At 36.4% G+C, this 144,179-nt stretch overlaps 8 protein-coding genes across 10 annotated transcripts in view; 3 read left to right on the top strand and 5 right to left on the bottom strand.

Annotated features, from left to right (window-relative positions):
* Positions 1-20,194, top strand: part of si:ch211-246m6.5 — a 133,452-nt gene extending 113,258 nt beyond the window's left edge. Inside the window, exons 22-32 of the mRNA XM_009296212.4 lie at positions 1,556-2,386; positions 4,199-4,294; positions 4,377-4,472; positions 5,581-5,676; positions 5,793-5,888; positions 13,091-13,186; positions 13,682-13,777; positions 17,245-17,340; positions 17,572-17,667; positions 19,770-19,867; positions 19,959-20,194. Coding sequence (XP_009294487.1) covers positions 1,556-2,386; positions 4,199-4,294; positions 4,377-4,472; positions 5,581-5,676; positions 5,793-5,888; positions 13,091-13,186; positions 13,682-13,777; positions 17,245-17,340; positions 17,572-17,667; positions 19,770-19,867; positions 19,959-19,979 — 1,718 coding nt within the window. The 3' untranslated portion in view covers positions 19,980-20,194. The remainder of the gene's footprint in view (positions 1-1,555; positions 2,387-4,198; positions 4,295-4,376; positions 4,473-5,580; positions 5,677-5,792; positions 5,889-13,090; positions 13,187-13,681; positions 13,778-17,244; positions 17,341-17,571; positions 17,668-19,769; positions 19,868-19,958) is intronic.
* A 16,771-nt stretch (positions 20,195-36,965) lies between these two features.
* si:ch211-246m6.4 lies at positions 36,966-40,008 on the top strand. Of its 2 annotated transcripts, XR_012397819.1 has the most exons (3): positions 36,966-37,635; positions 37,856-38,166; positions 38,258-38,553. XR_012397819.1 is itself a non-coding variant. In XM_001340673.9 (2 exons), the coding sequence occupies exons 1-2, from the start codon at positions 37,087-37,089 to the stop codon at positions 37,886-37,888; spliced, it is 582 nt and encodes a 193-aa protein (XP_001340709.1). In that variant the 5' UTR covers positions 36,966-37,086; the 3' UTR covers positions 37,889-40,008. The 2 variants fall into 2 exon arrangements, 1 of the variants encoding a protein (XP_001340709.1); XM_001340673.9 differs by having other exon boundaries at positions 37,856-40,008.
* bzw1a (basic leucine zipper and W2 domains 1a) lies at positions 39,636-48,612 on the bottom strand. The gene is given in 12 exon segments (NM_199708.1): positions 39,636-40,343; positions 40,421-40,543; positions 40,681-40,819; positions 40,961-41,107; positions 41,205-41,375; positions 44,980-45,089; positions 45,174-45,309; positions 45,437-45,502; positions 45,636-45,730; positions 46,045-46,221; positions 47,702-47,774; positions 48,519-48,612. Coding segments are annotated over 11 exon segments (1,260 nt in total). The 5' UTR covers positions 47,766-47,774; positions 48,519-48,612; the 3' UTR covers positions 39,636-40,311.
* Positions 47,700-82,104, top strand: aox5 (aldehyde oxidase 5). Of its 2 annotated transcripts, XM_073936719.1 has the most exons (36): positions 47,700-47,854; positions 50,410-50,440; positions 51,406-51,463; positions 52,536-52,632; positions 55,011-55,119; positions 55,210-55,336; positions 55,680-55,741; positions 55,821-55,898; positions 56,039-56,119; positions 56,196-56,337; positions 56,411-56,503; positions 56,583-56,734; positions 57,005-57,098; positions 57,182-57,291; positions 57,463-57,647; positions 59,138-59,300; positions 59,394-59,483; positions 59,581-59,750; positions 72,794-72,920; positions 73,100-73,222; positions 73,331-73,427; positions 73,511-73,635; positions 73,757-73,890; positions 74,072-74,159; positions 74,242-74,328; positions 74,480-74,671; positions 76,444-76,674; positions 76,767-76,862; positions 76,948-77,076; positions 77,147-77,221; positions 77,305-77,357; positions 77,493-77,607; positions 77,765-77,830; positions 77,978-78,166; positions 80,664-80,831; positions 81,747-82,104. In XM_073936719.1, the coding sequence occupies exons 3-36, from the start codon at positions 51,436-51,438 to the stop codon at positions 81,795-81,797; spliced, it is 3,927 nt and encodes a 1,308-aa protein (XP_073792820.1). In that variant the 5' UTR covers positions 47,700-47,854; positions 50,410-50,440; positions 51,406-51,435; the 3' UTR covers positions 81,798-82,104. The 2 variants fall into 2 exon arrangements, with proteins under 2 accessions (XP_073792820.1, NP_001265725.1); NM_001278796.1 differs by lacking the exon at positions 47,700-47,854 and having other exon boundaries at positions 50,387-50,440; positions 81,747-81,797.
* On the bottom strand, positions 61,030-63,317 carry he1.3 (hatching enzyme 1, tandem duplicate 3). Its single transcript, NM_001098188.1, has 5 exons — positions 63,203-63,317; positions 63,044-63,116; positions 62,794-62,934; positions 62,597-62,714; positions 61,030-62,475 (listed from the first exon to the last, which is right to left on the bottom strand). The coding sequence occupies exons 1-5, from the start codon at positions 63,269-63,271 to the stop codon at positions 62,061-62,063; spliced, it is 816 nt and encodes a 271-aa protein (NP_001091658.1). The 5' UTR covers positions 63,272-63,317; the 3' UTR covers positions 61,030-62,060.
* Positions 66,436-67,807, bottom strand: he1.2 (hatching enzyme 1, tandem dupliate 2). Its single transcript, NM_213635.2, has 5 exons — positions 67,685-67,807; positions 67,520-67,592; positions 67,268-67,408; positions 67,067-67,184; positions 66,436-66,960 (listed from the first exon to the last, which is right to left on the bottom strand). Exons 1-5 carry the CDS (start codon positions 67,751-67,753, stop codon positions 66,570-66,572), a joined length of 792 nt encoding a protein of 263 aa, NP_998800.2. The 5' UTR covers positions 67,754-67,807; the 3' UTR covers positions 66,436-66,569.
* he1.1 (hatching enzyme 1, tandem duplicate 1) lies at positions 71,087-72,527 on the bottom strand. Its single transcript, NM_001045174.2, has 5 exons — positions 72,405-72,527; positions 72,240-72,312; positions 71,988-72,128; positions 71,787-71,904; positions 71,087-71,691 (listed from the first exon to the last, which is right to left on the bottom strand). Exons 1-5 carry the CDS (start codon positions 72,471-72,473, stop codon positions 71,301-71,303), a joined length of 792 nt encoding a protein of 263 aa, NP_001038639.1. The 5' UTR covers positions 72,474-72,527; the 3' UTR covers positions 71,087-71,300.
* A 145-nt stretch (positions 82,105-82,249) lies between the features above and the next one.
* Positions 82,250-114,134, bottom strand: aox6 (aldehyde oxidase 6). Its single transcript, NM_001278817.1, has 35 exons — positions 114,081-114,134; positions 113,774-113,831; positions 112,569-112,665; positions 112,159-112,267; positions 110,812-110,938; positions 110,666-110,727; positions 110,201-110,269; positions 106,950-107,030; positions 106,609-106,753; positions 105,560-105,652; positions 104,897-105,048; positions 104,129-104,222; positions 103,849-103,958; positions 103,587-103,771; positions 101,396-101,558; positions 101,232-101,321; positions 100,548-100,717; positions 100,193-100,319; positions 98,762-98,884; positions 98,587-98,683; positions 98,371-98,495; positions 97,245-97,378; positions 96,706-96,793; positions 96,042-96,128; positions 94,858-95,049; positions 93,056-93,283; positions 92,863-92,958; positions 90,723-90,851; positions 90,491-90,565; positions 89,057-89,109; positions 88,792-88,906; positions 88,633-88,698; positions 87,788-87,976; positions 82,462-82,629; positions 82,250-82,315 (listed from the first exon to the last, which is right to left on the bottom strand). Exons 1-35 carry the CDS (start codon positions 114,132-114,134, stop codon positions 82,250-82,252), a joined length of 4,017 nt encoding a protein of 1,338 aa, NP_001265746.1.
* Between the last annotated feature and the right edge of the window lie 30,045 nt (positions 114,135-144,179).

The raw sequence follows: 144,179 nt of genomic DNA, 5'->3' as shown, positions 1-144,179 counted from the left end.
AATGACATTTTATATCTAATTTCAAAACAATAACTTAAAAAAACACAACAACTCTGAAAAAGTTATGTTGCTAGAGTTGTAGCATTATCGTGAAGTCTAAACTTATAATTCAGCCATAAAATTTTGTTTGCCACTGTTTTCATCTTCAATCCTCCTTTAATCCTCCTTGTTTCATCTCCTGAAAGCGCAAAGCTCCAGTAATTAGGGAAAAATGTAATGAACAGGAAACAAGGCTGTTGTAATCCTCAAAATGCGACAGGTGCTTTGATACGGTTGATAACTGAGACCTGGAAACGTCGAAAGCTCAGTCATGCACAAGCTGCGGCATGGTGCTTGCTGACCCACAGTGTGTTTTTGGCTGACAGGAATAGGGAGCGGAAAGAGACAGTAAGGAATTAAGAAAAGAATGTGTAAACTCATTTAGAAGAGGGGATGAGGAGAGGGAAGAAAGTGGAGAAGAGTTAACAGAAAACTGGGTTTTTAACAAAGTAACATATTCTTTGGTCTTTGATTCCCCTTTTATTTTTATTTTTTTTAGAAAAGCAAACTACCAGACTGCATCTTATCCCTCCTTATCCCCAGAGTACAGTATGTTACATTTCACTCAATGGAAATGTTGTTAGACTTCTTAATCTGTTCCTTTGCTTGAAAAATCCCTCAAATACATTTTCCTAGGTTGCAGTATCGCAGCATGACGGTAAAAGCCTTCCGAGCAGGGTAATGACTTTTAATGCATTTTTCTCTGTGAATGGGCCACTGCTGGAATCATTCCTAATAGTGCCGTAATCAGGAGTGAATCCATGAGCAGCCACAGTGGGAACTAGGAAAGAAACAGCTTTATTTTGCAAGCTAATTCCCTCATTGTCACCACATGCGGCTCTGATTCTCCTACACTCAGAAACGACTGTGTGTCTCTGTTGTTAGGATTGCGTTTTGTTGTACTGCATCTTTGTTCCTCATTTCTGGATGGGGACAGAATAAATCTTGCTGAGCAGCCACAGCAGCTGTTTTTTTTTTAAACATATTGTTTATGAGTAAATATAACAGCAACACCAGGCTGTTTTAAGCTTGTACTAAGCGCCATTGCATCATAAACGCTCTTCTGGTGGCCTCATTGTTTAAAATCTTCAAAGGTCTGTTTGAGATCTCCAGAGGATGATGGTGAATCATAACTGCAGGATGTACTGTCAGTCCTATCCTTTCATTCTGGTGTCCTTGTTCTTTTTTTCACTTGGTAATGAGCTTTACCATGCCTTGTTGTGTCAGACAAGTTAACTTTTTAAACAAACACTCCACAAGTCCCCAACAACAGTGGTTCTCAGTTCAAGTCCTTGGGACACCCCACCCTGCACATTTTTAGGTCTCTCTTATTTGACAGACAAGGATCAGTTCATAGATCAAGCTGATCTGAATCAGGTGTGCTAAGTAAGAGAGATATACAAAATGTGCTGGGAGGGGGGTCCCGAGAAATGGAATTGGAAACCACTTCCCTAGGAGAGTTATATTTATTTATGTTTCTATCAATTTTGCATAATAAGCTTGTCTTGTCTTCTAGCACCTCGCTACTTACCGCAGATGACCCAAGCCAAGAACAACCCATCTCGCATCCCCCACAGTGTTCCCCATCTGCACCTCCCTGTTCTTCCATTCAGGCAAACTCAACGACACCTATCCTCACTTGCGAAGACACTTCACCATCAGGCTACCACTCGCATACCCCTCCCGCCAACATTTCCACCTGTCACAGAGAAAAGAAAGTTGGCGCTGACGACAGGACGCATGCCGGCCTCAACTAGCGGAAGGGATCAACTTCTTTCTGGCTCTCACAATCAACTCAATGTTCTCCCGAGTCCCACGGATCGAGATGCTTCAGTTAAAGTCTTGACAGGTGGATTTGCGGGTGTCACATCTGGAAAAGTCACTTTACCTCACACTTCAAGGCATGTTGAGGCACTGAGGCAGACTCAAAAACAATCTAGTCCGGCCACAATTTCCCAAGCTCGACCTTGGACTCCTCCAGACACCCAGCGACCCCTAACAGCAGCTTTAACCTCCCTCTCCTTCTCCTTCTCTGAGTCGGAGTTCTCCGCAGATGGAGGCCTTGGAGCTGGAATTCAAGACCCTTATGAGTCCCAGCCACTTCCCCAGGAGAGCTTCACCTACCTTGGTGAACAAAGCCACACCAAGTCTTTGAGCAACCAACCAGCTCTTGAGAAAGGTAGACACCCAAGCAAAACCAGCAACGTGGTTCTCTTAGAGGAGAGAAGTTTCTCCTGTGCAGATGTTTCTTGCTTCCCTGGAGTACACTGTGAGCTTGCAGGGGATGGACAATCTAGATGTGGACGGTGTCCTTTGGGGTACACCGGAAATGGACAAATGTGCAGAGGTAATTCTAGATGTATAGATGTCTTTTCTTCATTAATCATTTAGTCCAACAGTTAGTGACTTGCTTATCTATGACACAATTTTTTTGTATTGCCTACTTTAAACACATATGTACCCTGCTGACCCCAGAAAGTGTGTAATAGTACCTTAAAATACAGGTATCTAACCTTAAGGTGTTGCTGAATAAATTTTAGACATACACTAGTCCAGGAGTTCTCAAAATCGGTCCTGGAGGGTTGGTGTCCTGCAGATTTTAGCTCCAACATGCCTCAACACACCTGGAAGGATGTTTCTAGAAATCCCAGTAAGAGCTTGATTAGCTAGCCCAGGTGTGTCTGATTAAGGTTGGAACTAATCTTTGGAGGACACCGGCCCTCCAGGACAAAATTTGAGAACCCCTGCACTAGTCTATACCTTTTTGAACAATAACACAAAATGGCTAACCTTTGAGGTTGTACCTTGTTTATTCCTAAAATGTTTATAGCAATGTCTTATAGATAGACACTTCAATCACACTTTATTTTAAGGTACAATTCTCAATATTAACAAACCATACTACGTATATAACTAGAACTTAAACTCGATATACTGTCAATTTGCAGATTATTAATAGTTATTAAGGTAGTAGTTGGGTTTAGGTACTGTGTTAGATTAGGGTTATAGAATAACATTAAGCAGAATGTGTACTTTATAAGTACTAATAAACTATTAATATCTGAATAATAGGCAGAAAATAAGCCACTAGTTAATAGTTAGAATTAGTTCCTATACCAAAGATGTCAAACTCGATTCCTGGAGGGCCACAGCCTTGTAGAGTTTGGTTCCAACCCTGCTTTAATTCTCCTATCTGTATGTTTCAAACAAGCCTAAAGCACTTAATTAGTTTGACACCTGTGCTTTATACTGAATGTGTTACCAAAACTTCTATTCAAAGGTAGTAATATGAACTTTGTGGGGTAAACGATGTACAGTGTCTTAAAACACCTTCGTATTCTGTTGAACACAGAAGGTGCATATTAGCATAGACTAGTTTATTTCCCAAAATTGTGAATTTATGTAGAAATTTTCAATTTGATCTACAATAAGTTAGCGAATGAACTGAAGGCATGCAGTCTAAGACCTAGACTACAGCAAAGTGAGTAGGAGCTTAAAACTGACAACTGACAGTAACTGGTGTAAACAATAAACTCATTCCCTGAGCATGCTCCAGGCATGAGGAATAAATACATTCCTTGAGCTCCATCCCGTGGGTTCATGAACCAGAGAAAATTAGGAGCAGTGGGTGGAAGAATCACTAGAAATATGTTTTCTATTGTAATCCCATGATATTGCATTACTATGTTGAATTCACTGAACGCAGTGATTACTTATGCATTCATGGATTATTTTCAGGCACTGTTTTCGAGGTATGAATATAGCCTGAACATGCACAGGTGTCTTGTGTTGAGCTCTGCGAAAGCAGATGGCAGCGGATCCAGCATTGTCATTAAACAAGAAGTTTTGTAGTGAAAGTTATCCAACTATTCAAATCAGCCCTGCGTTTTTCAGAATGCTTGAAGGAAGAACGTAGGGTGAATCTTAAAAAGCAAGCATGGTAATTATCCGCAAATAAAACACCTGCACTTTTAACACCAACGCTCTTTAATTTAAAGTGAAAGGTACGCGTTTAAAATAGGTTTAGTACATACCGACTCTGTATGTGGCCATGCTTTCTGTGCTCCAGGCTGCAGATGGAGGCAAGTACGTGTTTGCATGTTGATGGAGTGTATCCGACCATGTGTTATTTGTGTTTGCATGCCATTTGTGTCTTCAGCCGTGTGCAGACATGCCTGCGGTAGAAACATGGAGTGCGCGGCCCCCAACACGTGTCGCTGCAAGAAGGGCTACAGTGGTGCCAACTGCGAAACAGGTCACACAAATTAATAATGTGGTTATAGGTACGATCACTTAAGCAAATATAATAATGTTTTTATTTTTATTTATTCCCAAAGCTGTCTGCCATCCAGCCTGTCTAAATGGAGGGAAATGTATAGCGCCTGATATATGTGAATGCCTGTCTGGGTACCATGGAGAGATCTGTGAAAGTGGTAAGAGCATGTGCGTCTGGAATAAAATTTCATTTGCTGCATCCGAAACCGCATATGCCGCCATTATACATTGTCTAAATGCATAGTAATTTGAAAACCAGTTAGCAAGAAATACCCATATTGTGTACTACATAAACAAAGATCATGGAAATCAGGAGACTTTACAATACATTTTGAAAATATTTTAATTGATCACCACAACTTCAGCCTATGGTCTCTATACGTAATATGAATATGAACATATTGTCGTTTTTGTTAAATTGCATATTTGCAATTTACACTTGCGAGTCGATAGCGAGATCAATTTCACAAACTTTCACTTTTGAACCTGTTTCAAAATTAGGCATTTTTAGGCTCACACAGCCCTATTTGCATGCAAACAAATAGGAAAAACACATAAAAAATATATAATTTTAAGTTCTAAATGACCTCTGTAGTTAATTTTGTTTACACTACTACGAAGTAACATATTCACAACTTGACAAAGCTAACCTGTTAACAGTTGTTGTGTTCCAAATGATCCACTATGGTCACTTATGTATTTATACACTCAACTGTGCAGTGCATGAGGTTATTGTCTTAAGTTATACTGAACAAAAATTTCCCAAATTTCCCAGTTGACATTTAACGGTTGCCGAATTAGTGAAATAAATGACCAAATAGTACCTATCATCTGTACAACCACATTCACCGACGTAGGCAGCATATTCACTTACATAGGAGAAATTTGCATGCACAATCCAAAATAAATTCACCAATCTAACATCAGCAGCTGTTAGCCCCTCCCCTTACTCTACATGAGCATAGATAATCAACCAGGTATTAAAATAATATACTTTTTTTATTATTTTTGAGTGTGAATGCACTACAGACACTATTAATACTACAGAATAGTGTAGAATAGTGTGTTAGTAAGCGATTCGGGATGGACGTTTTATGTTATTGGCACTAGCATCCTACAAATCTGTGCCTTTTACCTCTTTCTTTAAAGAAGCAGCTGTGCCAAATAATCTGTGCAGCCTTGATGATGAGTTATATGTTAGCTGTTCCCTTTGTGTGAAATATGGTCATATTTTGTGTGCGTTTGGTCGTGTGAATACTCCCGCAGCTCTCTGCAGTTTGCCCTGCCTGCACGGAGGCACCTGCGTGGGCCGAGACACCTGCTCATGTCCCTATGGCTTCGTAGGCCCCAGATGTGAAACCAGTAAGTCCCGATAAATCATTTCGGCTTGGGTTTCAAGCACATGTTAAATGTAAGCTCTGGCGCCCCTAATGGTCACATGAGGTATTACAGTTTATAAATGGTTTTTTTTTACACAGTGGTGTGCAACCATCACTGTCAAAACGGCGGAAAGTGCACGTCGCCGGATGAGTGCGAATGTCTGGCGGGTTGGACGGGACCATCTTGCGAGACAGGTGAGTGTATATGTGTGTGTGTCTTTGTTGGAGTGTGTGTGTATTTGGGTGGCTCCCAATGGGACCAATCTCTTCTCACTAAATCCATCTTCTATGTGTGTGTGTGCTGCTTCCTGGTGGCATTTAGCTGATGTAGAACCTCTGTCTGTTCATTTTTCATTCCGTCCTGGCGGCTCAGAGAAAACAGCAGCTATTATTTCAGCCGGATGATAACTTCCTCTTGTCCACCGGAGAGGATCAATTATCATCTATTGAGTGGAGAACCTCAGAGGAACAAATGCAGTTTTTATTCACATTAGACTATTTGGTAAAAATGCTTGTATATCAAAAAGTACACTTTACAATCCAATTTGTTGACACATTTAAGGCATGTTTTTAAGATCAACATAAAGTGTCAGAGCTTTGCCTTTTGCTTTTATAAATGAATGTAAAATATATGAATTTGCAATATCTACATAGAGGTCAAAAAGTAATTCAACATCCCATTTTTGGAGTCCACATCAAGTTAAATTGGCAAGTTATTTTATATAAACATTAAATGCAAGCTAAATGTCGACTTTAATGTTCATGTTGTTTTGTTTATGTAAAAGTTAAACAACTTATTCTGACGCGTACATATATAAAACATCTAAAAGTTATTTAATATGTCATCAAATTATTCATGTTCTAAATATACCTGGCAAGATTTAGGGGCCCTATCATACACCCAGCGCAATAAGACGCAAGACGTGTTTCCCCCTATTTTCAGACCAGAGCAAGCTGAATTTTCCTGTTTTTTTCACCATGTTGTTTAAATAGCAAATCCATTTGCGCCATTTTGTGGACTCATGGGTGTGCCGGTCTAGAAAAGAGGTGTGTTAAGTCGCATTGTTGGCGCGTTGCTATATTGAGGAACTAAAATAGACATAATTTATTTTAAGCATATTTATATTTTTTTTATTAAAAACAAGCTTAGATTTGTTCACCTGTCAGGTTTTGGACCATATGGGGCATAGGACGTGTGTCTGGAAATAACTCTTTTGACCACACTTCGTTATTATTGTTTATTTATTCCTTTGTCTGGAAATTAGAACTAAATTTGCGCTTAACAAACTAAATGAATTATGTCGGCTAATGGATGTCTTCAGTGGTGTGCGTACAACAACATTTTCTTAAACGCAAAAGAGAGGAAGAGAAAGTGAAAGTAAAGAGGCTGAATGTAGGACATCCTTTATCCTTGTGCTGCAGATGGTTTAACTGTTTTCTCGCCAGTGAAGCGCTCAGTTTTTCTACTTACAAAGTCCGCCAAGTAAATAGCAAATGTGCCTGGGTGCGACTCAACTGACTCTTAAAGGAAATAGGGAATGAAACTCTGATTGGTTTATTCACAAAACACTGCCAAAACTCATTAAAAGAATAAGCTCAACCCTGTTAGACCATGCGCTGCGGCGCAGAGCGTATTTTTCTGTCCTTAAAATAGCAAAAGGGAATTCGGACACGCCCTTAATGCTTTTTCGCCTTGCGCTTTAGACTTTGTGCCTAGATTGTTAAAATAGAGCACTTAGTATACACTTAGTCATATAATGTTGTCAATAATACAGTCACAAATAATTTTCAACATAATTTTTGCTTATTTATTCATGTGCCTTTTAATAGCTTTTACATTTTAAAAAATGATTTATATAATTTTTAAGCTTTTTGATTTCTATTTAATGTTTAATTTACATCTCATGCTGCACTTTTATTTTTACAATAACCAATGACTAAATATGCATTGTATTGATCAAAAATAAAAATGTTTTCTTCATTTGAAAAATCATTAGAATGTGAAGTAAAAATCATGTTGCATGAAGATTTTTGTAAATTTTCTGCTGTAAATACTTAACTAAATGTACATCGCTAAGTGCTTTAATATTTAAATTTTTAAGATTCCTTAATTGACACTCATGATTGGTTTTATGTTCCAGGGTAACATTATATTTATTTTTAGCTTCATTTAAATGTAAAAACTATATAATTTTTCATAGTTTTACTTAACGACATAATTAAATGCTCTAGGTAAATGTCATATTTTAATTAATTTTTTAAAAGAATTTGTTACAATTGTATTGTAGTGATCTCAAATGTTTTTTAAATGAACCCCACTTTTTTGGGGAGTGGGCAGGAGAAGGGCTCGTTTTAAAAGTTACATTTGGTTAAACAGTTGTTTATTCATTTTTGAACGATATGGTCTAATCTGATTCAATAATGTATTTTAAAATTAAAAGGGATCCCACCAGACCAGAAGATCTGAATGGATTAAAAAATGGTAAAACTCAACTTTTTAACTCTAGGGGGTTGTAAAAAAAAAAGAGTACTTTCACACTCATTTGCCCAGTTGGCACGGTTCATTTGGCATATGAAATCTGCAATCATGCTTGAATCCACACCAAATCAATCAGTCCGAATAAGGTGATCCCGGCTCAATTAAAATGAACTCTGGAGCGGATCGATTGTAGTGAGAATACAAAATTATCTAACGAACTAACAAGCAGGCAATATTACAGTGCATAATGGTAATTTAATACCTATATATATATATATATATATATATATAGGTATGTGTGTGTGTGTGTGTGTGTGTGTGTGTGTGTGTGTGTGTGTGTGTGTGTGTGTGTGTGTGTGGCTATACGAAGAAAGAATTATAGGTATGGTGGGATGTCCTACAGGTAAATGTGCGTTTCATGTCAAATACGGAAGTAAAATCATACTGAACTATTAACCAGAGCTGTTTACCTTTCATCTGATAATTTTTTCCAAATTTGAGTCATATAATATTTTACATTAGGCCTATTATTTTGTGTAATTCTGCACTGACACCTGGAAAGAAAGATTGATCTTCTTCATGATCTGACTACAGTCTCGCTTCATCTGTTATTTCTCTCTATAATTTAAGCCTATAATGAATAATTCTAGCCAACGTTTTTTTAATAGATTGATTGATTCAATAGGCCTTTTTCACACTTCCTGGTTCCGGTAAGCGAAGCAGTGTACCACAACATCCGGTTTCAATGCGACGGAGCAAGAAAGAATGGCAGGGTCATCTCATCACTGTGATTGCTGCGTTCCCAGCTGCTCCAACTCAAAAACGACACTCTTACTTTAATGACCACGATCTCCCGAAAGACGAAGGACAGGGAAAATAATGGATGACAATATTAAAGGGGGTTGAATGCCGTTTCAAGTTATATGCGAAAGTACATTCTTATGCTGTATGCACTTCAAAGCGGAGATTATTATGTTTCATTAAAGACTGGTGGTCTATGGTTTATTTTGATGAGTAATTATAATATAGACAAAACTCCAGTTAAACTATATGCCTTCCACAAACAAGTGCTCATCATGGTCATTAATCTATAAGCATGATTTATCCCTACATTGTTGTTATTTTGGAATAATAGACAGTTCATACAAATGCAAATCTCTTGTTTTTTAATTGGTTTGACAGCAAAATTATTTGTTTAGTCAGTTATATAATAAAGATGGTATACTTTTCTTACAATGAAGTCCTTTCTTATTACAAAATCTCAATAACCCAGCAAGTTTTCAACTGTTATTAGTTCAATTCCTGCAGAGACATGTTATTCATTCATGTTATTTAGAGGTATTAATAAGACCATCCTTCTGATGCATCGTCTTTTGATATTGCTAAATCTTATGTCGGCAAATTTTGTTTTACTAAATACCAAGAGTAATGATAGAGCTATTCATACTCTTTTCCAAAAAGAAATCATTACTGTACCTTATATTCAATTTTATTATATGTCTTTTTATTAAAGGGTGAATTAAAGAAAAGTGTGGCTGTTACCACAGAAGTATCATGTTAGAAATAGAATTAAAGAAATGTCCTATAAACTCATCCACAGGTTTTATCCAGTAAAACATTGTTTGCAAAAATTAAAAAGTGGGATTGATGTAAATTGTATTTTTGTAACGAATATGAGGAGACAGTTTTACACTTATTTTGGCATTGTACATAGTCAGCTTATGGGGTGAGCTGCAAAATGTATTAATAACGATTCTTTTGTGTTCAAAACCTATGTTGTTAACAAAATTGTACATTCATAAATGTAAATTTACTAATATGAAACCAGATTTTAAGGTATTGATGACTGAAATATGCTTGTATAATACCAGTATCAACTCTCTAAACAAACTCGATCCACTTTAAAATGTGTGAACTCTACAATGTATTTCATTATTACATATGTTATATTACATTTTGTATATTTGTATTTTATTTATAATTACCCCCTGGTATGTACATTTTTGTATTGTAAAATGTTAATTGCTGTTCTTTAAATAAATAATAAAAATTAATATTATCCACGAGTAGGAGCTAACGTGTTTCCAGACTTGAGAAAACCTCACGAGCATTAAACAACCTGTAATGTATTAACCGATAGCAACTCGCCTGAACAGCTACCTCGCCATTCACTATATCTGACTCTGAATAAAAAGGAAGGAGGGGGTTAGCACAGTTTACAGACGGGACTACTGACATAAAACTCATCCTGCTGGATGTTAAAAAGCCAGGTTAATCTAATTTACGAATGGCTTGAATGAGCAGATTTTATGCTGTTGGCTGTGCACCTTACTGAAACCTGACGTTGCAAACGCTGTGTAAGACACGTTTTCTGCACAAACTCTGCAAATCGGTATCATCTTTTAAATGCTGTTTTATTAAGGCAGTTTTACACATTCACCGAACAACATCTTCCTGTCCAAATTATGGCAAAGTTGACCGTGAGAAAGTCATCCGCTGTCCCGAGGCTGTCATGTCTCTGCGACTCCTAGCGAACCCGGAAATATCGATACACTGCTTCGAAGGGCGCTTCCGGTGTTCAATTCCGCTGTGAAAAAGGTCTATAGATCGATTTTTACAACGCTTGATTACTAAAATGAGGCTATGTATGAGAAAGTCTTCCCTCTGTGATGTATATTTGGTGACGATATCTGTGCGTGGGTGTCAAAATTAAAGTGCACATTTTCGCTCATAGTGTCTCATTGCTTATCATCATAAACTGAAATGATGACATATGATAACTGATCGAGATCCATTAAACCTTTTATTAATAAACCTTCAAACTCAGAATCAGAATTAGAATCAGTTTTAGTGCCAAGTGTGCTTCACACACATAAGGAATTTGTTTTGTCTACAGAAGCTGCCAGTGTACATAAAGTGACAAGTGACAACAAAATAAATATGAAAAAAACACGTTGATAAACATTTAACAAGATGCAGTTAGTCAAGAAATCTGGATGTTAAATTGTACGTACAGATTTGTTATAAATATACAGGTAATAAGGTGCTGTGTACAAATGCGAATGTAGAAAGTATTGCATTGTATATTGATGTAAGGTGCTTTGTACAAGTGCGTATGAGAAAGTATTGCACATATTTATTGCGCAGTTGGGCGAAATTGAACAGTTCATGAGGTAGATGGCCTGAGGAAAGAAACTTTTCCTGTGTCTGGCTGTTTTTGTGCTTGGTGCTCTGAAGCCCCGACCAGACGGTAACAGTTCGAACAGGTAGTGTGCTGGGTGCGAGGTGTCCAGAGTGATTTAGCGAGGCCTTTTACTCGCTCTGGAAGAGTACATTTCTTGAAGTGTAGGAAGGGTAGTGCCAGTGATTCGTTCAGCAGTCCGGACTATTCGATGTATTCTACGGAGGTCGGTTTAGGCAGCAGAGACAAACCAGATGGTGATTGAAGTGCACAGGATGGATTGGATGACAGCTGAGTAGAACTGCACGAGCAGCTCTTGTGGCAGGTTAAACTTCCTGAGCTGATGAAGGAAGAACAGTTTCTGCTGGGCTTTCTTCACAATAGAGTCTATGTGAATGTCCCACTTCAGATCCTGAGAGATGGTGGTGCCCAGGAACGTGAATGACTCTACTGCAGCCACAGTGCTGTTCATGATGGTGAGTGGGGGGGGAATGCAGGGAGGTTTCTCCTAAAGCCCACTATCATCTCCACTGTTTTGAGCGTGTTCAGCTCCAGGTTGTTGTATCTGCACCAGAACACCAGCCGCTCCACCTACTCTCTGTATGCAGACTCGCCACCGTTCTGCCTGAGGCCAATAACAGTAGTGTCGTCTGCAAACTTAATGAGTTTGATGGAGGGATCTTTTACGGTGCAGTCGTTGGTGTACAGGGAGAAGAGCAGTGGGGAGAAAACACAACCCTGGGGGGCACCAGTGCTGATGGTGCGGCTGTTTGATGTGATTTTGCCCATTCTGACTAGCTGTTGTCTATCTGTCAGAAAGCTGGTGATCCATTGACAGGCAGAGCTAGGAACAGAGAGCTGGGTCAGTTTGTACTCGAGCAGTGAGGGGACGATGGCGTTAAAGGCAGAACTGAAGTCCACAAACAGAATCCTTTCGTAGTTCCCTGGTTTGTCCAGATGTTGTAGGGTATAATGCAGCTCTGTGTTGACTGCATCGTTCACAGACCAGTTTGCCCAATAGGCAAACTGCAGGGGGTCCAGTAGGGGTCCAGTGATGTCCTTCAGATATGCTAGCACCAGTCTTTCGAATAACTTCATGGCCGCAGATGTTAAGGCAACAGGTCTGTAGTCATTGAGTACTGTGATCTTTGGCTTCTTCGGGATTGGGATGATAGTGGAGCGCTTAAAGCAGGATAGAGCTTTGCGCTGTTTCAGTGATCTGTTGAAGATCTGGGAGAAAATGGGAGCCAGCTGGTCAGCGCAGGTTCTCAGACAGGCTGGTGAAACACTGTCTGGGCCTGATGCTTTCCTTTTTTTCTGTTTACTGAAGATCTGATGCACATTATCCTCAGTAATCTGAAGTGCAGGGGGGCCAATATGAGGAGAGTTTACTCACTTGACTTGTTTTAGCTATTTTGGTCTGTTTAAAAACTTACCTGTGTGAAAGTGAACCGCACAAAGAACAAAGTGCAACATTGTAACAATTTCAATCACTGTTCCGGAACAAAACAATCGATCTACAGGTGTAAAAGCACCCAAGCCTACGTTAAAAAAAAGTGTGGTGTTCCTTTAAAAGAGCCTGACAGTGAACAACAACTTGTTTTTTTACTCTCTTTAAACAAATAAATCATTGTTTTTCAGCTGAAGCGCAGTGAGTTTGACCTCCCACACACCGTCTAGGCAGCTGTCTAGGTTTTATTCATGTTTTATTTAATAAACGTATCTGTCTCCGTGTAGCTCTGTGTGACCCCGTGTGTCTCAACGGAGGGACCTGCGTTCGGCCCAACTCCTGCACCTGCCAGCATGGTTTCTACGGGGCGCGCTGTCAAAACGGTAACAGCTTTTCTTTCATAATCCACCTTCCTGATGCATCACCTTATTTTCTAAGAGCTTACAAAAGTCGGATATCAATTTCTTAAGAGCGTACGGGGTGAAACTTGACTTCTGTGCGTAAGGAACGATAAAACGGACCGGTCCTAAAAACCCATTTGGCTTTTATTGAAGTCTTTCGCTCATGTCGTGGCCTTGATGTGTATATATCGATTCCTACTCGTAGTGAGGAATGATTCGCGTAATTGCTTGAAACAGTGGCCCAGGTAAAGATGTTTTTGATAATAGCAATTGACTCTAATGTCTGGGTTGCTTTAGGTTTGAGTGAAATGTTAGAGCTTTTAGAGAGCGTTTTCGCGGTCATGTCAGATTTGCTGTTGTTTATTTCACCTCACGGCTGTTTGATATATCCGTCATCAGTTCAGAGAACACAAGTCCAATATTCATTCATCAAATACTGGAAGTTTTTATCCACTTCTCTTATTTTTTTCTCATCAGCCGTCTGCAATCCACCCTGCAAAAATGGCGGACACTGTGTACGAAACAACGTCTGCTCATGTGTGGAGGGATATTCAGGGCAGCGCTGTGAGAAAAGTAAGTAAAAGCTTTTATTCACTGCTAGTTAGATCACTAAGCATGATTTACATACAATTTGTTTACCACAGAATGATTCATGAAACTTTTTTTTGAATATTTGCACAGCGGCTCAGTGGTTAGCAGGGCTGCCAACTTTTGGTTTTAGCTTGGAGTGAGAATTTATGCCCCACCCCTATGACCCCAAGCCCCGCCTCCATTTATTTAGAAATATATAAAAATTATAAATATGATTTTGATAAATACTTTGATAAAATATAAGTATTATTATTATACAATTATTATTCTATTCTAAATAGGAAAATCAATTCCAGATGTAACTGGAAAACAATGTAAAGACACAACTCAAGTGATATGCTAAGATCATTTAAGAAATCCTTTGTATAAATATATTAATTTCATTCATTTATTTATTTTCTTGTCGGCTTAGTCCCTTTATTAATCCAGGGTCGCCACAGCAGAATGAACTGCCAACTTATCCAGCAAGTTTTTACACAGCGGATGCCCTTCCAGCCGCAACCCATCTCTGGGAAACATCCACACACAGTCATTCACACACACACACTCACACACACACACTACGGACAATTTGGCCTACCCAATTCCCCTGTACCACATGTCTTTGGACTGTGGGGGAAACTGAAGCACCCGGAGGAAACCCACGCGAACGCAGGGAGAACATGCAAACTCCATACAGAAATGATATTAATTTCATTAGAGTGGAATTCTATTGACAATTCTATAGAACACACAAAAAATACGTTTTATAGAATTATCTGTTGTGTAAAGACGTTTTTTAACAACAGAGGTATGACACTAATGAGAGTGAACCCTTTCCTCAGAAGTCATGTATAAAGATCAACTTGTACAATAATGATGAGATACAATACTGATGAGATTAAGTTCAATTAGTTGTTTAATGTGTGGTTTAGTTGCAACCAACAACAACACTATGTTTTCCATGTAAATTTTTGTTTAAAATCAGCCAAAAAGGCTGATTTTAGAAACTGAGATTAGATGTAGTCTTCTACACTACAGTCAGTTTTTTCAGTCCTTCATAAACATGTAGTTTTGCACTTCTCTGCCCTATTGGAAATGCATAGGGATTCATATCAAACATCTGGAAGCGAAGCATATAGTTGTTTTGGTGATTAAAACAAGGGGAAAATGCTGCTCTGTAAGCCAAGATCGGCTGTGAGTTGAGGCGTTTACATATGGCCTGTCTGATCGAGGAGGAAGAGAGATGCGTCTGAGCAAATACAGTGAGTTATCAAGCATATGGGCCTTGGAATGGGTCAATTTGCATGGCAAGACTTGTTATATGGATTTTTTTTACCAATTAAAATAACATTTGAGAAATATTGGAAATTTCCTTATGCTGAGGTCAAGAGTACATGAAAATTTCTGAACGTATACTTCACTCCACAGAAAGTAAACAGCTTGTTAATTCATAATGCCATAACGAATGCTCAAACTAATAAAAATGGATAAAACTAATTTATGAATTAAGACAGCATTATTAAATAGTAATGATAATAATAAATTTAAGTGACAGAACATTTATAAATTTATAATTTCATAACTTAATTTATTAATAATACAATTTGTATTAAATTATGTTTACAAATAATAAATATTTGATATTTTAAGTTATGACAGAGGCGGCTTACTAATATTCAAATTTATAAATGCTTAATCAACTATTAATAATAAACCATTAGGTATTCATTCTAATAACAGATAATGCTAATAATTTAATATTGAACTATTAAAAACAAAATGTAAATTATGAATAATTCAATGCTTTTATCATACGGGCCTAATGGGTATCGGTTCGGCACCTCATTTTACCAATCCCCATCCTCAACCGCCCTACTCCCCTGTCCGCTGTACACTTTCACTTTCTTCCACGACTCCAAATCCCTCTTCACTTTTGTCCGCGACACCCCACCCCCATGTGCATGACACCTGCCCATCCTTGGGTAATATGCCGGATCATTACAACATTTACAGTTTTTCTTAATCCTTAACTTAATATTTATTGAAGTATTTACAACCCATATATGTATGTTCATCTGAACATACAGAACAACATAATTTACACTCACCGGTCACTTTATTAGGTACACATGTACAACTGCTCGTTAATACAAATTTTTTAATCAGCCAATTACAAGGCAGCAACTCAATGCATTTAGGCATGTAGACATGGTCAAGACGATCTGCTGCAGTTCAAACAAAGTATCAGAAAGGGGAAGAAAGGTGATTTAAGTGACTTTGAACATGGCATGGTTTTTGGTGCCAGGCAGGCTGCTTTGAGTATTTCAGACACTGCTGATCTTCTGGGATTTTCACGTACAACCATCTCTAGGGTTTACAGAGAGTGGTCCAAAAAAGAGAAAATCAACTCAGACTGGTTTCTTGAACATGACAATGAGTTCACTGTACGCAAAAACCTCCACAGTTTACCAGATCTCAATCCAATAGAGCACCTTTGGAATGTGGTTGAACGAGAGATTCACATCATGGATGTGGAGTCTACAAATCTGCAGAAACTGTGTGATGCTATCATGTAAATATGAATCAAAATCTCAGGAATATTTCCAGCAACTTGTTGAATCTATGGCAAAAAATTAAGACAGTTCTGAAGGCAAAAAGCAGCAAGTGGTGCTCGCTGCAGAGCCATTTGGGCGAGCTGAGCTCCAGCGAGGGGGAGCTTGAGCTTGAGCTCCACCTTTTTTGCACTTCTTCTACGAGTGATGTCACTGGGGGTAGGGTTAGGGGTGGGGTTGGTGTACGCATTAAAACAGCTTACAGGAGGAGGAGCAAGAGCTCATGCTCCCCCTCGCTGGAGCTCAGCTCTGCTCAAATGGCTCTGCAGCGAGCACCCTCTCAAAAGCAGTCCAATGCGGTCAATAGAGTCTGGCTGCAGATTTGTACTTGCACCTTCAGGCTTGCACGCTCAGGCAACCGCGCTTCCTCTGCAAGTGACGTCATTTACAATCGACACCTGTTTTTTAAATTTTATTCAGAACTGTGGAAGAATACCTTGTCCGTATATTTAGACTGATATTTAGTTGATATAACAATCAACTATGGGGTGGGTCTGTCATGGTGTACAACCTAAGTACTTATAGAATTATTTGACAATGTCATCACTGGCGATGCAAACGAACTGGAAACTTACTTTTGGTTTATTTGTGTTCATTTCAAGTGACATGACAGGAGAGTGCAGGTGTCGATTGTAAATTACGTCACTTGCATAGGAAGCCTGGGTGCCTGAGCGTGCAAGCCCGAGAGTGCAAGCCTGAAGATGCAAGTGCAAGTTCTCAGTCTGGTACTAGTCAGGTGTACCTGATAAAGTGGCCGATGAGTGTAGTTCTTCCAGTCTCTTTTTGACTGTAGTTTAGTTCTAGCTCCCCCTGGTGTGAATGAATCCAGGGCTTTACCTTAGTATTTCTCTGCAGGTGTGTGTGAACCAGTGTGTGTGAACGGAGGACGCTGCATTGGACCAGATGTTTGTGACTGTGCATCGGGCTGGAGAGGAAAGAGATGTGATAAACGTGAGTAAAAAATAAAACAACCTGAAGTAAAGATGACAGTGACCTTTTGACCCCATGACAGCAAATGACCCCAAAGGTGTGAAATAAAGAACATCTCACAACAGAGAAGAAAAGTCGATCACAACTTGCACTAAAACCGACTATGAGCATAAACCTCAAAGTTAATATGTAAAATAACAGATCCAGCTGTGTGGGAATTAAATAACAGTGTGCGTGTTTGTGTTTCTCCAGCGGTGTGTGTGCAGAAGTGTGTGAATGGTGGTGAGTGTGTGGGGCCGAACAGCTGCCTCTGCAGTCCCGGCTGGAGAGGAACAATCTGCCAGATCCGTGAGTCTTTCCCAAAAACACAGATCCTCCAAACACACATTCCATGACCAGTCCAGACCCCAAATAAAGATATACATGCATGCAATTAATAACTCAAATTATGAACAAATGGTTAAATCATTAGTGTATGCCTTTATATTATATTATATTATATTATATTATATTATATTATATTATATTATATTATATTATTTATTTATTTATTTATTTATTTATTTATTTATTTATTTATTTATTTATTTATTTATTCACTGTAAATAATTAATAATTGCATTTTTAGGATTTTAGTATTATTATTATTAATAAAACATTGTTTATAGTTTATATTTAAAGTATTACATATAAAATATATTTTACTATTTAAATTAAAACATATTTTTATATTTTTAAATGATATTCAATTTATAACTTATTTATAATTATTTATAATTATATAATGTAAATGGTTATTAAGAAAAAATATGTTGGTTTAATATTATTATTATTATTATATGGGTTGATCTATTTTAAATTGTTCATCAGTTCATGTTGAAGAAAAATGTTTATTATTGAGGTTTTAAATGTTTAATTTGTGAAATGAAATGTATATTGTCTTATTCAAAATAAATATATACTACCATTTTGTTTTTCAGAAACATTAATGAGCAGACAATGTATAATGTTGTCTTTAAAGCATGTTTTTGTTTATTTATTATTTCCATTAAAACACTAATATAATAATATTGTTATAATAAAATAATGTAATTAGTAATACTTAAATATGAATCAGTTCATCCGTTTCCATTCATTAGTGGAGTTTACAAAAAAACATTAGCAAGAATTCTTTTTGATTCGTTTTAGACTTTTTAAAATTATAATATTAATAATAATATTTATTTGTGTAAGGTGTTAAATTATTAGTGCATGCCTTTCTAAAGAAAATGATTTTGTTATATTTTTAAATAATTAATATTAATCTAATCAGTAATATTAATTAATCAGTAAAAACATTAATAATTACATTATAAAGAAAATTGTTTATTATTTTATTATTATTATTATTTAAAATATTAATAATAATAATTTATAACAATCATAAATATTAACCACAATAAGACTAACAATATAATAAATAATAAAATGAAATGTTCCTAAAGAAAAATGTTTTTAATAATAATAATAATAATAATAAAAGAATTAATAACAATCATAAATAATAATAATAATAACAACAACAAAATATTATATATGATGTTGTAAATACTTTATTAGTGATATATAGTGTATTTTGTATTTAATAATTTTATTATAATAATAATAATAATAATAATAATAATAATAATAATAATAACAATAAATAAATAAATAATAAAATGACTTTTTCCTAAAGAAAAAAGGTTTTATCAATATAATAATAACAAAATTAATAACACCAATAATAATAAAAATAATAATAATTATTATTATTATAAAGAAATAATAAAAAGTTTAAAATGTAAAAAAAGTTTTCCTAAATAAAATGTTTTATTAATAATAATAATAATAATAATAATAATAATAACAATCAAATATTTATATTAGATAATATTAGATATAATTAAATATGATGTTGTAAATTCTTAATTAGTGATATTTAATGTATTTTAAATTAATAGCTAATTTAATAATAATAAATTAATAACAATCATAAATAATGATAATAGTAATAATAATACAATAAAGCAATAATAAAATTACATGTTTTCTAAATATTTGATATATATGATTTTGTAATTATTTCAATAATGGTATATATTTTTATTTTATATTATTTTTAAATAGCAAAGTATATTGCAAAATATTCTTTACACATTATTTAGTTGCAAATTATCAGGACAATTACCATTAATAAATTCAAACTTTTTTTCTCAACTAATTTGTTTAAAGCCAAAATCAGCAATATTCATCAACAACAGCACTGAACAGCATTTGTTCATGTTTTCCTTTAACCATCAAATTAGCATATTCCATTACATCCCCCACCCCCCACAAATGTAATGTAATGTTCAATATCTGCCATCTGAAATAGACATCTATAATCTGAAAAGCTTACAAACTGTGAATAACGGTGTGATATTTGACAGCCATCTGTGAACAGCGCTGTTTGTTTGGAAGTCGATGTGTTCGACCCAACGTGTGCGCCTGCAGAAGCGGATACATGGGGACTCTCTGCTCTAGAAAAGTAAACAAACAAGTCATTACAAACACAAAGATTTCTACATTTTTTTGAATTATGCATTATCTAAAAATGCCACATCATATTTGTGTTACAGCTTGCTGTCCAGAGAGGATGAGGAGATGATGTGAGTGTCATTTCTGCACTGAGGACTATTTTTACTACTTATTTTTTTAACCTGACCGAGTTATAATATCTGTTTCAATTTGTAAATATCATATCTGAGAATATTATTTATGCATAAGGTATAATATAATGTTTTGTTCACACTTTTTTAAACATTACAGTATTTGTGAAAACGATTTTAACAATAAATGAGTGTATTTTATGAAACATTTGTAGGCTTTTTTTAACTTAAGCATTTTTGCTGATTTATCTATTTACACAAGATTAAAATGAATAATACAGAAAAGTCCGGACAGTCCGTAATTATTTTAGGTCTCTACTTAATTGATAGAGCATGATATTAAAGTTAATTAATATTCCAGAAAGGGATAAATTACTATTACAAATGTGTAATTACATGCATATGAATTACCACCAGTCGCACAAAAACTATATAGATAAATAAACTCAAAAACAATTAATATTTTGGAGGTCCTGAGGTAATAACTGTTACTTTAAATGTTTAAATCTTTTAGATCTAAACATTTATCTTGAATGTAAAAAATAAATACTTCTTGACTTTTCGGTTGATTGCAAACAAACAAAAAAATAAATAAATAAAATTAAAAAAAAATTTTGGAGCTTGAAAATCATCTGATTTATTTTTTAATAACAAATATAAATATCTAATATTATAAAATCATAATTGTTATATAAATATAATTATCAATCAATTACTGTTTATATTAACAACAAATTAAAAGAAAACAAATTATTTATATATAAACAAATAAATAAAAACACATTTCCCTCAAAAATATGCGCTAATGCTGTTTTTTAACACATACACACACACACACATACACACATATATGTTAGTGGCGGGCCGTTATCTGAGTTAACATGCTGTGTTAACGCGAGACTCTTATTGCGCAATAAAAAATATCACCGTTAATCTATTTTCAACGTTGGGTTGTAAGCTGGGTCTATTCTACACAAGCTATGATGACTTTCACCTTGATAGTTTAGCGCGGATGTATACCTGACCGGTGAGCCGTCTGACAAAAAAGTGCCCTTCTAAATCAAATCAGCAGGATGCTCGACTTTAACTGCAGTTCGACAGTTTCACTTTAACTCACGAACATTATCCCGTGACAAACTGGGGTATTGGTGTGCTTTCACACCTGTGAATCGATTAAGTTGTTCCGAAACAGAGATTACAATTGTTACATTGTTGCTCTTTGCTCTTAGAGCGGTTCGCTTTCACACTGCAAAGTTTTTTAATCGGACCAAAAGAGCTAAAACAAGTCACGTGCGAGTAAACTCTCCTCACATTGGTCAGAGTGTCAGGGTTTTTTTTGCAGCGTCCCGCTAAGCTGTCAGGAGAGGTGGTGGTTTGGTGGTGATTGACAGAGTGCACGCGCGCGACGTGTCTGAGGAGAGAAGCGGTGGGGTGGGGTGAGAAGGGTGCGCGACGATGCCTATTTGAGGACCGGGAGGGAGACGCAAGATTACCGGGAGATCATCACTCGTTTGCGGGCTTCCGGAGACTCGCGAAACTTCCCGCCCTACTCATAATTCTCTCTTCATATAGCCGTAAGCCTATTACATATCCATAAAACACTGTGATATAACCGCGCTCGGATCATATCGCTTTCTCACTGCAATCGGACCGCTCCAGGGTTCGTTTCAATCGAGCCGAGACCACCTCATTCAAGCGATCTCGGAGCGATTACTTTGGCGCGGAACAGAGCATGATTGCCCTGTTCACATATGCCAAACGAACCGCGCTAACTGGGCAAACGAGATACTTTCCGAAACAAAAGTGTAGGTGTGAAAGCACCCTTAGATGCAAATAAGAAGTAAGGACTGGTGAGAGTGTTATAGAAAAGGAAAAAAAACGTCCATGTTTCGCGTGTTTTTGTGTACGTGTGTGTGTGTGTGCAGTCCATTACTGACTGCTGCGTGTGTGGATCTTGTCGGAAAATATGCCACAAAGTCCTACATGAAATTATACGAGGCTTTGACCCTATTATATATTATATTAAATATATTAGTGCATACAATACAATACAAAAAATTCAATGTTAACTATGACTTCTTTTCTCAAAATTAAGAGTTTTACACGCAGTTTACATATTACAAATCACACCATTAAACTTGCAGTATTATTGTGTGAATAAGTGAAAAGGTTTTAGATATTGAGATTTAAGCATCATTCTATTGATGTATGGTTTGTTAGAATAGCACAATATTTGTCTGACATACAACAATTAGAAGAGATGACGGTTCAAAAAAATATTTGTCTAAGGGTGCTCTCATGACTGTAGATCATTTGTTTTGTTTCATCAAGTGGTCTCAAACCTTTCTGAGTTTCTGAACATAAAAGAAGATATTCGCCATTGACTTCCATTGTATTTTTTTTTCTTACTATGGAAGTCAATGGCTCCAATGTTTAACATTATTCAAAATATCTGCTTATAAAAAGATGCAAACAGGTTTGTAACTAGAGAGGAGTGAAATAATAAGTATTTTTTATAAAAACAATTTGTGAACAGTCCCTTTAAGTTAGATAGAAAAATGATCTCTCTTGTTATTCCAGCCAGGCAACAGACAGTTTAGCATCCTCGGCCATCCTTCCTCCAAACTACGTGGCCTGAAACTCCATTACACTCTATTTCTCCGAGGACGTTCCCTTTAATGTGACTGGAATGTTAAAAAAAACACGCAAACATGCTGTTTGTGTCACGGCCGACGGAGCGTGCAGTGGCTGCAGATTTTATTTTGCACCGCCGATCGCCTGGCAAACATATAAACAGACAACACAAACAAGCATAGGAACTAATTAACGGCCATTGATGGCGGCCATTAATGAGTCGGTGGCAGATATAGTTCCTCTCATGCATAGCTAATAATCCAGCTGTTGGTGTACGATTACCTGAGGTGCAGAAAAAAATAGAGAGAAAAGGACAGCAAATATTAAACGGCTCGCAGAGAAAGATAAACTGTACCAGCGTCAGTTTGAAAAGGTTATGAGGGGACTAAGGAGTGTTTGATTTATTGATTAAGAACAAATATCAAATATACACACATAATTTGTTCAAAAAAAATATGGAAGTTTGTTTCTGTCACACACAGGAAAAAAAATGCAGTTAAAATCAGAATTTTTAAACCCACTTTTTTCTTTTTTAAATATTTCCCAAATTATGTTTTACAGAGCAAGGAAATTTTCACAGTATGTCTGATATTTTTTTTCTTCTGGAGAAAGTCTTTTTTATTTATTTCAGCTAGAATAAAAGCAGTTTTGAATTTTTTTAAAAACCATTTTAAGGTCAGTTATTAGCCATTTTAAGCTATATATTTTTTTCGATAGTCTACAGAACAAACCATCATTATACAATAACTTTTCTACCCTAACCTGCAGAGTTAACTTAATTAACTTAGTTAAGCCTTTAAATGTCACTTTCAGCTGTATAGAATTGTCTTGAAAAATATCTAGTCAAATGTTATTTACTGTCATCATGGCAAAAATAAAATAATTCAGTTATTAGAAATAAGTTATTAAAACTATTATGTTTAGAAATGTGTTGAAAAAAACTGCTCTCCGTTAAACAGAAATTGGGGAAAAAAAATAAATGGGGCTAATAATTTAAGGGGGGCTAATAATTGTGCAATGTACAAAACTGTACAATGTTAACCATGGCTTCTTTTCTCAAAATTAAGACTTTTACTTGCAGATTTCAAATCACGACATATAAACTCGCAACAATATTGTGTAGATTTAAACATCATAGGAAAGCTGATTAAATAATATTTCCATTGATGTATGGTTTGTTCCAATAGCATTCTATTTTTTTGAGATAGAACATTTTGAAAAGATGAGGGTTCAAAAAAATCTATATTTTTCTAAGGGTGCTTGCACGCCGGTTTTGTTCCGAAACATGGTTTACAGTAAATACAGACGAGCAATTTAAATTGCAGATCATTTCTAGATTTTTTTTCTCCAAACAACTAAAACAAAGAACCAAACAAAATGCACTGTATGTAATTTAGAAGTTAGACCATTTTTACACGGTTTTTCAAACAAGTAAGCTAAATTGAATTAAAATAAACTAACTAAGGGTGCTTTCACACCTGTAGATTGATTGTTTTGTTCTGAAACAGGGATTAAAATTGTTACAATGTTGCTCTTTGCTCTTGGTGCAGTTGGCTTTCACACTGCAAAGTTTCTAAACGAACCAAAATAGCTAAAACTAGTCAAATGCGAGTAAACTCTCCTCATATTGGTCAAAGTTTCATGCTTTATTTTTCAGATTAAAAAGTCAATGTTTAAAAGCACCCTAGATTAAGACCTTAGCAATGCACATCATTAATCAAAAATTGAGTTTTTATATATTTACTATTAAATATGGTCTAAATATATTCATGTAACATAATCTATACTTAATATTCTAATGATTTTGGTATAAGAAAAACATTTTGACCCATTTCGATTGAGTGCCGTTAATATTCATTGCCAAAAATATTCAAATTTTGTTTTGTTTTTTAGGTCCAGGGTCACTTTTTTCAGTTTGCAACTATTTCTTTGTGTTCTTTGTTTTTGAATGTTTTCATTTTGAAATTATTTATTAATTTTATTTTCCTTAAAATCAGATTTTCTTGGAATTGAAATTGTATCAATTTTCTCAAAATTACTATTTTATTTCTTGAAATTTTGACATTATTTCAGTCACTTTTAAGCTTATATCTTACAAATTAGATTTTTTTATATAACCTCAAAGCTGCAACCTTCAACTAAGCTTAAAGAAAACGTATTGGAAAATAGCCATTGAATTAGATTAGCTCATTAACATCTTGCTAAAGAAAATCAATTAAAATAAAGTGTTTTCATAATTTTTCTATTTAAAGCTCGACACTTTTGTAGTTACACTATGTACTAAGACACAAACACCTTTTTCTTCTTCTTTTTTTTTTTGGAGAAAGATGCTAATAATCTTATCCAGTTTAATGATTTATGCTAAGCTAAGCTAAATGTGCTCCTCCCAGACCCAGAGGCCTGTATGGATTAAAAAATGGCAAAACTCAACTGTTTAACTCGATGGAAATTGTAAAACTAGGCCATTTACAAAAAAAAATTAAGAAAAAGATTTGAACTGTGAAATATAGATTAGCAATTGTGAGAGGGAAAAGAAAGATTAAAAAGATTTTAATAGCCTACATTTTTATTACTATTCAGCCAAAATTTTTAGAAGCAAATGCTGGCAATTTTCTTTTTTGGGTGAACGGGTCTCTTTAAGGCCTGTCATCTTGAAATGAAAGTATTTCAGAAAGTCATACCGGATTTTCAGATAACTCTTCAATTAAAGACATCAAAAACTCCTGCCCGTTAAGATAACACAAGTTCACATCTTTAAGCACCTTATAAATGTGTGTGTCAGAGTGTGTGTGTCTCCGCGCAGATCCCTGTCTCGTACCTCCCGCTAAGACTTCATGACAAAGCATTTCATCATCTCCCTGTCAGACTCAGGTTGTAGCTTAATTTCTCGCTACAGGTGGTCTCGAGCGGGAATAAGAACACGGGGATTATGAGGTAAAATAGGAACCTGGATTTTAATCGTAATACATTAAACTCCATCAAGGCCAGTCAACGACCACATCAGACGCGTCCGCGGAAAAACTGTGAGTGAAGCGGTAAAATATTAACTTGAAAACGCGCCAAAAAAAAAAACGAAACTGACATATGCACAGAGTCTGTTATTTTGCTCAGATCTCTGTGGCTTTTTGGATCAAAACAGTTTTTATTATGTCTTTCAATCAGCATCTCTTTTTCATCTCACATTCAACATGAATGTAAACACAGATGGAAACGCTGGCTGAGTTGTTAGCTAGTAGTTTTAGTTTGTTTACATTAGCAAATGAAAGGGTCTGAATCCCTCAAACTAGCAAAAATTGTTTGGGTCATGTTTTACCCAGAAATAATAATAAAGTAGGCTATTGTGTATTTAAAATAACATTTTGTATATATTTTTTTTCCGACAGGGTATTAGTAGCCCAGATGATACATAAGAATACTTAGATTATTTAATCATAACTTATATTTAACTAGTAAAGAAATAATTAAGTTTAAGTTAACACTTAAGCTAGTAGTTTTAGTTTGTTTACATTAGCAAATGAAAGGGTCTGAGTTTCTCAAACTAGCCAGAATTGGGTCATATTTCACCCAGAAATATTAATAAAATAGGCTATGTTGTGCATTTACACTCAATCCAGAAAGTATTCATAGCGCTTCACTTTTTCCATATTTTTTTGTTACAGCTTTATTTTAAAATGGATTCAATTCATTTATTTCCTTAAAATTCTACACACAATACCCCATAATGACAATGTGAAAACAGATTTTTTTTAAATTGTTGCGAATTTATTCAAAATAAAAAACCTGAAAAGTCATATGTACATAAGTATTGACAGCCTTTGCCGTGAAGCTCTAAATTGAACACAGGTACATGAGATGAGAGATGTTTCAGCAGCTTAATTGGAGTTCACCTGTGGTAAATTCAGTTGATTGGACATGATTTGAAAATGCATACACCTGTCTATATAAGGTCCCAGGGTTGACTGTGCATGTCAAAAAACAAACCAAGCATGAAGACAAAGGAATTGTCTGTAGACCTCTTAGACAGGATTGTCTTGAGGCACAAGGCTGGGGAAGGTTTCAGAAACATTTCAGCTGCTCTAAAAGTTCCAATGAGCACAGTGGCCTCCATCATCCATAAGTGGAAGATGTTTGGAACCACCAGGACTCTTCCTAGAGCTGGCCGGCCATCTAAGCTGAGTGATCGGGGGTGAAGGGCCTTAGTCAGGGAGGTGAACTATAGCCCGATGGTCACTCTGAGCTCCAGCGTTCTTCTGAGAAGAGAGGAGAACCTTACAGAAGGACAACCTACTGTGCAGCAATCCACCAATCAGGCCTGTATGGTAGAGTGGCCAGGTGGAAGCCACTCCCCACCTGGAATTTGCCAAAAGTCATCTGAAGGACTCTCAGATCATAAGAAAGAAAATTCTCTGGTCTGATAAGACTAAAATTGAACTCTTTGGCATGAAGGCCAGGCGTTACGTTTGGAGAATGCTGTGGGGATGTTTTTCAGCAGCAGGTCTAGTCTAGTCAGGATATAGTGACACATGAATGCAGCAATGTACAGAGACATCCTGAATAAAAACGAGCTTCAGAGTGCTCTTGGCCTCAGACCGGGGTGAATGTTAATCTTCCAGCAGGGCAATGACCCAAAGCACACCGCCAAAATATCAACAAAGTCACAACAACTCTGTGTATGTCCTTGAGTGGCCCAGCCAGAGCCCAGACCTAAATCCTATTGAACATTTCTAGAGAGATCTGAAAATGGCTGTACACCATCACTTTCCATCCTACCTGGTAGAGCTTGAGAGGTACTGCAAAGAGGAAAAAATTCCCAAAGACAGGTGTGACAAGCTTGTGGCATCATATTCAAAAAGACTTGAGGCTGCAATTGCTGCCAAAGGTGCATCAACAAAGTTTTGAGCAAAGGCTGTCAATACTTATGTACATGTGATTTTTCAGGTTTTTTATTTTTAATAAATTTGCAACAATTTCAAAAAAAAATCTTTTTTCACATTATCATTATGGGGTATTGTGTGTAGAATTTTGACGAAATAAATTAATTTTAGAATAAGGTTGAAACATAAAAAACATTGGAAAACTGAAGCGCTATGAATACTTTTTTGGATGCACTGTAATCAATGAAAACCCCTCTGCTTGCATTTAATTGGAGAATAAAAAAGATGCGACTGATGTAACATGCTTTTTCTGCTTAGAGTTGACTTTTTTTTCAACTGCGAGCACACATCGCGCAATGCCTTAAAACCAATATTATTTTATGCAAATCCATAGGCCTGTAAATCCAGAAAAGTTGTCTGTTCATTGTTAAATATATAATAAACAAATTGTTTCTTTCCCAGTGCTGGATTATGGCTGGAAGGGCATCCGTCACGCAAAACATATGCCTGAATAGTTGGCGGTTCATTCCGCTGTAGCGACCCCTAATAAATCAGGGACTAAGTCGAAAAAAAATGGATGATCTGTCTCTTACAGAGTACAAAAGTCAAGAAGTAAACTCGACAGGGGAATTTATAGCTTTGTAATATTCTCTATATATTTAATTTATGGTTAATAGCTCATGTGCAATCAAATGCATTTAATTATAATCTTAGTACACATATACTTTGCTTTAAAGTCAGCCACATACGCGGTTTATACGCTTGCTTGGAAAATAAACCATATATAGGCTAATGAACTATTTTTTCTTGGCAGAAGATGACTGTAATTATTATTATTTACTGACCTATTAAACTATTCCAGATACTGCCACTTAATTAAAAAAATGCGTTGACATCAGGCTCTGCACATCAGTGATTTCACATTATTCAAGGGCATTTCAAATAATGAGCTTGTCTATGCACAACTCACCACTTTAATAACCTGATGTCACAAGGTCTCTTTGAGCATATGTGGCCACAGAGGAAGATTAAGCCGTCTATTTGCTTTCTTACATCCGTCAGTGTTGTTATTTAGCACGTTGAGAAGTGTTAACTATGCTGAGGAGGATGATGACAGCTTTCTAACATCTTTTTGTCAAGCTGTGATTCTCACTCCATGTGTTATAAATAATTAAACCTACCGGGGATTGTCCACTTAATACTATATAATCACTTTTCGCTTGTCTAGAGGTCATATTGAAGGATTAAGAGCTTCATTTGAACTATTGTTTGAACTTGATATGAGACATGAGATATTTTACCTATATAATGAATTGACCGATTAGCGATTAGCTATACATGGCACTACTACAGATTGCACTCAAAATGGCGTCGGAACTACTTTTCAAGAACAAGTAACTAGTTAGAAACACAAAAGAGCACAGGATGAAAAGGAGGTTAAAATGGACAGACTTGTATACTAAATATGTGTTACCTTTTAGCTAAACATGTTAGCATTGAATTGCAGATTAACACGCAGTAATCAAGGTTGCCATTTTTATTTATAGGTTGGTTTCGATAAAAAAATTATTAAATAAAAATGTAGATTAGCTTGCCTACATAGAATTAATTAGTAATCTCAAATCTATTAAGTCTAAACAAACCATTCTAGAATGATAAACACAAAACTCATTAGCATGAAATAAGTCCAACAGAGTTAGGTACAAAGTAATTAGTTACTGAAATAAAAAAAAAGATGTATTTTCTGAAAAAGTAAAGTGTTAGTGATCGTGTTTTTCTTTTTCTTAGTTATTTAATTATTGTTACTTATATATTGCCTTAAATAAATTCAATATTTTTTTATATAAATCAATTCGGAGACTCTATATTTGTATTATATTAATGTAATTATTAGAATAATTGTATTTTGCAAACTAAAGATGGTTACATTTGTCTGAAAATTCCACATGCTTATCAAACAATGAATTGACTCGGAAATAAAGTACAATATTATTGTATGAAATAGGGTATGATACTTTAAACCCGTTTGTGCTTTTCTGAAGAATTAGTCATTTTAAATGAAGCTAAAATTCCATGTTTGACTTTGATTTAATTCATTAAGTTTTATTTCTATTGTCTGTGTTGAGATTTACACAGATTAAATGTGGTATTACATCAAGTATTTAAATTAATTATCCTCTTAATATTAAATGATCACTTTTCGCTTGTCTGGAGGTCATATTTTAGGGTTATGATCTTCTATTGGTCTATTGTTTGAACTTTACATAAAAAAATTAAGTGAGTTTTTTTTTTACCTATGCGATGAAATGACTGATTAGCAATTAGCTACTGACGGTACTGCTGCAGATTACACTCAAAATGGCGTTAAACCTTCTTATCAAGAACAAGTAACTTGTAAGAGACACAAAAGAGCACAGGATAGGAGGTTAAAATGGACAAACCTGTAAACTTGTAGCTAAATACATACTGTATTACCCTGTAGCTAAATATTTTAGCATTAGCACAAGCTAATCAAGGTTGTAATCTTTATTTATTGGGTGGTTTCGATAAAAATTATTAAATAAAAATGTAGATTAGCTTGCCTACACAGAATAAATTAGTCACCTCAGCTTACCTCAAATCTATTAAGTCTAAACCATTCCAGAATGATAAACAAAACTCATTAGCATATAATAAGCTTTGAGCTTTAATTGATCTATTGTTTGAATTTGACACAAGAAATTAGGGTTTTGTACCTATATGATAGCAATTAGCTACTGATGGTACTGCTGCAGATTGCACTCAAAATGGTCTTGAAACTACTTTTAAAGAACAAGAAAATAGTAAACACAAACAGCACAGGATAAAACAGAACTGAAAATAGACAGACAGTTAACTTGTAGCTAAATATGTTAGCCTAACCTTGTTGATTTGTAGCTAAATATGCTAGCATTGAATTGCTGATTAGCACAAGCTAATCAAGGTTGTCATCTTTGAGATGGTTTCGATAAAAATATTAACTAAAAATGTAGATTTGCTTGTCTGCACACGATAAATTACTTACCCGGTTAAGTCTAGTTCACTACAGAAACTTCATGTTGTTGTAACTCATTAGCATAAAATAAACCTTTGCGAGTGATAAACTGTTGAAAAAGTTAATAACTGTTACTTATGTAATTGCCTTAAATATTGCAAATAAATAAGCTTTTTTAAATAAAAAAAATCAATTCAGAGAAACTATATTTTTGTTATGCTAATATCTTTAGTAGAACATTTAGATTTTGTAAACTAAAGGTTACATTTGTTTGACATGCTTAATACTGGTTAAAACACTGAATTGACAGAAATAAATTACAATATTATGGTATGTATGAAATATGACATAATTACATTGAACCATTTCATGAAGTATTAGTTATTTTAAAGTAAGCTAAAATTCCTTAGCTAATGTGACTAATCTGATTTAATTAATTAAGTGTATTTTTTATTGCATTAAGATTTACACAGATTAAATGTAATATTAAGTAAAGTATTTAAATGACTTTTCAGACATGGTAGTTAGATACATAAAATAATGTAAATTTGAAAGATGTAATTAGTAATTAATTGCTTTTTTGAAATAATTTATCGGATGACAAAAGAGCTGTGTTTAATATCAAGCCACCCTGTCTGGGTTTATTTGGCGTTATAATGACTGGCTAACCGTACATTATGTCAGATTTTTGTGAAATAAAAGAAAGCGGCAGCTTTGTTCTAGTCTGCGACAATCCGATTAGCAGCATTTAAGAGGCAGTTCACGTAGCTACAAATTTATGTGTACAAATCTGCTAAATCCGAATTGCTATAGTCCATGCAGTCTCTGAAGACTCAAACGCAGAGGGATTAGAAGAGAAAAGGGAAAAGCTGAGAAGAAAGGAGAGCAGTTTTCTGGCCACAGATCAAATCTTTCAGGCATGATGACTCAGAGTAAACCATATCTCCCAGAAACCCATCACCTCAGACTTCTTTCCCACTTTTTTCCCCCTTTCTTATTTCCCTTGAGTCGGAGTAGTAAGAAGGTACATAGTGGAGTAGGCTCCAAAACTGCAGCAGTATTTCCTTCTCTTTTTTTTCTTGTAGAGATCTTCTCTGGGAACTCTTTTCTTTGAAATGTTTCGGTAGCCCTCAGAGCTGTCTGTCCCTGGACTCCAATTAGTTTCCTTTAATGGTCAGCAAGGGCACTAGAGAGACCCTCATAAGATTCTCCAGCCGAACAGGAGAAATAAAAGCGTGAAGTGTGTCTCTCATCTGGGCTAGACCTTCATACGTTTCTTTACCTTATTATATGGTCTCTCTTTTTCTACCTTTTGTTCTGTTCCTGTTACGTAGCTATAACTTTTGAGTGACACAAATTGAAACAACCACAAAACACCAGAGATTGCATTCAATTCTTTATTAATACATCCTGATGGCCGTTCCATCACTTCATTTCAAATTTATGCAAATTCCTGAAGCATGGCATTGTTAACGTTGACAAGACTTTTGCGAAATGATCTTTCAACAAATTTACAATAGTTCCTGCACATTTTATAAATGAGGCCCTATGTCCTGTGGTGAACATGCCAAAATCTGGATACTTCTGCAAGTAGTTCTAGGAACTAACGGCATGCAAAAGCCTTTTGGCAGCTTAAAATGTAACTTTCAGGCAATCCACTGTAAGCTTGTATTTGTATATGCGCCAATCTAATCATGTCAGTGCATAAGATAATCTGTTGGTACATTTAATACATCAAAACTTAAAGACCTAGGTATTAAAATTAGGGACCTGCTTCCAGAAAGTTTCTAAAGCAATTGTTTTTACTGCGTTTAAAGACTATTGAATTGTAGGGATGGTTGACGTGAAACTGATGTTTCAACACAGCGTCGAGATTAATGAAGGGACTAAGCTGACAAGAAAATGAACGAACAGTCATAGAACAGAACCGATCTGTGTCATATATAAGCAAAAAAACGAAATTGGGTCACATTTAACTGGCAGTGTAAACGGGGCCCAAGTCACATGACTAAAGCAATTCAAAGCATCGGTCATTTTAGAAACGTTTCTGTGTTTGAATGACAGAGTTGAAAATAAAGCTCTATTTCCAGCCTGATCTGACGAGAAATCGTATTTTACGTGTTGTCAGTTTAGTGGCTAATTCGTATGATTTCAGTCGTATGAAAATGTACGATTTTAAAAAGGAGACATGGCACCCAACCCTGACCCTAAACCCATTACGATGAGCAAATTGTTTGAGTTAGATTGTGTTTAAATTAGACACTAAATCAAAAAGTTATGATTTGTGTGAGATTGCATTGCTATTTCATGTAGCCCAGTAAACCATGCATATGCAGAGAGTAACTGTGCTGCAAATGTTCCGAGTTCAAATCCCAACTTGTAGAATTACTCTAAAATTATGACTTAAAGTATTTTATAATGTTACATTTTTTATGACCTAAACAAGACATAATTATTCACAAAGTGTTCATTTGGATGTCCGACCAATGTTAAAGCAAAACACATTACAATAACAGAGCATTTAAAAACTGACATCTATAGCTGCTTCACCTTGTATTCGAACCCATTGTTTCAAGAGTGGTCTGGATGCAGTCCTGTCGCAGTGCAATCTGAACTACATCCAATACTTTTTAATGCACTCACCTATCCCCTCCCCGTCACAGTGACGTCATTCACTCCATTGAGTGCATTGTCTCTGACATTGCATCGCTGAGTTCAATCTCAGCTTAAATCATAAAGGCTGCATCCAGATACTATTGATTATTTCTGTATGCTAGTCAGGAACTCATCGCTCCAGTAAATCACTTGAAACCTGAATTTTACAACATGGTGTTAAATAGCTCAATTTGCTCAACTGTTTCGTTGCTGAAGCTGGTCTAGAGCAATACATTAAAAAATGACCACTAGGTGTCACTGTGGAGACGGGTTTCATAATGTTTCGAAGCTTTGCCCATCACTAATAAATAGTGGTTATTACTAACGTAGGAGCAAAACTCCAGGGCAGTGGGGCTTCAGGAGCAAGTTTGGACATCCTTGCTTAAGTGGATATTAAAAAGGCAAAGCAGATGTAGGGAATTTAAAAAATAATAAAAAATAAACATTTTAGAAGTTGCATATCACAGCAAGCAATAAATGGCAACATTGACTCAAACCAGTGCAGTGAAATAATTTTAAGTTCCTCACCTCGTGCAATTTAGTAATATGATTTACATCTTTAAGAAGCTTTAATCTAATACTTGATTTAATATATTAAGACACTCTCTATGATGGAGGACATGAAAATGCACTGCATAACAAGATGCTAATGGTATCTTGGCACTTGTGCATCAGACCAGCATCAGACATGATTTGCAATTGCCCTTAGCACTTGGATTATGTTTTATGGCATGCTTTCAAAAAAAGATTAGTTACTTTTAAAGTGTGGCAATCCCTGTGTAGGTGTCCTTTGTATGATGACCTGTATTTAAGAGCACTCCAAAACCCGGGAGAGAAAACTAGCAGAGACTGTTCGCTTTTGTTGTAGTGTTCTAATTTGGCAATCTAATCACACTCTTTCCAGCAGAGTTTTAAAACAGGTGCTTAAAAGGTGCGCGCAGAGCTTTATAATCTTGCTCCACAGGAAATTAGGCCTTTAAAATGCTAATTGGCACTCACCTTCACTCAACTGGAACTGGAGTGTAAACTATGTCATATTGACTATGTAAACTTGGAGCTGCAAAACCGTTCAATGAAAAATATGAATTGTTTTATGCTCCGCTTGCTTCCACGAATGCCGGTATCCAGGAAACCGTCGCTGTAAGCCGATGCCTGACTTTCGCAACTTACCAGGAGCTTTCACCTGCAAATTTAAGTGCCAAGCAAACTCGTGGAGGATTATAATGGCGTATCTTTGTTTTGCATCCCAGCAGGCGCTCTTAAAGATTAGAGGCGATGCTGTCAGGATAAACAACAAACCCGTCAGAGCGTATGTTTGGGCCACAGGCGGCTCATCTATTGGGTGAATGTGCACGCGTGAACTTGGTGAGCCAGAAGAGCTTGAAGGGTCAAACAAATTAGTGAACAGTTGCCACATGCATGTATGAGAGTGTAACGGTTAACTAGTTTGGATCAAACTTACCTAGTGTCTAAAAGGACATCAGTGGCAATTTAGGTTTAAACATAGTTCTGACAAAGATCGATGCGTTAAAATGTGACTATGTAATATAATTACGTTTCCCTCCCCCACAAGTTTAATTAGTTCTCTTAAAATCAATTACTGAGCGCGTTTACATGGAAAAAGTACTTGTGTTTCTTGGCTTGAATGCTGGAACAAAAATCTTTAGTGGTGTGCTACTGACATCTAGTGGTGAATACCAAACATATACACATAGTCTCCTAAGTCTTACTTGTGCTGTAGATAGTCCTGCAGAGTTGCACTCCACTCCTTATTAGCCCCTCAAACCTTATTGCCCAAAGGCATTCAAAACCACTAACAAACTATTCTAAAATAAAAAGCAAGGCAGTAGAGGAGAAGTGAACACCTGCTTCTAAAGGTGGACTACACTAATTAGGATCTAAAGGTTACTAGAAACCTAACAAAGGCTTGATCAAAACTCTGCAGAACTGTTGCTGCCCATGATCTAACTTGGCCACCCTTGGTCTAATTAAGCTAGAGCAGGGGTCACCAAACTTGTTCCTGGAGGTCTGGTGTCCTGCAGATTTTCGCTCTAACCCAAATCAAACACACCTGAACAAGCTAATCAAGGTCTTACTAGGTATACTTGAAACACCCAGGCAGGTGTGTTGAGGGAAATTGGAGCTAAACCCTGCAGGACACCTAACCTCCAGAAACAAGATTGGTGACCCCTTAGCTGGAGGCATAAAAGCTAAACCTGTTCCTTGAGGCCACAACCCAAAGTTCATTCATTTGCTTTTTGGCTTAGTCCCTTTATCAATCAGGGGTCACCACAGAGGTACCAACTTATTCAGCATATGTTTTATGCAGCAGATGCCCTTCCAACTGCAACCCGTCACTGGGAAACACTCATACACTATGGCCAATTTAGTTTATTGAATTCACCTACACCGCATGTCTTTGGACTGTGGGGAAAACCAGAATACTCACTCGAGGAAACACACTTGAATACAGGGAGACTCCACACAGAAATGCCAGCTGACTCAGCTGGGGCTCAAACCAGAGACATTCTTGCTGTGAGGCGATTGTGCTACCCACTGCGCCACCATGACATCCCCTGCAAATAATATATAGTTAAATTAAACCTCAAGGAAAGTCTTTTGAACTTGGTTGGACTCCAGCAGGATGATGGCCCTCCAGGAGGAGGATTGGACGTGCTGAACTAAATCATAGATTCTAAAGATAAAATGTTTTTTAAACTTAATAGTCTAACAGGGTTGTACAAGCATAAAACAAGCAGCAATGCAACATAGGTATAGTAAACACTTACTGATATTTTTACTGCATCTAAAGAGGGACCACAGTGTGTGAATATGGAAGACAGGAAAACACCTGGGCCGTTCAGTCAGGCAGGGCATTAAAGAGAAACTGGAGGGCAGCTGGAAAGAGAGAGCACCTTATACAGTGCTAATGCTGAGACCTACATGCTAACGCTAGTTGCCAATCCCCAGGATAGACTTTACCTTGAAGATCCCTCAAATGATAATCTTTGGGACAGTAATGTTCAGTACATCTAAAAGCACAGCTTTAAATACTCAGATTGAGGAAAAGAACTCTTCACCATTCTTCTTTTTGCTTGCATTTTAAATAGGTCAGGGTTAACCAAGTTCAGTCCTGCAGAATTTGATCCAACCGTGATGAAAACCCATCTTCCTGTAGCTTTGCAGTAACCCTTAGACCTTCGCTAGCATATTTAGTTGCGTTAGATTGAAGTTAACCAAGCATAAATGTGCAGGACAGTGAATCTACAAGCTCTGAAATGAGTGTTGTAAGCTACATTCTGTCAAATTTGCAACACTGCCCTCTATGCGGCCAGCTGCATCTCTCTCGCTCTCCTTTTGGACCTGGTGTGACCCACAGCCCATGTGATATGAATTTTACAGGCAACGACAACAGCCTCTGTCTGTAAACTTTGCGCTAAATTTAGCGCTGGGTGAAACAGAACATGGTTGCTTAATTGTAGATACATTTTTAAGGTACCAAGTATGAACAAACAATATTATAAACGAGGGATGAATGTTCTAGAATGAAAGGCCAAAATCTGAGGTAAGCCTTCTTATGGAAAGCAGATCTACCATCCTGACACCCTGTACAAGGTTACCCAAAGGACCTGGTAGTCAAATATTAAGCCAAAGGTGTAACAAACACAAAAATCCCTGTGCATGTGCAAGTGCGTGCACTTATTTATATCTTCATACATCCTCCTTCTTTGGGGCTTGACAGGTGGCCCCCAGCTCCACCTGTCCATCCTTTTTCGCAGCCACATGGTGGCGGACAAATCCAGAAAGGGATCAGTCATTCAAGAAATGGCATGCTGAAGTGCCACGGGGCCACGGAAGATCTCTGGACACCGGATCAGACGCAGCTGCCCCCGGCTGCTATTTTCACTCAGCTTAAAGCACCATGGGCAGCCAGCTTCTACGCCATGGACTACCCACAACAACTCTGCACGCCATGAAGTCCAGTACAGGCGAGCACGGGCTAGCTCACGCACATCCCGCACACGATACCCAGAGCTTGCCCTCCGACCCTGATGATCTGGACAGCGGCAGTGACAGCTCGGAGAAATCCACTGGAGCTGGGAGCCCCACCAGGGGCCATAGAGAGGTCAGGAGACGCCGAGGGAGCCGCAGACTTGCAGGAGTGAGCAAACAACGGCAGGCAGCGAATGCCCGGGAGAGAGACCGCACTCACAGCGTCAACACTGCCTTCACATCTCTGCGCACCCTTATCCCAACGGAGCCGGCCGACAGGAAGTTGTCAAAAATTGAGACTCTACGATTGGCATCGAGCTACATTTCACACCTGGCCAATGTGCTTCTGTTAGGGGAGGACTGCAGGGACGGGCAACCCTGTCTGAAATATCACAACATCTTACAAAGCAATGCCAACCTTAAATCCCCACCAGTCCGACCCATCTGCACCTTCTGCCTGAGCAACCAAAGGAAAATGGTGAGTCTTTAAAGTGTTTCCTGTTGATTGTATCAAGATAAGAGTGGCAAGAACTGAAGTATTTGGGAACTCTTTTGCTTGGCAAAATTTGATTTTATTTGCAGTTCTGCAAGTTGCTTGATTGCAAGATAGCAAGCCTATGTTTTTCACACAATCTGATAAGTGAAAAATGCTGCAGGTGTAAATTCTAACACATTTTAATGATCGTCTACCTCTGCAGCTTCGAGATGGGGAAAAGCACACAACTGCGTGACAGAAGTTCTCTGACTGACCGCTGCTACGTATGAGCTCTCAACCTCTGAATGTTTACATGTAAAGAGATATTGCCTTGCACAGAGACGTTTTGCTGGGGTTTTTTTTTTATTTTATCTACGAGGACAGACGAAAGGAGTGACATGGAGACACGGATCTGCACTTTTTTTTATCCCTGTGTCTTCAGGGGTGTCCACCTTATCAACTGTTTTGGTTAATGTAACCGGAGAATATGTGTAAAGTTGCACCTGGTGGGAGGCTATTTCAGTATCAGATATAGTAAGCGACACCATCCCTTGCCTTAAAAAAACAGTCTTGTGTCTGCCCCTCGCCTGTCACATGATGGTAACTGAAACCTTGTGGTTTGCAGTGGTCGCTGTCAGTACAACAGCGGGCAAAAATCACATCCCCTCCCTCTTGTCTCCACATCGACGCATGGACCACGATCCCAACATGGCTCTTGAGAGACTGTAAACAAGATTCTATCCTCAGCATGAACATTTGGGATGGGCAAGCATGCTAAATATTTATCAGAAAGTTCAAGCGGCACATGACTGAATGTTAAAGGTGGAAGTAGTTCATGATGAGAACCTGATCTTTCATGTCTTGAGAACAAGGCACATAATCCCTAATACAAGCCCTGGGTCATGACCCAGTAGGAGTTCACGTTGGTGACGTAATTTGTAGTGTGCACTTCGGAAAAGGCTATTTGGGGTTGCAATGGGCAAAAGCTTGTTCATGTTACATTGTGCCCTTGCTCTGTCAATTACACAATGACTTGGCTTTTTTTTTTATCTGCAGAAAGGCATTTGACAGGGTGCCTTATCTTGCTCTTGGAAGGGCAACTTCACACAGATTTGAGTCTGTATAATACACTTAGAGCACCAATATCCAAATCCTGCACTCAAGAACAGCAAATAGCAAGAATAATGCTAAGGCACTTTTCCCAAATCAAATCATTAAGCTGAACATTAGTGGGGACTGTACCAGCATGGGCTTCAAGAGAAAGCTGCTTTTTAACAAATGCCCCAAAATATGCCCCAAGTTGCCGATGAACAAGCTTTTGTAAATGTAACATGTGCTATAAGCTCACTACTATATCACTTGCTAAACCTCCAAATACATTGTTTACATAAAATAGCAATGATGAATTTGAGCCTAACCCTTATTGTAATTTCAGATTCTACACCTGCGATGTGAACTTATGTACAGCATAGTCATTTCTATGCAACGTGTTTACCTGCGTCTTGCACAAGTCAAAACAGCAGCTTGTAGGTTTTTCTGATTGTGCAGAATGACTTGCATTTACTTGTATTAAATAAAGATGTGCACTACCAAGAAAAAAGCACCACATATTGAACTATAAATGCTGTAGGATAAGGCTTAAACAATTTGTAAATAACTGCACTTTTTTTTACCCAAATAAAGGTTGAAATACAACAAATGGCCTGCTTAAGCATTTGAAATGAAAGATACAAACTGGCCTGTTATATTCTAATACTTGAACTGTCTTTTAATTAAAAAAAAAGGTCCTTTGCACATGTAAAACATCAAGCTGCTATTTAATGATCAGGTATTTTTGTACAAGAAAAAAAAAAAAGTCTGTACTCATGACTCAAATCATTAAAATATTTTTGAAAAAGTCTCTGCATTCTGGTTTTCAGATGCCCCCTGGTGGAAGAACCTACACACCGCTCAAAACAAATCTGAAGTCACAATTAAAATAAATAACAAAAACAAGCCAAGAATATACTTCTAGATCTTTATTTCTTAAAAAAAGTCAATTAGTTTGTCAGATTAAAGAAACTGGTGACGAATAAGATGGAGGTACATCATAGAAGAGGTTGGGAGTCATTTAAGGGTCTTTACAGGTGATCTGCAAATTGTTTTCAGCGCTGTACAGTTTGATAGGCAGGGAACAGAACGCCGATGGATGTTATGGGAGAAGGACTCAACCCTTTGGCAATAACATCACGATGAGACAAAGAGGACCGTTTATTCCCTTTGTGGAACACTGATCATGACAGGGCATGAAGGCATCAATACCATATAGAAAAGGGCGTCTTAAAAGCAAACAAGGCAGCCTGATCTAATTCAATGGAATGTCAATTCATAAAGGAATCACTAGAACAATAATTTAAGATGTCCGAACTGTGTCAACACTTAAAAGTTCCTTGAGTGAGTAAATAATTACAAAGGTTGACCACAACTTTTGTGCTATCTTAAGTGTAAACCTTATTAGAAAAATCTGTTAAAATTAACCATTTGTTATAAAGCCCTTAAATGACATCTAAATGTTATGGTTTGAAAAAACAGGAGGTAGAATCAAAAAAAAAAAAAAAAAAAAAAAAAAAGCAAAAAATAAAATAAAAAAAATAGAAAGACAAGCACTTCTGTAACAAAACATTCTGCTGACATGGTATTTTAGTCTCCCTCTTCTTCCTCAGATTCAGACTCTGAAAGATAACACATGGAAACTTTAACTATCAAATCCATTTTTACAAAATCTGAGGGGATGTGATTAAAAACTTACCCTCTTCTGCGTTTTTCAGCCATTCCACAAACTTCTTCATCTGCTCAAGGAAGACGCTCTTTCCTTTGGCCACATGGCCTTCTGTGTACCACTTCAAAATCACCTCCTCACTCAAAACATCAGCTACAAGCAGCCAAAAACAAAAGAAAAATGATGAGTTTCAAAGCAGACATAACCTTGGCACAGCCTAGATTTTTTTGCACAAAACCAAGCCTTAGACCCAAGAGAACAGATTTGAAAAAGAACTACTGAAAAGACACCTTTGTAAAGAAGCACCACGATCTTCTGGAAGGCCTTCATGAAGTGGATATTGTCATAGCAGTACTCCTGGATCTTCAGCAGGAGTGTGAGCTCAGACAGGCCCTGTGAGGTGAAGGCCTTCAGCAGTGGGCTGTATTGCTGGAAAATGAGCAAAAAGAAATAAGATTAACCTTTCAATCAAACTCCGCATAGATTAAAGAAACCACTTGCGGGTGAGTGAATGTTATTTTTTTGGGATGAAAATGCATTGAATGATGTTTACATGAATGTTGTGGATACCTTCAAGTGTTTGATGGCTTGCTCTGTGACGAGCTCCTCCTTTTTATTCCACTCGACGGAGCTCATGACACTGGTCCACACGATGCCGATCATTGTCTGCTCGGAGATGCTAGTTTTCTTCATCTCTTCACGAACGTAGGCAATGATCTGTGGAGAGAAAGAAATCAATTAAACCTCCAGAGTCAATAAAAACAGTCAAGTTTTTAAGCTATTAGTGTTTTTAAACTACTTAAGTAAAACGTACATCTTTGAGAGTTTCGCCACGGGACATCTGCTCCTGCAGCTCTTTCTGAAGCTCCTTGCGTGCTCCAATGGACTGCTGGTTGCGAGCAAAGTCAGAAAGCTCCTTCAGCCCAGCGTCGGTGAAATATTTGGAGAAATGTTCGCAGCTACGCTTGTTGGCAGGGAACAGCTCCTGTTTTAAGTGGACAGGTTTAAAAACAAAATTAAATCATTCACACACTGATCATTACTGAAACATGAATCAAGAATTGCATGAAAAGTTCTAACATATTCAAATGGAAAACAAAACTTAAGCTGAAATCAGCTCAATGAACAGAGAAATCTGAATTCATATCTGGTTTGATTTTTCTTGACCTTACAATTCTGAGGTAGGGAATGCTTAATCAAATTCGATTGTAAGAATCTCACAACTGACTTGACCCCCTCAGTTGATTTCATCACTGAATTTAGGGTGTCTTGTAAATCTAATAGAAATCAATTTTTAAGTAAACTCAAAAATAAAATAGGAAAAAGATCCTTTATACATTACCTGGCTCAATCAAGGCTTAGTTTTTATTAAAATGCATTAAACACAGAGTTTATTCTGTAACTTCAAGGTTATCCTAATAACGGTTCAGAAAACCTAGGGTTTTCATGTTTTCATACTGAAGTTTACATTCACATTAAATTACATGTTTTCATATTGGTTTTATTCCAGGTTTGTAAATATTTTAAAAGTCTGAAAAAATTACACTAAGATTAACACCAAAAACTTGTTTATCACTTTTAAAATGTGTAAACCAAATCAGTAGAGAATTTGGAACTGTAAGTTTTCACAATTTAAATTAACTTATGATTGGTCGAATGGATTAAAACCTTTGTTTCTCTCTCTCGTGATCACAAGTGTTTGGAGAATGTTGGAAACTGGCAGTCATAAGTCCCTTTCAAAATTTTCCAGAGAGTTCTTTATGTGTGAACAGGCCCTTTAAAAAAACAACAACAGTAAATTCGCTTTGGCTATTTTCTGAAAAAATAAGTTGTAAGATTGCCGGTAATTTGCCGGAATGCTGTGCTGTGAATGCAAGGAAGATAGCCAGAAAGAGCGCGTTTACGTCTAGAATGCGCAGACATGAGACGTCTACTTTAGCCAATCAGAACACTGCTTGTAGGTGCACATTTGCATGCTGCACAATGCGCTTTATTTGGACAGATGGATAATTACAGGCGCAGTCCTTCTGATCTGCTGTACGGCTGCATTCCTCAAAAAAAGAAAAAAAAAGAAGAAATAAAAAGCAAGCAAAACCTCAGGTCATCATAGATGTGATGACATGCTTAACTACTTATTCGTTGTGCCAGCAGTTTTAAAAATCACCCAAGGAGACAGACAGGAAAGTTTGTCATTAAGCACAGTGCATTATGAATGGCAGCTCATGGTTTGTTCTGCAAAGCGGGTTAAAAGCGAAAGTGAACTAGGCCTACTGCACTGTGCTGCAAACTAATGAAGCATTACTCTGTTTTAAAGCTTGCTGGAGGATTTAAGCCAAATACTTGTATCTTGCAAAATAACTTGAAAAAAAAAATTGTAATTAAAAGCATTATGTTTAAATGGGTTGATAAATACTAGCAGTACAAGAAAAATATTTGAACAATGATAGTTTCACAAAAGAGCTAATAGACTTCAGCTGTACATTTTTATAAGGTTAATAGCAAACTCTGATGCTCTTTTGGGAAAATTTATAAAACGTAAAGGTTTTTCATAATCTCTTTGTAACATGGAGTGCTCATCTATCCTAAAAAAATTCTTCAAAAATAAGTGATTAAGGATGACGGTACTGTTATACAGAGATTGCAATTAGTAAATAAATGCTTAGAAACTTCAACTCTGATTAAAAATGTAAATGGACAGCAAAATATGAACAATGTTATTTAGAAGAGTGACCCCCAGAATCAGAGTGTTCCAAAAGATTGTGCTTATATTTTTTAGGTCAATGGCTACCAGGGGCCTGTTTCAGAAAGGAGGTTAACTGAAAACTCAGTATTTTAACCCTGAAATGAGAGAAACTCTGGGTTTTCCGTTTCAAAATGGCAGGTTTGTTAAACTCGAGAAAGCAGGGTAAGTCAAGCCTGTTTCTGGAAGAAAGGTAACTTTAACTCAGAGTCAGTTACTGTGGTAACTTACTCTGTGAATCTAACCTGGTCAGAAGCAGGTTTTATTCTCTAAACTCAGTTTCTGTCGGTCTCCTCCCCTTTTTTAAAGACGAAGCGGTATTTCTCGCCTTAGCCTTACATTTCCACCCACCTATTTTTATGCTTAATTTGGATACTTGCATAAAAACGATTGATGGAAACGTCATGATGCACATAACTTTTTAAAATATGCATAAAAAACGCGCATAACTGAGTAGGATAAACTTTTATTCGACAGAAAATGTGCGCATAAACTACGATGGAAACACTTTTACTGAAATTACAGTATGTACATTAAAAAAAAGATCATGATCATATGATAATGAAAATGTGTGTAAATGAACAAACCAGCAGGCTGAGCACACTGCAACACGTCTTAAATATTGTTTTAGTCATTCTAAAATGCCTTTACTGTTTTAGTATTATTGTATATTATTAATTACCTCCGAACGTCTCGTGCGTGTCAAGTCTCCGCGTCTCATGGCTTCAGACGCCCCCATGTGTTCATTGTGTTTCAGCATTGTCTTCTGACATCGAGGCGCAAGTACATTAATTAGGCTAAATAATCTACCACAGTAAATTCTGTTTTTACTGTTGATATTTGGTGCCAGTTTAATCAAAGTGACAATTTTTTTCTCTTTGACTCGTTGGATGGAATTTTATTCGCATCTTTTATGCAATATTCCAGTTTTGCACATACATTTATGTAATATATTTGGATGGAAACATAGCTATTGCCTACATTTTAGTCACACACAGAAGAACTGTACGAGAATGGCTTATCCTTTTTTAATAAATAAATTAAATTCACCTTCGACATGCATGTAACTAGATTAATGGGATTATTATTCTTTCTAAAAAAATTTTTTAGTACTGCTTACCTTCTAAATGTTATATTAACCTCTATCACTTGATCAATAAAAAAGGCAGACACACAAGTGCACTGTTAAATCATTTAAAACTAATAAATGTATAAAAAAAAGTTTAGAAAAAAATATATAAACGTCACAAATTACATTACTTATTTTATTATACTTAAATATTTAAATACTTAAAAAGTGAAATTAGGCATTAACTTGAGCAGCTGTTTTCCCACGCTAACTGTCTCTTCTTCACTGATGGTTGCTTCTTTTCAAATATATACGCTCATATTTGCTATAACATTGCATGAGAACATAAAGTTCAGCTGGAGAAAGAAATGGTGATCTCATTTATAAGATATTGCCATAGTCACTCGTAATGTCTGCGCTCCATTGATAATGCCTTTTTATAGAGTTGGTCTACTCGAAGTTGATTGACCCAACTCAGATCAGCTGTTCTGAAACCGAAAACTCAGAGTTTTTAATCTCTCAGTAAATCAACTCAGAATTCAAGTTTAAACTCTGAGTTGTTTGAACCTCCTTACTGAAACAGGCCCCAGTTCTCAAACTTCTTCAAAATATCTGGCTCAACATCAGATAGAAACTCACCCTAATCATTCCAAACCAGTTTGAGTAAATGCTAATTTAAATGTGTGTGAAGCATCACCTTTACATCAGAAATCAAGCAAATCTTTTGAGCGTTTGAGATTCAAGTGTTGTTTCAGTTGAGTCTGCATGCATGACATTTACCATTAGCCTGTTGTCCATGCCAACTTTACGCAGGCTAGCAGCAACTGAGTTGATGTCTTTTTCGTTAATCCAAGATTTGAACAGTTTCACAGCGAAGGCGGCAGATACACCTGCAATAAAACAGAGCATGAGTCAGTTCATCAATCCCTCACTCTGAAAGATAATCTAATATGTTTAACCAAGTCTGTCATTACCTTCCTTAACCAAGTTCTCATTAAAGAGGCTGTTCAGGATGGAGGCGGATATATTGCCATTGGCCAGCAGGATTCCGGTAAGCATGGCCAATTTATTCCTTTCAGACTCAGTGAACCCTTTTAAAAACAGCAACAGCTGTGAATTGAAAAAAAAAAAAAAAAAAAAAAAGGTGAGGAAATCATGGGACTTTCCAGATGCATAACATAGGACTTTGTTTGCCTAACAAATATGTTATAATCCTTAGTTGAACAACTTTGCTTACCTTCTTAATCTCCTCTTCAAACCCTTTCTCCAGGTACTTGTAACGCCTGATCAGCTTGTTAAAAACCTACAGCATAAGCCAAACATGTTCACACATGAAAAAAAAGGAAGCTAATTAGTTTGCAGTAGTGATATTAATGTAAAACAAGCCCCGTAATCTGAGACTTTTCTCCAGATAGGCAGGATTGAATGGTGGATACCTGAGCGTAAGCCTGCATGGTCTCCAGGTCTTCACTTGCCGTGAAGAGGCAGTACTCCGTACGAGTCAAGTCATCAGAAAGAGTCCCTCCCGGGGCTGAGGAAAAAACACAATTGTTTTTTCAGCCAAAAATGGTCATTTACTCGTCCTCCCAATTGATTTAAAGCAATTCGATTCTTGTTTCTATTTACACAAAGGAAGATATACCTAAAAATAGCATCAACTGAGATCTATAGGAAGTTTTGTTCCTACTATGGATGTCAATTACTTTTTTTCCCAAAACTCAATATATTGTTTTCAACAGAATAAATAATTTTAAAAGTATGGTAAACTTGTTTAAGTAAATTTCAATTTACGAGTGATCATTCATTTATTGCTATACATTAATAAAGCCATATACGGCAACTTACCCAGCATTCCTCCAGCCACCAGGATGTCGAAGAGTGTCTCAGCATACCGACGGTAGTCGAGCTTGGCGCCGGAGGCATCAAGAAACTTTGCAACCGCTTCCAAATCAGTGCCAGTTTGGTTCAAGCCTTGAACAATACTTTCTTGAAACTGAGAAGGGTCAAATCTCTCCTTTTCATCTGCAAGATGCAAAAATGTTTTACAATGAGCTGCAATACTTCCACATAATTAATCAGGGCTGCACAATATATCATTTCAGCATTGATTATGCAATCTGCAATAATCATATTCTCATGTTAGGATTAACAGAACAGGATCTGATCTAAGACGTTAAAACCTGTCATTTTTTACTATATTATTTGTTTAGATGCGTTTAAGGCCCGTTACAAAATTTGCAAGGGAGTTTAAACTTTTAGGCCATTAATTAAAGTTTAAGACTTAACAAATATTGTATTTTTTATACAATGAAGAGTATATGGTGGCTTTTTACATGATTGAATTTTTTAACTCAACTGCCATCAGGGTTTCTGCAGATTTCACACAGTTAAATGTAAGACTTTTAAAGACCATTATGAATTAAATTGTAGACTTATAAAGGTCTAAAAAAAAAAAAAAAAAAAACTTTTTAAAAGGCCCAGATGGAAAAGATTTTTATTTGCCCTTTCCAAAAAATATAACTTAATACATTTAAATATTTTAGATAGGATTTCCTAGCCAAATATTTTAAATATTGTTTAAAAAAACACACACACACACACAAACTCTACTTGTATCCATACACTTTTTTTTCCCAACATAAACCTTTTTTATTAAAAAAAAAAAAAGTAAAAATTAAAAAGTATAATAAACTAAATCTGTGCACAACTATCTGTCCAGGTCGGCATCTTTAGCAGTAAGTACATAAAGAAATTTTAAACAAATGTTACTGTAAAGAAAACAATACAACATTTACAATAGAGCTAAAAATTGGCCTTTTATATAAACAGTTTCAAGTTTTGAGATAAATGTTGGTGATTATGGCCAGATTTGGTAGCAATACATTAACAAAGGAAAATTAAGACCCATTTAAAAAGGATTTAAGACCAACAACACAATTTTTCAGTAAATTGAAGACTTTAAGGTCTAAAATTTGGATTGAGATTGAAGACTTTATAAGACCATTATACTTCAAAACCATAAAGCACTATTTAATGTATCCTGGTATTCATTTTATATGCGCTTTAATTTTTATATAGTTTTGTATATTTTATGCAGGTTTTTGTAATAAAAAAAAATAAAAAAGTAAATTTATGAACTCTTTGATTAGATTCACTTGTCATCATGTTAATTTAAATTCATGTCACAATAAATTATTTGTTTTTTAATGTTGTGCAGCCCTAATACATTTATATATATACACACACAAGTTATTATTGTAAGCTATAAAACAAGACACTGCATGATTCCCCTTTGGCCACAGTTTAACCAAATTAAACTTTCCGTTTTTATCCATTGCAACAATTTTTGGCCAAAATAAAAATGCTTTTTCTGCCAGTTCTATTTTGAATCACATCGATTATCGTTGTTTTAAAATGGCAAAACACTATTGAAGTGAACCATCATTTTTTTCCCCAGTTTAAATGTAGCAATAAAGGGTCGAATGGTTCTTTGGTTGCTTACCTCTTTTCCGAGTTTTAAAACGCTGGCCGGTAAGCGTTGGCTTTTGCTGCTTTTGATTATTCATAAAAGACACCTATTAAAAGAAAAAAAAAAAGAATATTAGTGAATATCAAGAAAGTGCACAACGACCACATGGGGATGTGGCAGCAAAACGTACGTCATTTCCAAACCTAATATAAGATGGCAAAAATAGAATGTATAATTCTTAACATTAATAAACCCTATACATTGCGTTAACTATTAATAAAACTGGTTAACGTTATATACTCACATATCCAGTTAACACTAAAACTGTATCGTTAACGTTAAATGACCAACTAATGAAAAGCGTAATCTTATTTCACGTTGTCTCGCTACCAAATTGTATTATATAACCAAATTTATAAACATTATTTACATAAACTGGTAATCTAAAGTATTAAAAAAAGCATTCAAGTAACGTTATAATTTTAAAACGTATACCGTCAGAACCGCAACTCACGCGCCGGTGTCGCGCTAAAGCTAACCGGCTAAAACGAGGCCTAATGTCAACTAATGTTTCAAAAACACAAACAATAACCGTTTTTAATGATTTCAAATTTAAATGAACGAACAGCCAACAATTGAGAAATATACGACGTCAAAATGAAGCTAATGAAGATTCTATTGTTTATATTTAATCGTTTTCATGTGGCGAGCTCCGCCATCATGATTTAAACAGCTGATCACAAACGTGAGTCCAAAAAAACTGGCATCCTACAAAAACACGGATTTACAACAACTCAACATTAGGACGAACACTTTTAATACATTTATATAAAACGTATGACAGTCTTACCGAAATGAATGCAGATAAAAAACGGCTTTTTGAACCCAAGAACAAAGCAAGACAATGGCAGGTCCGAACCCGACACACAAACTCTCCCGGATGGTAAGGGACTGCTGCGCCTGCGCAGAAGAAGAACTGTGCAAAAAACAATGGACCAGTCTATTACAGGGAATTGCGGGGGCTAAAATGTTTTATACAAACGAAATAGCGTAAATTGTACATTCAAAACTTTTTATTCGTAAATAAAAATGTGAAACAGCATATAACAGTCAAAACTATACTCGTGTCAAAACACATTTGGAAAATGGTAAAAAGATCACCCCTCCCTGCCGACAGGGATTCGCAATTCCGAATCTACTCATACCATTGTAAAGCGGGGTGTGATTTCTTTATCAATCACCAAAGAGCAAACTATAATAAAGTTTTTTTTTTTTTCTTTTGTGAGGTTAACTCACAAAACGTTGTTTATTATCATTCTAGATTACGTACTAAATATAAACGTATAAAATACTATGACATAATGATTTAACCATGTCATTTATGAATAAAAAAGGGAATATTATGTATATAATTTGAAAACATATTTGAATGATGTACAGGTCCACCTATACATTATAATACTAATCTCTGCTCTCTCTTCCATGCTCTTCAAAATGGTTCTCAGTTCTCTACACCAATAGATGAACACATCGAACCAACAAACACACATTCACTTACATCATTCTTTCTCCTCTCAGAGGCAGAAATGTCATATCCCTATGCATTCAATTGGACCATATGCTATCTCAAAGACTGTATGCTTTAGGGCTAGTTGAATAATAGTGAATAATAAGTGTTGGTGGGTGGAAAATCATACCACGAGGTTTAAACACCCTTGTTTCCTCCTTAAATCTCATTTAAGCTTAAGACACCTAAAAAAAGGCAAATCAAAAAATAACACTGGCTGTGACACTTATAGGCCAGTGTTAAGTGGGCTTTAGCCTTTAGCCTTATATTCTTAATATCCATAATCCTAGCTAATACTTAAAACTACCACAACAATACATAATAACAAGAAGCAAATTAAGAGCTTATTGAAGCAAAAATCATAAAAAATAATTCAATAATAGTGAGAATTATACCTTAAAATAAAGTTTGACTGATGCTGTTTTATGACGTTACGTGTTAAGATAATACGTGAGCAACACCCTGTTTTATTTATTAATAAGCCATTATACTCTCAGGGATGCCCGAACTTGGTCCTGGAGGGCTGGTGTCCTGCAAAGTTTAGCTTCAACTTGCCTCAACACACCTGCTTGGAAGTTTAGAGCTTGGTTAGCTGGATCAGGTGTTTCAAATTGGGGTTGAAGCTAAATTCTAAGGAGACTAGCCCTTTAGGACTGAGTTTGGGCACCCCTGCTCTACATAATGCAATAAAATAATTCATAAGTCCTAACAGGAGATTTTCAAAATTAGCAATGACTTTTGATCAACAGTTATAGCCTACAGTCAACTTCACATGTAAATTCGTAGCCGAAGTAGTTCCTCAAGGGGTTTTAAGACATTTTCATAAGACGTTTTTAATTTTTGTTTACCCACTTGTGCCATCAAACTATTTTATAGATGCAATGTTACTCCCAAAGCCCTGCAATGTGGTTATATATGCAATACAGCACTGCCAATGCACTGCCATATTGCATCGCTATTCATGTGATATTGCATTATTGAACTGTTATGTTACCAGTAGTTGAAAAAAACACTTTATTCACGCATTCCTGTATTTTAACCATGAAAATGAAGGCAAAGCATTTAACATGTGATATCAGTCCCTTCACCGCTCATTCAGCTGATTGTCAGTAAACCAGGAGCATCTTCATTGCGAACCTTCTCATCTCACCATGTCTTCTCTATCTGTGAACAGTGAACTTGTCTTCTACATCAATGGCAAAAAGGTATGTTTCCATTACAGATACTTCTACTTGAATCATGTTTACAGAAATAGATATATTTAATACGTTTTAATTGTGCAGTCTCTTTGACTTTTTATTGTGCTAATGGATTACAGTTCATAATATTATTAATATACCATGGTGGCTTTACATGTATGTTTATGAATAAATGTGAAATTAGAGTTCAATTTGCTGCTAAGAAAGCAGATTTTATTATTATGACTTCTAAAGGGAGTAAATGTGCATTTTTGAGTTGAATCACATTCTTATAGTCAACATAAATAACCAAAGTTCACCAACAGGAAATGGCGTGTCCAACCGTGCTTATCAGAATTGTGGCACATGACAGTCAGCAGGCCACCGAGCAGAATCATTATTCCTCTCATGATGACGCCATGAAAATGATTTTCTATGCTTTACACATGTTCATTCATCTCACACAAATACAGGCTTAAACTCTTATATCATTGATGTTCATCTATTCTGATATTTTTAGTATCTCTGAGAAGTCTTCAATGATAAAAACAATTTCTAAACCTAACATAAACCACCAAAGATGCCAAAATTATAATGTAATTCTTAACATTAATAAACCCCATACCCAAACCCTTTAACTTTTAATCAAACAAGTTAAATATTCACATATCCAGTTAACGCTGAATCTATAACGATAATTTATCAACTATTAAAAAGTGTAAGCTTATACTTCATGTTGTCTCGCTACCAAATTTGCATTATATAAACATCAATTTATAAACATTTACGTAACCTGGTGTACTAAAGTATAAAAAGTATTCAAGTATAATTTAAGAAACGTTTTGAGTCAAACAGCAACAAAATTGATATTCATGACAGTGATTTTGGTTTCTTAACAGATAGAAAATTCTGAATACATCTGTTACAACAGTTAAAACAAAAAATTGTGCTATATTGTATTTAGTTTGTGTTTCTGTTGTTTGTATGTACAGATCGTGGAGAAGAATGCTGATCCAGAAGAGATGTTACTGGCTTACCTCAGAAGGAAAGGTAGGGTTATTTTTTATATGACAACTTTTCTCAAAATTTAGAGAAGTTTAATTTCTATAATATTTCATGAACTATATTTTTACATTCAGCAGATGCCCTAAAGAAGTGATGGTAAAAATTAATTTACTTGATAGAATGATTGGGAGGACTATTAAATTAAATTTCTTTTGCTTTCTCTCTTGCATTCAAAACGTGCCAATAATGTATTGATAAAAGATTCTGGAAAACACTTTATTGAGCCTGCACAGTCAATTTTTTTAAAAACTGTTCATTTGTTTTTAGGATTAACCACCATGAAATGCACATTAGCTACACTAAAGCAAACCAATGAGAGCTCAGACCAAAGGCTGAGAAAGATCAAAGAACCAGAAAAACTCCCATTTAAAGGAGCTGCAGTCCATTTTTAATTATATACCATCAACATAAAGATGTATGACATTTCAGATAAAATAAACAATTACCCAAAACATTTTTCTCAAATTAAAAAAGTATAATGACAACAAAAACAGATTTTTCCAAGGAACTCTACATTGGCTTCCAACTATGTTAGATGACAAAAAATTATAGCTTGCAAATATGTTGGGAAAAAACTAAATTCCAGTGCTTTTGTTTCTTGGAAGAATGCAAATTTTTGCTAGCAAATTGAAAGTTTTAAGAGCTAAAGCAAACATAAACCAATTCCTCCATTGTTTCATTACTATGTGCGCTTTTAAGTTGCGATAAGGTTTTAAAATTCTGTTAATTCTGTCATCACTTAATCACCCTGTGCTTGTATGATTGTTAAAGATAAGATCTATATTGAAATGTTAACTAAATGGTTAACAAAAGCCATTAACCTAAATGGCTAACATGCATAGTAACAAAAATTTGTCAGATTTTCTGTTTCATCCAAAGAAATTCTTACAGATTCTGTTTAAATTGGGAATGCATATTTTTTGTTGAATTGTTCCTTTAACTAACATATAACAATTTACATTTATAGTCTATTTGTAAGTGTGTGTAGTGTAATGTAATATGTGTAATTGTAGTAAATCATATCATTTCTATGCTTATGTGCTCTTTCTGTATTCAGTCGGTCTAACGGGCGCAAAATATGGCTGTGGTGGAGGGGGGTGTGGAGCCTGCACTGTGATGGTGTCCAGATATGACCCTCTCCAGGACACCGTGCTGTATCTTTCACCAATACATCAAACAAGCAGCATTAAAGCTTTAAATGAAACAAACTAATGAAAGACATGTTTTTTAACATAATTTATCTGAAAATAGTTTCAACATGAATCAACATAAAGTTATTATTTTGGGGTGGCACAGAGGCTCTAAAGTCATTAGTTTAAGCCCCACTAAATCTGGTTTCATCTATACATGTTTTTTCTATTTATTTACAGTTTGAGTTGAATTATTGGAACATTATGGGAACATCTCTGCTCTGTTGATTTTTGATGTTGAAAATTTGACTGTCCATTTTAACACTGTGACTTTATTGACGTTTAATACTCTCAGAAAAAAAGGTACAAAACCTGTAATTGAGGCAATACCTTTTCATAAGGTGCACTTTTTTACCATAAAAGTCCACATGTGTGCATTTTAAGGAAAATATTAATATATAAAAATAAATTAATAATAGTTTAATAATACTTAAATATTCCCAGGGATGGATAACATGCTGGATAGGTTGGCGGTTGATTCCGCTGTGACAGCCCCGTGTTAATGAAGGGACTAAGCCGATGGGAAAATAAATGAATGAATAATACTTAAGTAATAAAGATACATTTTTTAATATATATTTTTATTTTGACCTTAAAGCAACACAGAGCTGTACAAAAATTAATAACAGTTATAAAGAAAGAAAAGAAAAAAAAGACAAAAGACAAAAAAAAAAGGGATTTTAACACCATTATTACATCAGTTTCTCTATATTATACATGGGTTAACAATGTTAAACATATATATCTAGGTCAGTGGGCACCAGTAATATGGTGATCTTGCAGATAATGACAGGGTTATACATTTAAAATGTTGTCCTTGGCATTTAACAGATAAAAAAAAGGTTTTCCAGGTGCCTTTGAAACCAGCAATGCTATCAGAAGGATTCTGTCTAAGTCTCTCTAAATATAAAGTGCTAGAAGATTCTGAAAGCCAGGATTTAAAAAGTGGTTTTGATGCCTTTTTCCATAGACAAAGAATAATGTTTTTGGCTATCACCATTCCATATTGGACAGCTTTTTTTTTTTTTTTTTTAATTTGATGACTGAACAAAAGTGAGCCAGACCAATCAAAAACAGCCATTGCCGGATCAGGTGTGAGCTCACAAGAACCAGCCTTAGAATAGAATTTTGCTCTAAAAAGTTTTGGGCATGATCAAAAAAGATCTAAGAAGTCCTAACAAGGCTTCCGCAGATTCACATTTGTTACATTTAGAGGAGATGGAGGGGTAGAATTTAATAAGCTTAGCCCTAGAAAAATGTAGCCACTAAAGATAGTTTAATAATAATAATTTCCATTTATTACAATTACATTCCAGGTCTTAGAAACATTGTGACAATATCTCCAGGACATATTGTTAAATCAAAAGCTCTGAGTACACATTCTGTGTGCTTTTAGTAAATGCAATCTGGGGCAGGTACAAACTGACATTAATCTTTAACAATGCTGTCAAGACAGACAGCATCTACTGTGAATGCTGTACAACGTCATCCACCATTTCAGCTTAATTTGTCACTTGACTAAAAATGTGTCATCATATTTGAAGGCCTCCATTTTCAGTTAAAACTGCAACCAGAAAACTATTTAAAATGTATCCACTTTGCAGAACATTTTCAAAATGATAATTTTTTTTTGTTGTTGTTCCTAAAATGCATGTTGTGTCCAATGATACATACTTTCATTCTTTATAGCAGTGTTTCTCAACCAGGTTCCTGGAGGACCACCAACACTGCATGTTTTCAATGTCTTGTTTGTCTTTCAGTCTCTGCTAATGAGCTGATGGTCTAAATCAGGTGTTTGGTGGTGCGTGGTTGAGAAACACTGCTTTATAGTATGCAAAAACAGTATGCAAGCTGAGTAGTATGTCCAAATTCATAGAATTCGAAAAACAGTATGCAAGAAGTGATGGCCTAATGCTTTTGGATAGATTCTGAAGTGCGCGCCTGATAGATGCTACGCTATCCCATGATGCCATGTGAGAGAATTTATAAATGGGAGTGAAGTGTGTAGAACATCCGAGTTTCATTCATACTACTCACATTTGAACTAGATAGAACGTACTTTTCTGATGGTTGTGTAGTAAATTCAAGTTTACCTACTGAGAAGTAGGCCATTTTTAGATCTTACAGTCTAAAGATGTGGTAAATAACAAATTGGATAAATAAATTGGCCAAAGTGTGTGGGTGTTTCCCAGCACTGGGATTTGGAAAAGCACTTTCAGAGCTGGTTTGCAGCATGGGCATCCACTGTTGTGGTTCATTCTACTCTGCAAACCCCAGATAAGGAAGCATGTTAACTGAGGTGAAGAGCAAAAATGTTAGTGTGATCCTTAACCATTCTTAAGTCACTGGTCGGTGAATGCCTGTCTTCAGCCGATTTGTTCTCTGCATGGTGCGGCAGTGGTGACCGTAGAGGGCATCGGAAGCACCAAGACAAAACTACATCCAGTTCAGGTACACAAACTGTAAATCAACTTTGGGTGAGTACAGCCTAGAACAAACCATTGTTGGATTTACATATGTGTGTATTTGTGTGTTGATCAGGAGCGTATAGTAAAGGCTCATGGGTCTCAGTGTGGCTTCTGTACTCCTGGGATGGTGATGTCCATGTATACATTACTGAGAAACAACCCACATCCCACCATTGAGGACATTCGAGAGACACTGGGAGGTAGCATACATATACAATTTGTAAACACTCATAAAATTACACATTCTGAATTAATATATTGGTCAAACTTTATGATAAGGTTCAATGAACTATGGCTTTTGCTTCAATATACTCCTAATTTGCTGTTTATTATAGTCATTGGGATTAGGTATTAGATACGATAGGGATGTAGAATAAGGTCATGCTGAAAATTTACTTAAAAGTACTAATGACCATATAATATTTTAATAATATGCATGCTAATAAGTAACTAGTTAATGGTGAAAATTGGTCCCTGTGTTACCAATATACTTAAGTTTTAACATTCATAATAATTTGAACATTCTGTTTTCTCACTTCTAAGGGAACCTGTGTCGTTGTACGGGATATCGACCAATAATCGATGGATTTAAAACATTTTGTGAAGTAAGGGCTGTTAACACGTTTTATGAAATAAACATGTATGAAATGACTAGAGGACAAAAAGTTATCTATTTTGTTTCAGACTCCAGTTTGCTGCCAAAATGGTGGTGGCAATGGAAAATGTTGCATGGAAAACGGCAACTCTCACAACGAATCTGATGTAAGACAATATTAGCCACATATCCCTACAATTTCCAGCACATGAGCACTCATTAAAGTACAATTCATTATTTATTTAAAAAGACAGAGACTGGTTACTGTAGGTTATTAACTCTTCTACTACTTTGGTATCATTGGTAGATATCTGGAGAACTTTTCATCATGGATAATGTCTTACCCCTGGACCCAACTCAAGATCTGATCTTTCCACCAGAGTTACTGGTAAGTCATTTGGTAGCTTAGAAGAACACAGACTTCTCAGGCCACTAAGTTGTGCTATATCTCTACTTTCCATCAGATTATGGGAAAGAAAAAAGCAGAACGACATTGTTTCCAGGGTGAAAAGGTCAGGTGGATTTCACCATCAGATCTAAAAGATTTAATCAAGCTGAAAGCTGAACACTCTGACGCACCTCTGTTGGTTGGAAACACAACCATAGGTTGGTTTCAAGAGGAAGTTCATCCAACCATATACAGTATCAATCTCTACTAACCTTTTCTGTCCTCCTACAGGGCCAAAGATGAATCTGAACAAAACTGTCCATCCATTGGTGATCTATGGTGGAAGCATTGCAGAACTTCAAGCTATCAAATGGAGAAAAAATTGTAAATAATGTTACAACTATTATACAAAATCAACGAACATTGTGCCTAAAAGTAAATGAAACAATGTTGTTTTGTTCAGGCATAACTGTAGGGGCAGGATGCAGTTTGTCTGTTTTGAAGGATGTTCTTCAGCAAAGAATTGAGGATCTTGGACCAGAGAAGAGCAGGGTTTACCAGGCTCTCGTTCAGACACTGCAGTGTTTGGCCGGCAAACAGATTCGTAACATGGCTGTAAGTAACAAAAACAAGTGAGACATTTATAAAAACAGTAGTGCTGGAATATATATGTGACCCTGGATCACAAAATCAGTCATATATGTGACCCTGGATCACAAAATCAGTCATAATAGTATTGTAACATTAAAGCTAAGGTAAGCTGTTTATTTCCTACAATGTGCTCCATGACGCTGGGGGTCGCACACTGTAAGTGAAATTTGTGCTATGATTACTTGTCTATTGTACTTGTTTATGTTACAATTTTGTTTATGTTGTAATTTCAAGACCATTGGTGGAAATATCCTGAGTGCCAACCCCAAGTATGACCTGAGCAGCATTTTAGCAGCAGCTGAGTGTACGCTACACATTGCTTCAAAAGGTAATAGCAGTTGAATTGGTTATAATTGTCAGCATATTAAACACATTTTAAAACTTTTGGGCTCCCTTTGTTCTTAAATACAGATGGTGATCGAGAGATTTGTCTAAGTGAGGAGTTTTTCACAGACTTTGGAAAAACAGCTCTACGACCTGAGGAGATTCTGCTGGCTATTGACATTCCTCATTCAAAGCCGGTATGTTCTTGAAAATGGAGGACGCATAATAAAATAAATGCTAAAACTAAAGCCTTAGGCAAAATCTGACAGGTTTCCTCAAACATATTTCAAAGCTAGTAGTCTCATTACATCTATTATCATTTTGCCAATTTGAAAAGCTAACCCCTAGCAAACACCTGTGTTTTTCAGTGGGAGTTTGTGTCCGCATTTCGCCAGGCACAGCGCAGAGAGTTCGCTTTCTCCATAGTGAATGCTGGTATGAGAGTGGCATTCAGACATGATTCAAATGTGGTGGAGCATCTGGATATTTTTTATGGAGGCGTGGGTTGCACTCTGGTAAAAGCCAGACACACCTGTAAGGAACTGATTGGAAGGTACAGCCATCTTTACAAGGCCTATATGATTTATATTGAAACAAATGACAGAATAGACTCTTACCTTTTACTGAAGGTAATGGAAACATTGGTTATAAATCCTTATAAAAGCCAATCATGGAACCTTAAAGAATCTGGTACCTATTTTTTTTTTATGTTTTTGCTATGCTACATACATAGAGGCACTACTTTACATACATTGCTGGCAGCTAGCTCTCTGCAACTCTTACATAGTCGCCCACTGAAACTAAGCAGAGCTGCGCCTGGTCAGTAACTGGATGGGAGACCACATGGGGAAGCTAGGTTGCTGCCGGAAATGTTGGAGTCTGTGTGGGTCCTAATGCCCCGGTATATCGATGGGGACTATGTACTGCTCTGTGAGCAACATCTTTTGCTACATGTTAACCAAGGTCATTAAAAATTCTAGGATGTCCTTCGAAAAAGAGTAGGGATTTAATCCCGGCATCCAGGCCAAATTTGCCCACTGCCCTCTGTCCATCATGGACTCCTAACCATCTCCTTATCATAATTGGCTTCTTCAATCTTCTTCCCACCAATCAGTTGTTGTGTGGTGTGGAGTCTGGTGCAATATCAGACATCCCAAGTCTCCCGGAGGTCCCCGCAAACTAATGATGATCTCCCGGAAATCGTGTTTCTCCCCCCTGTTCCTAAAATATGTTGCGCACCCCTCTCACACCGCTATTGAGATATGTCGCGCTCAGCAACACCCCACTTCTTTAAATATGTTGTGTGCAGCAGACCCCCCCCCCCCCATCCTTTAAGATTCATTGCCCCCTGGTCTGCAACTCTAGCAAATCATCTATGTCCACCTGGAAATCACTTAGCCCAACTTGAGATGTCTGCAATATGAATGCCGTTGGATCATTTAAGTGGATGCTGCACACTCGTAGTGGATGGGTAGATTCCCCCAAAAAATATGTAAAGTGCTTTGAGTGTCCAGAAAAGTGCTATATAAAAAATGTAAAGAAGGAGGAGAAGGCTTATACTACCACAGCAATTAGCATTTTTCTCTTTGATAATTGGTGCCAGTTTATTGAGACAGTCTTCGCACAGCCCGCAGCTTGATGACAAACTAGAGTAGGTTAATGTTAAATTACACATTAAATTGTGCGTTATTAACATCTACACCTCCCCCAACCCTAAATCTAAACATCACAGTTATTAACGTCTACACTTCCCTCAACACTAAACCCAACAATCACAGTAGCATGGCCGTTACCTTAGTGGGCGTTAATGTTTACTACATATTGGACCTGGTCTAGTATGTCATCATGCTACAGACTGCAGAGAGGACATCTTAAGTTTATCAGGGAGTGATGACTTTGTTGTTTATCAGGGAGTGATGATTGTTCCAATCTTCAGTTGGAAACTGTACTTTATTTGCAAATGTAAGGTGTTATCAAAGTTTGGCGCACAAGTCACATTTTAGAATGGAAAAAAAGCTAGTGAGCACTTTTTTTTCTTGGCAGAAAATGGGATGAGAAACTTCTGGCAGAGGGAACACAGCTCTTAGAAGAAGAAATCTCGGTACCCGCTACTGTCCCTGGTGGACGGGAAGAATATCGCAAAGCTCTAGTGCTCAGTTTCTTTTTCAAGTTTTACATGCAAGTGTTGCTGGAGCTTCAACAAAGGGTACAATGATTTTGTAATATTATTTAAAAATCTATATAGTTTAGATTATTGCTGACAAAATAGGTTTTTTGTGTGTTTCCCTTGTTGCTGAAGGAGGTTGGCGTGAATGATCTCCCATTAGAGTATCTCAGCGCATTAAAACCCTTCAAAAATGAAGTGCCGCAAGGAAATTACTCTTACCAAGTAAGCACAACTAAATAATATTGAAACCTCCTTAAAAATGTGTGTTATATTATGTTTAGTTAACCACAAAAATGTCTCCTTATCATTGAAATTGCAGCTTGTACCAGAGACTCAGTCCTCTAGTGACCCAGTAGGACGTCCCAACGTACACCTGGCAGCGCTCCAGCAGGCTACAGGAGAAGCTGTGTATTATGATGACATCCCATCTGTTAAAGGAGAACTGTTTGTTTCCATGGTAACCAGCACCCGGGCTCATGCAAAGATCATGTAAGTTGAAAGATGTTCATTACAGATACATTTTTTTTTTCGCCCAACACAATCACACATTCCGGAAACTGAACACCATTGCAGGACATACAATCAGCTCATTCCATTATTCATAAACAGACACATGAACGGTATTAAGTTATGGGGTCAGACTTCTCTTCCAGCACCCATACATCTTGTTGATCCTGAGGATGTCATTTTTGGATTGTCCTAGTCTTTGTCAGACTGGCACAGTTTCATCAGAAATTGGAGTGATGGTTTCCAGACCATGCTGGATGGTGAAGGCTATTCTTAAAGAGTGATTGACAGAGTCATAGTTTTATGTAGTGATTTGGTTGTTAGTGTTTTGTTTCTGAAAGTTGTAGGCCCACCAGCAGGAATGGTTTTCCAGTTGATCCCGATGTACTGGTCGCAATCACTTCTAGACTGCTCAAAGTAGAAGCCCAGAGCATTAAAATAAATTATTTGTGGTGATATAATAATATTTTCTTTATGTCGCCTTCAAAATTTCGCTGCATCAATAGTGTTTATTTCAGCCTTGTAAATGTTTAAATTCAATATATTTCACTTAAAGATATCTCCTAATCTTCAACAGAGAGATCTGAATCAAACTGACTCTCTTATGTGTAGTGTGATTGGCAGATGACTGCATGTAACACAGCCATGTGCTTGCATGCCAGAGTTAATCACAAACCCTGAGCTAGACCCTTAATTAACATAGGTTTATATCAAGTCTTGTGAAACACTTTGCATTTCTTTGGATTTGTCAACCAGACATTTACTCTGCAACTCTGAGTTAATTCAACTTAGAGCTCTGGGCTATAAAATATTTATCACACCTGGAGGCATAGGTCAGTTGTGGCCTAATGGTTAGTGAGTTAGACAAGAACCCAACGGTTGTTGGTTTGGTTTCTAGTCCCGGCAGAACTTGATGGTGGGGAAAGTGAATAAACCTAACTTTGATACCAAGCTGAGTTGCCCTAGGCGTCTAACCTTGTGTGTGTGTGTGTGTGTGTGTGTGTGTGTGTGTGCACAAAACCAATTTTGACAAGGCTCATTTCACTTAATAAAAATGCATTTCTTGCAAAATATAGAAGAATCTGGCTCTTTATCTGATGTGCGTCAGCTATTCGAGGTCAAAGTTAGAAACTATACATCATAATAATTTAGTCTTAGCTTACTCTATCCATGAAAATTCATATAAAATGGGAAAAAAGTGTTTTCATTTATTGCAAAATCTGGTCTGGGAAGTTAATAAATGAGAGGACACGTTCTATATGTTTCTTTAAAATTAGCTTTATTTTGCCTCACAAGACAAAATGTTATTTATTTATTTTTTAAAACAATAAGACAAGAATAAAACTTTATTCATCTGTAGACAGAGCATTTTTACAATCAAAATTATATTTTTTTTACCCCTACTACTTCCCCTTGGCCCTTGAAACAGAGTGTGAAGGGGAAGGGCTTCAAAATTTACCCCTAAGAAATGGCACAGCACTACAACACCTGCACGTCATCTGGATTTTTTGCTATTTATCTTCAGGAAATCACTGCAGGTAACAGTACCATGCTATAATAACGCTATAATGTAGCGATAATTTCTAGCTGCTGTATTCTGGGAAATTTTCTTAACTCTTGGTTTTGAGTGTGGTATTGAAAAATCTCTGCTTAAAGGGCTATCTAGCCCTTCCCTTTAGCCCTAAGCCTTCAAGGTAAAGAGAATTTTGTAAGGGGAAGGGCTAAGGGGTAGAATTGGGATTAGGCCCCTATTTCAGTTTGCGGTACGGGATGGGTTGTAAATTATATTTACAAACTTTTTATAAACTATTTTTTGACTCTGCAAAAGCATAAAAGTAAGTTTGCAGATATTTAAGAAAGTGTTGTTGTCTGACAAACAATACTAAAGTGACTTTAAGAATGCACAATGTGAAAATGTACACCCACGACCAGTTTACCCAATTATATTTCAGCATCCTGGTTTGCCTTGGCTGTAAAAAACACAGCATATTTAATTTCAGTGTTTTACCATTAGCTTACTAGTTTATGTAATACTCGATCTTCAGGCATGCTTCCTCTTGTTGGAGTTGTCACCCTGGCAACTTGTGTAAAAAAAAAACCCTTTCCAATATTCAGAATTTAGACCTAGTTCAACCTCTAGTTGTCAATCCAGCATACATAAAACAATTACAACCATTCTATTAAACGTTTGGCCCTCAACAATAGAAATAAAAAAACTTTTAACATGATGCCGGACGTATTTTAAGTCCCAAAAAAAGGACGTGTCTGGAAATAAGAGCACGTACTGTGGCCCTATATTTTCAAATCATCTGAAATATTACAGCTGTACATCATGTTGATTCTCAAGATATCAATGTCAGACATTTCCTTGGCCTTTCCAATTGGCACCGTTTCATCAGGATATGGAGTCATGGTTTCCTTGCCTTTCACTGTAGTGAAGGCCGTTTTTCCATAGTGCATGATGGAGCCATAGTCATATGTGGTGTTTTGGCTGTTGGTGTTTTTTTTCATGAAGTTTCTGATCTCATTAGTTGCGATGTACTCCCAGTGAATCGTAATATAACTGTCACGGTCGCTTCTGACGTGTTCGTGGTAGAAGCCCAGGGCATGATTAAGCTCATGCTGAACGATGCTATGATACACGCAACCCTTTTTCCTAAGGGAGACCAACTGTTTGCCCCCATTTTTACCAATAAAAGCAAAGCATCTGAGAAAGAAGAGAAAAACAGAATTCCTGTATGATCACATGGTGTTTAAAATGTTGCAGGTTGTAAAAATGGTGTCTGTTAAGGCCACATTTCTTGCTTGAATAGTGTGATTAACCTCACCCATCTTGGTTCTCAATACTGATGTAGTCAGTCTGACTTATTCGAGGCACAAAACGAATGCATGTTTTATTGTGAATTCCGGACATTGCTTTCTGAATAACTGAGATTTCAGTAGCGGCTACAAACCAGAAGCACAATAGATTTTAATACACTCTTTCAGCACATATATATACATTAAAGTTAAATCAATCACTTACAGTATTCACTGCTCACTATGTAAGGGACCTCCACAAAGTTGCTAGAGTTTTTCTTCCAGAAACAGTTGTTGTTACCGCAGACGAGAGCATTTCGGGTTTGGGGATACAGCATATCTCCTTCAATTAGGCGTCTGGAAGATCCTGGGTTTAAACAAAAACATGTTATAATCAAAATACTTTCACATTTTAGTTTTTACCCCATTTTGTAAACCAACTACTGGCTTTTCAGGAATCTATAAAAATGCCTGACCCTTGTTGGTCTCCAATAACGTTGTGATGTCCACATTTTGAGGCGTTTCAATTCCATTTGAATTGTCGTACTCCTGATTATAAGGATGGAAGAAAAGTGCTAAATATTAATCTAGTGTAAAAGTTATAATTTCAGTGCATTAAAAGGCTCGAGTCTTACCCCAACTGGAGCTGCCAAGGAAATTCCAACCAACAGCAGCTGAATAGAGAGTGAGATCTTTGGGTCCATTTAGTCTCAGTGTGTGGAGATGTTCAGGATGGCTCTGAACTTTGGTGTCTGCAAGCTGCCAAACCTGAAATTTATATTCCTCAGTCAAGGTGGGTCAACTGGAGGTTGAGCCTTAGTGTTAAAAGGGAGGAAACTAAGAACCTCACTTAATCCAAAATATTGCACAACTGGAGATAGTACAATGAACATCCACAAATGTAAAATTGGTCACACTTTATTTTAATGGTCTGTTTTTTTTTTTTTTTTGTTTTTTTTTTAAGTTACATTCTATCTACATGCCAACTAATTCTCATTAGATTACAAGTAGACTGTTGTACTTCAGTTAAATGTCGGTTGAAGGAGCAGTATCAACAGATATTAAGCAGACAGTCTACTAATACTCATATGGACCATCAAAATAAAGTGTTACCGTAAATTTTGTATTGTATGTAGAGCCAAAAACTAGGGGGGTTTGTCCTAAATGCTTTATTAAGGCAAAGTTACAAAAATATGTGTCATGAGCACATTAAGATAGAATAAAATGTTATTTTTTTAGTTTGAAAGCAGATAATTAGATCTTTTTTTTTTGATATATCATTTTTTAATGTGTATTATAATATGTATATATGTATATGTAACATATTCCTAGCCAAAAATATGCTCAGGGCTGTTAAATTTAGGTGAAAATCGTCAAAAAGGCTGGCAGTTGCATCACTAAAAATGCTGGCAGGCAAAGGGTTAAAATCATTGAGTACAATAGCCTATTTGGGAGAAGAATTTCATTACATTTTTCATAAAAAGTATTATTTTTCTAATAAGATTATGTAGCATGCAAAGATATGATGGGTATTTTAGTTCTGATGTAGTAATGATGGATTCGACCAAGCAAGAGTTGTGACCTGTAGTAAAACAATACATCTTTCAAATCTAATGAGAGGACGTGCAAGAAAGAGCACAGAGCTTGATTTGGTCCAATCCCATCCCTCAGTCACTCTCTGCTTTGGCTTTTCATACCTCTCCTTCCCCTCCGGTCTATATAATTAGAGTAGAGGAACTATGACGTCAACAAAGAACCCAGAAGCAAGTCAATGTTTCTAGTTCCATAGCCTCAGAGTAAATGTTTTTTTAATGGGATTTAGGTCTGTGCGGAACTCAAACTCAACATGCTTTTAGGTTTTATTGTATGGCATTAAGAACACAACCGCTACACCCACCCAGCCATCCATCAAGCAGCTACTTTTCTTTAGAAATATTGTTGCTAAAAGTTAAATGGGACTACAGGCATTGCTGTAGATGTTAAACCTCATTGCACTAATCAGGAACTTGCACTCCTCACACACACACACACACACACATAAATATATATATATATATATATATATATATATATATATATATATATGTATATATATATATATATATATATATATATATATATATATATATATGTATATATATATATATATATATATATATATATATATATATATATATATATATATATATGTATGTATATATATATATATACATACACACAATTGAAACCAGAAACTCCACACAGAAACGCCAAATGGTTCAGCTGGGACTCGAACCAGCAATCTTTCTGCTGTGTTGTGACAATGCTAACCACCGAGCCACCATACCACCAATGCCATAATAATGATGGAAATAAAATAGTGTTCCTGACAAGAGGATACAAGCCAGGAAACGTCATCCCGACTGTGAAGAAACTGATACACTTCACAGAATACATGGCATCATGAGGAAAGAACATTATGTCGAAATGCTGATGCAACATTTCATAACATGACCCAGGGTATTAAAGCTTAGCTTTACAGGGTCTTCCAAATGGACAATGACCTTAAACATTCTTCCAAATTAGTTAAAAAATGGCTTAAGGACAACAGAGTGAATGCTTTAGTGGCCATCACTAAGCCCTGATTTCAATCTTGTGGTCAGAGGTGAAAAGGTGTGTGGGAGCAAGGTCGTCTGCAAATCTGACTCCATTAGACCACTTCTGTCAAGAAGGGACAAAAGTTCATCAAACTATTGTGAAAAGCTTGTTGAAAAATTGCCAAAAAGTTTGACCCAGGTCACACTGTTTAAAAGCAATGCTACTTAATACTAGGGAAGTGTGTGTAAATGTTTGAATGTAGAGAAAGTAATGAAACAAGTTTAAAATGTTTTCATTCTCATAATTATAGCATTTAGCAAAGAGATTTCATTTTGTTAATCCTAACTAGCCTAAAACACGAAATGTTTTGTCTACTTTAGCATCAGCCCTTAAAAAAGAAAAAAAAAAAGGTTATATTTCTTTTTATACTGTGTATGTAAACTTCTGGTTTCATACTTAGATATATAGAGCATATATATAATAGAGCATCGATTAAAATTCATCTACAGGATATATTCAAATCATGGACCACCTTCCAAACTTGACAAGCTATCAAGAGCAAGGTGGTGGTTACATCCATGAAATGTTGATGTAGTTTGTTTATAGCCTGAGCAGTCAGTCACACCTTACTGTTCTGAAAAGGCAAGGTGTACCGCATTGCTTTTTTGTTGATGTTAGAAATGGGCAGAGTACTGCGCTTTTTATGTTGCTAGGCAACCACTGTAACAATGATCTTAGTGCTGGAGGACATGACATGAGATTCTTTTTCTGCAGTTTACTTTTTTTAACTGTAGGAGCACAAATGTTTTGTCAAAAACACGAGGCGCAGCACACGGAGTACAAGAACACTCACTGCCAATAGAAAACCATATAAAAAGGCATATAGCTGTGATCAGGCCCTAAGGTTAGCTTTTTAGTCCATCTGTATTCAGGAATCAAAAGTCATGAAAGTTATTTTTTGTGAAGATTATCTTGATAGACAAAACTATAAAATGTATAATGAATTATGTTTGAACACAGTGCTAATTATTTCATCAGAACTTCTTCAGAACAGTGGCTTATTTGCACAAATTCATGTTTTCATTCATTTGAAAATTTACTATTTTAAAGTGTTCTCTCAAACTCCACCTCTAACCCTACCCCTTATTGAGGAATAGGAAAATCATACTAAAATGTACAAATGAGATTGTACATATAAATTGGAAGTAGACACTAAATCAAAAAGTTACGAATTGCCATGAGATTGTGTTGGGCCCCTAATAAACGAGTAATTAAAAGCATGGACAAAAAATTGAAGCAAATCAAAACAAATTTTATTTTCATCTGTTAAAACATAAATGTTGAAAATTCGTATAGTCACCTTATCACCATCACCTCACTTCATTATTCATATATTGAATTATCATCACAAACACATATCATTTTTTAGCATCCATACAGCTTATTGATCCTGAGGATGTCAATTTTGGACAGCCCCTGCCTCTGTCCGATCTGCACGTTTTCATCGGGAATGGGAGTGATGGTTTCCAGACCGGGCTGGATGGCAAAGGCCGTTTTTCCATAGTGCATGAGCGAGCCATAGTCGTATGGAGTGTTTTGGTTATTGGTTTTTTGTTTCAGGAAGTTGTAAGCCATTCCAGGAGAGATGTTATTCCAGTTGATCCTGACGTACTGGTCACGATCGCTCCTGGATTGCTCATGGTAGAAGCCCAGAGCATGATTGAGCTCATGCTGAGCAATGCCACTGTACACACAGCCTTTCCTGTTGAGGGAGACCACCTGTTTGCCACCAGTTCTACCAATAGCAGAGTAACACCTGTAAAGTGAAAAGAATGAAGTGGATTAATTATTGCTTATTTCGGACTACGGAAGATGCCATCCCAGGACTAAGGGCTGTTTAGATTTTATTTGATTGTTCTCACCCATCTTTGTTCTCAATACTGAGGTAGTCGGCCTGAATTGATCTGGGCACAAAGCGAATGCAGGTTTGGGCGTGAAAGATGGAGATGGCATTCGCAATTACTGATTTGTCATTTATGGCTGCAAAACAAAGGGGACCACAGGTTTAAAAAACATCAACAGACGTCACAGTTATGCCCAACAAAAGATGGAGATTCACTCACAGAATTCACCGCTCACTACATAAGGGACCTCCACTATGTTGTTAGCATTTTTCTTCCAGAAACAGCTTTTGTCCTCGCATATGAGAGCATTTCGGTTTTTGGGAAGCACCACATCTCCTTCAAACAAGACTTCAGAAGAACCTGGGTTTAAAAAGAAATGGATTGAAGGAATTATAGAATATATGTATACATCTTGACCACTGGATTGTAAAACCCATTGCTAGCTTCAAAAAGATCTCCAAGTTGCCTGACCCTTATTGGTCTCCAAAATCTGTGTAGTGATGTCCACAGTTTCAGGCTCTGATACAAAAATGGCTTCAAACTCCTGCAAAACAAAGATGTGAGAAACAAATATGTTTAAAACAACACGTATGAGGAACGTTGAACATGTAAAGGAGAAACTAGACAGGATCTTACCCTGAGAGGAGATGCCTGGGAGAGGCCAAAGAGCAGAAGCAGAATGGAGAGGGAAGCTCTTATGTCCATGTTGCCTCAGTGTGTAGAGATGTTCAGGATGCTCCTGTGCCAAGGTCTGATGTCTGTGAGATGATCTGTGCGAGCTTTATATTCACCCGAGTAGGTGCGTCTACCCTGGGATTATGGTTAGGGTCTTAGTTTTCAGGGACTAATGTGTTTAACTAAAAGGAGTGCACACTCTGTTAAATCCAAAAGTTTACAGAGTCAAGGGAAGTGCCTACTGTACATGCATGTTTGTTTAACAAATGCAACCATCAAGTGAATAGTCTTCTATTTTTGTTTTACTACTTTGAGAATTCAAAATCACTTTGTATCAACCCTATCTTTACTTCAGCTCTATATATAGATCAATGGCTCTAGCACTGCCTGGAGTGGTTGATTTCAATATATATATATATATATATATATATATATATATATTAAAAATAGGACTACAGGCATTGTCTTAGAGGCTAAACATCCCTGCACCAATCAAGAACTTGTACTCTTGTGTATGTAAGTTAATGTTTGTATATATATATATATATATATATATATATATATATATATATATATATATATATATATATATATATATATATATACACAAACGCACACACACAGTTGAAACCAGACATTTATAAAAAGGCACATGACCACTTTTGATTATTAATCCTTTCTTGTTTTAGGACAGTTAGAATTACCACAATTACAAAATTACTTATATTTGCCATTATTTAGGTATGCCATAATAATGATAGTGTCTTAAAAATGCTTTCATGACTAGGGGAACCAAGTCACAACTCTTAAAAGGCAAGAAACACTATCCCGATTGTAAAGTATGGGGGTGGTAGCATTATGTTGTGGGGCTGTTTTGCTGCAGGAAAAAATGGTGGACTTTAAAGAATACATGGCATCATGAGGAAATATATAAGAAAATTACATAGAGATATTGAAGTAACATCTCAAGACATCAGCCAGGAAATTGAAGCTTAGCTTCACATGGGTCTTCCAAATGGACAATGACCCTAAGCATACTGCCAAATCAGTTAAAAAGTGGCTTAAGCACAACAGAGTATTTTATACAGGTGTTAGTCATATACTTACAATATAATCAAAAATGTTGTCTATTTCTCACTTTTCATTCAAGAGGTGAAAATTGCAAAATATCTAAATTCTTTCCACACAGACTGATACATTTCAAGTGTTTATTTACTTTAATTTTGAGGATTTTTAGAACAATAAATGAAAACCCCAAAATCAGTGTCTCAGAAGATTTTAATACTGTGAAAGGGTTAAGTATTGAAGACACCTGGTGCCACACTCAAAACACCAGCAAAGACCTTTAAATTGGTTCTCAGTGTAGTTCTGTAGACTACACAATCACGGAGAAGATAACTGATTGGTCAGTTGTCACAAAGATGACCACACCTTGCACAAGGAGTGCAAGACACAAAAGGTCATTGCAAAACAGGCTGGCTGTTCACAGAACTCTGTGTGCAAGCATATTACTATAGACGAATGGAAGGAAAATATGTGGTAGAAAAGGAGTGTACAACCAATAGGGATAACTGCACCCTGGAAAGAATTGTGAAACAAAATCTATTCAAAAATGTGGGCGAAATTCACAAAGAGTGGACTGCAGCTGGAGTCAGTGCTTCAAAAATCACTATGCACAGACATATGCAAGATATGGGTTTCAGCTGTTGCATTTTTTGTGTCAAGCCACTCTTGAACTACAGACAGTGTCAGAAGCATCTCGCCTGGGCTATAGACTGGACTAGTTCTGAGTATTCCAAAGTTATGTTCTTTAATAAAAGCTAATTTTGCATTTCCTTTGGAAATCAGGGTCCCAGCATCTGGACAAAGAGAGAATAGGCACACAATGTTGCTTAAGATCCAGTGTAAAGTTTCTACAGTCAGTAATGGTTTGATGTGCCATGTCATCTGCTGGTGTTGCTCCACTGTGTTTTCAGAGGTCCAAGGTCAACGCAGCTATATACCAGGACAGTTTAGAGCACTGCATGCTTCCGGCTGCTGACCAACTTTTTGGTGATGCAGATTTAATTTTCCAACAGGACTTGGCACCTGCACACAGCGCTTAAGCTACCAGTACCTGCTTTAAGGACCATGATAGCCCTGTTTTAATTGGCCAGCAAACTCACCTGACCTTAACCCACTTAGAAAATCTATGGGGTATTGTGAAAAGAAAGATGCAATATGCAAAACCCAACAACGCACAAGAGCTGAAGCCCATTATGAGAACATCCTGGGCTCCCATAACACACGAGTAGTGCCACAGATTGATCGACTCAATGTCACGCTGCATTACTGCCGTAATTCGGGCAACAGAAGCACCAACTCATTATTGAGTGATGCGCATGCTCATACTTTTCATGTTCCTACTTTTCAGTTGGCAAAGATTTGAAAAAAAAAAATCCTTTCTTTGAATTGGTCATAAGTAATGTTTTAATTTTCTGAGATGTTAAATTTGGGATTTTCATTACTTGTCCTCAAAATCATCAAATTTAAAATAAATAAACACTTGAAATGTATCAGTCTGTCTAAAATGAATGAGCACATTACACAATTTTCACTTTTTGAATGGTATTAGTGAAATAAATCAACTTTTTGAAGATATTCTACATATAGGATGGTAAATAAGGTGGTGGTCATATCTGTGCATCTTTGGTGTAGTTTGTTTATAGCCTAAAGCAGTTTATCACACTGAATGCACTTTACCGTTCTGAAAATGCAAGGTGTACCGCGTTGCCTTTTTGCTGACTTGAGAAAAGAACTCAGGTACTGCGCTTTTTCTGTTACTAGGCAACCACTGTATCAATGGTCTTGTTGGTGGTGCACATTATGTCAGATACTTTTCCGCAGATTACATTTTTTTTTTTAACTACAGGAGCACAAATCACTCTTTCAAAAATACAAGGTGCAACAGCAAAAACAAAAGAATACTCAGTGGCAATAGAAATGTAAGGTTAGCTTTTTAGTGCGTCTGGATTTAGGATTCAATAGTCATGTTTTGTGAAGATTATCTTGATAGATAAAACTCTAAAACTATGTTTTTAAACAGTGCCAATTATTTCATCAGAATTTTGTCAAAAAAGTGGCTTATTCGCACAAATGTACTTGATTTCATTCATATGAAAATGTATTATTTTTAAAAGGAAGTGTGCTCCAAAACTCCACCTCTAACCCCACCCCTCATTGAGGAATGAGCAAATCATACTAAAATGTACAAACGAGATTGTACAAATAAGTTGGAATTGAACACTAAATCAAAAAGTTACGATTTGCCTTGAGATTGCGTTGGGCCCCTAATAAACAAATAATTAAAAGCATGGACAAAAATTGAAGCAAATCAAAACAAATTTTATTTTCAGCTCCTAAAACATAATTGTGGTATATACGTAAAGTCTCTTAAATTTGGAGTCAGATTACATTATTCACTTGATTTTCCAAACAGTGTTTAACAGAGGGATTACAGAAATTCCACACAATCACAGATAGAAACCTCACTTCATTATTCATATATTGAATTATCATCACAAACACATATCATTTTTTAGCATCCATACAGCTTATTGATCCTGAGGATGTCAATTTTGGACAGCCCCTGCCTCTGTCCAATTTGCACGTTTTCATCGGGAATGGGAGTGATGGTTTCCAGACCGGGCTGGATGGCAAAGGCCGTTTTTCCATAGTGCATGAGCGAGCCATAGTCGTATGGAGTGTTTTGGTTATTGGTTTTTTGTTTCAGGAAGTTGTAGGCCATTCCAGGAGAGATGTTATTCCAGTTGATCCTGACGTACTGGTCACGATCGCTCCTGGATTGCTCATGGTAGAAGCCCAGAGCATGATTAAGCTCATGCTGAGCAATGCCACTGTACACACAGCCTTTCCTGTTGAGGGAGACCACCTGTTTGCCACCAGTTCTACCAATAGCGGAGTAACACCTGTAAAGAGATTAAGTGGATTAATTATCGGTTATTTTTTACTACAAAAGTTGCCTGGACTAAGGACTGATCATATTTTATTTGATTGTTCTCACCCATCTTTGTTCTCAATACTGAGGTAGTCGGCCTGAATTGATCTGGGCACAAAGCGAATGCAGGTTTGGGCGTGAAAGATGGAGATGGCATTCGCAATTACTGATTTGTCATTAATGGCTGCAAAACAAAGGGGACCACAGGTTTAAAAAACATCAACAGACGTCACAGTTATGCCCAACAAAAGATGGAGATTCACTCACAGAATTCACCGCTCACTACATAAGGGACCTCCACTATGTTGTTAGCATTTTTCTTCCAGAAACAGCTTTTGTCCTCGCAGATGAAAGCATTTCGGTTTTTGGGAAGCACCACATCTCCTTCAAACAAGACTTCAGAAGAACCTGGGTTTAAAAAGAAATGGATTGAAGGAATTATAGAATATATGGATACATCTTGACCACTGGATTGTAAAACCCATTGCTAGCTTTAAAAAGATCTCCAAGTTGCCTGACCCTTATTGGTCTCCAAAATCTGTGCAGTGATGTCCACAGTTTCAGGCTCTGATACAAAAACGGCTTCAAACTCCTGCAAAACAAAGATGTGAGAAACAAATATGTTTAAAACAAAACATATGAGGAATTTTGAACATGTAAAGGAGAAACTAGACAGGATCTTACCCTGAGAGGAGATGCCTGGGAGAGGCCAAAGAGCAGAAGCAGAATGGAGAGGGAAGCTCTTATGTCCATGTTGCCTCAGTGTGTAGAGATGTTCAGGATGCTCCTTTGCCAAGGTCTGATGTCTGTGAGATGATCTGTGCGAGCTTTATATTCACCCGAGTAGGTGGGTCTACAATGGGATTATGGTTAGGGTCTTAGTTTTCAGGGACTAATGTGTTTAACTAAAAGGAGTGCACAATCTGTTAAATCCAAAAGTTTACAGAGTCAAGGGAAGTGCCTACTCTATGTTTGTTTGACTAATCTATCCATCAAGTGAATAGACTTTTTATTTTGTTTTTTCTACATTGAAAATTCTAAATCGATTTGCATCAACCCTATCTTTACTTCAGCTCTATAGATGCATCAGTGGCTCTAGCTATGCCTGGAGTGGTTGACTTCATCTCTGCTAAGGATGTTCCTGGGCAGAATCGAAGACTCTGGTTCAACAATCCTGAGGAACTTTTTGCAGAAGAGGAGGTACATTTTTAGTTCTCAAGTTTAGCGATGCATTACTAAACAATTTAAGCCTCATGGCTGATTTCAAGCATTTTAACGTACATTAAAAGTTGCTGGAACCTTGTCAATGATGCTTTTTGCATCTGAAGTACAATAAAAAAATTGAAAGCGTAATCTTTCTTTTCTGATGTTCATTTCAGGTCATTTGTGTGGGGCAGATTATTGGTGCGATTGTAGCTGAGACTAGAGAACAAGCTAAACGAGCAGCTCAGCAAGTAGACATTACTTACCAGGATATGCAACCTGTCTTTTTCACAATTGAGGTATTTCAATGCATAAGTATATCCATAAAACACTTCATAATGGGGAAATAAATGTTTATCACACACATCTAATCATACTAATCAAAAAAATTTTTTTTTTAATTCTAGGAGGCTATTGAACACGAGTCATTTTTTGACCCCAAGAGAAAGCTGGAAAGAGGAAATGTGGAAGAAGGTTTTGCAAAGGCAGACCAAATTCTAGAGGGTTTGTGTAAACCTGATTCGAAGTCCTTTTAAAACTGTGCTTTGACTTTTAGCTCAACTGTGCATAATCGTATTATATCACAGGTGAGATGTATATGGGTGGCCAGGAACACTTCTACATGGAAACTCAGGGAGTGATTGCAATTCCTACAGGAGAAGCAAGTGAAATTGAGCTATATGTTGCCAGTCAGCATGCAGCTTACACTCAGGTTTGTATTATGATTCACTATAAATATATTAATGTTTTAGATAATATGAATATTTAAGGAGAATCCTATAAAAAACAACAACAGAATTTACAATCTTCGGGCTAATTTTCTTTTAAAACAGGAAGTGGTGGGAATCACTCTCGGCATTGACTCCAACAAGATCACGTGTCATGTAAAGAGGCTGGGAGGTGGTTTTGGTGGTAAAGTCATGAAGATTGCATCATTATCTGCTATCGCTGCTACGGCTGCCATAAAGTAAATCAAACTAAGACCCTTACCTTTTTTACAGAATCGTTTCATTTCATTCTATTGAGCATTCACTTGTATTGCTTATATCATGCATTGTTGGGAAGAAAAGTTTTCTATGGCTTATAAAAATATGAAATGTTCAATGCTAATGCTATTTATTGACTGTATATTAAAAATTTAACCACAGGACTGGCCATGCTGTGCGATGTGTACTAGAACGTGGAGATGACATGCTCATCACCAGTGGAAGATCTCCTTTCTTGGGGAGGTACAAGGTAATGAGATGTTATGAGTGATATTTGTGATTGAACAGCTGTGCTGCATCACAACGGTATAATTCCTGCCTTTTTCCTACAGATTGGCTATATGAATGACGGAACAATCCTGGCTGCTGATATCACATACTACAGTAATGGAGGATGCACTCTTGATGAATCCTCTTTTGTATGTTGGTTTTTAAGAAATTTAACATGTATAAATTGGTAATAGCTGATGAAATGTTGATACAAGTTAACATGTATCAAAGTACATGTAATTCCCAAGTAGATCAGTCTCCAAATCACAAACGGTGTATTTATATGTAATTTATGACCAGATTATGGAGAAAGCTCTTCTTCACATGGATAATGGCTACAAGATCCCTAATCTACGTGGACGTGGACTGGTGTGCAAGACCTTCTTACCTTCATACACAGCCTTCCGTGGATTTGGTGGACCTCAAGGGTTGACCATTATTGAGAGTGTGCTACATGAGGTGGCGGTCAAGTGTGGCCTACCTGCACATCAGGTAAGATCTTTTAGGAAGCAGGGTTCAATAAAAACCAAGCTGATTATACAGACTTTGAGTCTTACTCAACATTTGTGCTGGTAACTACAAGATTGTATGTTCAAATCCTGTTGATTCATGATGTTGAGGGTGAGCTTCGGTGGGATGGTAATACAGTAGATTCTATTAGGGTTGTTCAGATTCTGATACTAGTTTCGGAAATGCCATCTATTCTGGTACAATACAATTTTTAAACAAATCCATACAATTGTGTTGCCATACAACAGGGGTGTCCAAACTCGGTCCTGGAGGGCCGGTGTCCTGCAGATGTTAGCTCCAACTTGCCTCAAAACACCTGCAAAGATGTTTCTAAAAAGCCTGGTAAGAGCTTGATTAGCAAGTCCAGGTGTGTCTGATTGGGGTTGGAACTAAACTTTGCAGGACACTGGCCCTCCAGGACCGAGCTTGGACATGCCTGCCATACAATTTACATGCATGGAGGCGGGTTCTAGCATCTGTGCCACACTAGCTACGATGGAAGAAATTGTTTTGTTTTTAGCTTTGCGAAATATGCGAAGTGTAGTATAAGCAGTGAATGGTTTAGTCCAGATTTACCCCCACACAGTTTATGTAATGGTATGGCCCTGATGTGTGTGGTAATTGAAGATGTAGCCTTTGTGTGCGCACTGGTGTTGGAGAGAATAAAGTTATTCTATGTGTAGCCCGCAGTGCGTGTATTAATAGCGACAAAAAGCAAAAGTTACAACACGAAGTTCGCCCAACTGTAAAATGATGTTGAGGCGGAGGTGGGAAAGGGCCGTCATCGCAGCTTGCGCTTATGGTTTATATGCTTTATGATGTCCTCCACCATTCAGAGGAATTTGTGGGTACGAGAGAGATCTCAGGTCTGGTGGAAGCAAATTGTGGCGACTGACCACTTTCCTCCTCTGTGTTTCCTCTGATGTTGTTTACCGCATCAGCATCTCCACACACACTCTTCTTTCTGTCAATAAACCACGGAGAAGCACCACATTGTCGCAAGTTTAATAGTGTACAGAACGGAATGCCTCAATAAATCCGATTTGCCCGTTTACATGACAGTCGCATCGTCACATATCCGATCTGATTTATTTCCACATATGAAGGAGGCCTGAAACCGTTCTCTGAATATCCGAAACATGCGTTTTTTTTGTGTTTACATGGTCAAAGAACAGATCCGATCTGTGTCACATATAAGCAAAAAATCGGAATTGGGTCACATTTAACTGGCAGTGTAAACAGGGCCAGTAGTTATGCCCGCTAGCTTGCTTTTGATAATACCTTCGCTCAAAATGCAAACACAGGAAGTCTGAACAGTTTAAAACAGTGAAGAAGAAACAAAGGACTAATTTAATGTCCCCTGTTTGGGACTGGGATATTTCATATTGGACCAACCAGCCAGTAAATCAGCTGGTTGGACAAATATGAGCAACATGAACACAATGGCTTCAGTAAGCCTAGCCCACCTATGCATTAGCATTGACAGAAACTACAATGTTTGGTTGTGTTTATTAAACAAATCGAAAGTAATCAAATTTGTGAATTTTGCGACTTTATTACACATTTGGAGTGTCGATACAGTTTTGCCTAGTTGGAATTACATGTCTAAAAATCCCTTTCTATGCTAAAAACGGAAGTGCCTTTCCGAATGGAAAAAGGGTATTGGACCATCTCTACCACTCATGAGAAAAATGTTGGGATTTTCAAATTCCACTCTGCGAAAATGTAATGCAAACACATTTCTAACTACACAGGTAAGAGACATCAATTTGTACAAGGAGGAGAAATGCTTTACCCACCACAAGCAGCTGTTTTCCCCTCATGATATGGTGCGCTGCTGGAACGAGTGTCTAGAGAAGTCCAACTACACCCAACGATGCCAGTACATCGAGCAGTTTAACGGCCACAACCATTGGAAGAAGCGAGGGATTTCCATTGTCCCTATAAAGTTTGGAATCGGATTCTCGAAGGGCTTCTATAACCAGGTGCACATTTTCAGTTTGGTTTGGAGCTTCAATTACATTAGAAATACAACTATATTAATATCCAATCTTTACGATTTTCTTGGAAATTTCAGGGAGCAGCATTGGTGAACGTCTACAAAGATGGATCAGTTGTGATTTCTCATGGAGGAACTGAGATGGGTCAAGGTATCAACACCAAAGCCATACAGGTGCATTGAGACTTAATGCCAAACATTGCATCCAAATAACGTTAAATGAACATTAAAATTACATTCATCCTAATCTTCAAACTAGATTGCAAGCCGCATTCTGAAGGTTTCAATGTCCTCGATCCACATCAAAGAGACTTGTACTGGAAATGTGCCCAATGCTGCACCATCCGCGGCATCTTTCGGCACAGATGCTGTTGGGATGGCGGTCAAGGTATAAAAACTGCCAATTTTCTGGTATTTATGCATCATTTCGTGACTAAAATTTAAATATTTTTACACAGAATGGTTGTGAGAAACTAATGAGACGTCTAGAGCCACTCATTAAGAAACATCCCCAATACACATGGCAACAACTGGTTAGTAAGAAACCACAAACTGACTTATGAATGCTAATTCGGACAACAAAAAGAGAATTACTTACCTTCTGTTGTGTTTCCAGGTGGTGGAAGCTTACTGCCAGAAGATTAGTTTGTCAGCAACTGGTTTCTTTATGTAAGTGGTCAATCTTGAAGCAACATGTAGCCACATGATAAAATGTTTGAACATCTAACAAAATAGTTCCACTGATTGTGAGTTGAATGAATATGTCTTAATAAATAAATCAAAGCAATGATTTGTTCATGACAGGGGCCCCCACACCAGCGTTGACTGGGAGAAGAGTGAGGGCAATGCGTACTATTACTTTACTTTTGGGGCCTGTTGCTCAGAGGTGGAAATTGATTGCTTGACAGGAGATCACAAGGTGCTTGTCTTTTAAATCTTCTTTGCTCATAAATATGATTTGGCTAGGGAATGCATTAATGACTTTGCTGTTAAGATTTATGAAGTTATTTCCAAAGTCGTTGTGCACGTTCTCAATTTGAATATCAAGTTTTGTGGACTGTGAAATCACTTTACAGAACATTAGGACTGACATTGTGATGGATGTTGGTCGGAGCATAAATCCTGCTTTGGACGTCGGACAGGTACGTATGATTTTTATGTCAGCGAGTTGTAAAGCCAACTGTTTCTGAATAATATACCTGAAAAATACCTGACATTTTTTATCCATAAAACTAACATTTTTTTGGAAAATCAGTCACCATGCAGTTTGTAAATATGTGTTTTTGCAGGTTGAGGGTGGTTTTGTCCAGGGCATTGGACTCTATACTATAGAGGAGTTGCAGTTTTCTCCGCAGGGTGTTTTGTTGACCAGAGGACCCTCGCAGTACAAAATTCCAGCTCTGTGTGACGTCCCTCCTCAAATTAATGTCCATCTCCTGAGAAATGCTGACAATCCTCATGCCATCTACTCCTCAAAGGTAAAAAAGGAACAACAATGTACATCAACAGTTATCCGGTAATAAAACCAAAGCTATTTAATGCTAAACGAATAGTGATATTTACCTATTCAAGAGTTCACTTAGCTGATGATTGATTATAAAGCTTGTTTGGGATGCTGTCCTGGGAGAGAGCCCTGAGCTCATAAGATCCTCGAGCTCGGGGCTCCCGTTTGCAAGGCGAGAGGGGAGTTTGAGCTCAGGTAGATCTTGAGAACTCTCCTGCTGTAATAGCTAATGAACAGATAGTGATTGCTCTTAAGAGATAACTACTTAATAGAGGCATGTCTATGGTGCCAATTTGGATTAGTCAAATAAATTAAGTTGCATGTTTTTGGGAAACCCACGTGAGCACGGGGAGAACATGTAAACTCCGCACAGAAATGTCTGCTGGCTTGGTAAGGACTAGAACCAGTGACGTTCTTGCTGTGAGGCTACAGTGCTAACCACTGGGCCACCGTGCCACCCATCTAGGAAAGGAGGAGGAGTAGGGGTGGAAGGGGAAATTCTTCAAATCGAAGATGGCTGTCATATGGAACTTAGAGTATTTATAGTGGCTTAGGAATCGCCTGATTAATGAATCATAAATTGGATAATGCGGGGCCGGCTGCAAGCAATAATAAGCCAGTGATCCCCTCGAAATTAGTTTATGAATAAACTTCACTTGACTAAATTGCAGACAAGCGAATCAACAGAATTCTGTGAATTCAATACTCTGCTGGACAGGCCACATCAGTAGTTTTCAACCTATTTTACTTCAAATATTGCATGTATTTTCAAAGATATACAGTTCACAGCTGTTTTATTACAGTTGGGAACACTATGCTAGTACCAGTTTGGACCTCCTTGTGCCTTCAGAATTGGCATATTTCAGCATGTCATTGATTCACAGCCTACGATTCAGGAAACATTTCGATCATTATGGTGTCATGCAGGGCGAGGGAGTGGCGCAGTAGGTAGTGCTGTCACCTCACAGCAAGAAGGTCGCTGGGGTGCTGGTTCGAACCTCGGCTCAGTTGGTGTTTCTGTGTGGAGTTTGTATGTTCTCCCTGCCTTTACGTGGGTTTCCTCCGGGTGCTCCGGTTTCCCCCACAGTCCAAAGACATGCGGTACAGGTGAATTGGGTAGGCTAAATTGTCCGTAGTGAATGTGTGTGTGGATGTTTCCCAGAGATGGGTTGCGGCTGGAAGGGCATCCGCTGCATAAAAACTTGCTGGATAAATTGGCGGTTCATTCCGTTCATTCCACAATGCCAGTCTTCATCATCTCAAAGGTCCTCAATTGGATTGAGATCTCATTGTCATGTTTAAGAAACCACTTTGAGATGACTTTAGCTGTGATTAGTGCCCTCCTGCTGGAAGATCACAAAAAGTGATCTTATGCGCAAAACTATATATTGAATTAAACATTTGCGCCTAAAGCAGATTCCACTCAGTGAGTCAAATAGAACAAAAGTTTCAGTTTATAGTGGTCATGAAGGGATAAGTATAGTCAGCAACATTATTCATGGAGGCTGTGGTGTTTAAATGATGCCCAGTTTGTATTAAAGGGTCCAAAGATTCCACACTTTTACACCAACAGCCTGAATATTTGGGAAGGCAGGAAGGATCCATGTTTTCATGTTAATCACACCAAATTCAGACTCTATCATCCAAAAGTTGTATCAGAAATCATGCCTTTTTGAAGTCTTGTGTTGTCCCATGTAAATTGTAGCCTCATCCTGAATTGCTGATCAGATATTTGCATAAATGAGTTGTTGTACAAGTGCACCTAATAACTTTCACTTTGCTTTCACGTGAAAATGAAAATGTGAGCCGCATGTCAGAGCATGAGCATGTGTAGTCTAGGAAAGTGTTTCTCAACCATGTTCCTGGGGGACCACCAACATTGCATGTTTTGGACGTCTCCTTCGTCACACCCATTACAGGTCTTTCTGTCTCTGCTAATGAGCTCATCATCTGAATCAGTTGTGTTTGGTTAAGGAGACAAGGAAAAAGTGCAGAGCTGGTGGTCCTCCGGGAACGTGGTTGGGAAACACTGATCTAGAAGCACAGAACCAAAACTCGTGCTATGCATAGGAGATTCGTAGTGGTCATGAAGGGATAAGTATAGTCAGCAACATTATTCATGGAGGCTGTGGCGTTTAAATGATGCGCAGTTTGTACTAAAGGGTCCAAAGATTCCACACTTTAACACCAACAGCCTAAATATTTGGGAAGGCAGGAACGATCCATGTTTTCGTGTTGATCACACCAAATTCAGACTCTATCATCCAAAAGCTGTATCAGAAATCAAGCCTTTTTGAAGTCTTGTGTTGTCCCATGTGAACTGTAGCCTCATCCTGAATTGCTGATCAGATATTTGCATGAATGAGTTGTTGAACGGCTGCACCTAATAACGTTCCATTGAGTGTTTATGTACAGTGGAAATTTTATTGTTGTAATACAGGTTACAAGAGCACTGTTGTTACATGTTTCAGGGCATTGGAGAACCCCCAGTATTTTTTGGCTGTACTTTATTCTTCGCCATTAAAGAAGCGATTGCCGCCGCACGGAAAGAGAGAGGCCTGAGCGAAAGTTTCTCTTTCTCTTCTCCTGCCACTGCAGAGAAGATACGCATGGCCTGTGAAGACTGCTTCACCAGAATGGTGGGTATAGAATGAGTATATATTAGGGCTGCACAATATTGGAAGAATTTAGCATTGTGATATTTTTATTTCGCGATTATATTTTGCGGTATGACTACAGTTTCACCATACAACTTTTGTCGTTTCCAGAGTCTGAACAGTAACTGAATGATAAAAATAATTCAATAAAATGAAATCGTGTTTACTTTAATCCAGTAACAAATGGTACAGTTTTTTCTATCTTATGTTTTTAACATCATTAAATAATCACATGCATCAAAATCACATGCAAATGATAAATGATAATAATGCAAACTCAACATTTCATACCCTGCAATGTGACTATTGCGAATGACGTTGTGATACTGATTTTAAAACAATATATTGTGCAGCCCTGGCATACAGTATAGTTCATTATATATAATGACATTAAAATGTTGATATGAGTTAATTATTTACTATATAAAACCTTGGACACAAAACCAATCTTATGCTGCACAATTTTTTTGTTTTTTTTGGCAATAGCCAAAATTACATTGTATGCATCAAAATAATTGATTTTATATTTTTATTTAACCAAATTCTTTATCATTTATTAAGTATTAAATAGAGATCATTTTACACTATAAAATACAGCAAAATTCATTATTTGGATTAATAATGTGCAATGATACAAACTTCATTTGGGCAATTTGGAAAAATTGGAAAATTTTCTCAGTAAACCCTCAAATTCCAGATATTCAAGTAGTCCTATTTGAGCCAACCATTGTCCAATCCTATATAAAAATATACATAAATGGAAGATGAAGAAGTTTTAGATGATTTATAAATTTCAATCTGATTTTGTGGTCCAGGGTCACATATTGCCTAATACATGTATTATACCATATTGTATCTGACTTTTTCAAATAAATACAAACTTTTCCCCCCACACAGATTCCACAAGACAAGAAAGTAAAAACCAAACCGTGGGCCATCAACGTGTGAAGAAAAACATATCAGATCATTATCAGCTTTATTACCTCACACAAACAAGCTGACACATCATTTTCATTGAGACTTTGACCTGTTGCTAGTTATAAACCATCAACCTTTAAAGCCTTTAGCTTGTCCAGAACTATATGTTCTAGCATCCTTAATATATGTTATTATGCAGTTAAACAATATGTAATGTGCTTGAATAACCATTAGCAGGAAGTAAAATAACTAAATTCACATTTTATTATGATATATAAAGTGAACTTATGCATGTGAGATGATATTAAAGAGTGTTGATAATAAACTTGAATAATTATTCATTTTTCTTGAGTCGTGATTGCATGCAGAGCACAAAATGTGTTGTTTTGTCTGTTTTTGTTTGTTTTAGTAGATTAATATTGTTGGTTGTGTTTAATCAAGAGATTAAAATATTATAATATTGTTAGATGAAGATTATGGTTTTATATGTCCAGCGCCCAAGGCCGAGCTGGTCCAGAAGTTGACACAGGTTCATTTTGTGCAACAACCTACCGAAAACAAAAAAAAAATGACAATAACTGATTAATATTACAATTAATTAACATGCCAATGATATTAATCTACATCTAAGTTTCCATTTATCTATATTTGGACTCTAAACATGACACTGAAATGGCTACTTTTATTGTTGTACCATGTTTGTGAAGCGTGTGGCGCAGGCTAGACATGCCCGCTCTGGGGTGGCAGGGCTGTTCAGCTGGAACGGACCGGTTAAACCTGCATCTTTTCGGGCTGCAGTCACAGCGTCTTTAATAGCGAAGAACACAGAACTGCCCAAGAACAACGTTGGCTCACCAATCCCCTAAAACAAGGGGAGAAAATACACCAGAAACAAAAACCATTAAGTTCTTTGGGACCTATTTGTCATAAACATGCATTACACTCTCAGAAATAAAGGTACGTAAGCTGTAACTGGGCTGGTACAGTACCTTTTCAAAAGGTACACATTTGTACTTGAAGGGCCCAAATTGGTCCCCCAAAGGAATATTTGAGTACCTAAAACTTTAAGAAGAATATTTTGTACTTTTTAGGTACTATTATTTACCCTTTGGGGTATTAATAAGGACCTTTTAGGTACAAATTTGTATCTTTCGAAAAGGTACCACGCCAGTAACAGATTAAGTGCCTTCATTTTTGAGAGTGGACTCTTCTGTGACAACTTATGATAAAATATACAAAGAAACACTAGAACAGTGGGATATAGCACAGTTTTTTAGCCAATGTTAAACTTCCGGTGAAAGGTTTTTCTGACGAATTTTAATTTCAAATGGTTCCTCTTACAGCATTGATGTTGTAATGCCATTAAACTATAATCAGTTAAGTATTCTTGAGCATTCATTTAGCTGTTCAAGCGTAAAACGAGATGAAAGACCATGTAAACACAAGCGCCGTCAGTAGCAGCAGGCTAGCTCAGAAGCTCCATTGAAAATACTGGGGTAAAATAAATTTCCCTATTTTAAAGACATGGCATAGTGCTTCTTTTCTGGTCTGAGGCCCACTTTATTTTGTATATATCAATCAGACAGTGAAGATCGCAGATTTTTAAAGAAATCAGACCTTAAATGTGCTGATTTTTCATAAAGGCTGGGCAGTTTAAAGCGTTTGGGCTGACCATGTGCATATACCCTATTGTTCTGACTGTAAGCCAAACATCAAATTCCCTAACCTTTTGCTGACATTCACTTACAAAAAGCTAAATTTCCCTGATCTATAATGAGCAGAGAGCAGACAAACAGGAAAAATGCATGTTTTATGATTAATATGAGACTAAAATCGATAAAACCGATCAAAACAGTGATTAGCAAGCTACCTAATTAACTACAAGTACTCAATTCTGTCAGCATCCTCTTATACTACCTAATAAACGCTACTACGGATGCCTATACAACGTCCACAGTTCGATAAGCATATAAATATTGCATTTTTTTTTCAGTGTTTTTTTTTTTTTTTTGCATTCAAATTTAAAAACTGTACTTTGCATTTGCCCTAGTCCAGGGATCACCAAACTTGTTTCTGGAGGTCTGGTGTCCTGCAGATTTTAGCTCCAACCCTATTCAAACACACCTGAACAAGCTAATCAAAGATTTACTAGGTATACTTGAAACACCCAGGCAGGTGTGTTGAGGCAAGTTGGAGCACCGGACCTCCAGGAACGAGATTGGTGACCCCTGCCCTAGTCCCTTGTTTACTCAATAAAGTAACTGTTCATGTTAGAATGTATGTCTATGTGCTGAAACACGGCTCCCCACGAGTAAATGTCCTATTAGTGAGCACTAAAGTTAAGGACACTTTCACGTGAAAATGAAAATGTGAGCCGCATGTCAGAGCATGAGCATGTGTGGTCTAGGAAAGTGTTTCTCAACCAAGTTCCTGGGGGACCACCAACATTGCATGTTTTGGATGTCTCCTTTGTCACACCCATCACAGGTCTTTCAGTCTCTGCTAATGAGCTGATCATCTGAATCAGGTGTGTTTGGTTAAGGAGACAAGGAAAAATGCAGAGCTGGTGGTCCTCCGGGAACGTGGTTGGGAAACACTGATCTAGAAGCACAGAACCAAAACTCTATGCCATGCATAGGAGATCTGAGAAGTGCCACAAACTAAACACGTGAATGAAACTTATGTTGCGCAAATCAAGTCTTGCTTCTCAAGGGTATGACTCAGTTATGACCAATAATTATGTCCACCTGTCCAACTTGATGAGCAGTTGTGCCTTGGAATGTAAACTTTCGGGAAATTGTGTTGTCTTTGTCTTTCTTATTGAGCTACATCTTAAACTAAAAACAGAACTATTGCTGCTGTCTGTGGTTTTTAATATTAATCAAAAAACAAAAATCAACTTGACTGAATAGCTAGCTCAGTGCTGGCTAACATTTATGTAATTTATACAGCGAAAATTATATGAACTATGCAGTATTACATTTGATTATATTTTTCAGTTTATGTATCTGAAAACCTTCCAGTCACGAAGGTAACCCATGTTTCGCAAAGAAGAGAATGGAAACACCATGCTGGAACGACACTTTGGGGGAAATCGCTCCCCCAATCTACTGTTGGGTACATGAAAAACATTAAAAGCACTGTTTACTTTAGTATTATTTTTGCAAAAATGTATTCATTTTGTATTTTTATTATTATTTATTTTTTGCTTGTAGAGTATTTTCTTTTTATTTGACAGTGCTTTTTTACTGCATACTGCACAACATACTGTTTTATATACCAAACTGTACCGAAACGTGACCTAAAACCGAAAACTGTGTTTTTTTTGTTGCCTCCTTATAGACTGCATTAAAAAATGACATGTGAAATATTAAACAAAAAACACATGTAATACAAAATACATTTTGATAAATGGAAATTACATATAAAGAACAAAAGGCCTAATATTCCATTAATTAAAATTATGTTCCATTAAAAATAAAACTCCCTGAACTTTAATGTCTGAAACAGACATGATATTCCAGAAAACCGATATTTATACAGTTGAAGTCAGAATTATTAAACCCCCTGAACTATTAGCCCCCCTGTTTATTTCAGTCCCCAATTTCTCTTTAACGGAGAGAATTTGTTTTACCACATTTCTAAACATAATAGTTTTAATAACTCATTTCTCATAACTGATTTATTTTATCTTGGCCATGATGACAGTACATAATATTTAACTAGACATTTTTCAAGACACTTCTATACAGCTTAAAGTGACATTTACAGACTTAACTAGGTTAATTAAGCAGGTTAGGGTAATTAGGCAAGTTATTGTATAACAACAATTGAAAAAAATATATAGCTTACAGGGGCTAATAATTTTGACCTGAAAATGGTTTTTAAAAAATTAAAAACTGCTTTTATTCTTGCCGAAATAAATCAAATAAGACGTTCTCCAGATAAAAAATAATAATAATTATCAGACATACTGTGAAATTTTTCTTGCTCTGTTAAACATCATTTAGGAACTAATTTTTAATATATAAATAACTAATTTAAATAATCTTTAAAAGAGAAAAAAAAATCAAAGGGGGTTTAATAATTCTAGTGTCAATTGTATATGAAAATACATTTAGAATACTTTAAGTGATCCACAAACATAATTCACCCATGAATACACCACTGTTTGTTCTGAATAGCGCCCTCTAGTGGCGAACACTACATACTGTGCCTTTAAACTGTCAAAAACAAACAAACAAAAAATTCCATTAACGTCAAACTCTAGCTTGGTTCAACAAGGGTCTATTTGTGAGCCAATCAGTACCTTGAATGCACACAACTGGACAAATCATTTCAGAGGCCAAGATTAGTGATTCTAAATTCATGTTTAAATTAATTCCACTACTTTTAGTTTTTAGTGCTGTGGTGAAAAAGGAAATAAATAAATTCACAGAAGGTGAACCAAAAGATTCAACACCTATGTACATCATTTTTTAATGCACAGTTATTAAGGTCGCATTTGGGTTTAGGTATTGAGTAGGATTAGAAATATAGAATAAGATCATACTTTCTAAGTACTAATAAACAGCCAATATCTTAATAATAGGCATGTAATGCGTCACTATTTAATAGAGGTAATTGGCACTTTAACTGAAGTGTTGCCAAAAACATATTTTTCAGATGATCCATAGTTAAACCAATGTTATGGCCTGTTTCCACTGACTGATACAATACGGTACGGGTCACCTTTATCAGGCTTGTGTTTCCACTACCAAGGGTAGCCTTTTGGTGGGCGTGGTGAACGACAGAAAGTTTCGGTAGACGTCATTCTCGCTCTAATAAATGGAAAAGCTGTACAGGTCGTTCACAAATCATATGAGAAGCACTTCTCACAAAACAGATGCTTTATACACATAAACACTTGTGTATTTATGAACATATATAACCCCTTACAGTCTCTGAAATGATACTAATGGCAGAAAAACTACATACAGCAGACATTTAGCCCTTATTTGTGTTCAAAAACAACATGCAACATAGCCCACAGTCAGTGCAAACCTCTCATCTGTGTCTGTAATCTTCACCAGCACATGTAAACTCTATTAAAGAGTAATTCTGTCATTCCGAGTTCATAATAGTCCAGAAGGCGATGATAAACATGGCAGTTTGTTCGTGATTTAGGTTTCTGAAACAATTTGCTCCTGTGTGTTGTCGGGCTTCTCCTTTGTTTGTTCGCACTTCATTCTCGCTTTTCGCTCGTTATTATATGCATATAGTATTACAATGTAATGTCTCGGCTGTGTATTTATAACATGGCGGTATCTGTGTAACCAATCAGCGTTCAGCTACGCGTGTAGCTCCACCTTTTGGTACCCTGTTTTAGTACCCTTTCAAAAGGGTGCCGAAAAAGTGGAACGGTACGGTTCGATACGCTTTTCGTGACCGTTTCCACTGTCAAAAGGCGTATCGAACCGTACCGTTCCACTCAGTGGAAACTGGCCATTAGAATGTTCATTGAATTGATTTTGCACTACTTAGTTTGTCCACAAGGGGCAACACTGTTTGACTGTGTTGTAGGTAGGTGTGCATTTAGGATTAATACTCCAAAATACTGTTTTGCATACCAGTGAGGTTGGCATTCAGAGCCTTGTTACTTAAGTTACCACAAAATCATGCATGACTGCTAGGATAATTATTACAAATGTGTAAAAAAAGTTTCATTAGCTGTGTAAAATAATGTGCTTTTTAAATATACAAGATGTGTTATAAATATAAAGTTGATTGTAAGTTGAGGTGTCAGTAGGCTTCAGATTTGTGTGTGAATCAAATGCAAAAGACATAATACATTAGCACAACTTTGCTATGATTGTGACTTGAAGGATGAAAGAAAAATAAAAGTCCGTTGTAAGCACATGGAAGTGAGCCAGTATTAATCATGTATTTGCTCAAATAGTCACCCAAAAAAACTGATGTGCAGCCCTGAACCTTTCACGCATTTCTTGCTTTAGATGTGAATAAATGTTCGAGTGAATCACCTTTGAGGAATAGATGGCGTGAGGGTTGGATGAGCCGGCTAAAAGATAGACGTTAAAGTTGAGCGGGACGTCACATACGGCTGGGATCTTGTACTGGCCTGGGCCACGTGTGTACAAAACACCAGACGGAGAATATTTCAGCTCCTCCATGGTGTAGAGACCCAATCCCTGCGTGAACGCTCCCTCAATCTAACAAACACACACATGCATGTGATGTATATTCATATATAGTCTGAAATTACTAGAATAATCTTTGTTTTACTATGTAGTAAAACTAGAACTTTTATGAAAGTATTACAAACAGCAAATTACTACATCAGTATACTCTAAAATGTCATTTATTTCAATGACTGAAAGCTGAATTTGCAGCATAATTACTTAAGGGTTACATACACCTTCAGTGTTTGTAGTAACATGATGATTTGGTGCTAACATAATATTTATTATTATTATTATTATTATCATGAATATTCATGCAAAATGATTAATCACAACTAAATGTTTTGGTATAAAACACGTGTATACACATCGATAGATAATATAATGTATTTTATTAATTACATCAAGTGTAGATAGATAAATAGTGCACATTTAGGTACTATAATATAATATAATATAATATAATATAATATGATATAATATAACATAACATAATATAATATAATATAATTAATATAATATAATATAATATAATATAATATAATATAATATAATATAATAAACTTGAATAGTAAAAACTTAAAATCTATTCTTGTATCTGTCACAAGGGGGCGCTAAAAACATATATACAGTAATCTAGTATACATTTGTTGCTAGAAAGAATTAATTTGTATATAAAATCCTACCTGACCAATATCGATGGACGGATTTATACTTCTGCCAATGTCAACAACAATATCCGTCCTCAAGGTCTATAAGGAAAAGATGCAGTATGTTAAATAGGTTTTACAGTGATAATCAGTGTGTGTATATGACCAAAATCATCAGCATTTATCTGGATTTACCCTGTACTCTCCAGTCAGACAGTCTAGCTCCACCTCACTGCAGCAAACTGCATATGTAAAGTAAGCATAAGGTCTTCCCTCCTGCTTCTCCCAGTCCATGTCCAGATCATGACCTCTGTAAACAGACAAAATGTTTCTTTAATCAGACACATCAAACAGAAACTCCTTGTTTTGTCTGTTTTGAAGCATTTGTTTATTACTGCTAAACTTAGAAAAAAAAGAAAAAGAAAAAAAGTTGTTTCTAAGTGAAATCTGGATGGCTTACCTGTAATATCCTGTTGCCGACAGACTGATTTTCTCCAAAAACGCTTTCATAATCTGTTAAGACATAAATACAAAAATATAAAAGAGGAAAGTTTAAGGCATTTATCAAAGAAAGGAACTTTAAGTCACTGACAACCTTCAGTAGCATTTTTTTAGTAATATATTACATAGATTTGTAACATTTTTAAATCTAATATATGTTTTTAAATATATTAAATTCTTTCTCTGATAATTTGATAATTATAGCACAATATATTTTTATATTACATAATATTATATATTATTATAGTAAAAAAGTAAAAGTACTATTTATTTTTTATAAAAGAGACAAAAAATTAATTTTTAAAACTGTATACATTTGTTCAAAATATTAGTTCAAAATTAAATTAGTGATGGCATGCATGAAAAACAAATGTAATATATGAAAATGATTCATTCGATTGAAGTAAGAGTAAAAAAATAACATTTGTCAATACAATACTTCATTATAAGAAGACAACTGTATTAAATTTAGTAAATTAATAATTTATTACACTAATAAAATGTCAATAAAATACATACAAGCTTAATAATTTATCAAATTCTGATTAATTATTAATTTGGATACTTCTTAAATAATAAATAACAATAAAAACATTAATTTAGACAATATTATTTTCCTTTTTTTGATATATATATATATATATATATATAGTTTAAAGGGGCTAATAATTTTAAATTTAAAAGGTGTTTAAAAATTAAAAACTGCTTTTATTCTAGCTGAAATAAAACAAATAAGACTTTCTCCAGAAGAAATACATATTGTGAAAATGTCTTTGCTCTGTGAAACATCATTTGTCATTTGGGAAATATTCAAAAAATAAAAAAAAATTGAAGGGGGGCTAGTAATTCTGACCTCAACTGTATATATATATATATATATATATATATATATATATATATATATATATATATATATATATATATATATATATACATATATATATATATATATATATATATATATATATATATATATATATATATATATATATATATACACACATATATATATATATATATATATATATATATATATATATATATATATATATATATATATATATACATACATATATATATATCTATATATATATATTTTATGGGTGTCACAATCCTCCAAATCCTCGATTCAATTACATTTTCGTTTCTGAAGTCACGGTTCAATACGATTTTAGATTTAAAAAAGAACAATTTGAAAGCATATATATATATATATATATATATATATATATATATATATATATATATATATATATATATATATATATATATATATATATATATACACAGTATACATACATATCACTACAGAATATCGTAGCATTAATCAATGCATCAATTATCTTTGTTTTGCTATAAAAATAAAAATGCAAAACGTTTTAGATCACTTTACCCAGTTCTGCCATGTCCCCTTAGGATCCTTTTTTCTGACTGGCTCCAGTCTGTTGTATAATATTTGGCAGGCATCCTGTAAAAGTATGATTTTCACACTCCAAAAATGCATTAAAAGTGTACAATGTCCAATCAAAACCTTATCTTAAATCAAATCTGTCTCCTACAGACCAAAAATCAACAAATTCTGTTGTCCAATTTAATCTGGTGCTTTTAAAATGCTGTGTTTATACCTGCACTGCCATCCCGTTGGCATCGGTACCAAAGGATGCAGCAGACGGGCAGGTATTCGGGACACACTGTGTGCTGGTTTCAGAAATGTGGATCAAAGATGCAGGAATATTCAGCTCTCGACTGGCCACCTGTGATAAAACAACCAAGATCAGCCCGAAAACTAATTTGCTGTGAGCAATGTTCGCTTATACAGCCAGTTTTGATATTATATTTAGAATTAGTCTCATGCTGACTTAACACCAAACATCGATATTACAACTCGTACTATTTGAGTATATAACATACAAAGTCAATTCAACAGAGATGAATTTGCATCAAGCCATCGCAAATGACGCAAAATGCTGGAAATATTTTCTGCATTAAAAAATGTAGGAAGATCAAATGTATCTCGAGCAGACAATATTCAAAACATCCTACGAGTAATCTGGAAAAAATGCACACATTTGCGTTTTATTTGACGTGAACCCACAGTTAGTCTAGTCATATTTTAATCATCTGAACTGTTTTAATTATAATCTAGTTATAACTGACAAAATTTCATAACATTAATTGAACATTCGCTTTCTTTTATTTCACACAAAAACATGAAATTAACTTAGTCAACTCAACTAAAATAACAGTTTGAGTCAATGCTTTACTACTTTAAGCATGTGTCGAAAATGTTTAAGCGTTTTTTATATACACCTGCATTAAATACTTACTCTCAATTACTTTCTATTTGTATGACCAGTATTTCAAACAAAAAAAATCTGTAGTCATACCATAGATCAGTGTTTCTCAACCATGTTCCTGAAGGACCACCAGCTCTGCACATATTCCATGTTTCCTTAACATTAACAGAAGCTGAAAGACCAGAACCGGTTGTGACAGACTAGGGAGACATACAAAACTTGTAGTGCTGGTGGTCCTCTAGGAACGTGGTTGAGAGCCCCAGCTATAATAATACGTAAATAATAAAATAATAATAAATAAATAACAATAATGAAAATCAATGTTGCCAGGGCCACGGTTTTCCTGCTATTGAACTCTACTGAAAGTTATAAGAATAAAAAAATATGAAGTTTTGGGTTGCGACTTCTTTCATAACGTGCATCAAGATTTTTCTTTCTTGCAAATCTTTGTGTGGGTTTGAGTTATCGTTGGGCTGGAAAACTTACTTTGACCTGGCAACCTTGCTGGAGCCTCACATGCACTTACAATATTTAATTTACAGCATTGACGTGATATAACACACACACGATCATCCTTAACGAGATCCTATTGTGGGTTTTTGAAAGTGACCTGAATGTTGTGGAACCAGGGGCTTGACAAACCGTGCTGAACGCTGTCGACCAATCACAACAGGCTGTCATAAGTCTAATCAGCGCAGATTAGCTTCAGGCTAAGGAGGGCTTTGGTAACATTGGGAACAAATTAATCACTGAAGGATTTATATGGGAGTCGCTGGGATAATTAGGTAAAAATAAATTCATATGATAAGACCATGAAAGTGTTTTTTAACCTTGCCTGCAAATCAGTATGTTGTTGGAGACCCATATATCCAAAATATGACCCTTTTTAATGTATAATAGGGGCTCTTTAAATGCAAACAATGTCCCATTTCTGAAGGACGCGATCAGACGTGATACTGTAAAACTATGTAACTACAGAGAAAATCAACAGCTTATATATTTTATATATTTTATATATAAAATATATATTATATATTTTATTATATATATTATATATATATTATATATTTTATTATATATTTTTTTCTGAATAATGCTGCGTCCGTTCCCGCTGCTCTTCTGACGTAATTTCCAACTTATTCCTAAAAGCAAATCTTTTCTCAAAATGACAGTGACTGCTTTGTTTACAAGCTTTTGGCCGTTCAAGTCATTCTCCACATGTGATTTGCATTTGAATGACAGAAGCAGGACAGTTTGACATTTTTTCCCCATTCAAAACTATATGAGTGACATGTCTTGTGTATTCTGTAGTCTTTGAGGCTAACATTGGTGCAGAGTAGGAAAAACAAGACAAGGAGATTTTCACACCCTTAAATATGTGCACAACCATGGAATCGAAATTCAACGATAAGTATTATTAGCTCTTATTCACTCATAAAAATGTTGATACATTGAGCACTAGCTGTACCTGTTGGATTTTAGTGTGTAGGCCTTGACCCATTTCTGCCCCGCCGTGGCTCACCAGCACAGATCCATCCTTATAAATGTGCACGAGAGCTGCAGCCTTGGGTATAAACACACAAAAACACAGATAAATCATCTGGTGGTCAACTATTAAGAAGTTTAAAACTGCCTAAAGCATGTTTTAGGGAAGGGTAAACCTGGTTGAGGAAGCCCTCAGCAAAGCCAATGCCGTATTTGATGGGTATGATGGAGATTCCTCTCTTCTTGAACTGGTTCTGCTGGTTGAAGAGATCGATGGCTTTACGGCGATGACTGAAGTCAGATTTCTCCATACACTCCTTCCAGCAGCGGACAAGGTTTTCTGGGTCAAACTCCATCTTGTAGTGAGTGAGGGAAACTTGCTTGTACATGTTCATCTCCCTGATCTGCAAAAGTAAAATGATAGGAGATGAAGAAATAAGAAAGTGAATAAAAGTTTGCTGTTATATCAGAAGACGCTATAATCATTACAAATACAAATTAATAAACAAACAGGTCCACATTTGTAAATTAAATGTACATATTGATGGCAAAAAAGTACAAGTGTGTAGTGCAATTGTCAGCATTAAAGGTAAATATAATTAATCAGCGCAAAAAAAGCTATATTAATGAAAAATATTTTTTTATTTTTTTTATTTCAGTATGATAATGTATTTTTAACTGAAATGGAATATTGAGTAAGAACGATGTTTATTTTTTGCTCCTCCTCTCATCGGTTGGAGAGATGTGGCAAAGCAAGTTTCACCCAAGCTGTCAAACTGACATCATCAGAGAAGGACTGCCGCAAATGGTCCGATTTTGATTTATAACTATCAAAACAAACCTTTTTTTCAGTGGATAAACAAATTAATCGTTCACTGTAAGATTAACAATGCGCGCTAACAAAATTAATATAGAAAGTTTTGATACATTTTATATCTGAACTTTAATATTTACTTTAATTTAACTTAATAATTGATTCAATTTAACATTAACTTTAATATACTTTAGTATTTAATTAATTATTTATTATTATTTAATTTACTTTAACATTTATTTTAATATTTTCTTAATTATTTATTAGTATTTAATTCACTTTCATTTTTACTTTAATTTACTTTAATATTTAATTATTTGTTATAATTTGATTCACTTTAATATTTACTTTAATTTACTTTAATATCTAATTCATTATTTATTTATTATTATTTAATTCAGTTAAATATTTATACTATATACTTTAATTCATGAATAAAGACAAAGAAATGAATATTTATTCCCAGAATTACATGAACGGCTACATGAATGATAAATAAATAGTCATTAGAATATTAGCATCAACAACTGAAATAAATAAATATTTCATATATATATATATATATATATATATATATATATATATATATATATATATATATATATATATATATATATATACGATACAATGTTTATTTTTTTTCCCCGATTTCTGTTTAACAGAGAGGTTTATTCAACACATTTCTAAACATAATAGTTTTGATAACTGTTTTCTAATAACTGATTTATTTTATCTTTGCCATGATGACAGTAAATAATATTTTACTAGATATATGTTCAAGACACTTCTATACAGCTTAAAGTGACATTTAAAGGCTTAACTATTTCAACTAGGCAGGTTATATTAGTTAGGCAAGTTATTGTATAACGATGGTTTGTTCTGTAGACTATCAAAAAAAACAAAATAAGTTTAAAACAAATAAGACTTTCTCAAAAAGAAAATACATTATCAGACATACTGTGAAAATTTTCTTTGCTCTGTTAAACATCATTTGGGAAATATTTAAAAAATAAATAAAAAAATTAAAGGGGGCTAATAATCTTTAAAAGCAGTCCATTTACGTGATCATTAGTGAAATATATAATAATTTCTAATAATATATTAAAGCTGTATGATGTAAATGGGCTAAACGTAAATCTCATTTTGTGCCTGCATGGCACAAACCTCTTCAGGTAGACGTCCGAGTTGAAGAGCCACATCATCAATCATACTCTCGATGACCAGCATACACTGGGGCACACCGAACCCTCTAAATGCAGTGTTGGAGGGCAGGTTGGTCCTGCAGGCTGCAGATCGTCCGCGCAGGTTGGGAATGTTGTAAGCATTATCGAGGTGCAGGAGGATCTTCTCTGCGACCTGGAAAAGTAAAGTATAAAAATGACACAGTATTACTTTGCCATCATAAAAGCACTGAGAAACATTTGCTGAAGGTGTGGATTAAAAGTATTTAATGTTGAAAATAATATTCATACTTCACTAGACCACGATGCATCATCGGGAGCCACAGGTATTGATTTTGTGTTGCTTGTATGTTTGTTTTGACTCTCAAAGTGCTGATAGCTCATGACTTATAAGCTGATAGTGCTGACATTTTATGAATCATCTTGAATGCTGGTGTTAACTCAAATTCTTAAGGCAAGACACTGAACAGATAAAAACATAACTACAGTAGTAGTTATCACCATACTTCCTCAGCTGATTGATTACATTAAGAATTGCAAACGTTTTTTGTCTTACATGTTTTCTAATGTGGTCCAAATAAGCCACTATTTCAGTAAACATACTAATTTGCACACATTTCTAGCACAAAAGTAAGGACATTTTTTTGTTTACATATTAAAGTCAAAGGTTTTTACAGAGAGGATTTTGGGAGTCTCTTTTTAACCATCTACACTCTCAGAAATAAAGGTACAACAGCTGTCACTGAGGTGGTACCTTTCAAAAAAAGACACTTTTGTACCTAACAGTTCCACATTTGTAAATTAAAGGTGCATATTAATGCCTAAAAAGTACAAACGTGTACCTCATAGTGCATTAAAGGTACACATTATTACTTTTAAGGTACCAATGTGTAGCTGTAAGTTATAAACGTGCACCTTTACCTTTAAAACAGCCAGAATTGTTTTTTCTTCGCAATTTTTGTCAGCATAAAATGTACATCTAATCACGCAAATATCACACAGTATAAACAAATTCCTCTGTAAAACCTTTAGAATACAGTTATGAATAAAACTGTGCACTTTGTTGTATGCAAGTGCTGCTGCAGTGGAGGTTTACGGTTCAGAGATGAAGAAAAAGCTACTTTTGAGAATGTGAGAATTTGGATCTGTCTTCAGAAGTCATCTCACCAGTACGGACTCATCCACTTTGTTTCCAGAATTGGCGTAGTACTGGAAATCAGCTGCTGTTATCCTTCCATTCTTCATGAATCCCACCTGTTGGTGGGGAGTCCAACTTAGTTAAAACATTGCAACATATAAACAATTGACATATACAGTTGAAGTCAGAATTTTTAGCCCCCCTTTGAATTTCTTTTTCTTTTTTAAAATATATTTTCCAAATGATGTTGAACTGAGCAAGGAAATTTTCACAGTATGTCTGATAATATTTTTTCTTCTGGAGAAAGTCTGATTTGTTTTATTTAGGCTAGAATAAAAGCCGTTTTTATTTTTTTAAACCCATTTTAAGGTCAAAATTATTAACCCCTTTAAGCTATATTTTTCGATATGTAACTAACCTGCCTAGTTGACCTAATTAACCTAGTTAAGCCTTTAAATATCACTTTAAGCAGTAGTGTCTTGAAAAAAATCTAGTAAAATATTGTTTACTGTAATCATAGCTAAGATAAAATGAATCAGTTATTAGAAATGAGTTATTAAAACTATTATGTTTAGAAATGTGTTGAAAAAATATTCTCTTCATTACACAGAAATTGGGGAAAAAAATAAACATTTAATAATTCTGACTTCAACTGTATATACAGACTGGCAAGTTTATAGAATATCCACTAGCCTTGTATTTTCCCCACACTGGGTGACGTCCTCCGGTTATCAGCATGTCTTCTCCTCTTTCCAAAACACATCGCACTGGAAGTCCAGTTCTAGACAGAGAGTTTTTCTTACCAAACACTTTATAACCATTCATATATTTATTTTCCTTCGGCTTAGTCGTTTTATTCATCAAGGGTCATCACAGCGGAATGAACCGCCAACTTATCCAGCATAAGTTTTACACAGCGGATGCTCTTCCAGGAAACATACACACTCATACACTACGGCCAATTTAGTTTATTCAATTCATCTATAGCGCATGTCTTTGGATTGTGGGGGAAACCGGAGCACCCGGAGGAAACCCACGCGATTATGTGGAGAACATGCAAACTCCACACAGAAACACTAACTGACCCAGTCGGGACTCAAACCAGTGACCTTCTTGCTGTGAGACGACCACTGAGCCATGTGTCGTCTTTCAAAACCATTTAAAATTTTTTTTTGTATAAATAAAATTTAATTTAAATGTATCTGTATGTATGCAAATGCGTTTCAACTCACTTCCATGCCGCAGCTGCAGTGATGGAGGCCAAAATGGCAGTTTTGGTGACCTTTCCCCCGAAGGCTCCGCCCAATCGCTTAACGTGACAAGTAACACGATTGGATGGAATTCCCAACGTTTCTGCAACTGCCTCCTATAACCAATTAAAACATAAAAAAAACTCTCAACTTTTTTTATTTGCAAAAATAAAATAAAAATGTAATTCGAAACAAAATAGTCTCATAATTCAAATGAAAACATTAAATAAAAAGTGATAAAACGACTATAACAACTAATAAAACAGCTAAATTAATAAAATAATTTAATTAATACAATTAATAAGATAAAAAAAGTTTTGGCTACTGACTCCTAAAATAATTTTTTTTTTTTTTTTTATATAATTGTTTTTAATAAACAGTTTAACTTTTTTAAGTACCTGATCTGATAAGAAAAGCTACATTTAAAGTAAATCTTAAAATAAAAGAATAAATAAATAATATAATTATTTAAATATGGCACAGAATTTGACTCCTACACTGAAATTAAGCTTTTTAATTTCCCTGACAATATTGTCCCTCATTATTATTATTATTATTATTATTATTATTATTACCTATAATAATAATAATAATAATAATAACGATTAACTAATAACTATTATTATTATTATATTTATTATGATTTATTATTGTTATTGTTAGTATTACTATCCCAGATAATAATAAAACAACAGCAACAACAACAACAACAATAATAATAGTAATAATAATAATAATAATAATAATAATAATAATAACAACAATGTTATTATTATTAATAATAATAATAATTAACTAGTATCTATTATTATTATTATTATTTTTTATTATTAATATTACTATCATCATCGTTAGTTTTACTAACTTAGATAATAATAAAATAACAATAATAGTAACAACAACAACAACAACATAACAAAAACAAAAATAACAATAAAATACACTAAAAATCTAAAATAAGTTTCAGTATTAAATTCAAAACTATATGGATGATTTTTCCCCCTAATCCACACAATAGATAAATAAATAAATTGAAGTATCTAATATTTTTGAGGCCTTTTTATTTCATTGTTAGCTCTATATGTAATTGAGCAGATATAAAACGTACCTGCGTATATGTAGGATGCTGAGTTGACAAATAAACCTTCATCTCCTTCTCTTCCCCAACTGGAACGACCAGAAAACTCTGAGTTTCCATGTAGAAATGCTCCTGTCCTCCAATCCGAATCTCCCCTAAGAAACACGAAGCAGCTCATAATAAAACATGAATCAGGAAATCAAGCAGGAGGTGTGCTTAATAATGGATAAAGTAACCCAGTGTTACCTTCATACACTTGCTCGGCATCTCTCAATCCCTTTTCCACATCTCCTCGCTCGATCTGTCTTCTAGGCAGGAAGAAAGACTCTTTTTCGATGGCCTCCTGAAAAGAAGATACGTGAGCATCTTGATCCAAACAGAATATCCAGTTGGATTACGCGGTTAGAATAAGTCCTCTCACCTCCAAAGTGAAGATGCAATCCTGTAGATCTTCATAGCTAACTTTTACCGCTGCCGCTCCACGTTTAGCATGCGCTTTTGAATCTGCAACCACAGCGCAGATCATCTGACCAACACAGGACACCTGAGGACAAAAAAGTTGTGAAGTTAAGTGAAGTGTGATGCTACTCAAAGAGGTCAGAGGAAGTCAATTAGCACGTTGCTAGCATAATTAAGTAAACCTTTGTTAACCTGAATCAGCATGTTGGATTTGACAGATTTCTAGCATTTTGCTAACATGAAAAAACATGTTAACAGCATGTTTGCAGTATAGACAGCATGTTTTATGTTAGCATAAAATAACATGTTGACAGCATATTTTGTAGTATGGTTAGCATGTTTTATGTTAGCATGAAATAACATGTTGACAGCATATTTTGTAGTATGATTACCATGTTTTATGTTAGCAGGAAATTACAAGTTGACAGCATGTTTTTGAAGTATGGTTAGCATGTTTATTTTAGCATGAAATATAATGCTTACAAGAAATAACATGCTGAAAGCATGGTTTGTAGTATGGTTAACATGTTGTATATTAGCATGAAATATAATGTTAACCTGAAATAGCATGTTGACAGGATGTTATGTAGTATGGTTAGCATGTTTTATGTTAGCATGAAATATCTCGTTGACAGCATGTTTTGCAGTAGAATTAGCATGTTTTATGTTAGCATGAATTAACATGTTGACAGCATGTTATGTAGTATGGTTAGCATGTTTTATGTTAGCATGAAATATAATCCTAACATGAAATTGTAGTAACATGTTGTTCGTTAGCATGACTTATAGTGTTTGCTAATATGTTTCCATTATGACTTGGAAAGTTTCTGGAATGGATGGCAGTTAGTTAACAAGAGTTAGTATGTTATTAGTAATTGTAGTAGTAGATTAGTATGTTTAGTATTAGTATTAGTATGCATGAATTAGCAAGCAGCTAACATGTTTCTAACACGAATTATCCCTTTGCAGGTATGTTCCTTAACATTTTGCTTTGCTAGCAATATGTTTCAAGCGTGAATTAACATATTGTTAGAATGAATTAGCGCACTGCCAATGTCTTTGAATGAATTGGAAAAACATGATTAGCATTTAATTATAAATCAGCATGTTTACAGTAAAGTTTGATGACAAACTTTGATGCTGGCTTGACAAAGCCAACTCTGAATTTTAAAATAATGATTCAGAGATTTAATAAACATGTCGCTAATATGGTTCAAGCATGTTTAAACTCTGGTACCCTGAATTATCATGTTTAACATGTTTCATAAATTACTATACCTCTAATATGTTTTACCATGTTTAGCATGCCAGACACATGAATTAGCCTGTTGACAGACATTGTCATATTTAATTAGCATGTTACTTCACATGAATAATGTAATAACACAGAGACCTCATCTTCAGCCAGCAGTTCCTCATCATAGCCGGTGAAGGTTCTGAACTTTTTGCCCGGTATGTCTTTAGCAGTGATTACGTCCACAACACCAGGCAGCTTCAGAGCTTCACTGAAGTCAATATGACTGTGAAATGAGGAAAACACAACTATTTATTATGGAGTTCTTCAATTATTCCATTTCTGGGTTCATTTTAGTGTCCAAGTCACAAGCAACTATAAATTATTGCAGCTTACATACAAGTAATAATGCTCAATTTATCAAATAAATAACTGAAGCAAGCAAACAAATATAAATTGTGACATCAACATAAATGACAACAAAGACAGTAAGGACTTTATTAATGTGTCTTACGTGATTTTGGCATGTGCTTTGGAGCTGGTCACAATGGCAAGGACAAGTTCACCATCGGTGTATGGCAGATCATCACAGTAGACTGCCTCTCCAGTAGCCTGACTCAGAGCTGACCGGTGCATCATTGGACGGCCCACCAGATCTTGAGCCGACTGGTCCTCCAAGACATTCTGTATATAAAAACACATAGTCTGCTAATTATCCTCTGCAGGATAAATTTTATAAAAAGGACCTTTTATATAAAGTATAAAGGGTATTTTATATCAAGTAAGTGAACAGAAATGATAGATAGAGAGAAAGGAAAGAGTATATGACTGTTGCAAGCTGAATTCGAACACAAAATTCCCATCTGAGCATCATGAAAAAATGTTTTTGAGCAATACAATATTTTATACACTGCTAGCATAAATAAGATTTAATAACAACAGAAAACACCTATTACATGTTTATTTTTCTGTGATTGTTGCATTAATAAATGATTTTAAAAATTATTTTAAAAAATTGTATTTCTCTAGGGAAATGTTGCAATACATGTCAACAACATCGCACATTATTCCAGTATCATGTCATAGCCTTAAATCTGATCAACCAAAGATCTTAAAAACCAACCAAAGCTCTTAATGCATCTTATAGCAGGTATAGCAGGTATAAATTCCTAATTAAGTAACATTAACATCACACTACCTGAAATTCTTGATAACCAGGTAGAATGCGTTTTGGAAGAGGTTGAATCGCACTTTGCATCTCTTGTGGTACTTCCATCTGAATCACATCCTGTTTAGAAAAAAGGACACAGAATATATAATCTTGACGTTCATGTGACGACCATTTCCAAAAGTGGAACATACTTTTTCCTTCAGATACTGGAGGATGAGTAGATGGAATTTAAAAAGCAAGCTCAAAGTCAGGGATCTTCTGAAATCCACTTTCCCGCCTGGAGCCGCAGGGTCAAGTTTGACGTCATCAAACAGTGCGCTGTACGCATCGTTTAATGTCGCCTCTTCCCAAGGCCTTCAACAAAGAATGATAGAGAAGAAAAAACAATGTTGGACTTGTATTTGAAAGGTTGAATGTTCTGGATGGAATTAAAGATAGGGAGACTGAATGAACAGCAGTTTCTCCACCTTCGATACCCATCTGAGGTGCCCCTGAGCAAAGTAGCTAGCCCCTAACTGCTCCTCGGCTGCTGGAAGATAGCTGCCCACTGTGTGTGTGTGTGTGCCCTCTCACTTGTGTGTGCACTTGGAACTTTATAGCTTTATACTTGACAATACTTAGTTCACTCACTTTACTTTCAGAATAAAGAAACACATAAAGGTTTGAGGGAGAGTAAATAGTATAAAAATGTTCATTTTGGGCTGAACTCTCCCATTAAGACAGTGTTTCTCAACCACATTCCTGGAGGATCACCAGCTCTGCGCATTTTTCGTGTCTCCTTAACCAAACACACCTGATTCAGAGCATCAGCTCATAAGCAGACACTGAGAGACCTGTAATGGGTGGATAAAAGGAGATAAAAGGAGATATCCACACATGCAGCGTTAGTGGGCCTCTAGAGAAACACTGCTTTAAGGAACTAAACTTTTTAAAGGGTAACGAAACACCAAAACATATTTTTTGAGCTGTTGACAGTCGTATATGTGTCCCACACTGCTACTATTAGGACACATATATTTCACAAAAAAGTAAAAATTGGTTGTTTTTGCGTTATTTCGTACAAATTCGTACTTCTGGTTTGAAACTAATTTAAGAAGCTGCGTCACGGCCATGAGGTCTTAGCGTGTATTTCAGAATGTAGACTGGACGTCTGTACTAGGGAGTACCTTATGACATCTCTGAGTGTGCCGCATTAATTTATGAGTATGACTTGGTTCAAACCAATCAGCGCGCTCTATTGTGTATGCGGTGCAACTTTATTTATAAGCATGATAGCTTCCAAGACTGTTTTTACAGTGTTGAGACGGCAGAGAGATGCTGTGTTGTGTTGCCAAGCGGGAGAACATGAATTGTTTGGAGATATGAGTCGTCAGTGTTGCGTTTATAATTTGCTGCAGTAAAGGTTTTGTTTTCATTTTCCCTCTATGAGAGCGCAGCTGGACTTACTTGTGGATTACAGTACACGCGATGCTCGACAGAAATACGTGTCTAAAGAACATTGTTTACCGGAGAGCTTTTCTCATCTGGAAATGGTGAAATTCTGATTTGCCACTCATCTCCTTTTAATAAAGACGCAGCTCCAGTTGTTGTTGATTGTCCTGTCTCTACAGATTTGGTAAGTGAGCAATCAGTGGTCTTTGTTTGTTTATGCAGAGGCATAGTTAATTCATATCGTCAGCAGTACTCTTTCAGTGTTTAAAAACGGACCTTAGTCAAATGATTTCTAAGTTAATAAAGTGTACCGTACGTTAATATCACTACAATATTATGGATGGTAAATGTTGCTCTACCGAATGTAAACGTGTAAGCACCACAACCAAGCTTACTGTCGTGGAGGATTTTCGCCGCATTTTGTGACAGGAATAACACACTCGGCTTTCTGACGCTACCTACCGAGTGCATTTAAGTTACAGAGCATGCGGAGGGTTTTTTTTCTCTCATTTGTCGTGCGGTAACAAACATTGCATAAAAAATATACGCTTCCAGCTATTCCTCAAATCAAATATCTCATTTGTCACAAGGGGCATGAATGAAATTCCTGAATGAAAAAGCCAAACTGCAGTTAAACTCCACCATTTAATAATTTGGCAAATAATTCGATTACTGATGTCCATGTAAACACAGTCACTGTCTTTCTCCTCTGCGTCTGTGTTTGTTTTGCCTGTGTTAAAATCAGCGCGTGCCCAAACCAGCACTCCCATTTTTATGCAAATTTTTACAGACCATGCTTTTTTCGCTCCTCCGACACTCCCCCCTAAACAGAGCTAGACACGCCCACTTTCCTGACTTTTTCTAATGTAGAGGTGTGAAAACACCCTGCTGTAACAGGGGGTTTTCATGGCCCTTTAATGCTACGCAGAAAAACACGAATTTGCATCTTGCCTTCCTACAATCTTCTGGCATGCATGGTCTGCGCTGAGAATTGTGGCTCCAACTCCTCCATAGTAAATACTGATCTCCTTCACCACATTTGAGTTGTCATTGAGCCAAACCCGCATCCCAGCATTCAGTGTGGCTAATGCGTTTTCCTTGCGCGGGACGTGTCGGAAGGCATGGACAATCTCGTTCTGTCAAAAAAGTTCAATATGTTGTATTAATTGCATGAAAGAATTGCTCAAAAAACAGCTGATAGTTAATTTCATACTTGTCTTGTAGCTGGAATGAAAACAGACAACAGTATTTCTTCTGGCTTTAGAATCGTCTTTGCAAATCCAAGGAAAAAGTCTTTATCAATAGGCAGCCTTCTTCGTCCATCTGTTGTGAAGATTTACGTTGAGAAGTGAGATGTAGGTCAGGAAGACATCAGAATTTAGAATTTAAGCAAAATGTAAACATTTCGCAGTGCTTTGAATTACTGGATATAATCTAGAACTGATTTAATAGAATATATAAAGTATTTATAAATAAATATAAAGTTTGGTCACCTTTAGAAAGAGCTACAAGAGTGCATCTGCCAGCAGCTAACACAGGGGTCAGGTCTGAGTTTGGATATGCACTTGCAATATTGCCACCCAGTGTCTACATTTGACAACAAAGATAAATCAGAAATAACAATATTCATTCGTTCATTTTCCTTTGACTTATTCTCTATTTCAGAGATCGCCACAGCAGAATAAACCGCCTACTATTCCGGCATATGTTTTATGCAGCGGATGTCCTTCCAGCCTCAAACCCAGAACTGGGAAACACCCATACACACTCATTCACACACAAACACTCATATACTACGACCAATTTAGTTTATTCAATTCACCTATAGCGCATGTGTTTGGACTGTGGGGGAAACCGAAAGACCCAAAGGAAACCCACGAGAAAACATGTAAACTCCACAAAGAAATGACAACTAGCCCAGCCGGGACTCGAACCAGTGACCTTCTTGCTGTGACGCGACAGTGCTAACTACTGAGCCACCGTGCTGCCCACAATAATACTATAAATAATAAAAGAATTATAATATAATAATAAATAATACAAGCAGTTTAATTTCAATAAGACCCCTAATTGTTTAATACTATTAGCATAAATAATATTAATCAAATAATTGTCTATACAGTGCTAAAATGTATTTAAGTTAGTTATTTTGCATATTAAAACTTTTTAAGTTGAATTTGTAAAAAGAAAAAAAAACAAAAAACATGATATTTGTGAATGTTCCAATGGTAATGTTTACATACAGGATAAATTACACTTACAGCCACGTTGCGGATCTGTTGTCCTCCAACGAGGTTTATCTGCTGCAGAAGAGCCCGAAACGTGTGTGTGTTCTCTGGTGGAAAATCATTTATAGTTTTCTCCAACACGCTCTTCAGATCTGACATACTACATCCAGCTCCGACACACACACCTACAAATAATAAAAATAATAATAATTCTCGCTGATTTATTTTTAGTTTAAAGCAATTAATCTTAATGAATGTCCTAATGAATGGGTCAAAAGATTTGTTGAATTAGAATAAAAATAAATGTTTATTTCAGGGATAACTCTTTGAAAATGTTAACATTAATTGTTCATAATTCATTATTTGTGTAATTACTATATTTTGTTCAACTGTTGTGTGAAATCAATGTCAATCATCATCAGTCATCTTATTTGTGAAACTTAAACTTACAAAACAAAATAAATTAAGAATAAAATCTGCATTGGTCAATAAATTATATAAATGCATTAAAAACTATTAAAACTATTATAGTTTTAGTATTAAAACCGAAATGAAAAGTTTAATATTATATATACACATTACAATAAATAAAACTGAGAAAAGCAAATAAAATAACCAAGAAGAAAAATAAAAACAGAAAATATTAGGTGCAGAAAATACTAAAATAGTTTATTGATTCAAAATATAAACACATACCCTCTGATCTGTGGTTAACCTTGAACAATTCTGGGACTCGTGTTGGAGATATTATTATGGGATGGAAGATACCCTTGAATTTCATGTCCAAACCTGATCAAACAAAGCAAAATAGCATGAAATAAAATAAATTACAAAAGAAAAGTAGAAAATGTTTTATAATAAAGTAAAATACCACGAAACAGTGAAAAGGCACGGAAATTAAATACAATTATTTTAAATAAACAAAGCAAATATTAAAATAAAATAGATACATTTAAAAAGTTATATATTCTAATTAGATAAATTACGTGAAATATATTAAACAGAAAAATTACATTAAAAATGACAAAGTAAAATGAAACAACATCGCTAAACAAAGTTGATTAAACTAAAATAAATGACTACAAAATGTTTTTAAATAAAATTAAGCATATTTTAATTGACAAATAAAACTAAGATAAATCAAATAAAATGAAGTACAAGTAAAATTAATTGAGGTTAAATAATAACAGCTATAAAAATAAATAAAACTATTCAGACAATGACGAAAACAAAAAATAAGAAATCTGATTTATGAAAAATATTATAGTGCATTATTTGCAAAATAAAATATATTGGAGTTTAAAGACCCTTTTCACAGTTCGTCATAGAACAAAAAACTTTAAGCGCCTTGAATGGGAAAATACAACAAATAATTTTTTACATTCTTATTTGCTCAAATAATAAACGAAAATCTAAATTATGTAGTTATAGAGACTTTTAGAAAAAGGCAAAAATGAGACATGTGAGACTGGTGATGGCAGCCAGAGGAGAGAATAATGTCAAATTTACTGTTCTGCCCCATAGACGCTGCATTTGAAATTTCTTGCACAATCAAAATTTGTTTTTTTGTCATTTCAAGCAAAGATAATATACTCCTTACATAAATACATATAAATATTTGTATGATAAAAAATATGAATATGAAAAACTTTAAAGGATTTAAGATGCTGATCACAGTTAAAAACATCATAACAGGCTTGTGAAAAGGGTCCATAAAGTTTGGCCACTGTTTGCTCAAACGCAACCTATAGTGGTGTTCCCCATGACCAAAGGGGCTTGTGGGTAATCAGCCTTCAGCTGGAGCAGCTCATCTAGAGATCCAGGACTGATCCAGGTCATTCTCTCCCCACAGAACCTCTGAATGCTCTGATCCTTGTCCTCCGCCATTCTCTGAGCACAACAGTAATAAACATGTTATTTAGTTGATAACAGCTTTTGAACTTGTGACAGAAAGTGATGCCTAATAAAGAGTTAATAATATACCAGAGACAACGTCATTAGCTTAAACATTTATCTAATGTGTTATATTCAAGATCTTTACATAACCCATTGTATAAGAATGTAAGGATTGAGAAATCTGACTGACCATGAGCTCAGGAGGAAAGATCAGGTCCTGGGACGGGTCGAGGGGAAGCAGGTCATCTTTACTGAACAGCTCTGCATGACCCTTTTTAGTAATATATGATAACATTATTATTATATAATTATTATATTCTATTTTAAAAACATATAAAGTATAATAATATTAAATAATAACAAACTATAACTTTAATATTCCTGTCTCAAACATAATCAAATTATTATATTAAGCATGTTAGCATGTTTTATGTAGTAGAATATTGTTTGTAGAATGTTGTTAGCACATTTTACCGCACAGCTAACATGTTCCTTTGTTTTAACATGCTGTTACCATGTTTAGCTTTTAGTTTTTTAGTTTGTGCTGTTGTAATAAATTAATAACTCGTTGCTAGTGTTACTTAGCACATCGCTAACATACTTCCAAATATTTCAACCACTTTTAGCATTATCACATTTTTAACATGTTGACATCACATGTTTAGCATGTTTTAAATTTGTTTCTAACTTGTTGCTGAGATGTATTAATGTTGTTAGCACATTTTACCACACTGCTAACATGTTACTATGTTTTGATATGCTGTTATCATGTTTAGCTTTTAGTTTTTGTGCTGTTATAGTACTTTAATAAATTGTTATTGTTGCTAATGTTTTAAACCATTGCTAGCATTATTTAGCACGTTGTTAAGATACTTTCAAACCTTGCAATGAATTTTAGTACTTATTTATCATATTTAGTACTTATTTGTTGACATTGTGTTTCTAACATGTTTTAACAGTTTCTAAAGTGTTGCTGAGATGTATTAATGTTGTTAACATGTTTTAACGCACAGCTAAAATGTTACTGTTTTATTGAGTTGTTGTTATACATTAATAACTTGTTGCTAATGTTCTAAACCATTGCTAGCATGTTTTAGCACACTGTTAACATACTTTCAAACAATGCTACCATTTTTAGCACTGTCATGTTTTAACATGTTGATTTAACATTGTTTTAGACTTGTTGCTGGGATGTATTAATGTTGTTAGCATGTTTTACCATACTGCTAACATGTTTTATATTCTGTGACGATGTTTTAACATGCTGTTGTAATACATCAATAACTTGCTGCTTATTTTTTAACACATTGCTAGCATTATTTTGCACATTGTTAACATACTTTCCAACATTGCTACCATTTTTAGCACTACCATGTTTTAACATAGTGACATTGTGTTTCTAACATGTTTTAACATTGTTTCTAACTTGTTGCTGGGATATATTAACGCTGTTAGCATGTTTTACCACACTGCTAACATGTTTTATATTCTGTTATTGTGTTTTAGCCTGTTGTTGTAATGCATTAATAACTTATTGCTTATGTTGTAAAAACATTACTAGCGTTATTTAGCACATTGCTAACATACTTTCAAACCTTGCTAACATTTTTAGCACTATCACTTATGTAACATGTTGACATCATGTTTCTGACATGTTCTAGCATTGTTTCTAACACGTTGCTGGGATGTATTAATGTTGTTAGCATTTTAACCACACTGCTAACATGTTACTATGTTTTATATTCTGGTACCATATTTTAACATGCTGTTGTAATACATTAATAACTTATTGCTAATGTTTAAAAAATAGTGCTAGTGCTACTTAGCACACTGTTAACATACTTTCAAACCTCCTTACCATTTTTAGTACTATTATATTTTTAACATGTTGCCATTTTGTTTCTAACACGTTCTTCTAACTTGTTAGTAGGATGTTTTAATATTGTTAGTGTGTTTTACCACACTGTCACTATGTTTTTATTTTCTGTTACCATGTTTTAGCACATTGCTAAGATAATTTTAAACATTGATACCATTTTTAGCACTATCATGTTTTTAACATGTTGACATTGTGTTTCTAACATGTTTTAACATTGTTTCTAACTTGTTGCTAGGATGTATTAATGCTATTACCGTGTTTTAGTGTGCTGTTTTAATACATTAACAACTTTTTGCTAATGTTTTAAAAATATTGCTATCATTATTTAGCACATTGCTAACATACATTAAAGCCTTGCTACCATTTTCATGTTTTAACATGTTGACATCATGTTTCTAACATGTTTTAACATTGTTTCTCATTTGTTGCTGGGATGTATTAATGTTGTTAGCATGTTTTACCGCACTGCTAACATGTTACTATGTTTTAATATGCTGTGCCCATGTTTTAGCATGCTGTTGTAATAAATTAATAACTTGTTGTTAATGTTTTAACACATTGCTAGCATTGCGTTAACACAATGTTAACATATATTTGAACGTTGCTACACTTTTAACATGTTGTTAGTGTTTTTAACGTGTTAATATTGTCAACATGTTTTATCACATTTGTGGAATGTACTAATGTTGTCAGCATGTTTTACCATAATGCTAACACATTATTATGCTTTAATATGTTGTTACCATGTTTTATTATGCCACTTTAAAAGTCTGATAACTTGTTGCTAATGTTTTAACACAATGGTAGCATTATTTAGCACATTGCCAAAACACATTTGAACATTGCTACCATTTTAACACCTTTGTTTTTAAAATATGGGTTTCTAAAATGTTTTAACATTGCCAGCATGTTTCTAACATGCTGTGGGAATGTTTTAAATTTTTGCTCATGTACATTAGCATGCTGTTAATTTTTTATGATGTTTTGACACTAGTTTTACCAAACTGTTAGTGTTAACATGAATTTGCTAACATGTTTCAGACATGAATGTTGTTAACATGAATAACTTTTTTTATGTTGCTAGCATGTTTGTAACATGTTCAGCACTGTGCAAGAATGAATTGCAATTCCTAACAGTATTTTAGTCAGTTTGTGAGGAAAATAAAACATTGAAAAAAAAATTTATAGATGTCATGGCTACAGATTATTAATAGCCCAGTTTTGATTTAAGGACACAGAACATCATGTTCTTAATTAGTTCAGCAAAAGGGAGTAAAATGGTAAAGATCAGTTTGTTCTAGCCATGACATTTGATTCATGTCTTTTTATTTGAGTAAATATGACTTAGCGTTTGAGATTTTGTTGTAGTTTTTGTGTGCTTATTTGGATTTTATTGATTTTATTTCAGTTATACTTTTAGTTAAAAAGCCTAATTGAAGTTTTGCCTTAGCCACAAATGTGTGTATTTTTATTTCAGGTAATGCTTACCTGCATTTTCTTTGCAGTCAATTAACAAAAACTTTTTTTACAGCTTACTCACATTCTCCAAAGAAATTACTCACATTCTCCGCAGATCCATTTCCATTGAGCACATTACACGTGCTGCCATTTAACAGGCAACAGTTTTCACTCTGTTGAAAACAGTAGAAAAATGTTTCATGTTGTTTGATGAGATAAATCAAGAATTGTGAAGGTCTATAGAAAAACATCAATAGCACAAAAATGTGCATTATACTTCAAAGAAAGACGTTTTTTAGCTGACTGTCACGTTGTAAAAGTCACACTGAATGCCTTTCATTAAAAACCAAAATATCAACCATGAACCAGACTGCTTAAAAAAAAAGTGATCCAAAACCCCCCAAAAAATGTATGAAAATATGTGCAGTCATAAAGAGTCTCTTTGACTTAAATCATAATTTTCAGAAAAATGAAGGAATATGGAGCGAATCCATTAAGGGTTAGTAATGTCATGCCATATGAGCAGCTGAAACTAACAAAATATGAAGGATGAACTCGCTTTTGTTTACCTCACAGAAGGTCCTGTAGCCATCAATGATGGGCCGGTATCCTGTACATCTGCATAAATTACCTGCAAATGGAACATTTACGAATGTTTTAACCATTTTCATGATTTTTTTTAAAAATATGTGCAGTGGTATTTATGTCACTGTACCTGCAAGACACTCTGTTATGTCATCCAAGGTGGGATGTGGGTTGTTTCTTAGCAATGTATACATGGACATCACCATCCCAGGAGTACAGAAGCCACATTGAGACCCATGAGCCTTTGCTATGCGCTCCTGATCAACACAAACAGTAAAAAGATGTCCATGGTAATTAATTCAATTTAATTTATTGAAGGTAAATAAATAATAAGCTATAAAACTACACAGCCACACACAAAATAAGAAAATATCAAACTTATTAAATTAAAGTGACTTTCGCCAAAAAGAAATGATGATGATTATTATTATTATTATTGTTTTTGTTGTTATAATTAATAACACAATTATTATTATTATTGCACCAATTATTTAATATAATAATAATAATAATAATAATAACAACATAACAGAACATAATAATAATAATAATTATTATTATTGCAACAAATTAATAATAATAATAATATTAATAATAATAATAATACACACTTAGAATTTAAATATGACTATTATTTATTATATTTATATATTAAAATGTTGTATATTATTATTATTATTATTATTATTATTATTATATTTTTGAACGTATAAACCTAAATATTTTCATTAAAAACATAATAAAGACATTGCGTAGAAATAATTTAACTATTATGTTTTTATTAATGATAATAAACAACGAAACATAATAGCAATATTAATAATAATATATACACTATACAATAATATATACATATATAAAAATGTTAAGCAAGTACTTTAAATGAAAGATTATTATTATTATTACACCATCATTGAAAGTCTGTGTGAATGTTTATTAGTTATATTACATGTAATATTATATTCTTTAAAAGCATTATGCTGTTTATTACATAATATTATATTAAACATTTGAAATGATAATTATTAATTACTTTATTAACATTAATAATCCAAAGCAATTTCTATTAGGCTTTTCTAATTGATAAATAGTATTATAATTAAATTAAGTACATGTGTGCACTGCTGTGTTATATTACAAATATTATTTTATTGTTTTAATCATTTTAATTATTCTATTTTTGGATAACATTGCATGATGTAACTAACTAATAGTTTAAAAAACTGCATTAGCAAAATAATAGGTAATAAAATAGAGGAATAATTAAGTGACCTAAATACAACCATGGGTCAAAATCCAGCTACAACGGTTTATAATTAAACCGGCTCTAAATTAATACCATAATCTAGACTGAATGTAATCCATCTTATAAAACTAGACTCAAACTCATTTAATATCATAATCTGGATTTAAGGTTATCTAGAATATTATAATCTGGATCCTATAATCTGGATGTGGATTATACAGTGAAGGATACCTGGACCGGGTGTAATTTGGTTTTGGTGTTTCCGATGCCTTCAACAGTTGTCACTGCGGCTCCGTGAAGATGGCAGATGGGAAACAGACACCCGTTCACTGACAAATGACTAAACAGAGAAAAAAAATGCTTCTAACATGCATTCGGTGAAGAGATTTGTGTAACTAATTTATATGCAGAATACACATATATTAGAAGGCCAATCGTCCCACTAAAATTAAAGTTGAGGCTGAATCTTGATTTGCAAAAGCAAAAATATCTGCCATTATATTTCATGTCACAGACATTCATATTATATATATATATTATATATATATATATATATATATATACATACATATACACACATATATACACACACACACATACGGAAGTATAGAGCAAATGGAGTAAAATGAAGACTGTAATACCTGATGCTCTTAGTCTGAGGGTCATATCTGGACACCATGATGGTACAAGCTCCACATCCTCCTCCACCACAGCTGTATTTAGTGCCAGTCAAACGCACTACATACAAAAACATGCATATACAATCGTACAAACACACAGACACACACAAATCTTGGTTATCAATGGTGCAGTAAGTGAATTTTGCCAAACGATGCTATTTGAATGCACCAAAACAAACACGCCCATAACTTACTGCTGATTGGCTGCAAGTGTGTTTTGGGACTTAGTTCAACATTGAGGTCAAAAGCAATTCTTTTAGGTTTATATAAATATTGCTTAGCGCTTGTTTAGTAATAGGCATCATTTCATCACAATTTTAATAACCATTAAAAAAAAAAAATATATATATATATATATATATAAATATATAATGGTTTAATAATAATGGATTTATATAAATAAACATCATCATAGACAGACAAATGTGTGCGAAATCTGTTTAAAGTTGCCTCAGAACAATTTGTGGACTATATTGACACAAAACGATTTCTTATTGTTTACAATTCAGCACAAATTTTGTTATTTTGTTATTAATACTTTTAAAGTATTTTAATATTATTTTTAATACATTTGTGGAGTTAGAGGTGCCTTTCTGAGTATATTTTGTTGTGTATTATTAAGACATGTTCAAGTTTAAGCAAACAAAATGACTATTTAATAAAATATGATATTGCTAGTGTTATTATCATCATTATTAGAATAGATAGATTTTTTTTCGATAGTCTACAGAACAAACAATCATTATACAATAACTTGACTAATTACCTTAACTTGCCTAGTTAACCTAATTAACTTAGTTAAGCCTTTAAATGTCACTTTAAGCTGTATAGAATTGTCTTGAAAAATATCTAGTAAAATATTATTCACTGTCATCATGTTAAAGATAAAATAAATTAGTTACTGGAAATTAGTTGTTAAAACTATTATGTTTAGAAATGTGTTGAAAAAAAATCTTCTCTCGTTAAACAGAAAATGGGGAAAAAATAAACTGGGGGTCTAATAATTCAGAGGGGCTAATAATTCTGACTTCAACTGTAGATAGATGGATAGAATATGAATATCAAGAATGTATAACAGCAGTAAAACAAATGCTAATAATTATGATATTTAGTAGTATCTAGTAGTAATAGTAGTAGTATTTGCATATGCATAATGTAAAATATACATTTTTTCCTCAAATAGGGCAGAAGCATAGTCTCAGGATCTGGGTTCTTCTCCACTATCTGTCAACAACAAGCAGAAACATATGCAGATTACATTTACATTATGCAGATTGTTTCAAGCGCCCTTAAACATTGCTATCTCTATTCAAATTGCTTTCATTGTTATTATTCAGATCATGTTTCTGTCATACTTCATGAATAACATTAAGGATCGAACAGGACCATAAAACGTCACAAAAATTTACAATAAACACATGACTAACGTTAATGATAGGCTACAAAGAAGTGGATAATATGCACAAAACTCACCTTTTTGCCGTTGACATAGAATATCAAGCCATCGTTCCTGGTTTGTTCAGCCATTTTTGCAGTTTATGTACAACGAATTGTTATGTGCTACAAAATGAAGCAAATCTGCAGACTTGGCTCCTCTTGAGATGTCCAGCACCAGTGAAATCAGCTTTATATGCAAAGTGCGAACTTGAAAAAGACAAGAAAGTTTACCAAGGCGGAGCTTAGCCGACTCGAAGTTGGTTGTAAATTGATAAAATGTGAGGATATGAAATAATTACTCACTTCCTGAAACTTCACAATGTGTATTTTGGTCGTTTGACGCTAGTATAAGGCTTAAGTATGCATTTTACGGTCTAAACTGTCAAACAACAAGAAATTTGTGTTGCCACATGTTAATTGTTACTTTTCTCAGCGCTGACGTTGTTAAACTAATTACAACGGTTTATGATAACCTTTAACAAAGTATGATTACGTTACTATCGTTTATTTTTGTTAATTTATTTACTTTGTTTTGTTTCAATCGTTATTACAAAATTTATGAAATTAAACATTTAAATGTTTAATTTTTTGTTGCAAATGTAATTATCTGTAAAAAAAAAAAAAAGAAAAGAAAAAAAAGTTCATCTAGATTTTTTTTTCTCCATTAAATAATTTCTACATTTAACAACGAATTCCAATAAAAAAATAAACAATTTCTATCTGGAAATTCCCACTGCGTGTTGTTGGGATTTACTGACATTCCATTACAAAATCCATCGTCCACCGTGAAATTTCAGTTTTACATTTCTCTGTCGCTGGATTTTGACGCTTTTTTTAGTTTGGCATAAAAATTAACTTTTTTATTGCTGAAACCAAGAACATACATACATAACAGTACATAAAACAAAATGACTGTCGACATTGACAAGTGAGACAATGAAAACATTAAAAAATAAAGAAAAGAGAGAAACAAAACAAAAAACATTAAAGATTTGTTTGCAAATAAAAAGGGTTAATTCAAGTTATTTATATTAAGAACTTAAAAGAAGAGCATAATTTAACAGTTTTTATAGAGGATCCAGAAATCAACTTTATATAATTCTCAATATCCTTAATGAAGATCACAAAGGCAGGTTTACTATTTGTGAATTTGCATTTCTGATGGTAAAATTTACCTAAGAAGATAATTAAACTGATAAAAAAAAAAAAAAAATTCTTTCTTGGGGTCTGAGTTAAAATATCTCAAATTTTTCATTTGTATAGAAAATTCTGAAACAATCTTCACCTTAACAAAGAAATCTATTATTTCAAAACTCCTGAATGTAATAACATGACCAAAACAAATGTACTACCGTTTCCTCGGCATTCACACAAAAAGAATTTTGGCAAAAAAAACTATCCAGGACGCTGTAGGCTATTGGCGTATTTGGTGTACTGACCAGCAGATGGCGCAAGAGGCTTTCAAATTAACTGTTGAATAACATCAACATTTTGTTGTTATGTAATGGATGTGTCTATCCAAAAGATGGCGCTAGAAGCAATAAACTACCAAATCCGGCTGAACAGGTAACTTTTTATCTTCCACAATCAAAAATATTTTATCTCAGTGTTCACTTTCACATTTTTAGTTGATCAGTAAACAGATTGAAAACATTCTCAGCAGTATATTTATTCAAAAACCATGTCAATATCCATTTTTCTATTAGAAGACCACATTTTTTTTAAGTTTATGACAGGGGTGTCAAAATTGGTCCTGGATCAGAGTCCTGCAGATTTTAGATCCAACTTGCCTCAACACACATGCCAGGATGTTTCAAGCCTAGTAAGAGCTTGATTAGCTAGCCCAGGTGTGTCTGATTGGGGTTGGAACTAAACTTTTCAGGATACCGGCCCTCCAGGACTTGATTTGTACACATCTGGCTTATGACTGCTCATTTTAGTTGATCAGTACCTGTTTGAAAACGTTTAAATGTCTTGAAAATATGTAGGCTAAATAACTATAATTGTATATCAATACATCATAGTTTTCATTTGTCCATTACAAGACTCCACATTTTTGGTTTTTGAGTCAACCTCTTAAAACATTAATGAGCCTCTAAGAGCTGAAACCGTGTCAATAGATTGTGTTTGCCCACTATCTGTGTCTGAAAAAAAGGGAAAAAAACACACAGGGCCCCTGCTGTGCCCCCCCTGTGAGGTGTGATCAGGGAAGCCCAACAGAGATTACAGCAAGTTAATACTCTACACTGTCAGAAATCTCTACCCACAGGCGCTTTAGGATTAGCTAACACGCTAACACACATATCGGCCAGCAAAACAGGCACATGTGCACTTACACGCAAGAGACCACTCTGACAAAAACAAACTGGACTGCTTAAACACACACATAAAAAAGGTGTTAAATGAATTACATTAGTCGTAAGTAGTTTGACCACTAGATGTCGCTCATGTTAACACTTCTATTGAGTGATACTGCAAACAGAAACATTTTATTATTTAATATTATTGTATATAACTTTTAGGTACATTTCAGCATCTTTACTTGTCTCGAGTGTCACGTGATCCTTCAGAAATGTGTATAATATGCTAATTAACTTGGGAAAAATATCCTATGCTCTAAATGACATTTTGTTTATTTCAAAAATTAAAACAAATTGGTAGACTACTCATACTTTGAGAAGTAAAATAAATAATAGTATACTACTTGCATTAAATTTTTTGGCAAGTAATGTTTTACTCAAACGCATACCTAATGAATCCAGAAAAACTGAGAATTTTCTCTTATTTTTTGTGTGTCATTTCTGTTTTATCAGACTAAATCAGGTTAATGAATAGTTTTAGTGCAGTACTGCAGCATTTGAGAGAACATCCTAAAGGTTAAGCTAAACTCAAGGTTACACATTGCTAATCATGGTGATGGAATGTTACTCTCGCTCGACATGAGCAAGAGTCTTCGATTTCTTGACAATCATGGCTAATGGCTCACTTCAGCAACTTTGCTTTTACTACCTCTCAGCTTTAGCGTTCTACCATAGAGAACTGCTCGTTTTAATCAAATAAAGTTTAGTTACATTTAGTTTAGTTGATTGCCATATTTGTTGTTTAGTTGATGTGAACGTAGCGTATCTAACTAGAAGGATAGCATGACAAAACTGTTTTAATGTTTAGAGCAGCAGATAACAATGAAGTCAATTGACAATGGTTTGAAAAAAGGCCTATAATCAAAAAAGTGAAATATTTTCAAACAAATATCTGATTAGCATCTATAAAAATAATTTCCATACAAACCAGAAATCATTTTATTGTTCGTCGTACTATTAGCGTTGTAAATAAAATTAATAATTCAGCCAAAACTGAAAATTCTGTCATCATTTACTCACCCTAAACTTGTTTAAAACCCTTATGAGCTTTTCCATCTGCTAAACAAAAAAGTAGATGTCCTGAACAAGTTGAAAACCTGACTTCCATATTTGTGTTTCTTACTATGGAAGTCAATGGTTACAGGTTTCCAGATTACTGTTGAAGATTTTTAGGTTTTTAACAACTTCCGAATGAGTAAATATTGAGTACTTTTTTCAGGTTTGGGTGAACTAACCGTTTAAGAGTTGTATTTTACTAACAAATATTAAGTACAAAATAATTATTCCAATACATTTTTTTAATTTCATTTTTATTCTTATATTAAGTCATTTGTTATCAGGGTTGGAGAAAGTTACTTTCTAAAGTAACTATTTAAAAGTAACTATTAGTAATCTGTTAGTAACTGTTACTATACTATACTAACTATATTACTTTTAAAAGTAGCATTTCCCAACACTGTTTACCATGTTTTTAACATCGATTAGCATAATAGTTTTACTTTATGGGATATTAGCTTTACAATTTAGCTATTTTTGGTCAAACTTAGCAGATTTTTAAAACATATATATTTTTAGGGGTTTTCACCTTTAATGACAGGACAGTGGAGGTTGTGACGGTGATAGCTTGCAGCTGGAAGGGCATCTGCTGTGTAAAACATATGCTCGATAAGTTGGCGGTTCATTCCACTGTGGCAACCCCAGATTAATAAAGGGACTAAGCCAAAAAGAAAATGATTGAATGTACAAAATATATACTGGATCCATTGAAAAGTACACATTTCTCTTCATTCCGCCAGAGTTAAGATCTGTTGAGAAGTGTGTGTACAGAGTTAAATTTGTCCATGTTCTGCTCCTTTCTTTCTTTAGTGTTTCTCCATCCCATCCCCCTCTTATATGAAACTAAAGACACACATCTGCTTTCTATCACACCTTTACGACCATGACAATCGCTCCCTTTTTTCATCTCATACTCCTTTCATCTTCATCCAGTTTCTTCACTCAATATCTTCTTTACCTTTTGCTCTTTGTTTATATTTTTATAATCTACTGCTTTGTGTGAACCCAGTAACTTAAATAATTACCACTTTGGAGCTGTGTTTAAGGGAGTGTGTTTGCTTACCTTTGTGTGTGCATGTGTGTGCATGTGTGTGTTTGTGTGTGTGTGTGTGTGTGTGTGTGTGTGTGTGTGTGTGTGTGTGTGTGTGTCTTTAATCATAGTCTAAAGAAGCGGAGAAGCTGACAGAAGCAAACTACTGTTTGGCTGGCCACAGTTAGCACAGGACCTTAGTGAACACAGTTACAGTGGATTCTGTCAATATAGAAATTATCTTTTTTTTTTTTTATGAAGTGATTTCTTTCAGAGTTGATTTTACTGTACTGTACCTTTATTTTTTTGTTTTATTCTAGATAGATTTTTACTTAGTGTGATCACATACAGAAAAAAATAAATTCATAACTTTGCCCATAAGTACTTATTTGCTAAAAAACATTTTTTAAACCATTTAAAACTGCATTTAAAAATCAAATACTGTATTTTCCCTTTTTTATATATATTGATTTATTATATTTTTGAAAAAAATTTATTTATATAGACGATAAACATATCAGCAATTAAAAGAAATGTTTGTGTAATTATTTTGTATGAAAATAAATTTAAACATTCCCGCGCACTATTAATACTCGCTCAGTTTTATTAAATTATAATTTGGAAATTGAACCATAACATTTAATAAAACTTTTAGCGATATCGATTAGTATTGTTTTTTTGAAACATTTTTCAATACATATTGATTGATATCTAAAAAAGCAGTTGACTTTACAGTTTTCTACTGTTACATTTTTTTGTGAAACTGGTCCGAAGTGGCATGATTATTTCAGCCGATGTGGCTTGTTTAGTCGGCTGGTTATGTGTGCTTTCCACAAAACATTTTTCACCATGTTTACAAACACATGCTTAAGTCCATTATTATCTGAGCTGCAGTTGCCTGTTAGTCATGATGGAGGGAAACAAAGACCAGCCTGTTTATAGGCTGATCAATTCGACATGCAGGCGATTTGCTGTGCTGAAACATCCAACAAGTGCGGTTTAAAATAGACTCATAAAAGCCTTTAATGCTTGACCATGGTAAATCATTAAAAAAATCATTGCTTCTTGCTATTGTAGTCCAAGGGTGTTGGAAACAATCACATCTTTTATTTGTCATTTATATTTTCTACATAGTTTCATTTTAATGTTGTTTTAGTAATTTAATTTTGTCATTTATGTCTTTTGTCATTTAGTCATTCAAACTGTATTTTCTCAATTTTTTATTATTTTAAAACATCAAATTGAATTAAATAATGATGACTTGGCAATTAGCTTCATTTTTTTTCAGTTGATGTTCATGTCCAGACATTTAACCATAAAACACAGATACTTTACTAGTGTTTTTTTTTAATTATTAAATTAATGATCAAAATAGTATTTTCTAAGGTCTAATATTTTGATAATTAATTTAACAATTTTAATAATGTGACAAATACATTTCTTTAAAAAAATGGAATTAGTATATCAGTACATTATTTTGTGCTAAGCTACATCCACACCAGTAGGTGTCAGTATAATGCTCAAGACAAACCTGTAAAAACAAACTATGACAATTACTTTTAAACTTTGTCATTTTGTTGTAAATTCATATTCAAATAGCAAGATACTAACAGAAACTGGTTTTTAATGTCCTAATATTATGCTTGTTTTAACACATTGCTACACGTTTTTAGGAAGTTTAAGATGCTAGGCAGATCCTTACGTTTCCATGATAGTTTGTTTTTCAACTAGCAACTAGCAAACTAGCAATCTGTGCTGACTACTAATTGTTTAGCTTGTTAACGCAGAGTATTAGCAAAAGCAGCTATACTTCACCTACACCTAAAGGCATTAGCATAGCTATGCTTAGCTTTGTCATGAACTTTCAGTTCGACGCAAAGCATCTGAACTTGTTTACTTCAATAAGCAAATGAAGGCTGTAGGCCATTGTCAGCAGTGAAGCAGACGTCAGACTCAGGACCATCCCGAGGGAGCTAACATTTGCAGTAGCCTTTGAAATGTCCCACTGAGAGAGAGGTTTCTTTTTAGCTAATGAAAGAGATGATCGCCAGGGGGACACTTAGTTTTCATTACTTCCCCGAGAGAGCATAATGCACTTCACTGTTGCAACGTCTGCCTTCTAGTATAACACGTCACTTTATCAAGAAGTGGTGTCCTGGTGGAAGGTTTTATGGCTTCTGGAAGGGAAACCCATGTGTGTTTTAGTGCAGTTAGGCTTATGTCTTGATAAGACTAGTGGGTCAGCTGGTAAATAATTGAACTTTTGTTTGTTGGTGTGTGGGTAAAGTGGTTTTAAATATCCTTCAAGCTCAAACAGGAGGTCAAAGGTTCAATTCCCAGGACTCCTATATGTAATTTGTAGTCCTATGTTCAAGGTTTCATTGAGTCAAAGCTTTTTCTAGCTCCTTTTCAGACCAGAATGCCTATGGACACACATATGAGTGCAAATGCATTTGCTATTCAAACAGTGTGTCTTTTTTTTTCACAAGTCATAACATTAAATTTCCCTCTGAAGTGCAGTAAATGTATGTGGTTGTGTTTAAGAAACTCTCCACTGATTTTGAAAATAGACACATTTTACAATACCCATAGAGTTAAGTAGTTGAGTTTTACAATTTGTGAATCTGAATTTGGAAACACTTTTAGTTTAACTTAGCTTAGCATAGATTATTGAATTAGATTAGACCATTGGCATTTCACCTTAAAATTGATCAAGGAACTTTGCTCAACTGCTTAATAGTCTGTAGTAGTCTCAAACACCTTAATTAAGTTGGATCAGCTGTGTTTGATTAGTGTTGGAACAAAACTCTGCAAAGCTGCGGCCCTCCAGGATTCGAGTTTGAGACCTATAATCTAAAACCAGCTACTTTCAGTTTAAATCCCCGGCGACTTAACCTGAGCTAAAACCAGTGGTTACCCAGTCTCCAATTAACCTAGACCATAGTAAGACCTCCATGGTCAAAACCCTTCTGTAAACCTGCTAAGACTAGGATTCGAAACCAAGTTTGACAAGCTTAGGCTCATCGTTTGTTTATTTATTTTCGACAGCGAATGTATTATGTCACCTTCAATTTTCCAAATTTCTTTTAAGGCAAGACATTTTACTCTATGGCCATCTTTAAAACACTTCTCGGGCATGCAAGTGCAGCTCCAATCTCTATGAATGGGAAAACATACAATTTTCCTAAACTGATTGTCAAGCTAACAATTAAATTTCATATTTCACCAATAAAATTTAACAGCAACAAAAAAGACAGCAACCTCTTTGTAAACTTGTTTGTGTGTGGTTAAGATGCTGTCAGTGATTTGCATTTAAATGGTGGAGGTGGAAATTCATACAAACTAATGAGGTCAGATGGGAGAGACTGTACCTTGCAATCATTTCAAACAGATTACAAAAGCAGAAAACATTTGTTTTGAAGTGAAGTTGGTTCGATTAAAAGTAAAAGTCTTTATCTAGATATATTTTTCATGTCTGAGAAGCTAGTATTCATAAAAATTCAGCATGTGTGCTGACATCAGAGGATTCATAAGAGTGAATCTGCAGAAACTGAAGTCAGAGGCGATCCTAGTCTCTCCAGGGCCCTACGCAAAGTTGACCGCGAAGACGGTGAAGTGTAGAGCGGGGGTAGGGCTGGCTTGTGCAATCGATAAATTGATATCTGAATACCAGGAGGTTGGAGTCGGGGGCGATTGTTACATGAAGACCAGTGTGGGGGTTGGGTAAGGGGGCCTTACGTAACTTGCAGGGCCCTACGCACCTTGCGTAAAGGACAGATCAGTACTGCATAAAGTACACGTGTCTAGACCGAGCCCCTCCCTATAGCCTAACCCTATAGTATAGCAAAGATGCCCAAACTAGGCCCATGTTGGCCCATGGTAACCTTTGATTTGGCCCACCATCCCATCTGAGAATGGTTTAGAAATAGTCATTTCAAATTTAATGTACCCTTTTATTTGTATGTTTTATTATTAAGCTACAAAAAGCTATCTGAAATTAAATGTTTCAATTAAAATGGTGTTAATTAATCAAATTTAGTATAAAATACGACAGACGATAGCTGACAAAGCAAAAACTTTGGTGAGTGAATCAAGGCAAAAGTAAATTCTCCTTGACTAGTGTATTTAGCATTGAACTTCGCTGTATTATAAATAGGATTGTTTATGTTTTATTAGAATAAGTTATAATTTAAAAAGTTATACTGGATTATTGATTAACGATTTAAAGTAAAGTTTTCAATAGATTTTTTAACATTAGAAAAAATATTAAATTAATTAGGAAATTACCCATAGCAATTTTAAAGTAAAATAGTTTGGTATATTTATCTTCGGCCCTTGGCTATCAATGATGTTTAGTTTTTGACCCCTTATACGAAAAAGTTTGGGCACCCCTGGTATATAGAAATTGATGATTGGCTCCTATACTGGAAGGCGGGGCTTTGTTAGAGCGTCCATATTTTCTCCATTAAAAACTATGGCTGTTTCTGAAACTGCATACTTCCATACTATATAGTATTCTAAAATCAGTATGCGAGCTGAGTAGTATGTCTGAATTCATAGAATTCGAAAATCAGTATGCTAGAAGTACCCGGATGACCTACTGGCGAGATTCTAAAGTGCGCATCACACGCACGCTGCACAATCCCAAGAATTCATGAATTGGAGTGAAGCGACGCAACTAATATGGGTAGGTCGCATGACCATAACAAAATGGCGGATGTAGAACATCCAAATTCCATTCATACTGCTCACAATTATACTGTATAGACTGTACTTTTCTAACGGGCCGAGTTGTACATTTAAATTCAAATGCAGTACCTACTGAGAAGTACGCAGTTTCAGATGCAGCCTATATGATTTGGAAGTCTTGTATATTGGTCTTTGAATGTTCCCAGTTCTATATTTGTTGACATTCAAATTAAGCACCGTTTTATACTGTTGAGCCTGTAACCCTTGCAGACACACACATACACCCACCTGCACACGTAGACGCAAGTTGGAAATCCTTTCCCCTTCTTTCCTGCATTTATTTAGGTCAGAATAAAGAAGCGACTGGAGAATGTAAGCTTGTTACGAGTTGCCCTGAAGAACAGTGTACATGCGAAGCCCCAAAGCAGAGCTCTTCAGGGGAACTCAATGTATGTGCTTTCTGACAGACTCGTTAATCTATAGAGCCGCTCTGTACGGCTCAGAAATAGGTCAAAGCTGAGGCTAGGGTTTTATATGAGTGTGTAATATGTGTGTGTGTGTTTCACCTGATAGTGTTGTATCTGCTTTGCATCTGCACTGTTGTTGCCATTATGAAAGATAAGAATCACATGGCTCTGACTGGGATTTTATGGATACATAACTAATTCTTTCTGTTGGTTCAAACAGGCCATTCTGTGCTTTTAAAAATTCTGACAGAATACTTAATGTGATGTTGTATTTAAGAGCCTGATGTCTTTGGACTATATGCTGGCTAGATACTGTATTTTTTATGTGAAAGTAAATGGTACTGTTCTGCACGAAATTAATTGCTATGTTGCTAGGAGATTAAATGACAAGTTTGTAAGTTTTAGCAGCAAGCTAGAACTTTGCTAACTAGAAATTGTAGCAAGTTAGACTCTAAGGGCTCTATTTTGACGGTCCATGCGCAAAGCGCAAAACGCAGGGCACAAACACTTTCAGGACGTGTCAGAATGCATTTTTGCTAATATGAGGATGGAAAAATCCACTTTGTGCCGTGGCGCATGATCTAAAAGGGTTGAGTTTATTCTCTTAATGAGTTATAGGTGTGTTTTGAGAATAAACCAATCAGAGTCTCATCTCCCATTCCTTTTAAGAGCCAGTTGCGTCGCGCCATAAGCGCATTTGCTATTTACATGACGTAAAGCAAGTGGAAGAACTGAGCATTTCACAAGCAAGAAAACAGTTAAACAGAGCATCTACAGTGCGAGAATGAGAGATAAATGATCTACTTTCACTTTCGCTCTCGTGGATAGGGAAACCTTTACGCACAGACATCAATTAGCCTATAAATAATTAATTTCGGTTGTTAAGCGCAAATATTTGTTTTAAAACTATTTCTAAATTCAGTTCTAATTTCCAGCAAAAGAATAAATGAACAATAATAACAAAGTGCGGTCAAAAACCTGAGTTATATCCTAAAACACCTGCTGTGCCACATATGGTCTAAAACCTGACAGGTGGGCAATTCTAAGCTTTTTTTTTAAACAAATTTAAATATGGATATAATAAATAATACTGTTAATATTATTAACATTATACAAAAGCAAATTGTTATGAATGAACTGAAAAAGCCTCCCGAGATGAAGAAGGAATAAAATTCACTGTTTTTTCATATTTATGTAGGCTAGAAAATAATGTTTTGTAATATTTTAATCCTTTATATTTATATCCCATATCGTTCGAGGTTACAGAAGTAACCCTTCGTTCCCCGAGGAGGGGAACGGAAGTGCCATGAATGGGAGGATTCGTATCAGAAGCCGCTTATCTGGAGAGTATTGAACGGGCCAATGAATGAAATTAATTGGCAGCGTAAGCTTGCGCAGGTGTGCGACATCTGCAATCATCTCAGCATATAAGCACACCTGAAGCCAGCAGACGCCATCCTTTTAAGCTGAAGAGACTTTCAAACAGCTAAGGGACAGTCATTATGGCGACGGAATATGGCACTTCCGTTCCCCTCCTCGGGGAACGAAGGGTTACTTCTGTAACCTCGAACGTTCCCCTTCGGTTGGGGAACTTCAGTGCCATGAATGGGAGAATATGGAAAGCGCCATAATGACTGCACCTTACCAACACCCCCGATGAGGAGATAGTCAAGCAAGCGTGACGCACCCACATCATGGGGGGCGCGGTCCTCCAACGTGTCCCTGGCCCTAATTTATCCTACTTCAACAGAAGTTTTACGGATTTAGATATATTTTTTGGGAAGTCGTGAGCATCTAGATAATTCTAGGAAATACGACAGTACGTTGGGAAGCGTGCAATCCCGATAGGGAGGACGCTGCGGAGGCCATCCGTTACCCAAGGGGGGGATAGATGGCAGAATTTACCTATGGACTAGCCCTAAAAAGGGGGAGTACGCATAGCAAAGAGTGGTTAGCGGAGAGGGAAGACACGGGTCCGCCCAGGGGGGGGACTTAACCGTGGCGGAATAAGCATATGGGATCGCCTAGTGGGGATCACGCATAGCAGGCACCTATACCCAAAACGCGGGCTGACCAGCGGGCAGACCTACAACGTAGTGGGCCAGCAAGTGACTCCTCCGCTGAGTCAGTGCTGGGGGCCACGGAGGAATCTGCAGGGCTCACCTGACGGGGAACTTTACTGACAGATAAAAAAGGCGCACGTACCTCCGTGTTAGGGAGAATGGCGCAGCAAGCGTGTTTCAACACCCTACCGAGTTGTCTCCTCAATCACCAAAGGGTTACCTAATACCCTTGAGGAAACCGGCTCCACTCGCAGATTGTAAAACCTTGCAAATGTGTTGGGTGTCGCCCAGCCCGCAGCTCTACAGATGTCTGTTAGAGAGGCGCCGCGTGCACGCGCCCAAGAGGATGCAACGCTCCGAGTGGAGTGTGCACGTACTCCCGGGGGACACGGCTGACCTCGACTCGAATAAGCGAGTGAAATGGCATCCACAATCCAGTGGGATAATCTTTGTTTCGATACGGCACTTCCCTGCTGCCGACCGCCATAACAGACAAAGAGCTGCTCAGATGATCTAAAATTCTGAGTACGGTCCACATAAATGCGCAGAGCGCGAACTGGACAAAGTAAAGAAAGGGCTGGGTCTGCCTCCTCCGGGGGCAGCGCTTGCAGGTTCACTACCTGATCTCTAAAGAGGGTGGTAGGAACCTTGGGCACATAACCGGGGCGGGGTCTCAGGATAACGTGAGAGTAATCCGGCCCGAATTCCAGGCACGAGTCACTGACCGAAAATGCCTCCAGGTCCCCGACCCTCTTGATGGAGGCCAACGCAACCAGCAGAGCTGTCTTCAGGGACAGAAATCTTAGAGATACTGATTCGAGTGGCTCAAAGGGATCGGATCGCAGACTCGTGAGAACGAGGGCGAGATCCCAAGAGGGCATGAGAGGGGGGCGAGATGGATTAATTCGCCTAGCACCCCTAAGGAACTGGATGACCAGGTTATGCTTTCCCACGGTGCCGCCAGCTACCGCGCTATGATAAGCGGAGATGGCGGCCACGTAAACCTTGAGAGTGGAGGGCGACAGCCTGCTGTCCAACTTCTCTTGAAGGAAAGAGAGCACAACACTAATCTGGCAATTTCGGGGGTCTTCTCTGCGAGAGACGCACCATTCAGTGAATAGACTCCACTTCAGGGCGTAGGCGCGCCTCGTGGAGGGGGCTCTAGCCTGAGTGATGGTATTAACCACCGCAGTCGGTAGGTTACCTAAGTCTTCCTCGCGTCTAGGGACCACACGTGGAGGTTCCAAAGATCGGGGCGAGGGTGCCAGATGGTGCCCTGTCCCTGAGAGAGTAGGTCCTCTCTCAAAGGGATCCGCCAGGGGAGGGCCGTCGCGAGGAGTGAGAGCTCTGATATCCAGGTCCGGTTGGGCCAAAGGGGCGCAACTAGCAGAACCTGTTCCTCGTCCTCCCTGACCTTGCACAGAAACTGCGCGAGCAGGCTCACTGGGGGAAACGCATACTTGCGCATGCCCCGAGGCCAGCTGTGGGCCAGTGCATCCGTGCCGAGAGAGCCCTCGGTCAGGGAAAAAAACAACTGGCAGTGAGCGTTCTCGGGGGAAGCAAACAGATCGATCTGGGCCTCCCCGAATCGCGCCCATATCAGCTGAACAGACTCGGGGTGGAGTCTCCATTCTCCAGGGCGTAACAGCTGTCGTGAGAGCGCATCGGCTGCACGATTGAGCGTGCCTGGGACGTGAATGGCGCGCAGCGATTTCAGCCGCGGGTGACTCCAGAGGAGCAGACGGCGGGCGAGCTGAGACATGCGGCGAGAGCGCATACCCCCCATGCGGTTGATATACGCCGCCGCCGCCGTACTGTCCGTCCTGACCAGCACGTGTTGCCGCTCCAGCACCGGTAAAAAGCGGTGGAGAGCGAGGAACACTGCCAACAGCTCTAGGCGATTGATATGCCAATGCAGCTGGGCACCCTTCCAGAGGCCCGCAGCCGCATGCCCGCGACACACGGCCCCCCAACCCGTGTTGGAAGCGTCTGTTGAAACAACAACATGGCTGGACGCCTGTCCTAGAGGCACACCGGCCTGTAGGAACGAGGGGTCGTTCCAAGGGCTGAGGGCGCGGCGACACAGCGCAGTAACCGAGACCCGGTGTGTGCCCGCGTGCCATGCGCGTCTGGGGACCCGATCGTGAAGCCAGTGCTGAAGTGGTCTCATATGGAGCAACCCGAGCGGCGTGACGGCGGCTGCGGATGCCATATGCCCCAGGAGCCTCTGAAAGAACTTCAGTGGGACCACTAGTTTGCTGTCGAGCTCCCTCAGACAGTTCAGCAACAGGCGAGCGCGTTCCTCGGAGAGGTGCGCTACCATGGTGATCGAGTCCAGCTCCATCCCGAGAAAAGAAATCCTCTGCACGGGGGCGAGTTTGCTCTTTTCTCGGTTGACCTGAAGCCCCAGTAGGCGGAGATGCCGAAGCACCTCGTCCCTGTGCACAATCAATTGCTCCCGCGAGTGGGCTAAAATCAGCCAGTCGTCGAGATAACCGAGTATGCGAATGCCCGCGAGCCGAAGGGGCGCTAGGGCACCCTCCGCGAGTTTGGTGAAGACCCGCGGAGACAGAGAGAGCCCGAAGGGGAGGACCTTGTACTGCCACGCTCGACCCTCGAACGCAAACCGCAGAAATTGGCGGTGGCGTGGAAGAATGGAGACATGGAAATACGCGTCCTTCAGGTCTATGGCTGCAAACCAATCCCGAGGACGAACGCATTGGAGAATGCGCCTCTGCGTGAGCATTCTGAACGGCAGCTTGTGCAGACAGCGGTTCAAAACGCGCAGATCTAGGATTGGCCGTGACCCACCGCTCTTTTTGGGTACGATGAAGTATGGGCTGTAAAACCCACTCTCCATCTCGGCTGGAGGAACCGGCTCGATTGCACCCTTCGCCAGGAGGGCAGCAATCTCCTCTCGCAAGACAGGGGCGGACAGGGGGTTGACCCTGGAGAAATACACGCCCGTAAACTTGGGGGGCCGTTTCGCGAACTGAATCGCGTAACCGAGTCTGATTGTGCGTATGAGCCACCGCGAGGGGCTGGCCCGCGCTAACCAGGCAGGCAGAGCCCTCGCTAATGGAGTCATCGCTACAATCGCTGACGTACCAGCGGTGGGGCAGCGCGGAGTGGGTGTGCTGATCCGGGAAGCACGAGGGTCCCGCGGAAAAGCTGGAGGAGAGCGATTTGCTCTGGCTCCGCACCCTGACTCCGGAGAGGGGGCTGGAGGGCTGGGGGAAGGGAGACCGTCCCCCCAGCGCTCGTGAGCCACTGGCGAAGCACGTAGAGTCTGCGAGCCGGAAGGCAGCGCGTCCCGGACTGGCAGAACTCGTGCAGTCACATCCGGGGAAGGGAAAAAGTGCTCTTTTACTGATGTTTTGGTGGCACTGAAAAGTACCGTTGTTATCGGGGCCCCGCCCTCCAGCGGGGAAAGAGCAAGTTTCCTCTTCTCCGGATGGCCTGTCTCAGGGACGCTTCGCGGTCCGTTTACCGGACTTAACGGCGCCCTGGGCAGGAGGGGCTGCCTGCTTTCGAGGTGAACGCCGCGCCCGCTTGGCCGGAGGCGCAGGCGGGGGCGGGGCAGCACTCGTTGGCGGGCGCCCTCGGCGAGGAACAGCGGAGGTGGATGGCTCGGCGGGCGGAGCGGGCTTACGGCCACGCCGATAGATGACATTGCCCATCGCATCCGACTGCTCTTTCACCGCCTTGAATTCCTGGGTGAATTCACCGACGGTGTCGCCGAACAGGCCAGCCTGGGATATGGGCGAGTCAAGAAAGCGAACTTTGTCAACGTCGTGCATATCGGCCAGGTTTAGCCAGAGGTGGCGTTCCTGAACCACAAGTGTGGACATCGTCCTCCCCAGCGCACACGCGGCGGACTTAGTAGTCCGAAGAGCATAGTCGGTCGCGGTGCGCAGCTCATGTAATAAGCTTGGGTTGGACCCGCCCTCGTGCAGCTCGGCCAGCGCCTGCGCTTGGTAGCGCTGGTAGGTGGCCATCGCGTGCAAAGCAGAAGCAGCCTGGCCCGCAGCCTTATAAGCTCTGGCTCCGAGGGAGGCAGACAACCTACAGGCTTTGGACGGGAGGCGGGGCAAACCCCGCCACGTAGAGGCGCCGCGCGGACAAAGATTGACCGCGATAGCGCGCTCCACTGACGGGATCGCCTCATACCCCCTGGCAGCTCCGCCGTCAAGGGCGGTGAGGGCGGAGGCACTCGCAGCACGGGCAGAGAAAGGTGCCCTCCAGGACTGCGTGAGCCTACTGTGCACTTCCGGGAAGAAGGGGACGAGAGGCTTCGAAGGCTTCGCCTTCTGGTCCTCTACGTAGCACCCATCTAGTCGGTCCGGCCGCGGAGCTGGGGGATAAACCATCTCCAACCCCACGGCCGAAGCAGCCCGGGAAAGCACGGCTAACATGTCCGCTTCAGGATCCGATTTGACAGCGCTCACCTGCCCGGAGGGGGCGAGCGGGTCCGGATCTTCGTCGGACAGTGAAAGCCCACCCTCCGATGCTGCGGAGGACATCTGATCTCCGGTGTCAGCGAGTGTGAGAGCTACCATCTGGTTAGACGGATCACTCTCACCACCCGAAGCTTGGATGGAGCGCCGTGAGGAGCGAGAGGTCCGCGAGCCCGTGGGCGGCGGATTAGCTCCCGCTGAAACCCTCAGATCTGCCCGAGCGCCCGCTGCTTTTTTAGAACAGGAGGCAACTGGGGTGGCTCGCTCTCTTGCGAAAGTTAGCCGCGATCTTAGCTGTGCAACGGTCATGGCATCGCAATGACGACATGAACCGCCCGCGAGCACCGCATTAACATGCTGGACCCCCAAACATGCAATGCAGTGATCGTGTCCATCATCCGGAGACAGGAAACCCCCGCATCCAGAAACGCACAGTCGGAGCGCCATCCTGAAAAGGACGTGCTGCACGACTGTGTTGCTCTTTTAGGAAAGTTGCAACTATACGCACCGCTCTGGAGGACCGGACCCAAAGAACCGCAGGCAAGGGAGTAACCCAGCTCGACCGTCTGCCACCGCGAAGACCCACTCTGGACCGGGAGACACACTCGTTCGCTCTGAAGTGCTGATCAGCAAGAGGAACCCTCATCGACTCACTCAGAAAGGATCTGAAGCGAAAAGGATGGCGTCTGCTGGCTTCAGGTGTGCTTATATGCTGAGATGATTGCAGATGTCGCACACCTGCGCAAGCTTACGCTGCCAATTAATTTCATTCATTGGCCCGTTCAATACTCTCCAGATAAGCGGCTTCTGATACGAATCCTCCCATTCATGGCACTGAAGTTCCCCAACCGAAGGGGAACTATTCTTATTATATCCTATATATTTCCTTTATATTTTAATTTTTTTTCCATATGTAAAGATATTTGCATATTGCTTTACATCTTGTGTGTATTAAGCAGTGTGTAAGCGAGGCGCAACTCTGCGCTGGACTTTAGACAGGGTTTGTTTTGGTCTATTGAAAAATGTATTATAGTTTCTTAAAATAGCAATGCGCCAGCAGTGCGCCTCAGAACGCCTTCCTTTTCAGACCAGAATGCCTATGGACGCACATATGAGTGCAAATGCATTTGCTATTTAAACAGTGTGGCGCAACGCCTCAAAAAGACTCTTGCGCCAAGCTGAAACCAGCAAACAACTATTGCGTCGCGCCTTGCTCCACATTGCGCCAGGTGTATGATAGGGCCCAAAAAATTAACTGGGTGCTAAATGCTCTGGTTTAAAAATCTTTGTGACAATCTTGTCTTGAGATATGGCTGCAATCTTTCCACAAATGCAAGCTAATTGTTATGTGAGTAAAATGTCCCAGTGGAAAATTCAGTACCTCGTTTCTTAAATCTATTTTTGAATATAGTTTTCTACTAACAACCGTTACCTTACAGCCATGGTGTTAGCATGTTGCTCAGTAGATTGTTGCAAAGGTTTTCAGGGTCAGAAGTTTTTGCTCTCAAGTCTCTGACAACCTGGTGTTGAAAAAAAGCTATGGTCTTTCCTTTAAGTGTTAGTTCAGCCAAAAATGAAAATGATGATAATAATTACTTGTCCTCATGTCACTACAAATCAAATGATTGTATGCAATACATGCACTACAAATGCACCAAATAAATAAACAACAAAAGAAAAAAAGTGCTAAAAATGACCTGATAAAAAAAGTGCACAAAAAGCATCCTTTATCTGCTGGAAGTCATTTTTAAATGAGATTACGTCTGGAAAATACATATCGTCTGCCTTTCGCGCCGTATGTGTGCTTTAAGTATGTCTGAGAAGCCAGACTGCTGTTGAGGCGGCGACACTGTTTTAAAGATCAAACGCTGTAAGCAAACACAGAGCTCGAGAGTCCATGATCAAAGCGCAGCACCCCAGTCGACATCGTAAACACACACAAGCATACACTCACACTTTTATTCATACTGAGCAGCTTTGGATCGTATGATTTGTGATAAAACACTTCACTGGTGAAATATGTGCAAGTGCTTTGATGCATAATTCTATTGTTCTGCCGCTTTTGTAAAATTCGCAGGCTTTTCCTATAGCTCAGTTACATCAGGCTGTTTATTAATGATGCATGAGAGTTTAATACTTCTGAAGGAATGTTCCGGGTTTAGTACAAGCTTTCTTCCTCATCTGTGACATCTAGTTGACACAAAATTAAAGAAAATACTATGCGTAGAGTAATGTTTTTAATGGAAGTCTATGAAGCATTGCAATCTAACTGATCGAACTGGTTATAAAAAGAAAAAAACTAACAACTGTATATTTTTTATATTGATTTATTCATTTGTTTAATTTCAACATTCACCTCACTCACCTAATGAGCCACAATCATTGGAGCACATCAAGCCCATGCTTAGTTTAATTTTGGAGATCGTCACTCAGAGAACATCCTTCATATTCAGTTGTGAACTGTATTTATTTTTAATGTACATGAGTGCCGAAAAGGTCTCGGAAAGTTCAGCATGCTGCTGTAAAATCAATCAGTAGCGACTGATACTATTGGTGTGTCATTAGTCTAACATTATCTCCCCAGGGGTAGCAATCTAATGGAAAACAACAACAACAACAAAAATTAATTGACTGACCGTTTTTTATTTGCATGTTGTTGTTTTTTTATGTAACTATTAACTACTATTTTTATTTTTAGTTAGTTTCATAATTTTAGTTTAGTAAAATAATGGCATTTTTAATAGTTTAATCAAATTTATTGGATTTTTGGAAATTATCAAGCGACCCCCACTGATCTAACTGCAAAAATTCATGTTTTTGTATGAAAATTCATGTGTCACTGTATGAAGTCAAAAGTATTTGAGACAGCATGTCAGATATGATGTCAACAAAATGTAAAACTTGTTTGTTTATGTCAAACAGGAATTATTTAAACGTTTCTAGTGTAAACCTCACTTTCTGCAACTAGTTCTAACCTTAGTTTTGAAAAATTCTGCAAAAGGGTTAAGTTGGAGTATGGATGATATATGTAAAAGAATTTATGCCAGAGTTCTTATTTAGTATGGCCATAAACATGTATACAGCAGTTTTTATGGGTATGGTGCTTGGTGGCATAAAACTGCTACGCTGCTGCTGTTTTGATTATAGTTGGAGAGCAATTACCAAAACTTCTACTGCCAGTAGATTGACAAACATGCAGTCTTAGTATATAAGACACTGTCTGCTGCGGACATAGCAAACATGACATGTAGCAGACCTACACACAGGTGGAGCTGGGGTGGAGGGGGGAACCTGAAAATTGTTCCTAAATGTCGAGGAACAATTTTATTGGATGAGAAGGCAACCAATGAGCTGTCCCATGAAATTGGAGCAGATTGGTTAGGACTTGGATGAGCCAGTTTGGCCAATAGAGTTTCATGACAGCAGGCACGTGCACACGAACGTCTTCTGTTCGAGCGCGACATCAAAGATGTTTACATTAGATGCTGTAAACAATCAAGCAAAATATCTTCTCGAATAGTAAGAATAATTACGGGATACTGGTTTTACAAACTGTGATGATATCATGAATTCGATTTTTAAATCAGAAGACCAAAAATAATACACCCTTGAAAAATCAACTACTTATCTAAAATTATTATTCGTAACTGCTAACATTGTGTAAAACGTGCAATACAAACACCTTCAAGATAGCTGTTCTAGTTTGGAAAGCAATGCCACATGCGGTTTTTAGTAACGAAGTAATCTGAAATTATACATGTGGACTCTCTAAAGGCTGATTTATACTTCTGTGTCATGTGCATGCGTATGCTTCAGTGCAGTATTCGCGCAGTCACATAGCCCTCACTGTAGCTGACACCGACAGTCATGGCTGCACAAGACAGTCGTCGTGGGTCATGCCGATCACTCGTCACAGAAGTATCCCAGCAGATGCACAACTTCATAAAACATTATTAGGTTAGAGGACAATGTTATTTGTTTAAGGACAATGTTATTTTGACATCTGAATGAATGACTTGAGATGACGTTGATATTTTGTTGATTTTAGGTTGTGTTGGAAAGTGACCAAAATCCAACGTCGAACCAACATCTTAAACCAATGTCAAATACAACATATATTCTTTGGATCTGGCAACCAAAATTTAACGTCCGATAGATGTCACACATCCACAAAATGTCAAGCTGTAACATCATTAGATGTTTAATATATTGTTGTTTTTAGGTTACGTTGGAAAGTTATCAAAATGCAATGTCTGTTTGACACTAGACACTGACGTTGGCCTGACGTTTGGTTCTGACGTCAACCCGATTTTTATTTCCAAACAAACTGCAACGTCACCACGACCTTGGGGTATAAAATCAATCTGACGTCATGTTGACGTCTTGTTCCTGCTGGGACAAACCTGCCTTGAGACCTCACAAGTTTTTCAGTTCACAACTGTTGCTTTTAGAGAAAAGTTCTTGCACGAGGGGCCCCAGTTCACGTCAAGGTCAAGAACTATTTTTCTTAAATATGGTCTACATTTCATCATGGTTGTACATTGATGTTGACAATGATTTTTTTTGTCTAATTTATCCATGAATCAAGTGAAAGCTATAGTTTGATTATTTGATAAAGATGTTTGAGATTATTCAGACAAAAATAAGAAAAATGTTTGGGTGAGGTCAAGGAACGTGTCAAACGCACATGAACCTTGAGTCTCTAATCTTTTCGTCTCCACCAAGACGTCTGACATCCTAACAAGGTTTATGTTGAGTAGCGGGTTGATCTTCTCAAATAAACATTGTGAGTTTTATGGTTGGTGTAGTGAGTTTGAGCATAAATCAACTTCGTCTTGGTCTTAGAAGCAGGACTTTCAAGTTCCAGACAACACTGTAAATATTTAACTAATACTGACCTGTTGACCTTCAGTGTAACTAAACCTAAAGCAAAAAAAAAAAAAAAAAAAATCCTTGCATTTAATGTTGTGTGAAAGACTGTGTTGTCAAAGGTATAGCTTGTTACTAGTTAAAAATACATTCCTAAAAGAATAAAAAGTCCTTTAAGAATAGAAAGAATATTTCTTGCATCAGACATTAGCTGTTAGTTTGTAGCTATTCATTTATTCACTTCTTTTTAGTCTCTATTCTCAGAGGTCACCACAGCAGAATGAACTGCCAACTATTTCAGCATATGTTTTATGCAATGGATGCCCTTCCAGTCACAACTCAGTGTTGGGAAACACCCATACACAATCATTTACACACACACACATACACTACGACCAATTTAGTTCATACAATTTACCTACAGCGCATGTATTTGGACTGTGGGGGAAACAGGAGCACATGGAGGAAACCCACGCAAACATGGGGAGAACATGCAAACTCCGCACAATGCTCCACTCCCAGCCAAAGCCTGAAAAAGCAACCTTATTGCTGTGAGGCGACAGTGTTAAGCACTGAGCTCCCATGTCACCTAAGTCATGGTATTGTAGTTTATATATGAGAAAGTAACTATAATATTTAAACATTTGTATTTTTCAAGCACCCAAAATGCCACTGGATTGCAAATAAATGCGAATATGCTTTGTGGTACGATGGTAAACGAAGCCTTAGTTGGCCATGTGATGGACTTGCTTGACCTCTTCAAACCCCAGATCATAATATAATCAGTTCAGTATGAACATAACTATAATCACACCGCAAGATGTTTGTGTTTGCATTAAACCACTGATGCAATCTTTTGATCCTCAGCTCCAGGTGTTCCTAGAGTTTGCAAAGCCAAGCCAGGTGAGCCCTTTGTAGTGAAGAATGAACTCAGAGGTTGAACATTCACCGCCTAGTTGAGCTCTTTGTAGAGATATGGAGGTTTTATCACCAAGTTATTTAAAAGAAAACCATCCATTGTTTGCTATGGAGAATGCAGATCAAGTCCACATGGAACTGCTTTCAGAACTGTTTGTTTGGGTGTTCCTACAACAGTGTTCTTATACTGGCAGAAGTTGATAAGACGCATATGGATCTGCACAGGGTGCAAATAATTACATTTTCAACTTCATAAAATTAGTACAAAATGGCCATGATTTGACCAAAAACTGGTGAAAAGAGGCTACAGTTTAATTACAACAATGTATCAAAAACTGTGTTTTTTTTTTTTTTTTTATAGTACATTTTACAGTGGCGCAGTGGGTAGCACGGTCGCCTCACAGCAAGAAGATCGCTGGTTTGACCCTTGGCTGGGTTAGTTGGCATTTCTGTGAGGAGTTTGCATGTTCTCCCCATTTTGGTGTGGGTTTTAGCGTAGGTTTCCCGAACTCTCACGCTCAATCTGCCCAGTTGGTGGAATGAACTCCCTAACTGCATCAGAACGGCAGAGTGACTCGCTGTCTTCAAACAACGACTTAAAACTCAACTATTTAGTCTCCACTTTCCTTACTAATCTGCAATTCCCTCTCAGACCCCTCCACTTACTACATTAATTAAAAAAAAAATTACTTCTGTTTTGCTTCTAGATCTACAAAACACTGTTGACGTATTAATAAATTGCCAAAAGTTTAATCTTTTTAACTTTAAAACAATTTAAACAACAATTTAACAATTTAAAACAATTTTAACTTAGTTTAACAAAATAACCCAATATTTATTTTTAGTTTTAATTGATTCTGGTAATTTATTTCACACAAACACACCAGTGTATATCGTCACCCTAGAATTATAAGGTTCTATCTGACATTTTTTGTCAAAATTGAGTTATTGACATATTCTTATTAAATGACAACTTATTATCATTATGGGATGTTTATATACATAGTTGTATATATAAATATATATATATATATATATATATATATATATATATATATATATATATATATATATATATATATATATATATATATAAGTTGTTTATATTTTAAGACTTTTTATTTAAAAAGCAAATGTTACACACGTACTGTTTGCTATGAATGCAAAAACCTTAAAGCTCATTATCTTAAAATAATTCAGAACGCAGATAGAACCTTATAATTCCAAGCTGACGATATACTAAGCATGTAATATGCATATGTTTGACCTGCATTTACAAAATCAAGTACCACATAACAGAATTGTTTGATTTTTAGCCATTTTTTCCAAAAGGTTGTTATGTATGAATAAATGGCTAAAGTGATTAAAACGTTTCTGCTTTTAGTTAAAAGTGGTATCATATAAATTTATTAAATATGTACAGTGGTCCCCTGTTAAACGCGGGAGTTACGTTTTAAAAATAACCCGACATAGGCGAAATCCACAAAGTAATCAGCTTATTTCTTTACAATTATTATGTTTTAAGGCTTTAAAACCTCTCACTCCACACTTTATATTTTTTTCTCAGACAGGCATTAACATTTTCAACCTTTAAACACTCTCAAAGTTTAAACCTTTGTAGCAAAATAAGTCCAGTATTCCAGAAGTCCAACTTCTATCTTTCTTTAGCATGTCCAGAAGTTTAACATTTTGTGCAATGGTTAGAATCTTCCTCTGCCTTCTGGGTGCTACTGCAGATGCCATTGATGGTTTCGTCAACATTGTGGGGAGAAAACTTGCAAACATACAGTACAGCACTTCACACTGTTGACGATCAAAGATTTATGTAAATTTGGCAAGCTGAGCGTCTGTACTGACGCGGCATGGAGAAAATTAATTGACAATGGTCTACAGCCAGTCAGGACACAAAACACAATACACTAATCAGGACACAGAACACAATGCTCTGCAGAAAAAACGCATGGCAATTTGCACAAGAAAAAAAAAAACATGAATCTGCAATGCTGTGAAACGTGAACCACGTTATAGCAAGGGTCCATTTTAAACCAGGGCTAGTCCAATAAACTTTATTATAATGAATCGCAATAAAATTTACATCAATAACACTGATAATTTCTGGACTTTTATTACTCTATATTGATCTAAGAGCCAATCACAAAGCAGAAATGTACAACAGAGATATACCGAATTTTCAGCTACTGAAAATGTATTGGCCGAAAATGTTATGCTATTAATGGACCCTCTAATTTTTGTGGCTTCAGTCATAGTTGGGGTACTCTTTTAAATCTAAAACTTAAACTAATTTGAAGGACTGAAATGTTGAATTTCGAAATATAAATCGTTATTGTTCAATATAGAAAATACTTATCAAAATAGCATTTTTTGACATATCGCCTAGGCCTACTTTAATCCCATTTAAATGTGTGTATCCCTTGTTAACTCTAATTTGTTTGAAAAAAAAAAATCGATTGTTAAGGTTGTAATCTTGTTTAAATATATGTGTGACATTAGATGGGTTAAACCTGATGTGGATGTGTATTGAAATATGAATTACTAATGACTTATTAAGAATTTATAATTTATTAAAAGTACAAAGACGTAGGAGTAGCTTTGAAACTGGACACGTAATTTGACTTGTACCAACTATTAAACAGAGCTTCAGTGAACACGCTGTGTTTGTTTTAAATCGGTCATTAAACACCAATTGACTCTGGCCTATTTTAGCGCTCTGTCAATGCTAGAGAGATCATGCGACAGTTACTGAACGCATTAGAGCCTCAGAGAGGAGAAACTCACTGAAGCGTGAAAAATGGCCTCTTTCAGCCTCGGGCCATGACACGTGCCAATATTCAGACCTTTGATGTGCATGTGTGTGTTTGGTCGCTCCTCAACATCGATAACTCTAGCTAAATACATACACGTGACTGTTCTGCTCGAGATTTGATCATTCAGCAAACTTGCAGGAATTCACAGACTCTCTCACACACACACACACACACAATTGGGAGTTCTTGGCACTGGTGGCCGACTGAACTCAGTTGCCTAGCAACCAGGTGGCTGGTTGAATGAGGGTTGTCAGAATTTTATGTGTGTGTGTGTGTGTGTTAGAGCACACAGTGGATCAGAATCACACTATATCCTCCAAACATGTTTCACAATCAATGTCTTACTAACCTATCACAGCTCTTCATTTGTCGTCTGTCGATTAACAACCTGGTTCTTCAATGCAAATGACGCTCTCAGCAAATCTCCTTCTAATCCGTAGCTGCTGTCAGCTTTCCAAGTTTGTTACTTGTGTACTGTAAGTTGGCCTTAGAGTTTAGAAGCAAATGTCTAAAAAAATCACTGAGACTGTAATTAGGACAGACATTGAACACTGAATTAAAAATAAAATTTAAACAGTGGTTAAACCGAAAAATAATATGGGGTTCTGTTTTAACAAAATAAGAAAATGATCTTAACAGCACAGTCCAGGTGCACTTAGCGCATATCCAAATCCGCTTTTGCTTTATAAGGATTCTTTTTTGTTGATTCTAGCATAATTATTTTTCCATGTTTCACACAAGGAAACAGTGTTTTTCAGGCTTTCCTTAAATACTATTATACAGTAGGGCTGTAACGATACACCAAACCCACGATTCGGTTTGTATCACGATTTTTGACCCACTATTCGATTCGTATCATGATTTTTGACCCACGATTCGGTTCGTATCACGATTTTTTATTTTTTTTTGTGTGGGGTGGGAAAAAAAAGATTTTTAAAACAATTTTTTATTAAATAACATTTGAAAAATCTTTATAAACTAAACATCAAAGAACAATATTAACTATGCAAATTATTAACAATATAAATAGCCATATATAAAATAAATAAATAGCCAAAGCTATATCACTTCTGTTTTCTTTGTAACAAAATACTGTTGAAAAACCAAACAGAACTAAACTCCATTGTGTAGATGGTTCAAGCATGTTGAAAATTATTTTTCAATCAAGTTCTCTTACATAGAAAAAGTAAATTAAATAGCTACTAGGGATGCTCATTTCGTTAATTTTGCTAACCGACAACCGCCGCTCATTAATCGGTTATTAAAGGTTAGCTGGTCAGATTACTATTAATTTTATATTAAACAAATTGACGTGTCTATTTTGTGTCTGACACATTAAATATTGCATTTTAAAATACTGATTTATTTTTATATATTAATAGCGGAACAGAACAACAGAGCATCTTCACGCACCTGCAGTGTTTAGCACAGAAGAGCAGAATAATCTAAATAAAATGAATAAAATAAATAGGACTGCCCTAAATTATTTTCACTTAAATAATTAATTTATATTACAAAACGAAAATACTGACTGATTCTTTTTAATAACTGGCATAGGCTTTTTTTTCCAATCAATATGTTTTTTCTTCCGTCAAATAAAAATCGCAGACTTCCTCAAATTGCCCGCTCCACGGAAAATATGCATTTATTTAATGCCCCGCTGTTATTATTATAATCACAAAACCTTTTACATTTTTAATAGAAATCATTATTTTAAAGAATATGTCCTGATATAGCCTATGGTTTCCTCTCTCTCCCTCACGGTTCAAGTGCGCGCTGCGTGATGAAAAGACAGCAACAACGCGCGCATATGTAGACTTTTTGTAAACAGTTTTGTTGTTTAAATATGATATTGCATTAATCTGCGTACATGCTTTATAAGCTGTAAAATAAAAAGCAAAGCCTATTTGTTGCGTTTATTATGCAGATCCAGGTCAACATAAGCGCTGGTTTGGCATCAACAGGTCTGTATCAAACAGCAATATTCTTCTTCCATTTTGCTTCTTTGGCAAATGTGTCAGTAGGCACGGGTTATACGTTATGGTCCCGCAAATTAAGTATGCCTTGCAGTTAAACAAGTGGCCGAAAACGAGGCGCACCTCACTGCCTTTATGTTGACAAGGAAAAAAGAAGAGAAGCGCGGTCCACTTATGAAACGACTGAATCAGCTGGGTATCGATTGTGCAAAAGTGTTGCTGTCTGTGTTGTTACAATTGTAATATTTAATACTATTGTGATATTCAAGATTTGTACATTCATACAGCTCTGGATAACTTAAAACAACGATTAGACCATCAGAGCGGAGTTAATGCGTCCTGAAGTAAAGCAAAACGGCTATAAACTCCAGCAAGATAGAGTGATTATATGCAGAGCCATATACCTTTATCTCTAAATAAAGTATAACTATAGAAACTGTGTTCATCTTAACTGAAAGCTTCGTCGTGTTTTCTGACCTCACGTATCGCGCACCTGTCAGCACTCTCAAAGGTTCAAACAGAAATCGCACAGCACGGTTACAGAAAAGTTTGCGCTGTTACCTGACATCTGGTGAACGCCCATCCCTCTCTGCGCAGCCACATTAACAGTATGAGCAAATCATCGTATATGCGCTGAAAATCCGGCCGCTTTGACAGCATTGGCAATGTTTCTGGCGTTGTCGGTTGTCAAGCGGGGTTAAGTTGGTTTTGTTTTTGATATTCTTGACACATTCAGACGGTCCCTTACTAAGAGCTCCGTGCCAGCTCTCCCGGCTAAATATTGCGAGGGCTTAAACGGAGCAGTGCTTGTAATGTCGAACGAAAAAAAGTGTTAATTAGCTCACCTTTTGCAGGCACGCATGACGTTATTGGAAAGGTATCACGGGGTGTGTCGCGATTTTCCCTTATCACACCGATTTCAATTTTATATCGTGTATCGTTACAGCCCTATTATACAGTTGTGCCTCCAATTAACTTAAAGGTTGTCAATTAGCCAATCAGGAACTTCCGAAACCTTGACACCATCATCTGAGTTTTTTTCAGAGGCATAATAATCTTTTTGTATGCAAAGTTTACTTTCAAGAAAAGTCATAACAATTTCTCAAAAAAAAAATCTCATTATTCTGCTATTAAGCATAACAGAAACAAATGTAATAATCCTAACTTACCTAAAAGAGAAAAAGTTTAGTCGAATTAACATCTGACTTTTTAATTTTTTTTTTTAAATGTTATCTGCCTTTTTATACAGTGTATGGACACTTCTGGTTTCAACTGTATATGGTGGACTTTGTAAGAGGAAAAACAGAACATTTTATTAGTGAGAAAACATTTGTTAATGTGTTTAAAGATGTTTATGTGCTGCTATGCATCCTTGTGTGTGTAATAAGCAATAGGTACATGCGTAGTGGATCTACCCATAGGTAAATTTTACCAACACACTCTTTAAATAATAAAAATAATAATAAAAAAATAGTTAAGATTATTTTAGTTGCACCGATGTGCCTTGACATGCACACCACACCGTGCATTTGCTATTAAAACAAAGTGGCACAGCTATAGACTGCGAAAGATATGGACATAGTGTGAGGAGCACAAATTTTGTTTGTGCAGACCGGGGGTAACCAAATAAGGACAACTAGGCAACTTCATTACATGTGACTTGTTTGTTCTGACTACATGTGCTTGGTTGTATACCATATCAATAAAGCGTTTAGGCCTTAAAAACACTGTTGTAATACATTGAGCCACTAAGCATTGTTCTTATGATGTTTTTTTACAGGAGGAAAACATAAATTACTTTCAAATACTTCCGATATCTGTGTTAGTAAATGCAAGGCTATTTATGAAATCCAAGCATAACACTGTATGACAACATTTTAAACGGCTGTTCTAGAGTCTACAGCTAATCAGTGTCTCAGATTCTGGAGTGCATTACAGTTCTAAGGAAAAATATAAATGATTCTAAATAGAACAAATACATTTATAGATATAGTACATAAGTATATAATTTCACTCACCAATAATAAACCTCAAATAATTCCAAAAGACAATTGACTGTGTGAAGCTACATAAAACAAAACAAAAATATAATGTTTAAGTCGAGTTCAGCAGCTAATCAGCCGGAATCAGCTGAGGTGATGTGATGGTGTCCAGCGAGACCTAGCTGTCACTCAAGTGGCCACTCCTTAATTATGCAGACTTAGTATAACTTAAACAAAACGGATGAGTTATAAAAATAAATAAAAATTCACCCCCTCACAGTTGTCATGAAGTGTAACATTAGCTTTATACATCAAAATGTTTTTTTTGTATCAGGCTGTAAACATCTTTTTCTGCTGTAAAGTCGGCCATTTTAACATTGGGTTCAACAGAAATGTGCTCTATTATGAAGCCAGGCCTTGTGGAATTTCAATGAATTGCAGTTTTAGTTACTTCCTAATATCCCGTTTCACGACAGAGAGCGGGATGTTGCCGCTTGTGCACAGCACATGAAAATGATACATGGGCTGGTCTGAAACTAGCAAAATACACTTGCGGCATGCATGGTACCACATTGCAGGGGGTTCATAATAGTTCTCAAGGTATTTTAAGTACATTTAAAATGAATGAATTAATAAAAAAGCAAATTAATAAAATCTCTTTGGGTATAAATCATTAATAGTATAAATAGTATTGGCGTAAACTAAGAACACAAGTTTAAAAAGACTGTAAAACTTTATTCCCTTTTTTCGTTCCCTCTAGTTTTGGGAGTAACATTGCAACTAGCAGTCGTTAGAGTATCAGTAGTCTACATTAATATCTGCAAACACTCTAATGTTTGCTCACATGTACACGTATAGTCAACAAAATATACAATAGCCATGACATAATAAAATGTCAACAAAGAACTAGCTGTAATGCAATCTAAACCTTCTGTTTCAACTAGAACCTTGCATCATAACATCTACTCATCCTATGATAGACTAAAACAATAGCTGAAGCAATCTACTCCATTCAAACTTACAGTATTTGGAAATTCTACATACTAAATATTATTAGTTTGAAAGATACCACAGCCAAAATAATTGGAGCCAGCAGGAAAACTATACAATTTTGGTAATTCTGGAAGGGCATCCGCTGCGTAAAAAACTTGCTGGATAAGTTGGCGGTTCATTCCGCTGTGGCGACCCCGGATTAATAAAGGGACTAAGCCGACGAGAAAATGAATGAGTTGTGTTGTTGTTATAATCTTCCACCTCTCTGTTGTATATTTCACACTTTCCTTTTTTTTTCATGTATATGGGTGGATCTGGATGGTTTTGCTTTAAACATTTCTAAATCTATTATGTTCAACAAAAAAAAAAGACTCAAATAAGAACCAAACACAGTTGCAGTGCTCGTATTTTCTTTGTCTTTCATGGTTTCAGTCTCTCTGCAGCTTAAAG

The sequence above is a fragment of the Danio rerio genome, chromosome 22, assembly GCF_049306965.1.
Source record: "Danio rerio strain Tuebingen ecotype United States chromosome 22, GRCz12tu, whole genome shotgun sequence".
In the NCBI taxonomy this organism is placed as follows: domain Eukaryota; kingdom Metazoa; phylum Chordata; class Actinopteri; order Cypriniformes; family Danionidae; genus Danio; species Danio rerio.
The sequence above is the reverse complement of the archived record's forward strand: the minus strand, read 5'-3'. Positions and strand labels throughout refer to the sequence as shown.

What these genes read in the sequence shown, in the direction of transcription:
- si:ch211-246m6.4 (XM_001340673.9), top strand. Translation starts at nt 37,087, where the DNA reads ATGGGCAGCCAGCTTCTACGCCATGGACTACCCACAACAACTCTGCAC. An exon ending in TGAGCAACCAAAGGAAAATG is followed by an intron (nt 37,636 to 37,855) that starts GTGAGTCTTTAA and finishes CTACCTCTGCAG; the next exon opens with CTTCGAGATGGGGAAAAGCA.
- aox5 (NM_001278796.1), top strand. Translation starts at nt 50,387, where the DNA reads ATGTCTTCTCTATCTGTGAACAGTGAACTTGTCTTCTACATCAATGGC. An exon ending in GGCTTACCTCAGAAGGAAAG is followed by an intron (nt 51,464 to 52,535) that starts GTAGGGTTATTT and finishes TTCTGTATTCAG; the next exon opens with TCGGTCTAACGGGCGCAAAA. An exon ending in GGTTGGAAACACAACCATAG is followed by an intron (nt 56,338 to 56,410) that starts GTTGGTTTCAAG and finishes GTCCTCCTACAG; the next exon opens with GGCCAAAGATGAATCTGAAC.
- he1.3 (NM_001098188.1), bottom strand. Translation starts at nt 63,271, where the DNA reads ATGGACCCAAAGATCTCACTCTCTATTCAGCTGCTGTTGGTTGGAATT. An exon ending in CCTTGGCAGCTCCAGTTGGG is followed by an intron (nt 63,117 to 63,202) that starts GTAAGACTCGAG and finishes CCTTATAATCAG; the next exon opens with GAGTACGACAATTCAAATGG. An exon ending in CATAGTGAGCAGTGAATACT is followed by an intron (nt 62,715 to 62,793) that starts GTAAGTGATTGA and finishes TCTGGTTTGTAG; the next exon opens with CCGCTACTGAAATCTCAGTT.
- he1.2 (NM_213635.2), bottom strand. Translation starts at nt 67,753, where the DNA reads ATGGACATAAGAGCTTCCCTCTCCATTCTGCTTCTGCTCTTTGGCCTC. An exon ending in CCCAGGCATCTCCTCTCAGG is followed by an intron (nt 67,593 to 67,684) that starts GTAAGATCCTGT and finishes TTTGTTTTGCAG; the next exon opens with GAGTTTGAAGCCATTTTTGT. An exon ending in TGTAGTGAGCGGTGAATTCT is followed by an intron (nt 67,185 to 67,267) that starts GTGAGTGAATCT and finishes TTTGTTTTGCAG; the next exon opens with CCATAAATGACAAATCAGTA.
- he1.1 (NM_001045174.2), bottom strand. Translation starts at nt 72,473, where the DNA reads ATGGACATAAGAGCTTCCCTCTCCATTCTGCTTCTGCTCTTTGGCCTC. An exon ending in GATTTTGGAGACCAATAAGG is followed by an intron (nt 72,129 to 72,239) that starts GTCAGGCAACTT and finishes TTTTAAACCCAG; the next exon opens with GTTCTTCTGAAGTCTTGTTT. An exon ending in AGTATTGAGAACAAAGATGG is followed by an intron (nt 71,692 to 71,786) that starts GTGAGAACAATC and finishes ATCTCTTTACAG; the next exon opens with GTGTTACTCCGCTATTGGTA.
- aox6 (NM_001278817.1), bottom strand. Translation starts at nt 114,134, where the DNA reads ATGGCTGAACAAACCAGGAACGATGGCTTGATATTCTATGTCAACGGC. An exon ending in AGGGGACATGGCAGAACTGG is followed by an intron (nt 89,110 to 90,490) that starts GTAAAGTGATCT and finishes ATGTCTTAACAG; the next exon opens with ATTATGAAAGCGTTTTTGGA. An exon ending in CGTCCATCGATATTGGTCAG is followed by an intron (nt 87,977 to 88,632) that starts GTAGGATTTTAT and finishes TGTGTTTGTTAG; the next exon opens with ATTGAGGGAGCGTTCACGCA.